The sequence below is a fragment of the Dendrobates tinctorius genome, unplaced genomic scaffold (assembly GCF_039654945.1).
Source record: "Dendrobates tinctorius isolate UK_male_01 unplaced genomic scaffold, ASM3965494v1 ptg000042l, whole genome shotgun sequence".
In the NCBI taxonomy this organism is placed as follows: Eukaryota; Metazoa; Chordata; class Amphibia; order Anura; family Dendrobatidae; genus Dendrobates; species Dendrobates tinctorius.
The window spans coordinates 6,621,728-6,765,906 of NW_027361710.1; the positions used below are offsets into that span (position 1 = coordinate 6,621,728).

At 44.8% G+C, this 144,179-nt stretch overlaps 3 protein-coding genes across 4 annotated transcripts in view; 2 read left to right on the plus strand and 1 right to left on the minus strand.

Moving 5' to 3' along the window:
- Nucleotides 1-23,751: 23,751 nt before the first annotated feature.
- LOC141088895 (rho-related GTP-binding protein RhoC) lies at nucleotides 23,752-95,415 on the plus strand. 2 transcript variants are annotated; one of them, XM_073575119.1, is made up of 5 exons: nucleotides 23,752-23,909; nucleotides 76,897-77,054; nucleotides 80,167-80,287; nucleotides 86,469-86,599; nucleotides 93,233-95,415. In XM_073575119.1, exons 2-5 carry the CDS (start codon nucleotides 76,899-76,901, stop codon nucleotides 93,404-93,406), a joined length of 582 nt encoding a protein of 193 aa, XP_073431220.1. In that variant the 5' UTR covers nucleotides 23,752-23,909; nucleotides 76,897-76,898; the 3' UTR covers nucleotides 93,407-95,415. The 2 variants fall into 2 exon arrangements, with proteins under 2 accessions (XP_073431220.1, XP_073431221.1); XM_073575120.1 differs by lacking the exon at nucleotides 23,752-23,909 and adding an exon at nucleotides 23,945-23,967.
- On the plus strand, nucleotides 81,386-86,424 carry LOC141088894 (uncharacterized). Its single transcript, XM_073575118.1, has 2 exons — nucleotides 81,386-83,386; nucleotides 83,834-86,424. Exons 1-2 carry the CDS (start codon nucleotides 82,382-82,384, stop codon nucleotides 85,328-85,330), a joined length of 2,502 nt encoding a protein of 833 aa, XP_073431219.1. The 5' UTR covers nucleotides 81,386-82,381; the 3' UTR covers nucleotides 85,331-86,424.
- A 26,515-nt stretch (nucleotides 95,416-121,930) lies between the features above and the next one.
- LOC141088896 (putative helicase mov-10-B.1) overlaps nucleotides 121,931-144,179 on the minus strand; it is an 80,058-nt gene continuing 57,809 nt past the window's right edge. Inside the window, exons 11-17 of the mRNA XM_073575121.1 lie at nucleotides 142,682-142,799; nucleotides 141,718-141,909; nucleotides 139,540-139,605; nucleotides 130,538-130,663; nucleotides 126,661-126,749; nucleotides 125,623-125,747; nucleotides 121,931-123,984 (exon numbers count right to left, since the gene is read on the minus strand). Of these exons, the coding sequence (XP_073431222.1) occupies nucleotides 123,920-123,984; nucleotides 125,623-125,747; nucleotides 126,661-126,749; nucleotides 130,538-130,663; nucleotides 139,540-139,605; nucleotides 141,718-141,909; nucleotides 142,682-142,799 (781 nt within the window). The 3' untranslated portion in view covers nucleotides 121,931-123,919. The remainder of the gene's footprint in view (nucleotides 123,985-125,622; nucleotides 125,748-126,660; nucleotides 126,750-130,537; nucleotides 130,664-139,539; nucleotides 139,606-141,717; nucleotides 141,910-142,681; nucleotides 142,800-144,179) is intronic.

Below are 144,179 nucleotides of genomic sequence, written 5' to 3' on the forward strand. Positions count from 1 at the left end.
ACCATCCCCCTCTTCCTCCTGCTCCAGCTCTGCATTCAGCACAGGCATCTCCTCATCGTCTTCCTCCTCATCTCTGTGCTTCTCACTCCCTCCATTTCCTTCTTCATCTGTCTCTATGCCCCTCACATACCTGTTCAGCCGGGCTGAGACTTCCAGCCTCTGTGCAAAGGCTGTGTTTCTTCTTCCCGCCTCCTCCTCTCTCTCAGCACCATCTTGGACTGAGGCACTGCTGCAGGCTCCGACATCTTTCTGCCTTTTGCGGCCCATGTCTGTCTCTCTGAGTCTGGCAGAAGCTCACCCTTGACTCCTGGGACATTCAGACATCTGATCCTGGTAAAGGAATTAGCTGGTTCGGGCTCTGTGCAGGATAATTGAGGCTAATGGTGGCAGAGAAGCACAGCCACCCGACTTCTCACATGAAGAGCTAGGCCCCGCCCCCAATGGTGGTTTTCAACATGCCTAATTCCAACAGTAGATAAGCAACTGCCATATGAGTCTAGAAAAAACTTATTCTCCTCCACCTATTGAAAAAACGTTCATGTTTGGAACAATTAAATAAACCCATTTCCATAGAAGAAATCAATAATATCATTCACAAACTTAAATCGTTGAAGTCTCCTGGTCCCGACGGGTTTGCTAACGAATACTATCAAATATTTTCTAAAACTCTCTCTCCTCAGTTAAAAATTTTATTCGATCACGTAGCGACTCTAGGTTCATTTCCGGCAGACATGTTGGAGGCTACTATAATACTAATCCCTAAAGAGAAGGGAGAATCAGAGTGTGTAAAGGATTATAGGCCTATTTCTCTGATCAATGGAGACTGTGGTGTAGTTACCACTATGTCAGCTAGGGGGCGCTGCGTGGGTGTCCCAGGACGGGTGTACAGGCACATTCAGTGTGGTAACAGGAGCAGGGTCCTAAATGACCATTATGGGTCTCAAGGTGGGTGGCCTTGGGATGCAGGCTCCAGGGTGTATTGATCAGCAGAGGTACTGCTGATCTTTCTGTTACACTGGGTCAGGGAAGCCTGTGTGTGTCTATACAACCTTTAGTGATGTCATAGTCATGTGATCACCTGTGGGTGTGGTTACAGGGCTATGTAATTGAGGTGTTTGGCACATGTGAGAGTGAGAGTGAGTCTGTCTGAGTGTGGACAGACTTCCATGTGTCCTGGTGGGACACTACAGAGGTTTTATATGGGGAGGACTACAGCTCCCAGCATGTGCTGAGACTCTCAGTCCAAGTCTGAAGCCACGGACATTTCTGTTCCTTTGCCTGAAGTGAAGGTTACATTTCAGTGTTATGCTGCCTTGTGGGTTTATGAAGTTAATAAACCCCATGAACTTTGGGAAAACCTGTCTCATGATTGTCTCCCGCTGCACCTGAGCGAGTCACATCCCTACAATTGGTGACAGACTGCGGGCAGCGACTCCCAGAAGCACGTGTGGCAGCGCTGGCGATTCTGAGCCAGGAGAGCAGACAGTCTGACAACAGTGAGTAATACTGACCGAGGTCAGAGAAAGTGACTGTGTTAATATTTGTGGGATACCTCTGAGGAGAAGAGGCGTCCAGGAACCTGTGTGGCCGACACAGGTAACAGACAGGAGTCTGTGTTGCACTGACCAGGGTCAGTGAGAGACTGTGTTCCTGGAGGGGTCAGTGAGCAAGGTCCTGGAGGGTCAGTGTTGGGAGGAGCCCTGAAGCACGTGCTATGACCTTGGACCTGGTGAGGCGTGTGTTGGGCAGTCCCAGGTGGAGACGGATGTCCTGAAGAGCACTCGCTGAGCCCCTGGACCTGGTGAGACCAGTGTGTTGGGAAACCCTGGGAGGAGGGCTGCTCCCTGAATAGCACCCGGTGTGCGCCTGTGTGTTGGACGGTCTCAGGCGGAGACGGTACGTCCTGAACAGCACACGGACAGGACATGAGAGACTGTGCATGTGTTTTTGTTTTTTTTTTCTTTTCCTCTGCAAAACCTGACGGTGCTTGCTGTGGCTCAGTGGGGTCACGAAGGTCTCGCAGCACAAGGACCTGGTGTTTTCTTTTTGGGATCTGCCCTGGGAGCATTGGTAGCAGACGCTGTCTGTCTACACCATCCTGCTGCAGCTTTATTGCATGTGACTAAGCGGATACAGTAGTTGTGGCTTTACACAACTATTAAGGGTGAGTACCCTGTATTATGTCATTATACCATTATACCTGCACTGGTAAGGCCCTATGGGTGCGCTTTTGTGGTTTCTTTTATCTTCGAGGGTGACAAGCGGCTTCCGGTAACCCGGCGGGGTTACGAAGGTGACAAGCGGCTTCCGGTGGATCGGCGGGTCCACGAAGATGGCGCAGCAGGAGCTGCAGTGACACCAGCCGCTGTGTGTGTGTGAACAGCAGCCGGAGGTGCCGGTGATCAGTGACAGCAGGAGCTGTGGTGGTGCCAACAAAGACTTGTGTGGTATCGTTAAAAGACAAACTGTACTGTGTGAACTGTGGCATAAGAAGTTCTGCAGAACGGACATGGGGAAATCCCAAAAGGGGGCGGTGACCCAAAAGGGAGTGGTAACCAAAAAAGGGGTGGAGTCCCAAAAGGGGGCGGTGACACAAATTGGAGTGGTAACCCAAAAAGGGGTGGAGTCACAAAAGGGGGCGGTGACCCAAATTGGAGTGGTAACCCAAAAAGGGGTGGGGTCCCAAAAGGGGGCGGTGACCCAAATTGGAGTGGCAACCCAAAGTGGGGTGGTGGTCCAGAAAGTGGCCAAGTGTGAAGAAGTGACAGCACTGGGTGTCTCAGTAGGTATGTCTGGAGTACCGCAGTGTATGTGCAGGTCTTTTTCAGAATGTGGAATATCCTTTCCAGGTAGTAATGATGGGCCACAGATGTGTACAGTGATGCTGCACCGGGAAGGAGCCTTTGGTCGGCTGGACTCAGAGAGTCAGGTGACTCTGACAGGAACGCCTCTCGTTTTCTCTCTGACCGAGAAAAACGTCAGGGTTCGCTGTAAACACGGGGTCACGGTGAACTACGCAGTAGACACAGTAGTGTTTGAGGGGACCAAAGGTGGTGAGTGCCAAGGTAGAGGGATACCACAGGACTTAGTCTATGCCTGGGAGAGGGGCCGGGACTTTCTTTTGTTTGATGACGTTTGGTCGGACGGTGGAGATGCTTCGACTGTGGGGCAAGCAGACACTGAAACAGTGACGGCTCCTGACATGGACAGGTCAGAGGTAGAACTGACCAGAGGAAGAAGTACATCTGCCCAACTGACGGACCTGACGTCTCGTGATAAGACAGATGGTGGGCTGGGAGATGAGACGACTGGACTAGACACATTGGTGCTGGACGGTAACTGGAGGGTTCACTCGACTGGGGTGACTGACCCAGTGGTACCCTTTAACGATATAATTAAAGAGGTAGTGGTGAGACACGTGCTGGCCAAAAAAAGAACAAGATCATGAGATACAGCTGATAAAGGAGACTGTAACAGAACATGTCGAACGGGAAAGAGTCCTAAGGCAAGCAGCTGAGCACAGAGTGGATGAGCTGGAGAAGGAAGTCTCTGAGCTCAGAGGTCACCTGTCAGCATGTAAAACCATGAACAAGACCCTGTTGGAAGATATGGAGGTGCTCAGAGAGGCCCAAGAGAAGCATCAACAGGAGATTCTCAGGAGAGAGGATCAGCGTCGCTACCTGGCAGAGGAGCGAGATAAAGTTCTGCAAGAACTCAGTGGAGTAGTAAAAGGTCTTCTGCAGGAGAAGTGGATGGGCGAAGACGTACAGCGGCCTTGCCCGACTGATAGCAAGGCAGAACTGCCAAAGCCCATCTTGGAAAAGGGTCCTGAAGACTGTAAATCTCAGGAAGATGGTGAGCCAAGAGCTGCACAAGACAGTCACCCGGTCTTGGCAGATACCTTGAGGGAAGTGTCCGTGGGGAACCCAGAGCCATCTGTCCAGGATGAGAGCAAGTCCATGACCTTCAAGTGCGTGATGGAGGTACCCGAAGACGTGCGAGAAGCGTGTGCCAGCGAAGGTGTGCATGAGACCTTTAAAAAGGCAGTAAAGGCCTATAGTGTGAGCTGGGCACCAGAAACAGACCAGTTGGTGATACTGGCAGAAACGGAAGACACAGAGAGAAGGGTGGCTGTCCTGAAGGAGATGCACCTACAATGTCTCCGCACGAAACAGATGCTCGTGGAGCGTAATAGGAAAGCCGCTCGACGTCTGGAGCTTGCAAGGGGAGAGCAAAGTCGGCTGGGCTTTGTGGAAGACATAATTCCGGTACCCAAAAATCTGGTGGGGAAAGTTGTTGGCAGACTTGGAAAGGTAATGCAGGAGATGGTGAATCGATCCAGTGTGAAGAGAGTGAGGATCCCACCTGCTGCTGAAATCCAAGTCGCTGTTGAAGATGACATGGTTCCTGTCATTGTGGTTGGTTCGGTGGAAAGCATTGGGAAGCTTCGCATGCTCCTGGAATATCGGGTAGCGTACCTGAAGGAGATTGAGCAGCTAAGACAGGATCGACTGCAGGTGAATAAGCAGATACAGAATGTCAGGTGGCGTCCCCCTCCAACCCAAGGTGTAAGGACCCGAAGGGATCCTCCAAGGAATGAAAGGACAGGTAGTCGAAGGCAAGAACGTCGAGAGTCCGCAAGTGGCCGGTCTAATCTTAGTAACATAGGCACGAGACTTGGTGGTGGACATAGCGACAGAGGGTCAGACTCAGACCAGCCAGTTGGCCCAGCTGGACGTGGGACTCATGACCGTGCGAACTGGGAGAGCCAGTCAGTGAGAGAAAGGTCGCGTGATGGAGCACACTGCAGACAGGCGGAGACTAAAGAGTGTCTGGTCACACTGACGGACGTTGACGGGAAGGCCCAAGGCCGAGATACTGACCGCTGGGGGCAGGGGAGGCCTAACGTAAATATGCAGTATGACTACCGAAACAGACGGAGATGGTCCTCCCGACTGGTAGGGCAAGGTGACATGGGTGCCAGGTCTCAAGATCCCTGGGTGATGTCATGTGTTCAACCCCACAAGTTTGAACAGAGGGGAGAGGTATGTGGTGTAGTTACCACTATGTCAGCTAGGGGGCGCTGCGTGGGTGTCCCAGGACGGGTGTACAGGCACATTCAGTGTGGTAACAGGAGCAGGGTCCTAAATGACCATTATGGGTCTCAAGGTGGGTGGCCTTGGGATGCAGGCTCCAGGGTGTATTGATCAGCAGAGGTACTGCTGATCTTTCTGTTACACTGGGTCAGGGAAGCCTGTGTGTGTCTATACAACCTTTAGTGATGTCATAGTCATGTGATCACCTGTGGGTGTGGTTACAAGGCTATGTAATTGAGGTGTTTGGCACATGTGAGAGTGAGAGTGAGTCTGTCTGAGTGTGTCCATGTGGGACACTACAGAGGTTGTATATGGGGAGGACTACAGCTCCCAGCATGTGCTGAGACTCTCAGTCCGAGTCTGAAGCCACGGACATTTCTGTTCCTTTGCCTGAAGTGAAGGTTACATTTCAGTGTTATGCTGCCTTGTGGGTTTATGAAGTTAATAAACCCCATGAACTTTGGGAAAACCTGTCTCATGATTGTCTCCCGCTGCACCTGAGCAAGTCACATCCCTACAAGACATAAAAATATACTCAAAGATCTTAGCGGAAAGACTTAAGCATATTTTGCCTCGCCTGATCAGAGAGGATCAGGTGGGTTTTATTACTGGGAGGCAGGCGTGTGACGGTACCAGACTCATTCTTAATCTACTTCATTTGGCCCAATCCACTAATGTTCCCTCTCTCTTTTTAACATTAGATGCGGAGAAAGCATTCGATAGAATCAATTGGTTGTATCTCAAGAATGTCCTGTTTAAATTTGGCTTTGACGACAAATTTGTCTCTTCCACCCTTTCATTATATTCTAATCCCAATGCCAAAATTTATATAAACAATCATTTATTCAAATGTCCCCTGTCTCCCCTTCTTTTTGCATTGGCTATAGAGCCATTAGCCGAAAAAATAAGAACAAATCCTTCAATTTCAGGTTTCCATACTAAAAATCGTTCACACAAATTGAGCCTTTTCGCTGATGATTTATTTGTTTCAGTAACTAATCCTGTCAATTCTGTGGTAAATTTAATGGAAGATTTGGGGCATTTCTCAAATATTTCCTTTTTCAAGATAAATACGCAAAAATCTAAAGTTTTCCCTTTCAATTTATCAAAAAGTGATATCAAGCTGATTTTAGATCAGACTAAGTTCCAATTAGAAACAAAAAGTTTAACATATCTTAGTATTGAAATCACCAAAACTTTGAGCCACATTGTCCCTGCTAACTTTGAAAATCTTATAAATACCTTATCTAGGGATTTTCTTCATTTTGATCTCATAGATCTTACACTTATGGGCAGAGTTCTAGTTGTAAAATCGATTATATTGCCCCAAATTCTCTATATATTCAGGTCTATTCCTTTGAAATATAATGCGAAGCTCTTGCTTAAAATACAGACTTTGGTGAAATTGTTTGTTTGGAAAAACAAGAAACCTAGGGTTTCTCATAACATATTGTATAGGGGTAAGAAGCATGGAGGTCTGGCGTTGCCAAACTTTGAGGCTTACTATCAGGCGACTCTTGTTAAAAATAGTGTGCATTGGTTCACGAAAGGGGTTTCTCCTATGTGGTTAGATCTGGAGCTTGCAGGTAATAATTATAAGCCAGGATACTTTCTTTAGTTTCCTTTTAGAGACTAAGAACAGAAATCATACGCACCCGATTCCGGATGCTATCTTAGGAATATGGTTGAAATTCTCTAAATTAAAAAGAAAAGAAGATAGAACTTCCTCTTTCAAAAATTTTCCTTTTAAATTGCTAGCTGATATATGCCAATTCTCTCTGCCCAGTGTCTGGTCTGATCGGAAAGTAACAAAAATGGGGGATATATGGGATGGTTCTCAGGTCATTTCATTTTCCGAGATAAAGGTAAAGTTTCATATACCCTCTGACGAGTTTATGTCTTATCAGATTTTAAAAGATATTCTCCATAAATTATTACGCAAAAAGTCTTTGAATCTAGATGTCGTAGTCTCTTTGCTTGGTAACATTAACTCTAGGACTAAATGGTCTCTTAGAAATATTTACTCTCGACTCAATGGAGACATTACTTTCTCCAAACATACCTATATGGAACGGTGGGAGGCGGACTTAAGAATGACTTTTAGTCTAGAGCAATGGGAATATGCTATAGATCACTCATATAGATCTACTGCATCCATGGCCTTGATGGAAAATTATTACAAGGTATTAGATGGTACTATACCCCAGCGAGATTAGCCCATATAAGTCAGGATGCTTCTTCTTTATGTTGGAGGGATTGCCATTTACCAGGGGACCTTTATCATATTTTTTGGACTTGTCCTAAGCTAAAATTGTTATGGTTAGAGGTTAAAGCTCATGTGGCAAAGCTATCACCAGTTAACATTAATGTTATGCCCCAGATGGTACTGTTATCAATGGACATGGAACAGGTGGATGCTTCAATAAAATATGTGTTGTTACACTTGTTTATTACGGTTAAAAACATAATAGCTCTTTGGTGGAGGAAACCTGATGCACCACCTTTTTCCACCGTTGCTGACAATTTACGATTGCATAGCCAGATGGAGGAAAGAATTGATCTCAATAACAATGGCTTGTCTAAATACCATCTCAAATGGGCTGTCTGGAATTCTATCTTTATGTAAACTTGTTCTCACTTTGGAAACAGTATTATTTTATGCATTAAGTCTGGACTGTATATTGTATCTATTTCTGTATCAATGTGGAGTTCTCTATTTTTTATTTCATTTGCTTTCCCTTACCCCTTGTTACCCCTTCTTTCCCTTATGAATTAAAAATTAATAAAATATTATTTGAAAAGAAAAAACATTAACGTGCTTAATCATGAGGGAGATAGAAGACTCTCTTTAAAGCAGAGGCGTATCTGGGGGCGCAGCCGCAGTCGGCAGTGGGGCGCAGTCGGGCTGGCTAATGCGGCGGTCAGCAGTGTCTCCCCCAATGGCTGCATTCTGCCACCCCGAACTGGGAGTTGGCTGCTCTCTGTGCCGCTTGTCAAGCTGACAGCCGGCACAGAGAAACTGCAGTGCGCTGGCTCCCAGTGATCAATTGTACTCACATCTTACAGGCACGAGTACACTTGAAGCTCTGACCGCCGGGTCAGAGTGACGTCAGCAGCATGATCAGGTCATGTGATCACACTGCTGATGTCAGTCGCCCGTGCTGCAGAGGGGCACATCGGTGGTAAGTGCTCCAGTGGAGCTGAAGACACAGAAGATTAAGTGAACGATGGGGCTGTTAGATTTAATGTGTTTGAGGAGATTTGGAGTGGGGATGGGGGATTAAATGTGGATGGGGAGATGGGTGCAGGTGCGGAAAGGGGCCAGGAGTGTAGTCATGGCCGAGGACACCCTTGGCTTGGTGTCCTGGCCTTTTCCCACAGAAATGTACTCTGCATCTGTCTGCATACCTTGTGCTTCAACTAGGATGGCATCAGGGATACCACAGTGGTTCCAGGAGCTCGGTTTTACATACAGTCGCTGAGTAATGGAGGTAGAAACGGTGGTCATAGCTCCCAACCATCCCGGATTTGGCGGGACAGTCCCGTTTTTGATTGCCTGTCCCGCTGACTGGGGCAGGAGCTTATTTTTCCTGCATTTCACTGAGCGGCCATGCCCCCCCATGCACAGACCCCATCCTCACCCTCCCAGACAGACACACCGGCCACCGCAGCCCCTCACTGATGAATCCCAGCAATGACATCGCTGGGCTGTTCTGTGCGCACAGGACCTGTGATGAGGTCACAGGAGAAGAGGAGTCATGAGGTCACATGATTAGAGGCCTCTGTCCGAGACCCCTGATCATGTGAGCCCTGACTCCTCCCCTCCTGTGACCTCATCACAGGTCCTGTGCGCACAGCCCTCGGTGTATGTAGGACTCTGCTGTGCTGGTTGTCATGTTGCTGGATGAAGGGAAGTTTATGTATGGGATCAGGAGGGGTTTATAGTGTGGATGTAGCAGAGCCGCGTGTATACAAGGTGGACGGAGCAGAGCCACGCGTGTACGAGGTGTACGGAGCAGAGCCATGCGTGTACGAGGTGTACGGAGCAGAGCTGCAAGTGTACAAGGTGTATAGAGCAGAGCCGTGCGTGTACACGGTGTACAGAGCGGAGCTGCGCGTGTACGAGGTGTACGGAGCAGAGCCACGCGTGTACGAGGTGTACGGAGCGAAGCTGCAAGTGTACGAAGTGTACGGAGCAGAGCCGCACATGTACGAAGCAGAGCCGTGCGTGTACGAGGTGTACGGAGCGGAGCCACGCGTGTACGAGGTGTACGGAGCAGAGCCGCACATGTACGAGGTGTACGGAGCAGAGCCGCGCATGTACGAGTTGTACGGAGCAGAGCCGCGCATGTACGGAGCAGAGCCGCACATGTACGAGGTGTACGGAGCAGAGCCACGCATGTACGAGGTGTATGGAGCAGAGCCGTGCGTGTACGAGGTGTACGGAGCAGAGCCACGCGTGTACGAGGTGTACGGAGCGGAGCCGCGCGTGTACGAGAAGTACGGAGCAAAGCCGCGCATGTACGAGGTGTACGGAGCAGAGCCGTCCGTGTACGAGGTGTACGGAGCAGAGCCGCGCGTGTACGAGGTGTACGGAGCAGAGCCGCGCGTGTACGAGGTGTACGGAGCGGAGCCGCGCGTGTACGAGGTGTACGGAGCGGAGCCGAGCGTGTACGAGGTGTGCGGAGCGGAGCCGAGCGTGTACGAGGTGTGCGGAGCGGAGCCGAGCGTGTACGAGGTGTGCGGAGCGGAGCCGAGCGTGTACGAGGTGTGCGGAGCGGAGCTGAGCGTGTACGAGGTGTGCGGAGCGGAGCCGAGCGTGTACGAGGTGTGCGGAGCGGAGCCAAGCGTGTACGAGGTGTGCGGAGCGGAGCCGAGCGTGTACGAGGTGTGCGGAGCGGAGCCGAGCGTGTACGAGGTGTGCGGAGCGGAGCGGAGCCGAGCGTGTACGAGGTGTGCGGAGCAGAGCCGCGCGTGTACGAGGTGTACGGAGCAGAGCCGCGCGTGTACGAGGTGTACAGAGCGAAGCTGCGCGTGTACGAGGTGTGCGGAGCGAAGCCGCGCGTGTACGAGGTGTGCGGAGCCGCGCGTGTACGAGGTGTGCGGAGCCGCGTGTGTATGAGGTGTGCGGAGCCGAGCGTGTACGAGGTGTGCGGAGCGGAGCCGCGCGTGTTAGAGGTGTACAGAGTGGAGCCACGTGTGTATGAGGTGAGCGGAGCCGTGTGTATGAGGTGTATGGAGCAGTGTTTTTTCGGAGTGTTCTTTCTCTCTCTGTTCTTTCTTTCCCCTTTCTTTTTTTCTATCTCTCTCTGTTCTTTTTTCTGTCCCTTTTTCTTTCTCTCTTTCTTTCTCTCTGTTCTCTCTTTCTTTCCCCTCTTTCTTTCTGTTTTCTTTTTTCTCTCTCTCTCTGTTCTTTCTTTCCTTTCCTCAGTACCAGTCAGTGTGCCCACATTACCAGCCACTGTGCCCTCAGTAGCAGTCAGTGTGATCAGCAGTGCTAAATGGGTGTGGTTGGGGCATGGACATGGGTATGACTAGTTGTGAAATGGGTGTGGTTGGGGGCGTGGCCTAAAATTTGCCAACTTTGTCCCTCTTTCCCTTCTTCAAAAGTTGGGAGGTATGACAGTGGTGAATGCAGAACTTTAAACTTCACTGTTTCCTTCAGTCAAGTCAGGCTCTTTACAAGACATGCAACATTCTTCCTTACTTTCCCTAATTCTTCTTCCTGCCCGACCTCACGTACATTCTGGGGTAGTAGCACCTTAGGCGGTACCGCAGTGCCACGTTTGTACATTCTCACCATGTAGGGTAGACGGCTTGTCTGTTTCGCCCAAGGGCTTAAAGCCCTTGTGGACACTTCAGGCGTGCTCGCCCTTCTGCCCCACTTCCTACACTTATCACTATCTTATTCCACAGCAGCTCCTCCTATGTAATTAACCCTAAGCTAACTCTATCCACTAACTGTAACTTGTGTGTGCTAGGATGCCCCCCATCTAGTGGTCATCCTAAACACTGCACTCTCCCTATCTAACACAGAAATATATATATATACATCACACTTTAAATATTGGTAATACACTCTCTTGTGTAGCAGTACCAAGGTGTTAAAGCGGTAGTACACATATACGTATAGCAATATCAACAGTCGCATAAGCAATTTACAATACAGGAGAAACACAAAAGAATATGTACAATGCGGGAGGTATCGGAACGACGGGCAAACACAACACAGCCCATCCCCCTACAGAGACACAGTATGGTGAGTGGGGGGATGGGTGCTGACAGTATGGGGAGCAAAGGAGGGAATGTATGCGGACACAGCATGAGTAGCGATGGAAAAAATTTATGTGGACACAGTATGGGGAGTGAAGGTAATGGGATGTATGCAGACACAGTATATGGAGTCGGGGTTATGTGTGAGCAGGCAGCATATTGAGGGGGTAAATATTGGAGGGGAATAGTGTAAGGAGACAGTATGGGGGGAGAAAAGTGAGTGGGCACAGAATAGAGACTGAGTAATGAGGGCATAGCATGGGGGGACAGTGTAAGGGTACAGCCAGGAGGGGACAGTATACCAAGGAGGGGGAGTGTGATGAGAGGGTACAGTATAGAGACTGGGCCCTTTAGGGAGGACACAGTGTGACAGGACAGTGTGAACAGGGGTTACAGTATCGAAAGGAGAGGTCAGTGAGAAGAGCATGTACCATAAGAAGGACAGTGTAGGTGTCATATTTTGTGCAGACAATACAGTATAGTGAGAGTCAATTATTTATTCAGGGGCTCATCATAGGGCAGATGTTTTTTTTCAGTAGCATTATAATGACACTGCTATCTTTAAGGGCATCGTGTGGAGATTTGCTGCAGAAGACTGGAGAAGATGGAAGCCTGCAGAGACGGGCTGTGGATGAGAAAACTCATCATGGGGTCTAGACAAGATGAAGAAAAGAAGGCGAACGACTCCAGAGACGACGTCATCTATAAGGTACCTGGATGTAAATGTTATTTGCGGTACTAACAAATTCTCATGTTTTTATTTATCTTAGGAGCATTAAAGGGGTTGTCCAGGTTTGTGTTGAGTCTGCAGACATTCTACGTGACTACAGACTTCTGAATTCTCACAGTGCTCACTGCACGGTGTCAGGATTCTCTTGTGCGGGTGATTTACATACATGCGGTCACATGCTGATTAGACATGTGTGGCCTAACTTATTGAAAATGAACTGAGCGAGGCCAGACACGTGTAGTCGGAATGCGGCCAGAAGTATACAAATAGCATGCTTGTATTGACATGTCCGTCCACTCTTGCCACCGGCAAGGGAGAATCCTAGGGCTGTGTTCACACACAGCGTTTTTTTTTTTGTATTTTTATCGTGGATTTACAAAAAAATCCACTCAAAAAACGCTTAAAAGAAGCTTCCCGTTCATTTTAATGCATTTTGCACTTTTTGTGCATATTGATGCGTTTTTGTTTTTCCGTGAAAAAACGCGGCAAAAAACGCACGTTTTCTGGGAAGGAGTCTGGTTTTTATGCAGAAATTTTCTGCATACATGTGCACATAGCCTAAAAGTGTACATAGAGTGTATTCATTGTGAGAATTTAGAAGTTAGCAATGTCAGGATTCAGCTCACTGTCAGGATTCAGCTCTGCAGGTTCCAGTAGTCATCACTTATGTCCTGTGACAACGAGCTTCTCCTCCTGTTTCTCTCAGTTTTTCATTGATCATTGAATTAGGGCGAGCAGCTCGTCGGTACATGACCTAAGTGTGCAAATCGCATATGTGCTTGAGTGGGGGGAGCGACAAACTGAATTCTTGCCCCGGGTGCCAGTAAATCTAGATACTCCTCTGCTTTAAAGGGATTGTCTACTACTTAAATGCTGTACGCCTCCATGTAAAATCCCAAAATATTATACTCATCTCCCGCACCATCCCTGTTCAAGCGAAGTTGGCAACAGGGTACATTGTTATGCCACATTACAGCTGCAGCCAATCAAGGGCCACTGATAAGCTGCAACACTCACACTTCTGTTGGATAAAACTTGTACAGCCATGGGAATCTCGCACGCTGTAAACCATCAATGGCCACGGAGAGGCTGCAATTCACATGTGACATAACAATGTCATGCAATGCCTGAGAGACCAGGCCTTGACATCATTGGAACAGTGCAAGTGTGAAAGGTTAGTGTAAGGGACTACAGCATCTAAGAATCAGTTGTCCAAGTAGTGAATAGCTCCTATAACAATTCCGCCACCTTTAGATAATGGAAATCTGGTCTTGGTCACAAGATGATCACATTGCTTGTTACAAATAATAGAGCTGATGACTACTCTGCAGTACCTGCGTGAGTCCATCACCCATAGATTGCTCATTGATTTGCAGATTCCTATAAGAGTAGTCATTTTTTACTTGTGGATTTACACAAATAGCTTTTGATGCATTTTTATTTTCAAGCAAAGAAATCGATACAAAGAGTGGAGATGTATAAAACATTGCATGCCGGATTCCAGCTTCTGCAAGCATTAAAATATCCTAGCTCTATGGTGTTGTTTAGGATAAGAACAAAAAAATTCAGAAGCAGTACAACTCTGATCCATAAGCTCACTCCATTCACAGAAATGACAAAGCTCGGAAATGACAGACACAGCCAATGGGCCTGACATATTTTCTTAGCTTATACCATCTTAATAAGGGTTATATACAAGGGATAGTGGGTACAAAGTCTTAGGCTAAGTGCACACGTAGCAGAAAATTTCTGCTGAAAAACCTGACTCCCTTCCCAGAAACCGCGAGTTTTTTTCTGCGTGGTTTTCGCGAAAAAAATGCGCAGTTTTTATGCGTTTTTTTTCCGCGCGTTTTCAAGACGCATAGAAATAGCCAGAAACGCGGAAAAATCCTCAAGATTATGAGCATGCTGCGTTTTTTACTGCGAAGTGGTTTTTTCATGGCATCCGTATACACAAAAAGTGCAAAATGCATAGAAATGAATGGGAAGCTTATTTTTAGCGGTTTTATTGGAAAATCCGCTAAAAAACGCTGCGTGTGAACACAGCCTTATGGACGTTTCCTTTTCAGTGCAAAGCATTTTAATACACATGGTTTCCTTCCATTGTAGTCTACTCCACGGCTGGTGAAGCAGACTCTTTTGCCCTACTTAGTCACAGCCTAGCTTGTCATCATAGTCCTGATCAGCAAGACTCTCTACCTGCCCAGCAGTTCTTCATCGTATTTCTTCCACTACTGGCACCCTGGATCTACTGCTTGGGACCCACACTAGACCCATGACCTAAGTTCTGTTACCTTCGGCGTTCTCCAAGCTCAGGGCTTCTCATGACAATCATCCTATCTAAAGACCTCTTTTCCTTGGAAGGCCACTCTGACCCATTCAGACACTACAAGATCACACTACTCCCTTGTCCCTTTGTCTCCTTTGTTGTAGCTCACCCAAATGACAGCACTGCTGACAGATACGTACTACTGTAACTTGAAACTGTCCCCATCTGCCTAACTACAGGAAGTGGTCTCTTTCTCTATCAGTAAGCCATTCCCACTATGGGCTAGTCCCAAACATTAACACAATCTTATCCTAATGTCATTATCTAACTACAGTCAACTATCTACACTACCTATCATATGTACTATGCCCTAATCTGTCTTATCCTATGCTTACCCTACACTGTACACTACTACATTACTTACAGTGGGTACGGAAAGTATTCAGACCCCTTTCAATTTTTCACTCTTTGTTTTATTGCAGCCCTTTGGAACTTTTTTGAATTTTTTTACTCAATAATGTACACTCTGCACTCCATCTTGACTGAAAAAAAGAAACGTAGACATTTTTGCAAATTTAATAAAAAAGAAAATCTGAAATATCACATGGTCATAAGTATTCAGATCCTTTGCTCACACACTCATATTAAAGTCACATGCTGTCCATTTCCTTGTGATCCTCCTTGGGATGGTTCTACTCCTTCATAGTAGTCCAGCTGTGCTTACTTAAACTGATATGACTTGTTTTGTTAAGGCACACACCTGTCTATATAAGACCTCACAGTTCACAGTGCATGTCAGACCAAATGAGAATCATGAAGCCAAAAGGAACTGGCCAAGGAGCTCAGACAGAATTGTGGCAAGGTACAGATCTGGCCAAGGTTACTAAAGAACTTCTGCAGTACTCAAGGTTCCTAAGAGCACAGTGGCCTCCATAATCCTTAAATGTGGCTGAGCTCCACAGATGCAGTAGGGAGATGGGAGAAAGTTCCACAAAGTCAACTGCACCCCTCCACCAGTCGGGCCTTTATGGCAGAGTGGCCCAATTGGAAGCCTCTTCTCAGTGCAAGACATATGAAAGCTCACACAGAGTTTGCTAAAAAAAAAAACACATGAAGGACTCCCAGACTATGAGAAATAAGATTCTCTGGTCTGATAAGACGAAGATAGAATGTTTTGGTGATAAATCTAAGCGGTATGTGTGGAGAAAACCAGACACTGCTCATCACCTGCCCAATACAATCCCAACAGTGAAACATGGTGGTGGCAGCATCATGCTATTGGGATGTTTTCAGCTGCAGGGACAGGACGAATGGTTGCAATTGAGGGAAACATGAATGCGGCCAAGTACAGAGATATCCTGTATGAAAACCTCTTCCAGAGAGCTCTTCTGGACCTCAGACTTGGCCGAAGGTTCACCTTTCAACAAGACAATGACTCTAAGCACACAACTAAAATAACAAAGGAGTGGCTTCAGAACAACTCTGACCATTGTTGACTGGCCCAGCCAGAGCCCTGACCTAAACCCAATTGAGCATCTCTGGAAAGACCTGAAAATGACTGTCCACCAATGTTCACCATCCAACCTGACGGAACTGGGAGGATCTGCAAGGAAGAATGGCAGAGGATCCCCAAATCCAGGTGTGAAAAACTTGTATCATTCCCAAGAAGACTCATGGCTGTACTAGCTCAAAAGGGTGCTTCTACTCAATACTGAGCAAAGGGTCTGAATACTTATGACCATGTGATATTTCAGTTTTTTATTTTTTAATAAATTTGCAAAAATTTCTACATTTCTGGGTTTTTTTCAGTCAGGATGGGGTGCAGAGTAGAGTGCACACTAATGAGAAAAAATGGACTTTTTTGAATTTACCAAATGGCTGCAATGAAGCAAAGAGTGAAAAATTTAAAGGGGTCTGAATACTTTCCGTACCCACTGTATACACTAAACAGGCAAACATATTACACTTCACATGACACAATATATGCAAAGATGGAAGACATTATGATTGGTGTCTTAAGTTGTCGGAAAGCAATAACCATTGTCCTCACCCCTTACATATATACTGTACATAAAGAACTTGTATAATCATTTCTAAAGCCGCCCACTCACTGTAACTATCTAACAAGGACGTTTCCTAGCTTCTGCATAAAAATGTATGCTTGCATTAGCTGAGCATGCAAATTTTTTTCGATGGGTAATGTGGAATAAGCCTCTAGCCAACACATCTAGTTCTGCTTATTTTCAACAGAGAACTAAGAATAGGACAAGTTAAAATGTCACCCGTCCAGTGTTATTGGCCCAATTGGACTGTATCCACACAATGTAATCAGAGATTAAAGGAGATCTGTCAGCAGGACCTCACCCCCAAACGATTTATATGAGCATGTAGTTCATTGAAAGACAAGTCCAGCAATAATTTTACATGGCCAGTCCGTTCCTCTGTTACTGATAAATTAGAGTTTGAATTGATATGCAAATTAGGCTGTAGATCTGAACCGCTGTCTCTCCAGCTCTTTTTCCCAACCAGCGCCTCCTCCTAACTGACTGACAGCCTCTCAGCTGTGTGAATTCAGGCAAAGGAGATGTCAGTATATCAGGAGGAGGTGGTGCTGGGAGCGGAATAGAGCTGGAGTGACAGAGGCTTCCAATCTACTGTTTCATTTGCATATTAATTCAAACACTGGTTTCTCACTAATGGAGGTACAGACTGGTCATGTAAATATATTGTTGGATTTGTCTTTGAAAGAGCAACACTCACACATTCACATATAAATAGTTTGGGGGTGAAATCTTGCTGACAAGGTTCTTTTTAACAGTATGTTACAAACATCCTATGAATGATCTAGAAGTTCACCTGGTGTCATGACTTTCCCTGGCATTTTGCACTTCTCTTTCTTCATATGTTCAATACTTTTTCCCTTTGTAATTTCTCATTATTACACATAAGTTAATCTATGACCATCCATGGTTTGATTCCGTAGCCTGTGGGGATTGGATGGATTGTTACCGACATCTGGTGAGAATTTCAAGTCAATAGCACCTTTAGGCCATGTGCACACATTGAGTATTTGTTGAGTTTTTTACCCCAGTATTTGTAAGCCAAAACCAGGAGTGGAACGGTCAGAGGAAAAGCATAAGGCTATGTGCACACGCTGCGGATTGGTCTGTGGATTTTTTATCTGCGGAACCGCAGGTAAAATGGCAAATTATAACAAATTATAATTATCCTCCATCCCATAGTCTCGTGCCCATATACCCATCATACATATCCACGATCCCATAGGCCCATGCCCATATACCCATCATACATATCCTCCATCCCATAGTCGAGTGCCCATATACCCATCACACATCCTTCATCTCATAGTCCCATACCCATATACCCATTATACATATTCTCCATCCCATAGTCCCATGCCCATATACCCATCATACATATTCGCCATCCCATAGTCGAGTGCACATATACCCATCACACATCCTTCATCTCATAGTCCCATGCCGATATACCCATCATGCATATCCTCCATCCCATAGTCCCATGCCCATATACCCATCATACATATCCGCCATCCCTTAGTCCCATGCCCATACACCCGTCATACATATCCTCCATCCCATAGTCCAGTGCCCATATACCCATCACACATCCTCCATCCCATAGTCAACCATTATGACATCATAATGAGGGGCGGGGCTTGATACACACACACTTTTTCCCCCATTATGTAGATAGGGGCAAAATTGTTTGGTGAATTGGAACACGCGGGTTAAAATTTCGCCTCACAGCATAGCCTAGGACGCTCTCGGGGTCCTGACGTGTGACTGTGCCAAATTTTGTGGCTGTAGTTGCGACGGTGCGGATGTCAATCCCGGACATACATACACACACACATACATACATACATACACACTTATATACGTACATACACACCCACATTGAGCTTTATATATTAGATTAGACACTAAGCTTTTCTAACCCATCTTGGGTCCAGCTACAACTCTTCGCGATGCTTTGGTCTGCAGTGGTGGTGTCACATCAGTGACGTTGCAGCTCGTCAGCTCATGCCAATGGACCCAGGAGTGGGAGTTGGTAAGTAAAGCTTCATATTGTTTACATCACTGAGCCTCTGGTGTAAAAGTAATTGAAAGGGGACAACTCCTAAAATGATTGCCGGTGATGAATATACAGTGCCATAATTAGAGATGGGAGGATGGATTTGCAGAACTTCAGTCCATCAGCCAGGTCAGTCTGTGACCACTGGACTGAAGGAGGCCTGCAAATTTCCTACCTCTCGCCTCTTTTGATTAGCCGGGCTGTCATGATGTCATGTGTGCGTCACACTTATGCAGTCCTCAAATGTCAGGAAGTAAGGAGAGTCTCACTTTTCCAGTGGTCACAGATTACTGACCTGGTAGATGGACCAGAGTTCTGTGAAACGATTCTCCCATCTCCAGTCATAAAGGTATAGGTTTCATTTATACTTTTACTGGCCTTTGCTGTTTACTACCCAGACGAAGGCCAATCGGCACTATTTGCACTATTTTGTTCTCTGCCGGTGTCACGCTGCAGCAGGGCCGGCCCGAGAGATTACGGCGCCCTAGGCGAAACTATTTTGTTGCGCCCCTACTATTCTTGACAGTAGATGAAAACTTGGGATATAAATTTAGGAGCAAAATAAACCACAACAACAATGATTAATTAACTCTCTCCTAACTCTTTAATCTTCTGAGAAGTTGTATAGGACAAATATATGCAAAGTAATCAATAACACAAAACAAAAACGACTATAGGTAATTAAAATTTTTGTTTCCTTGCCTTTTTTTTTTAAAAGGATGACACTAAGTCACCGAGATTAATTTGTTTAGCAACTTCAGATTCTATCGAAATTGTTGCCAACCCAACCAACCTCTCTTGCGTCATATTTGCCCTTAAATATGTACACTTTTCTTTCCATCCCTAAAACTTTTTGCCTTTTGAAAAGATTTTTATTATAATTTTTTATATTTTTTCTCTGGCGCCCCCTTTGGTTCGGGGGCCTAGGCGGCCGCCTAGTTCGCCTATACGTTAGGGCCGGCCCTGCGCTGCAGGTATGCAGGTAGATGCAAGCTGCACTAGATGGCAATTGAGTGGAAGGAGGACTGCACACAGTAAGAGCAGACCTGCAGTGCAGCAGCGAGGCTGCCACCAGGTGGCAGCAGAATAGTCAAACAAGCCTAGTCGATATTAGTCTGTAGCGCAGTACCAAAGGAATAAACAAACACAGAGTCAGAAGAAAGCCAAATTGGTTAGGACCGGTAAGGAGCAGACATGGCAAAGACAAGAGACAAACAGCAGGTCAGGGTCCAAGCCGAGTCAGATACAAGGGAGTCCTAAACATGAAAGGGAAACACTGAGTCGGGACAGGGAGTGAGAGACAAACAGACACGGCAAAGTCAGCAACAGCAGGAGGACAAATCAGGGAACTACCAGAGTCAGATACTCACACCGTAGGCAGAAAATATAACTGACATGGCCTGCAAGACGCAGCAGGAATAGCAAACCTGAATCAAAAATTAGGCCAGGCAAAGTTAACCCTTGACATGATCGGAAACGGGCAGACAGGACTCAAAACCCGGACTGGATCATGAGAGCTGGGCAATGTATGAGCGCTTTGAGATCTGTTTATATAATAATAGTGCTAGATGAACAGGGCATTATTGTGTTATCATGCTTTCTTTCAGCCATTCACAACTTTCAGAAGGTCACACAAAAGTAGGGGACAGTTGGAAGAAAGTATGACTGCAAGTTTAGACTGTACAGGGTTTGTTTGTTATCTGTTACCATGGAGACACAAAACTTTGCATAGTAGCTGTATAAAAAAATAGGATTTTATTTTTTATTCTAGGATTATTCCCAGCTTTTAACATGTTGGACAGATTATTGCTTGTAGATCATTGCATTCCAAGAAGAAGGCTCTGCAATGCCTTGTTGGATGAGTTGCAAACTGTCCAGAAATTCATAAAAAGAAATTTGATGTGTCCGTATTATGACTGCAATATTGATCATTGTACAGTGTAAAGTACATGCTGCTAAGGTGTTCATATTAGGATTAGGCTGTAGATATCACTTAAAATCTTAATAATTTATTATTGTTTTCCAATGTGTCCATAAAAAATATTGGCTGTATGTGATTTTTGGACAAGTTGGTCAAAAAAAAAAATCAGATTGGTAACATGGGGGATAAAGTGGTGGTCACTCATGCTGTCTACTGCTTTATTCTTTTTTTTTTTTCTAACATAAACTTTATTGGTTCTAGAGTAAGAAGATACATAAACAACAGCCATTCAAATAATTGCAATCATTAACCAATAGTACAAGATTTGGTCAATATTCCAAATTACTTCCTTACAAGGAGCCAGAGAATTTTTAACAATTACCCAATTGTAACATTTGGGTTATGTGCAAGTACACAAATAACCCAAATAATTGCTCTTCTTGGTAATGTCAGTTATGAAGTGCTCATCTTGACAATTGTAATGTTACATAACAAATATCAGGCATTCCGTGCTAATTGTAAACAAAGGAATATAATGGATATGCATTGTTAGGAATTCTAATTTATATCAATCACAAGAGTACTTCGAATAAATAAACCATTTTTCCCAGATAACTTTAAATCGTTTCACCCTGCCCAGGCGACTGGCTGTCATGTGTTCCATGATACAATTATAATGAATTTTTCATATTGTCTCCTGCAGTGAAGGAATTGTATCACTTTTCCAATTCTTTGCTATATTGACTCTTGTAGATGTAAGGATGCAGCTTGTAAATACTGCGTCCTCGTACTGGAGTCGCTCCAGTTTCAGAGATAAGAAAGCTGTTGCAGGATCCCGCCCTATGTCATGTCCCAGTAGCCCTGAAATCTGTAACCAGTAAATGCGGATTAGGGGACAGACCCCCAAATATGCAACAAATCCCCCACTTCTGAATGACACCTCCAGCATAAAGCTAATGTTTGTGGTGATATCTTATTGAGACGATACGGGGTGAAATACCACCTGTACTAGATCTTCCTAGATGTTTCCAAAGCTCTATTCATTTTTTATGGGATTTCCAGATAAAGCCACACAATGTACTTGGCAGTGTCCGGTGAAGAAATAATAGAAGCCCGGCCGTGCATATACGGTATCTATCCCGATGGGGCATTTCAGAGCCTAGCTCTTGTGGGGGCCCTAGTGTTTGGTCCCTACCGATTTGAAAGCTATCACTTAAAGGGATTGTGGAACTTTCATCCTCGTTACAAAATGGAGCGACAGGTCGGACACTTGATGCAGCTCCAATCATTCCCTAGGGGGCTGCCGGAAAAAGCCGGGGATAAAAATGCTCCGATTTCCTGCCGTGTGATAGCTTGATGATTGGGGGCTTAACATGTCACTCCATTCTAAAGGCGAGGTCAGACAGCTGTATAACACGGACGAAGATTGCATCGCAGTGCACAGACTGGCTGGCGGCTCTCCTGACTCTAGCATGCATTGGGATCGATCGGCGTCCGTGTTATATGGCCATCTGACTGCGCCCTAAGGGGGCTAAAAGTTTCCGAACAACTGTTTTAGGCTCTGGATAGCTGATAACGTTAAATGTTGGGAATAACTCTTTTAAGAAAAATGTGTCTATTAACTCCTGAATCCCCTTGTCACCAGTTTTATATCCCTAAACAAATGCCACACCCATTTTCTGCTCGTGGCTGCGCTGCATTCCACAAATGTGCCTATTAGCTCCTGACTTTCTCTGTATAACCCACAAAATACCATACTAATTGCACCCTGGCTGTATTGAAATGAAGATGTTCAGATCCGATGGGCGTCCTTCCTGTGGAGTCTGTGCCTGCTCTCTCTGTTCCTAATCACTGTCCTTCGGCTTTGATCGACATAGATGACGGGTCCTGCATCATCCACATAGCGAAACGAGATCTTGCACCATTGCAGTAGCCTCACAGGCCCAAGTAGGCATTTTGCTCTGCTGTACTGTGGGCAGACCGTCATTCCGGTCATTTCTAGTGGCAGCGTACATTGGAGCTGGAATGACATCTTTTGGCACTTGTGCAGTGATGTTTTGCCCTGCCCACGGTAGGGCACAGAAAAGTGCACCTGCGCAAGACTGTGAATCTACTGCGCAAGCGTGGAATCTCTTTTCGTTACGTGGATACTGTACGCTGTGTCATCCATGTCAATCAAAGCCGGAGGACGGCAACTAGGGCAAGAAGGAGGCACAGAGTAGGAGCAATTAAAATGGCATTTTTGGGGGTATATAGAAGGAGGTGATAGACACGTTTGTGGAATGCAGCGCAGGACTAGATAAAGGTGGTGGCATTTGTTCAGAGACTCAAAAACTGGTGAGTGGTTCCCTTTAAAGTCTACATTCCCGTGAGGTTTTGGTCAGTTTTTTAAGTTGCAAACTTTCTACACCATTTCTGCACTACTGATTTTCGGCTTTGCCCGCAGTTGGGCAAAGCATACTGCACAAGCGCTGAGATACCATTTCAACGCGCACGCGCGAAATCTGAACTCAATCTCCGATATATTCACGGCAAAGAATGTGTACAGCAAGCCGAGGAGGGGTGGAGTGAGGTATCAGAGGCAACGCCCGTCGGACCAGACTGAACAGATTACCATACACTGAGGGACAAATAAAAAAGGTTTTTATGGGTGATAAATGGGGAGTCAGGGGGTTTCAGAAGTAGTTGTGGAATGCATATGTGACACCGAATTAACTGATGTTTTTAGCTGGTAGGCAAAAAAAGTGGTGACAGGTTCCCTTTAAGTAAAATAGGTTATTTGCATTTTTTTGAAACTACGCAGCGTAAAAAAAACTCATTGTGGGAACGTAGCCTAGGCTTTACTCACACATTAGTATTTTTTATTAGTATTTGTATACCAAAACCAGGAGTGTCTACAAAGCATAGAACAGGTGTCAATCTCTCACAGTATTGCTCTGTTTTTGGCATACAAACACTGATGCAAAATACTGACGTGTGAATGAGCCTTGAGGCCTATTGTAAAGTTACTTCATTTTTTATTTTAGATGGATTGGCAATTTGGCACAAAAAATAATTGTAGTGAAGGTGCACACAGTCACTACATAGGACACAGTATGTTCTAGTGAAAGCCAACTGGCCAGAGTATCTGTGCTTGTAGTGAGGTCAGGAATTGGGAGAGTCCCTGAGGTAGGAGCCCTGCAGCCATACAAAGCACAGGTGACTAGGAATCCTACATGTGAAGTGCTCTGGTTCCTGGGCACCATGTGCAGCACTGACATGGAACACTTCCAGCGCCACACAGGTTAATTAGCTGCCTTCTTTTCCTTTCAACCTCCTCTCCCACAATCCTTTGACAATGATGTCATAGTGAACCCTGAGGGGGTGGAGGATTTAATTCTTCCTCTAGCAGCACAGAGCTGCCCCTCCTTCCTTCAGTGCAGCCTAGAGAGTGGGAGCTGCTGTCACCTCCAGGCTCAGACAGTCCGCACACTGCAGAGCAGAGGAGCTGCTGGACCCGAGGTGAGGAGCCCCTGCCATCCCGGATCAGGAGACCACGGCTGCTGCTTCTCCCTCTATTGTAAAGTTTATTCTGCCTTTTCTAAGTTTGGCAGCCCTATGTAAATATCTCCTTGTGACTATCAGCAGATTGGAAGCTTGTGGCTTTATTGCTCAGTAGCCACAGGTTCTTGTGGGTGTAGACCCTGTGCTGCTCGGTGACACACTTGTTTCTTGTTTATGGCTCCATATTTGTAAATATTGAATTATTGATGGTTCCTGAGGAATGTATCATAGGCGTTAATGGGGAATGATCTCTAGTCTGATCCTGGGATCTATGGAAACCTGAACTTGTGGCTGCACAGGTCTGTGTGCTGTTAGGAGCAGCTCCTGCTATGGGGACTGTGAGTGACACACACCCAGGAGACTGGTGTTTAGCTGAAACCAGTTTGCCTTGTGGTGGAGAGAGGGCCAGGAGTGTCCTGCATGGAGGTGGCAGAGGGAGGAATGAGGGTGTGGGCTGCTCTCTACACTCTCAGCTTGGGAAGCTCTCTTTCAGTTTCCATGGAAACCAGTTTAAATAAGTTTTGCTACTTCTGTTCTCATTATTGTCTGCACCCTGAATGGTTAATGATGCAAACATGATGAATTGTACTTCTCCATATTTTTTTTTTTTTTTTTTTTTTTATGTATGCACCATTACATTTTTATATTCTTATATTACTGTTGGGAAAAAAAAAAGTTTTTCCTTATGCTGTCTTACAAATTTTTTTTTTAACTTAATACCATCTGGAAAACCCACTCTAATCTAAGATTTAGGTAAGAATTTTTTTTGCTGTTACCGGCTGCTGCAGCATTAATGGCAGAGCTGTGCAATGACATTTTCATAGTGTTTTTGACACTATATATTTTTTTTTGTGTGTGTGTGTGACCCTCTACAATGTTTCTAGTCCAGCATGAAGTGCCCGCCAGATTGTGGGCTCGTCCAGTATATATATCAGAATACATACCGGTCAGCTCTCTTCACATGTCCGTTTTGTATTGTATTTACTGTAAAATAACAATTCTGCATTCTTTTTTACAACCCTGTATTGTGGTGTTACTTGTAGTTCCGCTTTTTTTTTTTTTTTTTTTCTGCAGCAAAGCCTGATCTTTTGGCAGAAAAGAAGCTTTAGGAAAAAAAGCATGTTTCCTTAGTTTTTCTTGCATTTTTTTTTTTTTTTGCTGCGGTTTTTGTATATGTGCTTTACATGTGAAAAAGGGCACACAAAGACAAGTACAATAAACATGAGCAATACAAGGCACACACATGTACAAAAGGGCGAGGACCCTGCCCGGGAGGGCTCAGGGTGTGTGCACGCGTTGTGGATTCTACTGCGGATCCGCAGCAGTTTCTGCTGCGTTGTACAGTACCATCTAAGTCTATACAAAATGAAAAACGCAGTGCACACGGTGCGGATTTGCTGCGGTTTTAAATCTGCAGCATGTCACTTCTTTGTGCAGATTCCGCAGCGGTTTGGCACCTGCTCCATGACAGGTGTCAAACCACAGGGGAAAACCGCAGGCTAATCCACACTAAATCCGCAGATAAACCGCAGGACATTTGATCTGCGGATTTAGCAAAATCTGCGCGGAAAAATCCGCAGCAGAATCCGCAACGTGTGCACACTGCCTTACAGTCTACAGCGGATGGGTAAGGAAGACAGACTAGGAGAGGGTAGAGTTGGTCGTGCGGCCGGTTCAGTAGAATGAGGATCACTTCAGACTGTAGGCTTTTCAGAAGCCCACAACCTTTTCGGATTTTTGCATTCTAAATTTGGCTCTTGTGCGTGCTGATTAAGCTTAGTGTTGGGGGGGGGGAAGTCCTATTCTAAAGAATCAGGTTTTGACGCAGAAAAAAAGTGATACCTGTGTTTTTGGTGTATGGTGTGGTGTTTTTTTTTTTTTTTTTTTTTTTTTTATTTCCCCCCCACCCCTTCGTTTCAGTGGGGGAAAAAACACTGACAAAACGCTGAAAGAGACATGGCTGCATTGTGCTTAAAAAAAAAAAGCTCAAAATCCTGAAGACAAAAAACAAGCTGTGCGCATGAGATTTCTGAAATCTCATAAACTTTGCTGGTACTTTAAAACGCAGCTGAAAATTTTCATAGAAAAAAAGCTGCAAAGCCGTCTAGTGTAAAATTAGCCTTAAAATGCACCAAGTGTATTGTAGTTCTTATGGAAGGTAAATTTGGTGTATCTTCAGATGTCTAACTTTCCACCATTTATTTGCCAACTTACTGTGTCCTCTCTTTACTGCTACCTTTTTGGTGCAATTAGTTCATGTTGCACTTTAAGCCATGCCTATTTTCTTCAAAGACAAGCTTATTTTTCTCTTGTCACACCACGGTCCTTAATTGGTCTAAAATGGGATGCAAAAATACAACAAATTTTAGACACTTTTTTTCGCCATGTTCTTGGCTCAAACACATTAGTTAATATCCTCCATTGTGTTTTGTTCCTTCTCTGTATTTGATTACAGAATTGCTGCTTCTAGGATTTTATTTATATATATATTAATGAAAACTTCTCTTCACTCTAAGGTTTTATAGCAGGGATGCACAACATTTGTGGTTTAAGAGCCACATTTCCATACTCAACTAATCCCAAAGGCCAAATTTTTTTTTAAAGGTGTAACTACGTGAATACATCACCAGAACCACGGTTAGTACACTAATACATCACTAGAACAAGTTTTGAGTGTTTGAGAGGAATTTGGAGAGTTTATAATCAGTGTGAACATACGCTTACCTTAAACTTCAGTTTTGGAGCAGAACCTCACCAAATCCTTCTCAGATCTCTAAGTTTTGGGGGGTTTTAAATTTTCACATGGCCATGAAGCATGTTATGGATTGCTACATGTGTACAAGATCAGAACCACCATCAGTATACGAGTGAGGCGCCAAAATCGGTCAGTACAGGAATACGACACCAGAACCACCATCAGTGCAACTGTACAGTACCAAGCTTAATTGCAATGTCCTATTTTGTCCAGACTCTATGATGAGGTTTCATGCCCAAAGCTTCTCTTTTCAGACGTTTCTCTTCTATTTTCTGCAGCACTTCCTGACACTGTTGCCTTAAAAATAAAAGTATCATTATACTGTACCATAAATATAAATATCTCCTGTGCTGTGCCTGTGAATAATTACCCCCTCATTGTTCTTCCTGCACAAAATATCTGGGTCGCCCCTCACACCCAGGGCAGCGGGGTACTCTGTATCGGGCCGGTGTCAGGGGGATGTGTCACAGCAGCGGCGACCGGTCCGTGGCCCTGGGCGCCCAATATCAATGGCGGTGATGTCAATAGTGTTATAGCTTAGTTGAATAGTTCGTGACGCCACCTGTGGTGTTTGGCAAGTAAGATGCTGAGCCAACGCTGCATGCAGATCCACTGGGACTGATGGTGTGGTGCAGCAAAGATGGTGTAGCTCCCCACAGGTGGAGCTGTAGTCCCAGGGCAGTGTGGGTGCAATGGATGAGGAGAGGCGCAGAATGGTATAGATGCTGGTACCCAGATGTAGCGGTGCTGAAGGTGTTAGCAATGAATGGAGGACACCAGGGCTTGTAGTCTCAAAGCTTTACTCACAGTTCGTGGTACCCACTGGTGCCCGCCTCCGTGCCGTGTCCTCCGGGGTAGAGACTCAATCAACCTCCCGGGCAAGTCAGGGTTCTCCTCTCCAACACTCCGCCAACATGTGCCTTTCCTGAACGACTCCTCTATTGCGCCTTTTAATGTGAGGAGCTCCAGTACCGTAGTTCTCTGGAATTCCTCCTGTCAGTTGTTCCTAGAACCTTACTTGTATGAGAGACAGCTGTAGCCTCTATCGGGGACTCCTCTCAGAGTCCTGGCTCGCAAATCGGTTGCTGTTGTGTCCCAAGTCTTGGATGGGAGTAGTGCATTTACAGCCAACTACTCCACCGGTGTCTGCTGCAGAACCATAAGTGTCCATACAACCTCGGGGACCGGGCCCCGACCTTGCGCTGAGAACCTATAGGCAGGGTGCTCTCTCAACCCACAACGCCTCTCTGTTCTCTGACTCCTTCGTTCCGCGCTGTTCCTTCTCTCTTATGGAAGCTGAGGTTGCAGGTCAACGTCCTTCTCTTTCCTGTGCCAGCTGGCTCAGATCACTGAGGCAGCTGCAGCACTCTTTCTAAACTGAACTCAAAATTGAACTTCAGAACTGAACTTCTCTGGGACTCACCCCAGACCGACCTTCTGTCAGACTGACCTATTCTCTACTTTTCCCTTCTTTTATACTAACTTCACCCACCTCCCAGCACATCTCGTGTTACGAAGCAGGGTTCCACGAAGGGTGCTCTGCTACCCCCAGCCTGAAGCTGCTAGGTGGACCTACTGAACTATCCTGTGTGTGGGATGCAGGTGTTGGTGTGTGGAAAGGAGTTCCCAACTTACCTAGTTGGTGGGGCACTACACCTTAGGAGAAGGTGCAGTACCTCTCTAGCGACTGAGCCTCAGGGGCGCCACATATCCCGCCTGCACCGCCCCCTTTCACAATCTGACAATTACCCCGTAATGTACTCCATTGTCTCATAAAGTGCCCCATAATAATCTCCATTGCCCCTTTGTGCCATCGCTGTAAACTCATCCCTTCCCTCCTCCAGCCCCCTCATCCAAAATGAAAACACACTTTAGCTCCTCTGTGGAGTGCTTGCCAGTAATGGACGTCTCCTCTGCCTTTGTGGCTGTAGAGTGATGTCGTCAGCAGCATGCTGACCGCCTCACGTTGCTGCACGTCGGGGCAGGGGCTGACGAGAGTTGTTTGTCCCAGTCCAGGTGCCGCAGTCTTCAAATTTATTTGCATCTGAAAGATGCAAATACATTTGATTTAAAGTAGGGAGTAACGTCTACTGATTGTGCATTGTGCAAGCCTGGGTTAATGTGAACATTAATGTCCTTTCCAGTCACTTCATATCGATGACCGACACTTGGCATTGTCACGGATCAGCTGTTATTTGCTCCAGCGCCCGCCAGATGGAAACACTTTGAAAGCAAAGTGCACTGCAGATCAGTTCCCAGTCAAAAGAACAGGAGCTGTTCTGCAGTACCCAGCAGTGACTACTACTCATTGAACAGAGCTGGAAAGTACAACCCTAAAGTGCCCACCTCCGAAAATTACAACTGAGCAATGAAGGTGCTGAGTAGAAGACCCCCATCAAGCCATTATGGATGATCAATGGGCCGTAAATTGGCTAGGACTGCAAACCTTTTTAAATGTAGAAGTTTGTCATTGTATACTATTTCAGTCTTTTCCTGAGAAACCAGCAAGACCTAGACTTGTCCCATGTGTCAAGTCTCCTGTCATGCCTGAAATGTTGAATGTGAGGTTTATGACAACCTAGATGACCTGCCGGAGCATATGATTTATAATCGTGCTGAAGACATTGTTTTGTTCCTACATATGTTAACCGGTTCTGCATTGATTGTGGCCACAGTTATTACTATTGCTCATATTGATGACTACCATCTTGGTCATTAGTGTACATGAGCTGGCATGATTTTCATAGTTAATCCTTCCTTGTGCAACGCTTACAGATTGTAAATCCATCTTGAAAGTGATTTATCCTGTTTAGCTACATGATTGTCTAACATGCAAGAAACATGTCTACAAACTGACGCACCGTGAGAGATGTTACCATTGTAAAATGTGACGTAAGGATGGCCTAGTGCCAACACAAACCTGCCCAGCAGACGTCAAATGGGCAAACTTGTTACTTTTTGGAAAACGTTTCTTATGCCTCTTGAATCTGTGCGGGGCGCTCTTTCCTTATGATATGGAATTACAGAGCGTACATTAAGAATTGATGCTGTTGCCTTTAAAGAGGTTGTGCAGTAACGGACCACTGCTTATTACTGAGCGGGCGTGCGGCCCATACGAGCTCCTGCTGGTGAACCTTCTCGGGTAATGAGACCTGAGTATACCATTTTGAGTTTCAGCATTAGTTTATTTTTATATAGCGTTGTATTAGTCTACCTGTTGGTATCTCACCCCCAACGCCATATTGCAGGGTACCATTCACATAACCTGTATACAGGGTTTTACCTGCAATTGGTATGGATGTTATGTGGTTTATTAACCCTAAGGATACCATCTCATACGGTCCCATGCGCCCTCTGCGTTCATAGTTGTATGTTCGTCTTTTAATCCACACTTATTCATGGCTGTTAATGTGATTTTTTTTTTTTAATGAAGTTATTTTGTATTCACAACATTATGGACCACATGATTGTCTTTTTGGTTATCCCCCGCCCCTTTGCATATTATGATGGACAATCAGTCCTTATTTAGTCCGGCTTAGGTGATAGGTGGTAGATCCTGTATATTTAAAATATATGTGCACCCCTTCTGTGTTATTTACACTATATTCATGGTATGTTTCTCCCCTACCATATCAATGCCTGTCATCAACTTCTTATGTTATCACCAGTTTGGAAGGTATTAATTGTGTTTTTAATCTCCATGGGCCCATTAATAGTGCATTAACTAGTGACTAGGGTTATACTTGTAGAATAGGAAATTCGGCATGTCGGTCCCAATGCAACGTGATTCAGTCGAGTCCTACACTAAGGCCACGTGCACCCACTGAGTATTTGAGTTTTTTTAACCCAGTATTTGTAAGCCAAAAGCAGGAGTGGAACGGTCGGAGGAAAAGCATAATAGAAACATTTGCATCACTTCTGCATTTATCACCCACTCCTGGTTTTGGCTTACAAATACTGGGATAAAAAACTCCCCAAATACTGAATGTGGGCATGTGACCTTACCCCTGATACCATAGTGTGTGTTAACAAAAAAACCCCAAAAAAACCCTGCACTCATTATTAAACTGTAAGACAATCCCAAACCATAAGTGCAGTGGAGGTATGACTGCTATGGTGAGAGGCGCTGTCGCGTCATATTTTTGGATTGCGTAACGAAAAGCTGAAACTATAACTTGCAATTTGAGATAAAGGGCCTATTAAGTTATTTATCTTTCTACTTGCGTCAGAAGTCTGCATTTAGGAGGCTGTGGTAATTTCCATCACTTTTTTTTTTTTTTTTTTTTTTTTTTCTTTTTTTTCCTGAAGAAAGTCAAGCGTTATGCACTTTTTTTTTTTTTTTCCCGTTAGAGGTGGCCTCCAAACCGAAATCAAATGGACCCTACTATTGCGCATACGGTCTCTTACACGGTTGGTGTCCATCCTAGGATGGATGCATATTTATTTGTTTTACAAGAGTTCAGCTTTTCTCCTCCTGTAATGGACCAGCAAGGCTGACCACTGGTGTGCTCCTGACCCCAAGGTGCTTTTGCACCCACCGACTTGTCATTTATCTGCCAGCTTAGACCGGCCGACCAAAATTCTGTGCGCAGAACGATCGTTAATGGAATCATTCTGTGCAGCTAGAACATCGTTGTTCAGCATCACCTGCCTGGATTAGGCTACTTTCACACATCAGGTTTTCGGCGTCAGGCGCGATCCGGCGTCGTGCCGGAACGCCGGATCCGGCAAATGTTTCGTAAAACCGGATGTGACGGATCCGGTTTTCTGGCGGATCCGTCTTTTTCTGGACAGACAAAACCGGATCCGTCTCATCCGGTTCATCCGTTTTTCGAAGGATTACACCGGATCCGGTTTTTAAAATTGACCCTTGTGGCCTTCCGAACGGGATTGGCTACTGGAAAACCATATATAGCATGTTCCTACAGCCCTTCTTTGACAGGTTGTAGAGGAGAAAGTGCAGGTTGGAGAGAAGAGCAAGTTACTGGCGAAGATGGATGTTGTCATTGGAAATATTTTGAAGAATTTGGCGGATTTTACAGCGGAGGCAAATCGTTTGAGGGTGATTGTTCTGGAGAAGGAGAGAGCGAGACAGCAGCGCATCAGGCATCGTAGACGACGTTTGTGGATCCACCCCATCACAGCCAAGAGAATGACGCGTGGGGTCTATTCTACACTATGCATGGACCTTCGACGAAACCCGGATAAATTTTTTGGATATGTTAGGATGAAAATGGAGAATTTTGATTACTTGGTGGAGCGCATTGCACACCCCATAAGAAAAGCAGACACCTATTGCCGCTTCTCTGTTTCACCCGCAGAGCGTCTGATGGTGACTTTAAGGTAAGCCACATTTATTGGATATGATCGCATCAGAGCACACTTTCACTGCAATCTTGTTGGTGGTAGTTTGTATCTCCAAGTGTTATAGGTCAGTTTTGGTATGTAATGCTGTGATTTAAAACTAATTTATTGTTTTTTAATTCCCCACAGATTTCTTGCAACTGGAGAATCCCTTTCGTCACTGCATTTCCAGTACAGACTCGGGATTTCCACCATATCTGGAATTATGAAGTACACATGCCGTGCACTGTGGGACTCATTAGCTGAAGAGTTTTTACCAGAGCCCACAACAGAGAGGTGGATTGAAATTGCTGACAAGTTTCAACAGATATGTCAGTTTCCCAACTGCTTGGGCGCTGTGGACGGGAAACATATCCGCATTGTAAAGCCAGCTGGATCGGAATATTTCAGTTACAAGAAACATTTTTCAATTGTCCTCATGGCCATCGCTGACGCGGAATACAAATTTATTGCGGTTGATATTGGGGCCTATGGCCGCTCCAATGACTCTCAAGTTTTCAAACTGTCTGCCATGGGGCGTAAACTGTATGGAAACACCTTCCAGTTCCCACCACCTAGACCGCTGCCGCAAACATCTGGTCCACCTATGCCATTTGTCTGTGTAGGGGATGAAGCCTTCCAGCTGTCAGAACACCTTTTGAAACCGTACTCTAGCAGAGGATTGACAAGACCAAAACGCATTTTTAATTACCGCCTCACAAGAGCAAGAAGAATGGTTGAATGTACCTTTGGTATTCTGACAGCCAAATGGCGGGTCCTATTGACTGCGATCAACCTCAAGACAGAAACTGTGGACGAGGTGATCAAAGCGTGCGTGGTACTCCACAATTTTGTTATCTGCAAGGAACCCATTTCCATTGAGGACACCTCTGAAGAAACCACCTTGCAAGATTACCATGACATTACCACTAGAAGTTCTGTGACGGTTTCAGTAATGAGGGACAATTTTGCACTATACTTTGTCACCTCAAGGCAGAGTACACTGGCAGGATGACAGAGTGTGAAAGATTTGTGCCCAACCAAACTTGTGTACCTTCTGTACCAACAGTATATACCTTTGCCAACCAAAGTTGGCTATCTTGTCATGGTCTCTATTTTTAGCTTTAGGCCACAGGTGTGTACCTGGTTGTGTTTTATGAAAAGTATTTCACCTTTTAACAAAAGTTGTGTACATTGTTAGGAAATCACCAACAATAAACACAACTTTTTAGGTGAAATACTTTGCTTCAAACACAACCAGGAACACAACTGTGGCAAAAAGCTAAAATTTACCCACAGTTATATACCTAGTTTTGAATACCATTTCACCTTTTAAATACCCTGTATTTAACCTTTTTCGCCGCAGAAAGAAATGACAGACAACCAGTGTAAAATAATTTAACTTTTATTGAAAAATGTTTTTTAGTAAACTTTTTTGAAATTTTAATAAACTTGTTTAATAAAACTTTGAAACTATAAAACTGAAACCATAAAACTGGTCATTTTTATTTAAATACACACATTATAATTCGGTGTAGTGTGTGGTGGAAATACTGCTGTAGGGGCTGCGGGACACTTCGACACTGGGAGTGTGGAGAGAGGACTGGGATCGTGGTGGGGAAGGAACAGTTAGGCTGTGTGCACACGCTGCGGATTCCGCTGCGTTTCCGCAGCGGTTTTGGCCGCTGCGGACACGCAGCAGTTTTAGCTGCGGTGTACAGTACCATTCATTTGAATGGCAAAAAAAAACGCTGTGCCGACGCTGCGGAAAAAACCGCGCGGATTTGCTGCGGTTTTGAATCCGCAGAAAGAATTGCATGTCAATTTTTTCTGCGGAAACCGCTGCGGGTTCCTATCTCCACCATTGTGGAGATAGTGAATCCGCAGGACAAAACTGCAGATAATCCGCAGGTCTTTTGACCTGCGGTTTATCTGCGGTTTTTGCAAAATCCGTGCGGATTAATCCGCAGCGGAATCCGCAGCGTGTGCACACAGCCTAAGAGGTGAAGGTGTGGAAAAAAACTACAGAATGGGTGGACATGTGGGAAGCAGAAGAGGTGGTGGGTGGTGGAGTGGAGGGTTGGGCAGGGACTGTAGGAGCAGATGATGTTGATGGCAAGTTGTATGGGGAAGGAGTTTGGTACGGGGCAGGTTGCTGGAAGTGGGGAGATGTCTGGTACGGGGCAGGTTGCTGGAAGTGGGGAGATGTCTGGTACGGGGCAGGTTGCTGGAAGTGGGGAGATGTCTGGTACGGGGCAGGTTGCTGGAAGTGGGGAGATGTCTGGTACGGGGCAGGTTGCTGGAAGTGGGGAGATGTCTGGTACGGGGCAGGTTGCTGGAAGTGGGGAGATGTCTGGTGCTGGGCAGGTTGCTGGTGCTGGGCAGGTTGCTGGTGCGTAATAGGAGGGGGAGGATGGAAAGTGGCTGGAGGTGGATGGTATGTAATAGGAGGGGAAGGATGGAAAGTGGCTGGAGGGGGTGCAGGTGGAGGAACTACTGTGGTGGGAGGAGGAGGAGGTTGGGAGGTAACTTGCTGGAGAGCAGCGTGGCATGAATGCATTACATGCATCTGCTGGGCAGGAGAGAGCGTTTCCATGCGCTCCACAACAGACCTGAAAAAGGTGTGGTTTGGCAAAGTTCTTGCTTCTGAATGCATGGTTTGCAGAAGTGTCTTCACCTCCAGAATGCTGGAGTTGATCTGCTGATAGCCTGCGGAGATTTGCTCTGACAAGACTTTTAGACAGTTCTGGAAAGATGCATTCAGATGCAAGAACTCTGGCGCATAAGTCTTTTCCTGACCCCTCTGCCGCTGCCGCCCAGTACCCGCAGGTGTACTAGAGGTGGCAGGGGCAGAAGGGTGGGGTAAAGGGAAAGCGATCTCCTCACCAGCAGCTTCATGTAATGTAGGCGGCCATGATGCTCCTGTGCTGGTGGATGGGACAGATGGGTCAAATGTGTGGGAAGGCTGGGAAGGTGCAGATGTACCGGGGCGGTCGAAGTGTCCCTCGGTGCCGGTCTCCTCAGGGATCGCCTCAGAAGGGTCCAATCGTGCCGGCTCCCGAGTGCTGCTCACCGTGCTGTGGAATAAAGAGGAAAAAAAAACAATTAAAATACTGACATGGTATGGCCCTGGCTGATAAAAAAAATTTACATCTAACATTTTTTTTCACATGTGGTGTGTAATATTTACCTTCTGGTGACCATTGTTTCCCGGAGGAACGACAGGGCTTCTGCGTACTTGTACTTGCTCCTGCGTCCTCCAGATCCACTCGGGGCCCGCATCTCTTTATTGAACTCCTTCTTGAAACGATCTCTCACAGACCGCCACCGATTCACAATTCTGTTCCCTGAAAGGAGTGGTTAGTATACAACATCAGTGTTTCCCAAACTCCAGTCCTCATGGTCCCCAGGGGTCATGTTTTCAGGATTTCCATAGTAAATAGAAATCCTGAACACATGATCCGTGGGGACCACGAGGACTGGAGTTCGGGAAACACTGGTTTACATCAAGCAACCGGTACTGTATATACTTACGCTCTTTAATCTGGGCCCGAGCTTCGAGGTCCTCCCAGCGGCCCACAAGGAGCGAACAGATTTCCTCCCAGAGTCGTCGGGTAACGATCAGGTCAGCGTGGCGGCGGTCAGCCATATTCCAGAGCGGCTCCCTTTCTCTGACGAGATCGATGAGGCGGTCCACATCAATCCCTCCATCCTCACCGTCAGTCGGGAGCACGCTGTGAAGGCTGTTAAAGAAAAAGACAAAAATAACATAATTAGCCTCCACAAAAGAAATGAAATAAAAAGTGCAAAAAAACAAAGCAAAAATATTTATACTTACACGCTGGTGACCGCCGCGTTGCTGTCGCCGACGACCCTGGGAGGCACTGCGAGGACCTCTTGGCCAAGCACCAGATTGGGAAGACTAGAAAAGAAAACAAAAAATGTTATGTCTTTGGATGTAGGCATTTGTTTGCTGTGTGTGGTCTGCAGAACATTGTTTTCTATGTGTTGTGTGTAGTGTGATGTTGTGTTTCTGCGTTTGATGCAAAAAACTTACCAATTGTGAGCCCACTCCAAGTGTCTGTCCACCCCTTCCTTCTTCTTCTGGGAGCTCCTCTTCATCTTGTGATTCCTGTTTTGAAATAAAAGGCAATGAATAGACATATATTACAGAGAAGATGGATTTTGGAAATAAAAACTTACCGTCAAACGCTGACGATGCGAGGGAGGGCTCCCAGAAGATGATGTGCTGTCTTCCTGGTGGCCACACTCCATGCCTGTGGGTGGTGTTCCAGCTGCTGCCATTGCTGCTGCTGCATCTATTGGGCAGCTGTTGAATAAAGAGAAACAAAGGGCCAATGAATATCTTGATATTCAATAGCCCTAGTTTGGAGGAATGGGTGATTTGATAATTACCGTCTCTCATCTGCTGCTGGCCTCCCCTCCTCAGCATGTTCTATTTGCTGCTCCATTTGGGGTGGTGGTGGTGCGGATGGTGCTGCAGTGGTCTCCTGCTTCGCTTGGTTGCTTTCTTGGGTGGCATGTTGGGTGTGGCTGTGGGTCCCACTGTCTTGCTTTTATATATGTCTTGTGGGCAGAGCTACTGAGCATGCTCAGACCAAAAAAACGGATCCGGCCGCCGGATCCAGCTTTCGCCGGATCCGGCGCATTGCGGCTCTCATAGGCTTTCATTGTGTGAAAAAGCCGGACGCGCCGGATCCGGCGTGTCCGGCTTTTTCGCCGGAGACAAAAAAACGTTAGTCACTGTTTTTTCCAGATGCCGGATCGCGACACATTGCCGGATCCGGCGAAAACCGGATGAAACGCATGGCCATCCGGCGCAAATGCAAGTCAATGGGGGGGGAAACCGGATCCGGCATTGCATTTCGTCGGATCCGGTTTCTGTCAAAAGCGCCGGATCGCGCCTGACGGCGAAAACCTGATGTGTGAAAAAGGCCTTACACTGCCCGATGTGCTGCCATTGGTGATTGTTGCTTGTCGGTGATTGCTGGCACACGCCGATCGTTTGTGAATGACCCGTTCTAATGAGCGCACTATTGTCTGGTATTGACAGTAAAGATGATGTGTAAACCTGTCGAACTTTTGCGCTCTGCTGCATGCGTGATCTGAGTGTCAGTGCTCTGATCGTCTCCATGAGAGAATTGCAGCACAGATGTGTAGGAAACGGAGAAAGCAATTTCTCAATCTCCTCCATTGCCTGTCTCTGCGTATGTCAGACTGCGCTGGGATGACATCAGAGTGCAGTCCGATGTTTCACACGCACCCATAGGCTTGTAATTGTGTGAGTGAGCCGAGTCTCGCTGTCAATCACAGCATGCTGCGACTGTTCTCTCATGCTGAATCGCTGATCTGATAAGATTGGGCTGAGTGCTATCTGATAAAACATTTAGATAGCATTTGGCCGTGTTATATGCTCGTGTGAGAGACCGAACAAGAAAAATGTTCCATCGTTTCCTAAGGCTTGTGTGATGTTATGCCACTGAGCTCTGTAGCCAGTCAGTGACCACTAATGGGCTGCTGTTCTCGCGCTTCCCTCACCCCACGGACTTCATCCAAGGTAAGAGAGAGTAGTGCAGCGCTCTAGCGGTCACGTATAGTCTCATCACTCTTGTGGCCTAACAATGTCACACAAGCTTTGGGAGGCCTGATGCCACCATTTCTGGTGGGTACTATAAGCTTTTTTTAACTTTCTGGTTATTGATTATGCTTATACCGCCATCATACAAAGCAACACTTTACCTACATCGTCATCGCTGTCCTCAATGGGGCTCACAATCTACAGTAGGTCTTTCAAGTGTGCGAGAAATATGGAGAACCCAGGGAAAAACCACGCAAACACTGGGAGAACATCCAAACTCCATGCAGATGTTGTCCTTGGTGGGATTTAAGCTCAGGCCTCCAGCTGTGAGGCACTACTGCATGTAAGAAGGGGTTGTCCTGATGGTGAGGCTTTACTTGGATTCATTATTACTGCGGGTATACAATGTGGGAGAGAGCCTGTGACCATTTATGGGTTTCCAGAAGAATATGAACTATCCGTCCCCGATGGGTTATCATTGGAATCTTGTATTGTACCTTGAAGTTTCCGTTTCTCAAGGGCAGTCTGTGGGAGATGAAAGGATAAGATATGAGTAGATGTTGAGCGTTTTTAATAGGTTGTGAAGGGGTGGGTAGTCCTATATGATTATCCACATTGCTGCCTTAGACGTATCATTTACCCTAGGATTAAACTTGCTTGGATGCGTTTGTCAGAAATTGCACCAGTTATAATGTGCCTCACTAACTGCGGCCGGCTGTAGCTCTGAAACAAAAGCCTTAAATAATTGGGTCTCTATGGAGCAGCCGTGTTTGATTGTCCATTAACATTTTTCTGCAGCTTTCAGGACTTTTTACTTTCCTATGCTTGGAGATGTCTCCCGATTTTCAGTGCAAGCCTTGATGTCTCTGCAGGTACCAGTGGCTTTCACCGAATTTACAAGAAGTCCAAAATAAACGTCTGTTCACTTCTGTACACAGCTTTACACCCCAAATACTAATGCGTGACTTATTTTTGTACCAGTCTGACCTCCTAGTTCCGTGAATGCCGCACAAGGGCGTTTTATTCCCTTTTAATATTGTTTGTTGATTTGGATTGAGAAAAACACGAATTTTTGTTTTGCTCTCCGGTTTGTGGTTTTATTTTTACTTGACTGTAAAGCTTTCAATCTACACACTCCCCCGGTAGATGAGATTTATATTATAAAGGAAGTCATGCGGGTTCATAGTTTTACTACTCCCAGATAAGGCGTACGAGCGGTTTCTCCGGCTCCTTCAGACGATTACAGCAGAGCTGTCCGGGTTGACTATACGTCCCAAAGTGTATGAAAATGTGAGCATGTCTCACGAAAGGACAAAAACTGCAAGGAGGTCCAGTCTCGGTCTGTTATGTATAGAATTGTCAGTAACTGGTTCTTTTTCATTATTTAGATGCCACAAGCATCTTTTGTATAAGAATAAAGTTTGAACTGGTATGTATGATATGCAGAATGTAGGCTGTAAAGCCAACCTTACTGCCACCCCCTCTCCACCACCAAAGAACATGGTTTCTCTGGACAACCTGGTCACACACAGATTGGCCCATGACCTTTGTGCTTGGCAAGTAAGGCGTATAGCAAGTATAATGTCTGTGTTCCACCCATAGAATTTATAACAGATCAGCCGATGATGAGTAAAACGTTCGTTCATCAGGTGAAATGATCTTTTGTGCAACATAAAATATCACTTTCAGCAGTCAACAGGACTCGCACTGCCAATAACACTGAGTGATGTAGCCTAGATCGTTCCAGCATCATTTTTGGGAGTGTACGCCTACTGGAGATGGACGCCCAGACACTGTCTAATACGTTTGCGTCCGCCTCCAGTAGGTGTACACGCCAGAAAATATGCTCTGCTCAGCACCATTATAGTCTGTCCCCGTCGGCACATCTGGTTTTGCGGATGGGGCAGAGGGGTGTTTCGGACTTCATCCCCGACTGGATCAACAAACGGTTGCTTGAGTGTAATGTGGAAGCACCCTTATTCCCACAATGGCAAGATTGTGGCGTTTTTTAATAGAACGTACAGTAATTGCACGACTATTATGTTCTTTTACTGTCTATAAACGTTTCTTTTATACCTGTTTGTCAGTGCATCCAGCTTCATGGAGAAGAATTATTGGTCCTATTTGCAAAACAATATTTTCCAGCAGCACCCTGCATCTCCTCAGTGCTGCAGAGCTTAACATGGACAGTTTTTATTTCTATGAATGAAATGGCCATTGATACTTTGAGTGTTGTTTATGACCCACCATTTGACCAATATTCATTACTGTTTGGAAGCTCCACATTACATTGGTGTTTCATCCTGATCTCCAGAGCATGGTTGTGTTCTTCCCTCCTGCATTAGCTGAGCTACAGCAATTGGGGCAATGAGGATTTCTGGGTGATGCTTTATTAGCAAGTAACATGGATGCATCTGTTTTTCATGAATTGGATGTGGGTTCATGAGGTACAAATGTTCCTGGCATCAGATGGTTTTTCGGCATACAATAGCGGAGCTGTACCATCTCCCAGATGCCTGATGTTTTAATACAGTTTCATCAGGTGATCTAAACATGCTTCACCGACCACATAAGAACTAGTGAAATGGTGAAAGACGGATCTAGTGGAAATGGAGGGGAGTGAGAATTAGGCCCTGTGCACACGGTGCAGATTCTGTGCAGTTCTGTAGCAGGTTTGGCCCTGCAGAACTGCACGTGATGTACAGTACCATTAAGGCTCTGTGCACGCAGTGCAGTTTCTACTGCGGATCTGCGGCAGAACTGCACGTGATGTACAGTACCATTAAGGCTCTGTGCACACGGTGCAGTTTCTACTGCGGATCTGCGGCAGAACTGCACGTGATGTACAGTACCATTAAGGCTCTGTGCACGCGGTGCAGTTTCTACTGCGGATCTGCGGCAGAACTGCACGTGATGTACAGTACCATTAAGGCTCTGTGCACGCGGTGCAGTTTCTACTGCGGATCTGCGGCAGAACTGCACGTGATGTACAGTACCATTTTACCCTATGGAAAAAAAAAACGCTGTGCACATGCTGCAGATTTTTCCGCGCGGTTCTTGCGCGAATAAAAAAAGCAGCATGTGACTTCTCTTGTGCGGTTTTGCTGCAGTTTTCCACCTGCTCCATTCTACAAATCTGCAGGTGGAAAACCGCACAAAAACGGCAGTAAAACCGCAAAAAAATGAAGAAATCCGCAGGAAAAATGCAGGTCCTTTTGACCTGCGGATTTTGTAAAACCCGCGGGAGGTTCCGCACCGTGTGCACATAGCCTTAAGGCTATGTAAAACAAACGCTTTGACACCTGCAGATTCCTATAATGGAGCATGTGTCAAAACGCTGCGGATCTGCACAAAGAATTGACAAGCTGTGGAAATGAACCTGCAGCGTTTATACTGCGGATTTTTCTGCAGCATGTGTACAGCATTTTTCATTTTAGCTTCACTTTAATGGCGCGGATCCGCAGGGCAGATTCTGCTGCGGATCCGCAGGGCAGATTCTGCTGCGGATCCGCAGGGCAGATTCTGCAACATGTGCACATATATACCTTAACTTTGGGGAAAAAACATGATGGTCCTATGAGCTTTTCTGCCACCTGAGCGATAAGCTATTTCAGAATTGAACATTACAAAGCACTTTTTTTCTGGTAGCACAAAAACTTTCTACAACCTTTATTTAAACCCTGTGGAATGGTTATCAAAGGAAGAAAATGCCCAAAGTTTTTTAAATCCTTTTTTTCAGGGGTCGGGAAAGGTTCAACTTCTCCCTTTGCTATGGGGCTTAGGTTGAATGTGATTTATGAATCTTGTAAAAATTAAGCAAGAAAATAGAAGCATCAAAAGAATATTTGGTTGATGTGCCTCAAAACTACTGGAACAACACGTCCAACTTGAACTGTATTCCCACCTCTCTCCTTGCTCCCTCCTTGACTGATTACAATCTGGCTTCCGGCCACACCACTCCACTGAAACTGCCCTAAGGTGACCAATGACCTACTAGCCGCCAAGGCCAAGCGACACTACTCTGTCCTCCTCCTCCTGGACCTGTCCTCTGCCTTTGACACAGTGGACCATTCCCTTTTACTACAGACCCTCTCATCTCTTGGTATCACAGACTTGGCCCTATCTTGGTTTGCTTCATACCTAACAGACCAGACATTCAGCGTCTCCCACTCGCACAACACCTCCTCACCGTGCCCCCTATCCGTCGGAGTCCTGCAAGGTTCAGTTCTAGGGCCCTGCTCTTCTCCATTTACACCTTCGGCCTCGGACAGCTCATAGAATCTCATGGCTTTCAGTATCACCTTTATGCTGGTGACACACAGATCTACATCTCTGGACCAGATATCACCTCACTACTAAACAGAATCCCTCAGTGTCTGTCTGCTATTTCATCCTTCTTCTCTGCTAGATTTCTAAAGCTTAATATGGACAAAACAGAAGTAATCATCTTTCCCCATCTCGCGTGACCCCCCCCCAGACCTATCCATTAAAGTAAACGGCTGCCCACGCTCTCCAGTCTCACAAGCTCGCTTCCTCAGGGTTATCCTTGACACTGATCTCTTTCAAACCACATATCCAAGCCCTTTCCACTTTCTGCCGACTTCGACTCAAAAATATTTCATGGATCCGTACATTCCTCAACCAAGAATCTGCAAAAACCCTAGTCCATGCCCTCATCGTCTCCTGCCTTGACTACTGCAAACTCCTGCTCTGTGGCCTCCCCTCTAACACTCTAGCACCCCTGCAATCTATTCTAAACTCTGCTGCCCGACTAATCCACCTGTCCCCCCCGCTATTCCCCAGCCTCTCCCATCTGTCAATCCCTGCACTGGCTCCCCATTACCCAAAGACTCCAGTTCAAAACCCTAACCATGACATACAAAGCTATCCATAACCTGAGTCCTCCATACATCTGTGACCTCGTCTTCGGTACTTACCAGCACGAAACCTCCGATCCTCACAAGATCTCCTCCTGTACTCCCCTCTTATCTCCTATTGCCACAATCGCATACAAGATTTCTCCCGCACATCCACCCCTACTCTGGAACTCTCTACCACAAGATATCAGACTCTCGCCTACCATGGAAACCTTCAAAAAGAACCTGAAGACGTACCTCTTCCAACAAGCCTACAACCTGCAGTAACCACCGATCCACCAAACCGCTGCACGACCAGCTCTACCCTCGCCTACTGTATTCTCGCCCATCCCTTGTAGATTGAGCCCTCGCGAGCAGGGTCCTCTCTCATCCTGTACCAGTCGTGACTTGTATTGTTTAAGATTTCTGTACTTGTATGTATTATGTATACCCCTCACATGTAAAGCTCCATGGAATAAATGGCGCTATAATAATGTGTGACAGTGCCTCACTTCACTGATGGTTATTCTCATGTGCTTGGTCCTTCCCCACAGCTCCGTTTATGAACGTGTTGTGTTTTTATGTTTTGTCTCACTATAGCATTTAGCATGCTGCTGCTATGGCAGGTGGTGACCACATTTTTCAGAACTGTTTAATTAAATCCATGAATACAATAAAGATATAAAATATTTTGACAGAAACATGCATTGATTACATTCCTAAACTACAAGCGAGCAGTCTGTTACTCTAACAACTCCGCTGTGCGATGCGCTAGAATGGTCCTAACGAATTACTGGGACCAAAAGTTTTCAGAGAAGTTAAAGAAGTTGTCCACTACTTAGACAGCGTCTTGTCATACCCCTTGCTTGGCTGCCATAAAATAATAGCTGCTTCTCTCCCCACGGTGTCGACATTTGCTCTCCCCAGCAGTGGCCTTGTATGGTGTTGACGATGGCGCCCAATCAGCGCTGGTGTAACTGTCCCGCCTTCAGACAAATTGAACATTAAGAGGAAGTCTGAGATCAGCTGCAACACCTGTAGTTTCCCTACAGTGCTTGTGTGTGTGCAACACTATGTTGCCAGGTCCCCTGTCCTAATCCATTCGTTATCCTGATTCTGTTCTCGTATTCCTTTTAGTTTGTACGTTGCCTTGAGGTCAATCCAGCGGTACCTGATCTTTAAGCTGCATCTGAAGGAACAGGTTCTGAATCCAGCCTTGTCTGTGACTCCAAGTCCAGTTGTGTCAGCGATCCCGACCCTTGGAGTCGGCAGCTGTGGTATCTGGTACTGCCTACGAGTTGTACCTGGCGGCTACCTTTTGAAGCTCAAGCTTGACGCAATCATCAGGAGCTCCAGTGAAAACCAGGTAGCTGCGGCCATCTCAGGCAAGCCCGGCCCTATGGCACAGGGAGCGTGACAGTTTATAACTTTCATATACTTCTATGGGGCTTTCTTGTACTTCCATATGTTTCCAATCTCACACAGCATGCAACAGAATAAAACAATTGTGCCATGCTCCCTTGGTTTTTTGAAGGGATGTTTTTCTTAGCTAAGACTTATTGTTGGTGGTACAGTATGTTCTTAATGGCAATTACTTGTTGACTATACTTGGTGGCTGGAGTACATTCCAGATCTTGCCCAACTGAACTTCCTGTGTTGTATGGTGTTTCTCCTATTGAAGATATTGGTCAGAACTGTGAGTTGTCATCACTGTTGGCACGGTGCAGTACTCAGCCAGACTTGCGGTGGATCCTGCGTCTGGAGGAACGTTTGCCCCTGCTTCACACCATACTAAGCTTACCAGCCCAGTCTGAGGACAGTGTGTCCCTATACTGAGCACACGGAGCTACTTTATAGGTTCACATCCTGTTGCAAGAAATATATTATAAACGCGTAACTGAAGAAGGTCTTTAATTTACCGAAACGTTTTACCTTCATACTACAATAAATCTCCTTTGATTACACTTAAGTTAAGTGCTAAGTTTATACCTATTGTCAAAAGGCTGTGAGTGACAGATTTCACACCTTAAGCAGGCGGCTAAGCTCAGGACAAATGGCTTGCTTGCAGAGTGGATACCATGTAGTCTAAAGGCCCCATCACACGCTAGCTGATTTTGACGCATCAGTGATATCTCCAGCAAGATCACTGTGTGATGGGGATCAGCCCCTCCTGCCGGTTATCGCTGATCGTGCTCGATCGGCCTGGGCCATTTTTCAATCGCTGCTCTCCCACTGGCCAGCACGCATCGCTGTGTGTGGAAGCGAGAGACCAGCGATCAGACGCTGGTTTCTAATGTAAACATCGGGTATCCAGGAGTCGCGCGGCTCTTAGATACCCGATGTTTACCTTGGAAACCAGCGTCGCTGGACCTGATCGCTGGAGGGGCTGTCTTGTGACAGCTCACCAGCGATCAGCCTATCGATGTCCCAGTGATCCCATCATGTCGGATTGTTGGTGGGATCGCTGGGACATCGTTATGTTTAACGGGGCCTTAACTGCTTTGAGTCAGCTATGATATCTTAAGGAGAACATGGACTCCTCGTGTGTCCTGGCCACACACGATACATTGTTGAGATCTCTGGAACAGGCCAGCTGCCTTCCAGGTTCTGTTCTAGCACGACAGGGTCGGGTGATGCATAGAATGGCTCGGAGGGGCCAGGTAGCAAAGCTGTGTTCTGTCTCAACACGTAGCAGCGGCCCGGCCGGATTTGATGGCACCAAAACCGCCTCCCTAGGACAGTTCATTAAGGAGTTATAACTAGTTGATGAGCGAACGTGCTCCGATAGTCTTATTCGAGCGTGCTTGGGTGTTATCTGAGCATCTGGGCATGCTCATATGTTAGTCCCTGTGGCTGCATCGTTTGCTGCAAGGATTTGAACATAATATACGAGCTCTTCCAGATGTTTAGATTATACGTTATCCGAGCACATTCGCTCCTTGCTCGTTATGACCCATCTTAGGTTTTGAAGTTTTTAGCTGCTAGATTTGGGTTCAGCCCTGAGGGGAGTGATCCAAAGGGGCTAAAGGCTAGTGTAAGGCTTATGTGGCCTCTGCTATGCTTGCGATTCACTTCGAAAGTGGGGGGAGGGGGGGGGGCACGTCAAGAAACATTGTTATGAAGGAACTAGGAACCAGCTAGCAGCCAATGTCCCATGTGACCCAGCACACGCTGTCGAATATCAAACCGGTAACATAATCCATCTGCTTACAACTAGCGGTAGTGCAAAAGATATATTTGCATACCTGACCATTATATACAGTATGTATGACCATTATGAATATATTGTATTGTCTAGTATGCCCTTAAGGAGATTAAATATATAATTTAACCTTGTGCTGCTCTTTTATCTCGATCCTCAAATCCACATGTCCGTGTTATGTTCAACTTTCCATCATACCGGTTCTGGTTTCTCGCCCGATATAATCCGGTCCGTCAATGGGATTATATCTAACAAGGAACTAGTGGCAGTCCTGCAGACTGGCAGCGCTCTTTCACTGGCACTAGTGAAAGGGGCCTCTGTGTTGTGAGCGAGTGTGGTGCCACATCCTCCTCTCTGGTCCCAGGTAGACAAGAGGTGTCTGTGTAAAACTGTACAAAGCTGACCTTGCATGTCCCCAGGGGATGCAGAGTGTCTTGTTGGTGCAAGTGGAGAGACCGTTTTACGTGATCTTTCTGAATTAATAGTGACTTCAGGAAGGGTGGTGAGATTGCAGGTTCATCAATCAGAAAGTAGTGAACAATCGCTTTAACTCTTTACACTCCTCACTCGAATGGCTTATTTGACCATTAAAGAATTAATGATTCAGTTTCAGAAACAGTCATATTGGGGAACTATAACTGCCTTTTCTCACGAGTCATATGGAACGTGGCATGTTCCATCACATTCTTCATTTACAGTACTACTGTATTTACCCTAGAAGCAGTGCCAGATGAAGCTGCCGTAGAGTTCTGTTCTGCGATCTGATAAGCAGCACCAAGAAGGAAAAGTTTTGTCATTCTGAAAACTGCATTGACTTGCGATTTGACTTCCGGCTAGGTTCAGATTTGCGAATGACAGAGCTGCAGACTTCCTCCGTGAAGTTCCGCCCACTTCTGCACCTCCTCCGGCCAGCTCTGCTACGTCTGCATGCGGCCTGCGTACCTATCTTTAGCATTGGGTATGCAGGCCGTGCGGATGTATGCGGATGCGTCCGCATGCGTCATTTTGAAGATGTGGCGACTGCAACACGTTGCGTTCGATGCAGGTCGCCGCATCGTCAAAATGATGCATGCGGACGCATCCGCATACATCCGCACGACATGCGTACCCAGTGTTAAAGATGGGTTCTCAGGCCGCATGCGGAGCTGACCGGAGGAAGTGCGGCAGTGGGCGGAGCTTCACGGAGGTACTACGCAGCCCTCCGCAGCTCTGCCAAACGCAAATGTGAAGCCGACCTAAGACACTTTCGGTCACTCTGAATGTCCTTGGGCATGCAAACCATCAAGATCTGCCACAGGGGAAGTGGAGTCCAGAGACGCTGCAGGACATGGTAGCCACGCAGGCTGCTCACAGTAGCATATGCAACATGTGACTGGGTGGTGTCAAAGAATAAAATCTCCTTGGACACTGGAGAATTTGACCAATTGGATTACACTGTACCAAATCCATGTATGTGGAATGAAGACCAGAAACATCTGGCTACTGTACATTGTGCCAGCTCAAACCATAAACACAGGAGTATGAATGGTGTGATTTTTGCTTCATGAAGGCTTATTATTTTTTTATTTTTTTTATTTGTGCATTTGTTTGCTTTAGTCAGATCCTAAAGGTGACTCACAAATTTAAGATTTAGCTGGTTTCCATAACAACCAACAAGTACACTTGAGACCATTCAATACAGTTTTCTATCAAAATGCAGTTCTACTATTACATGGTATCATAATCTCTCCTATATTTAGCTTCATATTTTGTCTATCTTGGAAACTATAACACATTTGGTAAGAAACATGGCAATTATAGAAGCTTAATTTTTCTTTCTGACACATTGAACCATTAGATATTTGTTTCATGAGGCGCTATGGACTTTCTGGTGACCCAACTACTCTGGGAACAAGCCGCACTGTAGACTAGGGAGACGGGCTGGTCCCTGGTGGCGTCGCCTCGCCCGCTGCCCTGAATTGACAGGCCTCTTCGAACATGGGCAAAGACCTTTTTAAGGCAACGTGCAGAGAGAATCCACTAGGGACCCACCAATCCGACTAGTCTATATTGCGGTCTAGGTCCCCAACTGCTATTAAAGTATATCTTTCTTTAAAACATTGCCGCGTTTCAGAGTCAAACGTACTTGGCTGATTTTATATAGTCATTGTAATGACTTGATTCTGCAGGCAGACCTTGGCCAACACCGTACTTTGAATTATCTGTAACAGATCGCTCAGCGTGCATAGGCTGCCATTGCTCTTGTCAGTGCTGTTTACACAGGACGAAGTTCTGCCGAGAACCTTCTGACCTGCATTCTCTTGCACTCCACGTGTTTTCTTAATTCCTGATGCAAGCTGGTGCAAGTAAACTTTTGTTTTCGTTGTGTTTGCAGCATCCCATAACCCTCCAGTCAGGATACATTCAAGAGCACAAAAGCTAAGCGTAACGATTACCAGTTTTCCTACCTGTACCGGCATGCTCTAAATGTTGCCCTTTGTCCTTTTTTTTCGCTCTACAATTTCCATGTATATGTTGCAATTGATACATTGACCCTTCTTCCTTGTATAGCGTACATTCTGCTTGATGTATGGTTGCTTGCTACATGGTAATGAATGACTAATGATCTGACTTATTATAGGATGTTTTCATTTTGCTGTTTTTCCTCCCATCACCTCACCCTCTGTAGGCTTGTAAGTCATGGAGCATTGTATTTAGTATAAGGCCGGATGAGCGGGACGTGAGGGTGGAATTCCCCTGTATTCAACCTACATTCAGGAAGCGCACACTAGGAGTAGATATTCCGGTTGCACCTCCGTTAAACAATTTGGACAATTATTTTGCTGGAAATGATTTATTTTTCACTGTGTACAAAACAGAACATTCTTCTGAATGGAGGGGAAAAGTAAAACACTATGTATAAATCTAGCACATGCTGACAGTAAAGCTTTGTGGTCATCAACCATGTACTGAGGTTTTCTTGAACTACTGTACTTCTAGCATTTGTCTAAAGCAGGGGACCCCAACCTGTGGTTCGGGTGCCAATGTGGCTCTTAGGCCTGTGATGTGTGGCTCATGGCTGCCTGCCCGCTTGGAGCTTTATCGCCAAGTAATGGATATGGCTGTGAAGAACAGGTATCCAGATGACTTTCGTGAGTGGCCCACGACAGGAGAGCAGTGCTGGATGCACACATACGGACCTTGGTTTTGGAGAGATATATTAAGTATGGTAAGCTGGAGGTGCTCAAACCTGGATTTGATAGTCTGATTAGGAGTGCTTGTTGGATGTAAGTATACAGCCCAACTGTGATTTCTATAATAAAGCTTTGACTATTATAACTGAAACTAGATGGAGGCCCAATGCTATCGCATCGGGAGGGCACAGTGCTATGCACGCGGGATTTCCATTGCAGAGAGATATACTCCCCTTCCGACAGCCCCTGATCTCCTCTCCACGCTCCCGGCATCTTCCGGTCCCAGTAACGCTTAGCACAAAGGACCGGAGATGACTTCACTGTAGCGAGAGCGCGATGTCATCAGTGGTCTTTCGCGCAAAGCATTACTGGGACCGAAAGATGCCAGGCGCGTGGTGAGAGGAGGGAAAGAGTCCGGGGGCCGTTGGAAGGTGAGTATATCACTATTTTTTATTTTAATTCTATTTTTTACAAGTTTATGGTACCCAGGGCCTGGAGGAGAGTCTCTTCTCCTCCGGACCCTGGGTACCATCCACACATTGAGCGCTGCATCGGTCATCTCCCGGCTGCGGCGCCGCTGACCTCCGTGCGGCAGGAGATGACCCACGGCAACCGTCGGGCCGCGACCAATCAGCGACGCGGGATTTCCGTGACAGACAGAATTAGACGATTATATAGTAGATGGGGGTCCTGGATGCCACTACTATTGGGGGGGGGAAGCTGGATGTCATTACACAGGGGGGACTCTGGATGTGCTTGCATCCCTCCTTCAGAGCAGAATGTGGCTCTCGCCCTAAGAGATTGGGGCTCACTGGTCTAAGCAATATGGGGGTGATTCATTAAGACTAGTTTGGTATATTTTAGTCTTAATGAAGCACTTCCTGGAGAACACTGATACCCAGCGTGTGCTATTGTCAGAAATGTACACTAGCCAGACCAAGTCCCATTCCGCCCGTGCTGTTCCCATGTTGGCGTAGCTAACCCAGACTGGCTTGTAAAGGCCAAAACTTGCTATATCTTTGTGCTAGTTCAATGAAGCAAGTTGGCCTGCGCTGCAATCCCACATGCCGCCTGAGGTGTGTCCCCATTCTCAAAATCCACACCTCAAAAATGTTGAGGTTGGCAAAACCATGCCCAAGATAGAATACCATATAACTTCCTGTGCTGAATATTCTAGATTTCCTGTGATGCCCATGACTCTGAAATGTCTGTACATGCTGATACTTTACTGACCTGAGATATCTTTATTGAATTAGGTGTGAATTTCTCAAACCTGTGAACTCTGGTTACTGTAAAGATAAAATGGGAATGGAAACTGCCAAAGTGCAATCGAAAGTCGGACTTGTGGCCAGTAAAGCGGCTTTACCCTCGGTGGTGTAACGGGGTGTTGCAGTGAACGATGACTCTAACGTAACAGTCATGCAGATGGTAGACTTGGGCCTTGTATGCTCCATTGGAGCCTGTCAGAGGGTTGCTATAGAAACCTGGCAGTGTTTGGCCTGATGGTATCCCTGATAGAGATTAGACAGAGCATTGTGTATCCCACTCAGTGTTGGGCACATTCTTGTTCCTTGTCTGGCAACTGTATTTTTTTCATCTTCCTTTTTGGCACAGCTTTTGGCTACTTAAATCCCGTTTAGTGTGTGTGTGTGTTTACGGGTTTATAGTTTATATTGTTTTTCTGAAGGTCTTAGTGACTGTGGAAGACTTTTTGAGTGTAGCTTTACTTACAATGACCCCATTGAAAATAAAAACTGCTTATACTCTCTTCCCTCACCGGCACTGCATCTGCCGGCTTTCACGGGATAATTTTATATCACCTGACCTCTGCGGTCACTAATTGGCTGCTTTGATAACACTTGGATGAAACTGGTATCCAATGAAGGTGTGAGCCCAATAGTGGCCACTCAAGAGAAGAGTAAATCCTGGCACTCACATGTGAGTGCCGGGATTTCCTCTTTTCTTGGATGAATCCTTCCTTCCACCTGCACCATGGTAGCGACTGGAGTGCTGACTACTTTTCATTATCATACCGTAGTGGCCACTGACTGTCTTCAGCATGCCCATGGCATTACAATGTCACAAGTGCCAGCAGACAGAGCACCAGTGAGGGAAGTGAGTATAAGCTGTTTTTATTCAATGGGATCCTACTTTAATTAAAAAAAAAACAAAAAAAAAAAAAAAACAGACTGCAGCCAACCAAATGGGTTGTCCACTACTTGGAAACCCCCTTTTTAATTGGTTTGAAATTGGATATTTTCCCCTCATGCTCTTCTATCCAAAGTATAGGGTCATTTTTCCCTACACCCCAGTACTCGGGGTGACAGTGCACGCATAAGTGCTGTTTAGTGTTCTTCCTTTCTTGTATTTGAATGGAGTGAAAAATCACAGTAATTATTGGCGTCGTTTATGGTATTGATTAGAATTCTTTTTCTGACTTCAATTGAAGGGCTTCAGATAATCTTGCACTTGCTCGAAGGCTTATAGTAAATTTTCTGCTGAAAACAATAACTTGGACCTGTTTGTCCGGAACGTTAGATATTTCTAAATGAGACACAGGCTAGATTGTTTTGTATGCACTTGTGACTGATGCTTGATTCACCTAGGATACATGTTTGTGCCATCGGCAGCACCCTCGTTTAGTAAGGAGCCACTGCAGTCAGCTAAGATCAGTGGGTCTGGCACCCCTGGCAAGTTGCTTATTTTTAGCTGCGACCAGCAAGATTTTTCAACCAGGCATGGAGATGGTTTGTATGAATAGATGTCCATGTAATATAGATTTCTACGTAGAGCAGGGTTTTGTTGTGGTCTATTGAAGATGGTTTTAATGTGTGTGTGGAGCCTTGATGAGACAATCCCTTGGATGTCTCATTTGTTATGATTTAGAGGTAAACTCTCATATCAGTTTTCAGCATTCCACAGCTTTTCTCTGGCAAGTTTTGGTAAATTCTTAGAACCCTGCTGATTTCCTTTCACCAGAATGTAACGTTTTATTTTAGAATTGATTGTGGTAGAAAAGAGGAGACTTAGAAATGAGTGGCCATCATGTAATGCTTCACTTTACAACATAAAGTTAGGTTACCCAAACTGAACGTGTCAGGATTCTGAGTTTATAATATTGATGACCTATACGGTTACCTATGATATGTTATCAATATCGGCTAAATTGGGGTCTGAAACCTGGTACCTTCGCGGGTTAGCTATGAGCTGCTCTGATGGCAGCTGCATGTAAGCAATGAATGACACTGGACTGCACAGCACTGATCGATGTGGATCTTCTATTCAAAAGGATCCACCCCACCCTCCCGGAGTACCCCTTTAATAGAAGTTGTACAGTTGGCTCTTCTCTTTACAAATGAGAAACAAATTCAATATTTTTATTATAACCAAGAGCTAAGCTGTTTTGAAATAGAGCGGTGCACCGGTGTGGCTACACTCCACACATGACCTAGAATATTCATGGTGCGGTCAGGGTTGGCCCTGTTGCTTTGGTCAAATAGCTAATCTAATCCTGGAATTTAATCTTTAATCTTCATACAGTTTGTGTTCCCAATGCATATGATTTTTTTTTAATATCTTTTATGGTTTTATTCCACTTGCGCCCTTTGTGTTGGTACTTGACAAAAGCGACTGAGTAGTCAGGAAACGATCTGAATGGTTACTATGTATGTGCAGCATTTCTAGTTCATGCTAAAAATAAAAAATCTGTAATATTCTAATTGCCTTTATGTATTCACTTTTTTTTATGCAGTGGACATAAAAATAAACTAGCTCAGAAAATACTTGTTTTCCCTTTAAAATGTTTATATTTAAGCTAAAATTCTGCGCTAAAACCACATATGCCTGTATCTTTTTTTTTTTTTTTTTTTTTTTTTTTTTCCCCCCCCATACTGTATTAGGAACACTATTGTGCTGTCACTAGACAAAGAACAGTTTTTCTCTCCCCCCCCCCCCCCCCCCCCAAAAAAAAAACAGATCTAGATAAACAGTTGATGTAATGAGAATGTCATGTTCACATCAAACTTTTTACTTGTTCTCCGTACACAAACCTTGCTGATCTATAATGGGCATTTTTTGTTTGTTTCACTGACCCAGAAAAAATCTAATATCAAATGTGTACGGGTTCTATTTTTTTCAACTTAATGCAGAGGTGCACAAATACGCAATGTGGCTAATATACTAACATATACATACACGATGCGTCAGCACACTGCGACTAATGAATACATAAACTTGAATATTGCTGCAAATGTTAAAAACTTAAAGGTACTGGGTTAGCATTTTTTTGATCAAAAAGTGCAAATCCACCCAACCATGTCAAGGTGACCTTTTCATATGGATGGTGTTTAACCACTGAATGTTTTGCCTCCATGTGCCAAAACACTCATGTGAATAAGGAGTGAAAAGGAAATCATGCATAGCTCTCAACTAAAACATATGTGGGAAAGATGGAGAGATAAGGTGCTGAGCCCTGGAGGGGGCCACACCCACCAATATGTATTATAAAAAAAAAAAAAGGTCCCGCACCTTAACTATTCACTAAAGTAGTAATAAACCTTGTGGATTGAGGCATACTTTTCAGTAATGTCCAATTCATTTAGCTATATACAAAATAGAATCAGCCACACTAAGAATGAAGATGATGGTGCAAATATCACTTACCAGGCGGACAAGACACGCTTCAAAACACACAAGTTTACCTGGTAATTACCCTCCCACGAACACTGCTTCTATTTTTCTCTCCAAAAGTGAGGTTTTGAAAAAGACCAATCCTGGTCGAAACGTTAACTCTTCGTCCGCAAGCTCTGTCACTTATCTCATGCACCTGGTGAGGCTTGTACAAAGTAATAAAGAAATTCTTATTTTTGCACCATCATCTACATTCTGAGTGCGGCTGATTCTATTTTGTATATTGGACTTTTCGTTCAGCCAGCACCACTCTTCATTGTAGACAGAGTGCACATCATTCTCTTGATATTTCAATTCTTTTAGCTATGCAGATTAGTAAGCCTTAAAATGCACTAGATTTTTTTTATAGTTTATCATGCTGTTTGATAAATCTGGTGCATCTTTTAGACTGTTTAGAAGGCCCCGTCTCGCATAACGAGATCGTTAGCGAGATCTCTGAAACGTCACAGGTTTTGTGACGCAACAGTGACCTCGTCAGCGATCTTATGACATGGTGGCAACCGGCCCCCTCGCTGGATATCGCTGATCGCGCTCGAATGTCCTAGGCCATTTTTTTTTTTTATCGTTGGCGTCCCACTGCCCAGCATGCATCGCTGTGTTTGACGCCGATGAGCAACCCCGTTGGCGATGCAGAACTCAGGGACGCGGGTGTGAGTCGTCAGAATAGCTGCTGTGTGACAAGGTCCCGTATCATTGCTGCATCGTTGAATAGATCTCCCTGTTTGACAGCTTGCTAACGACCATCTAGCGACGTACCAGCGATCCTTACCAGGTCGTATTGTTGTCGGGATCGCTGGAGCGTCGCTAGGTGTAACGGAACCCTTACTATCAGTTTACATGGACCAATCGGCACCACTAAATGATCACCAGCTTGTAAAACTAATGATAGGCTGTTTAATAAACTCAGACTGTGGTAAATGATGCGCACTGAACGATCTGTAGTAGATCGTTCCTTACACAGGCTGCCATCATTATTGGCGGTCTGAGTACTGTTTTCACAGGATGATTCACTGCTGAGAACAATGATCTTTTGAGCATTTTGCTCATTCATCATATGAAACACTACCATGAACAAGCTTTTCAAGAACTCTCATTAAAGATAAATCTGTGTAAATGCAGCTTAACTTTACACCAGTTACTAGTTGGCTTGATTTTTTTTTTTTTTTTTGCTGGAAATTTGCACTAATTTTGAAATGGGACCATTTTTAGATAGACTATGCTGACTTGTCGGGCACGCCAAAGAGCATCTAAAATGCCTAATAAACATGGTGCAAGTCATGAAAAACAGTGAGGGCAATTCGTTACAGTTCTTACTCTAGAAATCTGGCGTGAATCCTTTTAGTCGCAATAGCTTTTCGCAACTCGGCAGTTGCTCAAAAATATTGCGACTCTTGGCGATTACACTCCAGGTCCTCCCAGCTATGCCAATATGGGTGTGAAGAGGGCCCATCAAATCAGAAGGTATGCCACTAATATGGCGTAACTTGAAGGGAATCTGTCACCACATTTTGGGCTTATCAGCTAAAAATTATTATTGGATTGTCAGCCATGCATTTCCCAACTACTTTTGAACCCCCCCCCCCCCCCCCCCGACTCCATGTATCGCCCACAAAGCCTTTTTTTTATTTCACCCGCCCTGTAAGTTAATGAGTTGGGTACAGTCCGTTGGGTGTTGTCTTTGGTCCTTCACTCCACCCTTCCTTGGCTGATGTACGCAATATTTCTCGTAAACTTCGTAGTTCGCGGTCATATTTCACGCATGCACATTGCAATGTTCTTTCGCGAATGCGCAGTATGCTTTGCTCAACTGCGGGCATAGCCAGAAATAAGTAGAGCGCAGCCAGTTGTGTAAAGCCCCCGTCACACACAGCGATCTCGCTAGCGAGATCGCTGTGTGTGACACCAGCGACCGGCCACCCTGCCGGTTATCGCTGATCGTCCTGGAATGGCCAGGACATTTTTTTTTTGATCGCTGGTCTCCTGCTGGCCAGCACGCATCGCTGCGTGTGGGAGATCAGCGAGCTGGTGCTGGTAACTAAGGTACACATCAGGTTTCTAAGCGCACAGCGCTTAGAAACCCGATGTGTACCTTAGTTACCAGCGCACTGGTAACCAAGGTACACATCGGGTTTCTAAGTGCCGCGCACCGCTTAGAAACCCGATGTGTACCTTGGTTACCAACTCCCTGCACCAGCGCGCTGGTAACTATGGTGCACAGTGGGTAACTAAGCGACGTGTGTCGCTTGTTACCCGCGTGTCGCTGGTGCTGATCGCTGGTGAAGCTGCGATCATGTAGCGACACACCAGCGATCCTGACAAGGTCATATCGTTGTAGGGATCGCTGGTGCGTCGCTGTGTGTGGCGGGGCCCTTACAAAGGAGGAATTGCTGATCTCCTGCATCCAGTATGTGTTAAACTTGTTCATGAACATGGTTTCTTGGTGTAGTTTCAGAAGGGGAACGTGTGTGTGTGTATAAACGGAAAAAAAAAAAACCATACATGTGGCCCGCCCATGGACATTACACATCTGGAAATGGGGGCCCATTCTACTCTGCAGTGACATTCTGTCAAACATGTCTGAGCTAGCTGTATGGAAGGCAGGGACAGTGAGTCTCTGCTTTTCCAAATGCTGTATACACGGCACTTCCTACATACTGTATACACGGTGCTAACAGTGCTTTCTTCTCCTAACCCAGTGATCATGTGTTGGATGGGTCACAGGAGGGAACAGGAGCTGCTGAATCCTAGGATACCCTGTTATGCAACCAAGAATTTGTTTTTCCCTAATATACCAGCCCCAGTTACAGGGGAAATGGGGAGAGGGGGGGGACTTTATTGTGGAATGGCTCAAAGGCCTTTTACCTTTTTTATGGAGGCACAATATTTGAGAAATAAATAAAAAGCAGGTAGAAAATTTAATTTTAAATTTTAAGAAGTAAAAAAGCTGCTGCTAATCCTAATCCATGTTAATAAACATAAAGAGAATGTCATCAGAAAATGACTTGCTGTTTTTAAGGATTATGAAAAGAGGAAAACATCAAACTAAGGATATTGAGATTTAATGTTTAAATGCACATGTAGCTCTTTCAAAGACAAGTCAAGGCCATTACATAACCATCCCCGATCTCAGTTACTGAGAAATTGGTGTTTGAATTTATATGCAAATGAGGATGAAGATCTCAATCCTGTCATGCTGCTCAATTCCCCAGCTGTTGCTGCCTACTCCTCCTGTTTAACTGACTGCTTCTGTGCCTGAAGTCACACCGCATAGAGGCAGATAGACAGGAGGAGACAGTGCTGGGCAGGGAATAGAGCTGAAGAGAGGCTTCAGATCTATTGTAGCTGTAGTGACCCAGTCCAGACTGGGTATGTCCCTTTAAGTAACCTTGGACTGTGATTCGCTTTTGTACACCTCAACTCACCCCTAAGTTATGCTTTTAATGTTAGTTTTTTTTTTTTTTTTTTTTAACCCTGGATCCCTGCTGTCCGGTTTAAGGTGTGTTTCTCCAGCATTAGGTCGCACTAAATGTGTACAGAAGAACCTATTGCTCCGCTTGAGGAAATCGAGTGTCCCCCGCCTCTCCTCAAATTATCCGTTATTTACTTCAAGTATATTTCTGCACGTATCGTGACAACCTGAGAAAATAAATACGGGATATCAGGTCTGTAAATATTGCCATATATTCCCTCTGCTGCCTTTATGCCACCAAGAGACTTTGAACTCTCTTATAAATGGGTTGCCCTCCCAGGGCTGTGGGGTACTCTGTACCGGGCCCCGATGAGCTTCAATAGGAGATGTCACGTCAGCTGTGACCTGGCCTGTGGCCCTGGGTGCCCATTGTAAAAGGGGGTTGTTTCAGTGTGCTTGTGGTGATTAAAGTTTATAAGTGATTCGTGACGCCACCTGTGGTGTTCGGCAATGAAGATGTAAGCCGACGCTGCAGACAGATCCTCTGGGACAGATGGTGTGGTGCAGCAGTGATGGTATAGCCCTCCACAGGCAGGGCTGTAGTCCCAGGGCAGAGTAGGTGAGGTGACGCATAGATGGTATAGTGTCAGGTACAAGGGATGTAGTAGTGCTGGGCAGGTTGGCGCAGGAATAAGTGGAGGACACCAGGGCATGTAGTTCCAAAGCTTTACTCAGTCTGTGCCATGTCTGTTATGATTGAGTCACCGTAGGAGGAAAAAACAGAAATGCTAGCTAAGTCCAGAAAACCAGAGAAGTTGGCAGCTATCGGATTGCAGACCCCTGAACCTATCAACACAACTAGCAGTAGCCGTGGGGGGTTCCTACGATGCCCTAGACCCCTCGATCACAGCCAGAGAAATAGCTAGGCCTAAAGAAAGAAAGGGGAAAACTAAACTGCCCCAGTGCAGACCCCAAAGCAATAGGCAGCCCCCAACATATAATGACGGTGAAGCAAGATGAAAACACTAACACGGGCAGAAAGATAGACTGAGCAAAGACGGGGCCCAATCTAGCTAGATAGAAAAGGACAGGAAGGCTGCTGTCTGCAATCCGTGAAAAACCCTATGAAAATAAGAGCCAACAGACTGACAGTGAAAAAGGCCCTGAAGACGCTAGGCTTCAAAAAAGCTATGTCAGTACTCAGGAATATTCTGAAGACAGAGCTACAGGCAAAAGGAGATTCAGCTCACCCCAGCAGGGAATGGCAGAATCCAGAAAAGCAAGGAAAACAAAACACTAATGCAAACAGGCAAAGCAGAAAAACTTAGCTTAGAGGAACAGGAATCAGACTGGTGTCCTAGAAGTCCACAGAGAAATCACCCGCAGGGCAGAAGGGCGTTGGCAGCCTTATATCCAGTCCGTGACTCTACTCAGCCAGTCATCCTCATCAGGTTCAGGTGCCTGATAATCAGGCTCATTACCTTCCTTCACCAGAATAGGGAGTTCACCAGACCTCAGTGACGAAGGGGAAAATGAACTCACAAAACATGTCCTCCGGATCAGGGACTCGGTCAACCTCCAGGCCAGATGGAATACTCCTTTCCAACACTCCGCCAACATGTACCTTTCTGAACGTCTCCTCTTATAGCGCCTTTAGGTGAAGTACTCCTAGTACGGAGTTACACTGGAGTTCCTCCTGCCCGATGTTCCTGTGAACTCTACTTGTACGGCAGACAGCTGTAGCCTGCTTCGGGGACTCCTTGCTAATAAGTCCCGGCTCACTATTATGTTGCTGTTGTGCCCCCAAGTCTTGTGTGGGAATAAAGTGGTCACTACTTCTATTCCTCCGGTGTCTGCTGCAGGACCATTAGTATCCGTACAATTTCGGGGACCGGGCCCCGGCCTTGCGCTTAGAACTTCTAGGAAGGGTTCTCTTCTAACCCACGTCCTCTGTTCTCTTTTACTCCTCACGCTCCGCACTGATCTTCCTCTCTATGGAGAGTCAGGCTTCCAGTCTACGTTGCTCGCTCGTGCTCTCTCTCTTCCTTTCCCGTGCCAGCAGACCTGGGTCACTGGGATCTGCTGCAGCACCTCCATCCATCCCTCTCTCTCTCTAGGGATCATCTTCTCTCCAACTCTCTAACCAACTGCTGACTACACTCAACTCTTCCCGCTCTTTTTAATATAATCTAACTCCACCCACCTCCCAGCACGTTTCGTGTTCCAAGCAGGGAGCCACCAAATGGGTGCTTTGCTATACTCCAAGCAGGGAGCCGCCGAAGGTGCTTTGCTACACTACTGTCACGTCGCCGTCAGACTCGGGGCCCGCTGTTCCGCCCTCAGCCACTAGGAGGCGACGGACTGTCACGCCGCCCTCGGGCTCGGGGCCTGCTGTCCAGGCCTCGGCCACCAGGAGACGCCGGACTGACATGTCGTCGTCGATCTCGGGGCCTGCTGTTCCGCCCTCAACCACTAGGAGGCGCCGTGGCTCGCGCCCGAGTGAGGGCGGCAACAATGAAAGGGCTTCTGCGCAGGCGTCTACTGGACGCAGACTCCGCTCCTCTGTCAGTCATGAAGGGGCTGGTGCATCATCATCAGGTCTGGTCCTGGGGGCGGTCCTGATGACATCACCAGCCCGGGAGCCTGTGAGGGACGACCTGATCCCTCAAATACCTTGGGACTGGGCTTGCAAGCCGCCGGATATATTCTTGGTTCCCCTACGTGTTACTTGTGATTGCCTATCGTTAACTCCGACCTCAGCCTGAACTTCTGACTACTCTGTTGCCTGCCGTTTTTGTACCTTGCATTTCTCCTGATTAATGACGCTGACCTCGGCCTGGATTCCTGACCCCCTCTACTGCCTGACGATTTTGTACCTCCGCTACTCTCCCGGTTTTTGACCTCTGCCTGGACTCTCGACGCTGCCTCTGCCTGCCGTTTCTGTACCTCCACTGCTCGCCTGGTTTCCGACCCCATTTTTGGCTCCCTTCCTGCTGTTCTATTGCGACCGTTCTGCTCTGGCACTCTGCTCCTGTTCAGACAGCGCTTCCTGGGCTCTGCAGTAAATCCAGATCCCTGTATAGGGGTTAAGGGTGTCGGTGCTACTCGGGGCGCTGTCTGTCTGCAGCCCAGACCCGCAGACGGACGCGACAACTACTTTGTGGTGTGGGGTGCAGGTGTTGCAGGTGTTACCTGGATGGTGGGGTACCACACCTCAGGAGGAGGTGCAGTACCTCTGTGGCGACTGAGCCTCAGGTGCGCCACATAACTACCTACAAGCACTGCTCCTAACTAAGGCTATGTGCCCACATTAGCGTTTAAAACCTGACACAAAACCCGACTCCTTCCCAGAAACCACGTGTTTTTGATGCGTTTTTTTTCTGCGCGTCTTCTGGACTCGTAGGAAATGGCTAAAAACGTGGACTTGTGCGGAAAATAATGAACAGGCTGCGTTTTTAGCCGCTAAGCGTTTCCTATTTTGAAAAAAAAACGCATCAATTGGCACAAAAAGGCCAAAATGCATTAAAATAAATGGGATGCTTATTTTAAGCGTTTGTGAAGCGTCTGATCTGGCATAAACGCTTCAAAAATGCTTTAAAAAATGCAACTTGGGCACACAGCCTAATACAGGTTCTTAAAGCTCCTAGAACTTCAATTCTGTGTCAGAATCCAATCCTGAACTGTATAGGTCGTGGATTCCCCCCTTGAGCTGTTACCATAACTGTTTCTCCCCGTTCTGAAGTAAGGCAGCTGTTATCCCCGAGACCTGTTGTCTGTGGTTATTCAATCGGCTGTGGATAGCGATGAACGGAATGGCCCCATACCAGGGCTGTTGCATAGCCATTTTGCATATCAATTTCAATGCTGAAAATCTCAATAACCAAGGAATGGACTGACCAACTAAAGGTATTGCTGGACAAGGAGTCTGTATGTTCTCCCCATGTTTGCGTGGGTTTCCTCCCACATTCCAAAGACCTACTGATGGGGAATTTAGATTGTGAGCCCCATCGAGTACAGTGGTAATGTGTGTAAAGCACTGTGGAATTGCGCTATATAAATGAGTAAAATGCATAAATAAATAACCTTAAGCATATATAGATTTAGGGGTGAACTTTTGCTGACACATTCCCTTTTTAAAATAAAAGTTCACATTCCCATATATTGCCGAGGCCAGAGATTGGGCAAGTCAACTGGGTGTAAATATTGGTGTGCTAATCTATATGGTCTCTGAAATAGTATTGCTTTCATGAATGAGGCGCTGAAGGTCAAGTAAGCAAAGCAGATTTAACAAATTACCAGGTCAAGCCCAGAAAAACGACTTTTCAAAGAGCCAGATATTTAATCATTCTCTGATTAGAACTGATACGATGTTAATCAACACTGGCAAACAATCCAGTCTCATGATAACTGCAATCTGCTAGGAGAACCATTGTTTAGCGGATTATATTAATTGCATCCCATATGGATATCCAAACCGCACAGCTGTTACTGGAACTCTATCAATCTGTCCTGTGTATATACAGTATGTAATTTATAATCCTAGCCAACTAAATACTCCCATTATATCATTGTCACAGGAAATGTTGCACATTTGTACCAAATTCAATTTACATGTTAAAATACTCCTTGCATGAAGTCATTAAAATGTTCTAGGATCAGGCATGTTGGTTTTCCAATGGATGATCTATTTGTTGTCTTGCGAGATGAGCTACCACCAGAAGAGTCTGGTAGTGACTCTCCCACTGGGAACACAGAATTGGTTGGCTGAGCTAAGCACTCCTGTGTATGTAGGAGTCAAAATGGCTATTGTGTACAAGGCACTGATAGATTATGGTCTTAGAGCTGAGGCAACCCTCCAACTCAAGAATGAGGATGTAATTTCTCATACAAAGTAGGTAGATGTTCCTTGTGCTTCCAGCTGTTGGCCCTTCACAAATTTAAAGTGTTGCTCCACTACTCATATTGATGACCTATCCCTGTCACAGGTCATCAATATAAGATAGGTGGTGAACCGGCACCCTCGCCGATCAGCTGTTCTCAGTGCCAGTTGGCAGCTGTGGAACTGAACATTATAGATCGTCAACTACAGTATGTAGCAGTTGTTGCAGAGTACTGATGGTTCACCTCTATTCAAACATCAGTGGAACTGTTGACCAAGCTGTGCTGTTGAGCTTTGTAACTGCTAACACCATTCTGGCACTGAGAACAGCTGATCGGTGGGGGCGGCATGTGTTAAATTCCCACCAATCTTATATTGATGACCCATTTTTAGAATTGGTCATTAATATAAAAGTAGTGGCGCAGCGCTACTAACTTTTTGCCACTGCAGCATAACCGCTGTGTGTGAAACAGAATGTTAATGTCAGAGCTGTCATTTGCCTTGTGCTTTTAACACTTATTACTGATCAGCAAAAATGGATGAGAATAGGAAGAGCTTCACTTCTGCAGATATTATTCTATTTATATTTTGTCTTGTGCTATATTAGTTTTCACATGAAGTATGTGACTGCGCTCCTTCCCAGATCTACCCTCTAAATAAATACCGTTACATGTGCTGGGTGCACGTGAGCAATGCCAGTGTCTGTGTAATTGGGACCAAGCTCAGGATGAATTTGATGGAGCTTGATGGCAGTACGTGGAATGATTACAAATGCATTTTTCAGAAGAACCTTTCTGAAGGGCTGTAAATGTCAAACTGCTTATCATTCAGTCATTTGTATAGGACATGGACAGGAACACTTTGTTTCCTCCATGTGGCATTAATTTCCTTTTCCTCTGATCACCAATGAGCTGCTGGGTATTTTTTGTGAGTAATGCCTGTCCGGAAGACTTGATACAGATGGATCCTAGTTGGCCCTGTTTGGGGGTAGACCACCCCGCATCCTGGACCTCCGCTGACCTATATGCATTGAACATGACACATACGACTGAAGGGTTTTCACCCGAAGTTGTAAAGGAATACTGTATTTACTGCGGCGTAACCAATGGATATGAAATACTAACAATGCGTCCGATTTGAAGCATTTCCAGGTGCCTTTAGGTGCGCTGCTCCTTCACTCTATTGATCTACAGGAGTTTGGTGGCTTCCTCCAGAGGAACTGGCACCATTCTCAAGCTATTGCTAACTGGGTGAGCCACCTACCTATTTGATTTTTGTCATAATTCCTGATTCTTTATCAAATCGCCTGACGGGTATTGTATGGCAAGGGTGAGCAATTAACTTTCCCAGAGGGCCGCATCAATATGTTGACATTAATTCTGCCCAATATTAATACTAACCTACAATATTGATATCAATTATCACTTAAAATTCCCTATATACCGTATGAACCCACCAACAGCCATTCTGTATACAGCATGAGCCTCCCTAAATTCAGTATGAGCCCCCCTAAATTCAGTATGAGCCCCCATGTAGCCTCCCTATATTCAATATGAGACCCCACATAGCCTCACACAGTGATCGCTGTGTGTGACTGGGATCTGTCACAGAGGTACTGCACCTTCTCCTAAGGTGTAGTGCCCCACCATCCAGGTAGGGTGGGAAATCCTTTCCACACTCCAACATTCGCACCCCACACAACAGGGTAGTTCTGCACAACCACATTGCGGCTCAGTGCTTAGAGAGTAGCAGAGCACCTTTGGTGGTTCCCTGTTTGGAACACTGGATGTGCTGGAAGGTGGGTGGCGTTAAGGCCTGTTTCACATTTGCGCTTTATAGCGCAGTGTCGGCCTGCGCACGGCCGCCGCTAAGCCCTCCCCCCTGCCGGCTCCCTGCCCGCCCCATCCGGTCATCGCCGACTACTAGCGCACATGGGCGCTTGCAATCTGCACACCCTGTCTTTAGCATAGGGTGCGCAGATCGTGCGCTGGCCGTGCGCTAGCAGGATTTTGTCGTGCGCGCCGAAATGCAACATGCTGCGTTCGGCGCACATGGGCGCACCTTCAAAAGTGCGCAGCGCACAGCAAAATCCTGCTAGCGCTATCTGCGCACCCTATGCTAAAGAAAGGGTGCGCAGATCGCAAGCGCCCATATGCGCTAGTAGGCGGCGAGGACCGGATGGAGGGGGCGGGGCTTAGCGGCGGCCGTGCGCAGGCCGTCGCTGCGCTATAAAGCGCAAATGTGAAACCGGCCTTGGATACATAAGAGTGGGAAAGTGTAGGATGACAGGTCAGTCTGACAGAAGGTCAGTCAGGTAGGAAGTCACTCAGACAGGAGTGAGGATCCCTGGAAGAAGGGATGGAGGAAAAAGTGCTGCAGCTGCCTCAGTGATCTGAGCCAGCTGGCATGGGAAAGGAGAAGGACGTAGAACTGAAACCTAAGCTTCCATAAGAGAGAGAAAGACCAGTACGGAACGAAGGAGTAGAGAGGACGTGGGTTAGAAGAGGAACCCTGCCTATAGGTTCTCAGCGCAGGGCCGGGGCCTGGTCCCCGAGGTTGTATGGACACTTATGGTTCTGCAGCAGACACCGGTGGAGTAGTTGGCTGTAAATGCACTACTCCCATCTAAGGCTGGTTTCACATTAGCGCTTTTTAAGCGCACGCACGGCCGGGGGTAGCTCCGCCCCCGAGCCGGCTCTCTGCCCGGCGTGCCCGCCCCTTGCTTGTAGCGCCGCCTCCTAGCGGACAGCGGCGCCTGCGATCGGCGCACCCTATCTTTAGCATAGGGTGCGCAGATCGTGCGCAGGCCGTGCGCTAGTTGCGCTTTGACCTGCGCTGCGCACTTTTGACGGTGCGCCGTGCGCGCCAAAATCCGAAAAGTTTGATTTTGGCGCGCACGGCACACCGTCAAAAGTGCGCAGCGCAGATCAAAGCGCAACTAGCGCACGGCCTGCGCACGATCTGCGCACCCTATGCTAAAGATAGGGTGCGCCGATCGCAGGCGCCGCTGTCCGCTAGGAGGCGGCGCTACAAGCAAGGGGCGGGCACGCCGGGCAGAGAGCCGGCTCGGGGGCGGAGCTACCCCCGGCCGTGCGTGCGCTTAAAAAGCGCTAATGTGAAACCAGCCTAAGACTTGGGGCACAACAGCAACTGGATAGAGAGCTGGGACTCAGGAGAAGGGAGTCCCCGAAGTAGGCTACAGCTGTCTGCCGTACAAGTAGAGTTCCAGGGAACATCAGTAAGGAGGAACTCCAGTGTAACTCAGTACTGGGAGATCTTCACACTTTAAGACGCTATAGTGGAGTCGTTCAGGAAAGGCACAAAAGTTGGCGGAGTGTGGAGGGGAGCTTTCCTTCTTGCCTGGAGGTTGGCTGAGTCCCTGGCCCGGAGGACACGGTACAGAAGCGGGCACTACTGTGAGTAAAGCTTTGGAACTGCATGCCCTGGTGTCCTCCATTCCTTCCTGCGTCCGTCTGCCTGGCACTGCAACATCCCCTGCGCCGGACACTACACCACCTAAGTGTCCCCACATCTACACTGCCCTGGGACATCAGCCCTGCCTGTGGAGGGCTATACCATCACTGCTGCACCACACCATCTGTCCCAGAGGATCTGTCTGCAGCGTTGGCTTAACACCTCCCTTGCCGAACACCACAGGTGGCGTCACGAACTATTCCAGTTAAACTACATTACAAACTTCCATTGATATTTGGGCGCCCAGGGCCACGGACTTGGTCAACGCTGCTGTGACACATCCCCCCCCCCCCCCCCGGCACCAGCCTGGTACAGAGTACCCCACGGCCCTGGGAGGGCGACCCACATCCATGATCACATACAGTTTCTTAGATTTCTATTATGTACAATATAAAATTGTGGTACCGTGTTAGCCAGAAAAATAGATGTAAATACTTATGTCCCCCCCCCCCCAAAAAAAAAATTTGAGAAAAGTATTCAAGGTGTGATACCTTTATTGGCTAACCAGAGAAATTATCACACCTTGAATACTTTTCTCAATTTTTTGGGGGGACATAAGTATTTACATTTAGATTTCTATTATAAACCTATCTGTAAAAATTGGATGCCACTTGGATATTCCGTGTGAGATCAGATATTTTTATTTCTCGCACCCATAGACTTGAATGTGAGTCTCATCCGAGATTCGGTAGAAAAGGGTTCATGCTGCTTTTTTTTTTTTTTTTGTCTCATGGACAGTTGAACCGAGAAATTATTCTGTGTGCACAGCCCTATTGAATAACCTTGATCAGTGCCCTGTCTGTGTACTATCTGACCGAAAATCAGACAGCAAACTGACGATTTAAATGCTCGTCTGCATGAGCCCTGAGGCTAAGTTCACACATCTGTGGGAGTGTTAAAATCCAAGAGAAGTAGCCCAATTTTTCCTCAGGTGTCAACCTAGTTGTACCGAATTGCTTTTGTGTGTTGAAGTGTCCTTGCTTCCAAGCCATTAAAAAATGGTAATTCGACCTACTGGTAATTGTGTTTTTCAAGTACCACACCGGATGGATGCAACGGAATTTATTAAACATTCTTTATACAAACGTTACTTCACATAAGTACAGAATTTTCTCAAGGGGAGGGAACTAATCGTGCTGTGAAGATGGTTTAATGGAAACACAATTACCAGTAGGTCTAATTACAGTTTCCGAGTCATCCTTCCTGACAGCACTATGGTGGATACCAAAGTATGGCATTAGGGTGGGACCACTGCTTGAAGAACCTTCCTGCCCAAAGGCAAGGCCCTACAGATCTGATGAACTGAAGCTCCCCCTCTTTCTGACTATGAAGTGGATACTGCTCTGGTTGAATGGGCCCTTAATGTTTTGAGGGGCAGGCGTCCTTTCTGCTTCATAAGCCAGCCCAATTGTGGATCTAATCCATATCGCTATCATGAATTTTGCCTCCTTCCCCTTAATTCCTCGTATTCGACAACAAGTTTAGATCCTGTCTGCAGTCCCTGGTAGCCTCTAGGTCAGGGGTGGGGAATGTCCGGCCTGCAGGCCGTATATGGCCCTCGCTATCATCTGGTGCGGCCCCTAGCCACTTTGCCTGTATTTGGCCATGGGGCCTTTAATTCAAATAGCGGCACTGCACACAGCCGCTATGTGGCTCGGCGCCGCCCCATCGCTCATTCAACCTATCGGCATCATAGACGTCAATACAGTTCAAAGCAGTGATGGAGGAGAGAACATCAGACACTCCCTATCCCATCACTCCTCCTCCTCTTGTAACTCAGCAGGCAAGCAATGACATCACTTCCTTGTTTGCCACGCTGTACCATCAGTGGAGTCGCTGAGACCGTAGCAGAGCCTGGAGCAGTGCGCAGAACAAGGAGGAAGGATTAGTAGTGTGGGGGGGGGGGCTGCACTATTCTGTGTATTGGGGAGCTGCACTATACTGTCTGTGTGTGGAGGGGGGGAGCTGAACTATGCTGTCTGTGTGTGGAGGAGGGGAGCTGCAAGTTATTTAAATGTTTGATTATAGTTGGCTAATGTGTAAGTTATTCATTTTTATATGACCCCCGAACACCAATATAAAATTCCAAATGGCCCTTGGCAGAAAAAAGGTTCCCCACCCCTGCTCTAGGTAACTGAGAACCATCTGTCTTGCGTCTAAAGGCCCTGTTACACACAACTATGTCCCAGAGATCCCACCAATGATCCAACATGATGGGATCGCTGGGACATCGTTAGGCTGATCACTGGTGAGCTGTCACATAGACAACCCCTCCAGCAATCAGGATCAGTGAGCAAGCTGGCATCCAACGTAAACAGCAGGTTTCTAAGAGCCGCGCGTCTCTTAGAAACCCGATGTTTACCTTGGAAACCAGCGTGCAGCGTCGCTGGCTCCTGCTGCCCCACGCAGCGATGCGTGCTGGCCAGCGGGAGACCAGCGATGAAAAAACTGCCCAGGACGATCCAGCACGATCAGGGGGGCTGGTCGCTGCTGGAGAGATCACTGATGTGTCACAAAATCGGCGATATCGCTGTGTAACAGGGCTTTAAGAGGTGGAAAGTCTATTCCTTAGGATTCCTAAGGTGCTGGCAGAAGGAAGAATAACCTCCTGATTTATATTTAGGACAGATATAACTTTGGGGAGGAAGGCCGGGCCTCAAAACTATTTGATCCTCGAATATCTGAAGATAAGGGTCCCTTATAGATGAGGCTTGTAACTCTCCTACCCTCTTGGCTGATGTAATGGCCACCAGAACGGCAGTTTTAAATGAGAGCCTACAAAACTCTGCATTATTCATCGGCTCATGCGTGTGCCTACATGGTGCATTGAGCACCAGGTTGAAATCCCAGGATGGGACCAATCTCCTTACCAAGGGCTTCAGTCTCTGTACGGCTCTGGAAAACCTCGCTAACCAAGAGTGGGCCACAAGGGGAGAATCAAACAAAACGCTTAATGCTGAAATATGGATTCTCAGGGTACTTCTATAACCAGCCCCCTACTTATGTGCCCCAGGCCATAAGCTACAGTCTGTTTTGGCTGTATCCTCCATGCTCGGGCATACAGTAGGGCAGCCATACCGACATTCTGGTAGTGCATTTTATACAATAGCCTACTGATGAGGTGCCCCTGGGTTCCTGCTTCTTCTGCATTCCACCTTGGAACGCACGCTGACTGCGACTCGAAAGTGCTCTGCCCGGCTGCACTGATGACATCACCGGAAGTGCGCCTGCAGGCATGTTCAGCGTGCCGGAGGCAGACGCCAGAGCTGAGAGTCTCCCTGCGGGAGGAAGTGGTTTTCAGCCCAGGAGCAGCGCTCACCAGGTAGACTGAGGGACCCCCCCCCCCCTTCGGAGGGAGTCTGCCACAGACTGTTTTACAGTGGGAAGGGAGAGGCTGGGCCACCCAATCCACGCTGGATCTGCCAGGTACATCCAGGAGGGATACGCTGGAGCTTTACTCTTGTTATTCCTATCCTCCATGTGACTGGAAAAAACAGGGGTGAAGAGGGGAGGGTTCTTTTAGCCTCTCGTTGTTTCCTGTCCCATCAAGGATAAGAAGGACTACCTCCATAGTGCTGTCAGGAGGGATGACCTGGAAAAACACCTTTTTGGAAGATCACTTTTTTTACTCAGGTTTATCACTAAGCTACAAATCCGTGATGCAAATGTGAAGTCTCCGAACTGCAGCTGTGTCTCACGGATCCCCATAGACTTGAAAGGCTGAGTCTGATCTGCACATAGGATCCATATACAGTAGGATCAGATTGATACCTGTGCTGAGTCATGGGGATCTCGCTATCCGATCCATGGTTTTAACAATGTGTGACTAAATCTATTCTACTCTGTGGGACAAAGTACTGCTTGAAGGGGGGGGGGGGGGGTATGTACAGCAGTGAATTGGCCTAAGGGCACAGTCAGGCGGCCGTATAAGGGTATGTTTCCACATAGCGCATTTCTTGCGCTTTGGACGGAGTGGATACCCTGGTCCGACCAAAGCCCCACCCCCTTCTGTACATACGGTGATTCCGGATGTGCTCATTGAACAAATCCGGAATCGCCGCATCGTATACATAGAGCAAGCTGTTTACCTTGCTGAGACTGAGTGTCTCCGCAAGGTAAACAGACATGTTGTGGTGTAAAAAGACGCGCCGCGTGTCTGGAAATGCAGGGCTGCCCGATGCTTGTTCGCGCGCATGGGGAGACGGGATTTCATAAAATCAGCTCCACTATGCTGTAACATCTGGATGCTGCGGATTAATGCAGTGTTCAACCTGCAGCTAATCCGGATGTAATCCCGCAAGTGGAAACATACCCTAACATGGACGAAGATCATATCGCAATGCTCGGACTGGCCTACGGCTCTCCTGACCTGAGTGACAGATGTACAGAAATACGCAAAATGCTCAAGTCAGGCAAGACACCAACCAATCCGAGCATTGCGATGTGATTGTCAGTGTTATACGGTCGCCTGACTGCTCCCTTAGGCCTCTTTCACACTTCCGTTTTTTTTACAATCAGTCACAATCCGCCAGGTTTTGAAAAAAAAACGGATCCTCAAATTTTTTTTGAGGATCCGTTTTTTCCCATTGACTTGCATTAATGGCGGATTGTGACGGATTGCTGGCCGTTGCATCCGTTTTCTGTGAGGATCCGCCAAAAGTTGCTGTCCGTCACCATCCTCAAAAATTTCAAAACGGAGCTTGTAACGTTTTTTTCTCTGGCGGATCCTGCAAACACTGATTTAACACGAATTTCTTTCTGGGTGCCGGACAAAACAAAAAATCTCTTTCTCTCTTTCTTTCTCTCTTTCTCTCTTTCTCTCTTTCTCTCTTTCTCTCTTTCTCTCTTTCTTTCTCTCTTTCTCTCTTTCTCTCTTTCTCTCTCTCCCCGGCGATTCCTTTAAATTTCTTCATTTTCAGGATCCGTCTGAAAACGGATCCTGTGCCATCCGTTCACATCAGTTGAGAACGGATCCGCTTGTCCGCCTTTTTGGCGGATTATAACTGATGCAAAAAACTGAAGTGTGAAAGAGGCCTAAAGCTAAGTTCCTGCAATGAGGTGCAGAAAATCTGCAGCATCAAAAACTCACCAAATAGCATAACTTGCATTTTTTTGCAGCTGCATTTTTGTCATATTTTAATTAAAACTATTTTATTTTGGAAATGTCCTGTTACTTAGCTTTGCTAAGATTTTATTGAGTCATGTGTAGGTTTATTTCTTTTACTCATTTATGTAGCGTCATTAATTCCACAGCACTTTACAGACATTATAGGCACTGTCCCCGATGGGGCTCCAAATCTAAATTCCTTATCAGTATGTCTTTGGAATGTGGGAGGAAACCGGAGAATATACAAACTTCTTGTAGATGTTGTTCTTGGTGGGATTTGAACTCAGGACCCCAGCACTGCAGTGCTAAACACTGAGCCGTTAAATGCGCTTTTATTGCATTTTTGCTGTGGAAAAACGCAAAAGCAATTTTCACCTGTGGATTTTCCTCCTTATATTCAAGTCTGTGGCTAAAATTTGCAAATAATAGATGTAAATTTCTCTTTAGGCAAATGTGTTGCAGATTTCAAAATTTCACCACAATTCAGTTTCAGCAAAGTAAAAAAAAAAAATAAAGCACAGAAATATCATGCCCACTATCGGTGATAAGCGAATGTGCTCGGATATTGTGTTATCCGAACATGCTCGGGCGTGATCGAGTAATATGCTGCCCGGAAGACAACGCTGTCTCCGCACTTCATCTCCATATATCTCACCTCCCATCAACATCTATGTTCCTGTGACATCAGCCGATCTAGAGGAAATCTCACGTGTGCGTGTGGCGCCCCTGAGGCTGTCGCCACAGAGGTACTGCACCTTCTCCTAAGGTGTAGTGCCCCACCAACTAGGTAAGTTGGGAACTCCATTCCACACTCCAACACCTGCACCCCACACACGATAGTTCGGCAGGACCACATTGCGGCTCCATGCTTAGAGGGTTGCAGAGCACCTTTCGTGGGTCCTTGCTTCGTAACACGAGATGTGCTTGGAGGTGGGTGGAGTTAGGATATATAAAAGGTTGGGAAGGTTTAGAATTACAGATCAGTCTTGAAGGTCAGTCTGACAGAGGGTCAGAGAGGAAGGAAGCTACTCGGGAGGAGTGGGGATCCCTGGAAGGATTGCTGCAGCTGCCTCAGTGATCTGAGCCAGCTGGCACGGGAAAGGAACAGAAGGAGAAAGACGTAGAACTGCAACCAAGCTTCCATAAGAGAGAGAGGAACAGTGTGGAACGAAGGAGTAGGAGAACAGAGGAGTTGTGGGATGGAAGAGGAACCCTGCCTATAGGTTCTCAGCGCAAGGCTGGGGCCCGGTCCCCGAGGTTGTATGGACACTTATGGTTCTGCAGCAGACACCAGTGGAGTAGTTGGCTGTAAATGCATTACTCCCATCCAAGACTCGGGGCACAACAGCAACTGAATAGAGAGCCAGGATTCCGGAGAGGGGAGTCCCCGAAAGAGGCTACAGCTGTCTGCCATACGAGTAGAGTTGTTAGGAACATCTTACAGGAGGAACTTCAGAGTACCACGGTACTGTAGCTCTTCACACCTTAAGGCGCAATAGAGGAGTCGTTCAGGAAAGGTAAATGTTGGCGGAGTGTTGGCGAGGAGAATCCTGACTTGCCCGGGAGGTTGAGTCTCTGCCCCGGAAGACACGGCACGGAGGCAGGCACCAGTGTGTACCACGGACTGTGAGTAAAGCTTTGGAACTACAAGCCCTGGTGTCTTCCATTCACTTGTGCGCTAACACCGTCAGCACCGCTACATCTGGGTACCAACATTCCTCACACCACCTGCGCATATACACTGCCCTGGGGTTACAGCTTCACCTGTGGGGAGCTACACCATCTATGCTGTAACACACCATCAGCCCCAGAGGATCTGCACGCAGCATTGGCTTAACATCTTGCTTGCCAAACACCACAGGTGGCATCACGAACTATCACATAAACTATATCATAAAACACCATTGATTTGGGCACCCAGGGCCATGGACCGGGTCACCGCCGCTGTGACACCACATCCCCCTGACACCGGCCCGGTACAGAGTACCCCACAGCCCTGGGAGGGCGACCCATGCGCATTATTCTCTTCTTTCCTCTGCAGTTTTCTGCCTTTCTTTTGGCGCAGGCACAAAGTGTCTTCTGTGCAGGTACCTTTCTACTGGCCCTGAGGAGCAAAGTGACTGCAGGGAATTAGATTAGTGGTATTACTGTAAACTGGATGCTGGAACTGGTGAAAACTGATCAGATCACGATTAGTCAGGTTTGTGAACGGGGTCTGATGGTGACTGTGGCAAAATTGACCTTCTTTCCCTTGGCACTTTTATATGAAACCTGCAGCATCTGGGCATGTTTCAATCAGTTTCCGTGTTCCAGTAGACATGGCGCCTCTTGTGGTAAATCTGATAGAGGGATCAGTAAAGTGTTAGGGTCCCGTTACATTTAGCGATGCACCAGCGATCCCGACAACGATACGACCCGGGCAGGATCGCTGGTGCATCGCTAAATGGTCGCTAGTGAGCTGCCAAACAGGCAGATCAGCGATGCAGCAGCGGTCGTTACTTACCTGTCAGACGGCAGCTCTGGTGACTACTTCCTCCTGCGTCCATGGAGTCGCTCATCGGTGCCAGTAGGAAGCCAACGACGTGAAATGGCCCAGGACGATCCTGCGCGATCAGGGATATCCAGCCGGGAGCCGGGTCGGAGAGAAGTGTCACATGTAGCGAGATCGCTAGCAATTATCGCTGTTGCGGCACAAAATCGGTGATGCTTTAGCGATATCGCTAACTATCTCGCTATGTGTGAAGGGGGCTTTAGAAGTAGAAGTTAATCGGCTTTTAAAAGGAATGTGATTGGAATTCTATGAATTCTCCTCTCAATGGAGGCCTGTGCACACTTCTTCTCCATGGCTGAATGAGCAGAATAGTCTAAAGAAATCCAACCAGTCAGAGGTTGGATAAGATTTCAGTGTTTTTTGTTTTTTTTTCTATTTTTTTTTTTTTATAAAAAAAAAAAAAAAAAATTGTAGCATATTCAACACAGAGATGGAATCGCACCACTTAGTTTGGATTAGTGTGTGTTTTTTTGTTTTTTGTTTTTTTTTTTTACGTTTCCAGAACCTCATTGACCCTTGTCACATGACGGTGATGCTATGATATACCTTGGCCATTTTAAGTGCATCGTTATTCACCTTTTTTCCGAGGCCGCACCCTTTGACTCTCGGATAAATCCCCTGAAAATGACCGTAGTTATGAGCCATGCATGAGGTGTCGCCATGTCACAGGGTTAGGAAAGTGAGTCAACAGGTGACTCAAAGTTTCAGGTAATACAAGACTCCTTTGATGTATACTTCACAATTATTTGTGTTGTGTGTTATTTAGTTTTTGAAGGAAATTAACCACTTTTTTCCTTGTACACCCATGTGACTTTGTTCTGTCTGTACAGCCGTCTTTCCTGTCATGGCTCCAATTGCTTTGTTACAGGTTGTGAAATTCAGCCAAGGTTATGTAACGTTGGCTAAAGTCCACACCTGTGTCTGATAACATTACAGGTGACTTTCTGTCCCCCGTTGTGGGGTGGATCTGCATTCCAGGTTGAAGTGCCTTATGTGGTTGAACATATAGAAGAAGCATTTTACCCACAACGCCCTGCTCTATTCCTGTCCTTCCTCCCTACGGCTATGTTACTATGTGGTTTAACTGGATGGTGCACTTGGTTTTTAGACTTCAGCCGCACTGAGCGCAAAACTGTAGAGACGGCCAAGTGGAGATACTGCAGGAAAGGATGGAGTCAATGCTGAAAGTGGAGCCAAACTTAATCTGCATGGAGAGGAAAGTGTCATCAGGAGTTTACCTTCAGCTGGTCACAATCCTGAAATGATCATCCGCTATCCTGCCCAGCTCCTCAAGGATAGGACCGTGTCTTGTGCGGCACGACATGACGATTGCAATGTCTCAGTGACATCTGTTCACGTCTAATGGTTGTCACTGGGGTCAGCAAGACCTGTCGTAGACACAATGCAAGAACCCAGCCCTCTTGTCAGATGAAAGTTGCATGCACCCTGTCTTCTCTAAAATAATCATGCGACAGCAATTTGCATAAATATTTTGTTGCCTGACAAGTCTGAAAATTGCAGTCATGTGACTTAGAATGTGTCACCAGATCAAAAGTGGCCAGTTTTTGCTCTTGTTTTATTCCTGCTGCTCTCCCAAGTAGTCGTGTGTGTGTTTTTTGTTTTTTTTGTTGTTTAAATCTGCCATTTATACCAGAGGTACGGGCCTTCTTTTATTTGATCATTTTTATGGACTTCCAAGGGGGCGTGGCTTGCTTTTCTAATTAAAATGGCCCAGATCTCTGGAACCGTATGGTGGATTTTAACATAAAACCCAATACTCAGGAGAGCAGCGGGAATACGAGAGCAGAAATGGCCCAATTTTGATCTGGAAACAAATATTCTTTAAGATCCCATGTTGTCCTGACCTAAAGCTGCGTGATCAGATAGTGTATATGGTTCTAATTTGGATAGGGTGAGAAGTATCCGGGGTGCTGGTGCAGCAGCGAGCCTAAAGTCTTGGCACTGAGAGCACAGATTTGATGCAAAATTCACAAACGGATCACAGCGGGAAATACAGGCAATGAACAGCTACGAGTTATAGCCTTTAGTTTCCACAATCGGGAATTGCTGCGGGTTTGTTTCTGCTTATTTATGCAGCATCAAACCCCCAGTGGACAGATTTTACAGCATAGTGGATGTGATTTCTAGAAATCCCATGTCCACTATGCGTCTGTGTACTTGCGGATCACACTCGGAGGTTGATTTGTGGCACGTCGTTCATATCTGCAGCATGTCAATTTCGCCAATATAAATGTATTGAATGCAGTAAATCACGGTTCAGTGTACACATATGTGGATACAAGCACACAACATAATGTAATTTCTTGAAGGAAGTCATACGACTTTAGAAAACCCCAGGGTTTAGGTTTCCTGAATAGTTATACCTGACCTTGACTTCTATAATGAATAGCCACACTTACATAATATTAGACACATGATATGGTGCTCAGGAAGTGGGCTGATTGAAGAAGAAAAAGGTTCAATACTTTGTGAACTCTGGTTTTTGCAGAGAAAGATGAAAACCCCCCATTACTTTGTATAGAGTTTTAGTATGCTATAAAAATGTGTAAATGGCTCCTTAGTGACTACAAGAAGTGAGTTTAATCTACCGTATGTATATTCAGAGAATTGGGATTCTGAAAAACACTGATAACAGTATTTTTTTTTTTTTTTTAGATTGTATAACCCCGCCCACACCACTGATTGGCTGCTTTATGCACACTATACTCCTAAAGTTGCCAATCAGTGGTGGGGGAGTGGCTGGACTATATGGCAGCATCTGCACTAGTCCTCTACTGATAATCTCCTACTGATTTCTATCAAAACTACACCAAGCAGACCAGTAAGTGACACATGTCTGGTATCAGGGTCTCTGTCCCTAAATTATGCCGTTCTCAGGCTAGTTTCACACTAGCGTTTATACGGCGCCACTAAGCCCCGCCCCCTGCCGGCTCCCTGCCCGCCCCATCCGGTCATCGCCGCCTACTATCGCACATGGACGCTTGCGATCTGCGCACCCTATCTTTAGCATAGGGTGCGCAGATCGTGCGCTAGTAGGATTTTGGCGTGCACTGCCCGGATGGGGCGGGCAGGGGGCGGGGCTTAGCGGCGCCGTGCGCTGCGTCAAATAAACGCTAGTGTGAAACTAGCCTTAGCTTAAATAATGAGAGCCTGGTAACAGGTTTTCATTAAAGTTGAAAGAAGGCTGTTAATCTAGTTAAACCTAGAACATAACATTGATCTAGAGGAAGACTAAAGCCCCATTATTAGGGGGAAGACTCTCTCTGGACTCCACGTATGGCAATCTGCTTAGTACCCTTAATTGAGTAGCATTTCTGGTGTACAAAGCACCAGCATTTTATACTAATCCTAAATGTGGGCATAGTCGCGCTCCTATACTACCCCAGCTCCACCGATTTACGCCGAAAAGCTGCGTCAAACTGATGAAAACCAACCAAAAGTGGCAAATTTTTTGCGCAACTCCCGCCTTTTTTCAGTTAAAGTTATCACTGGCCATGATATCTATAGAGGTGGAAAATTAACACAGCGACTGACCGTGCATATATGGTATTTGGTCCATACGTTTTTATGGATGTTCTGGAAATCTATAAGCACAAGATGTGGGTGAGGAACACCACTTCTGAGGGTAGGTGCGGGTCCTGCATCTGTCAGACATATTATGGCATGTCATATGAATAACCTTTTAAAAGTGTGAATTACATGGTAGTCACTTTTATTTTTCAGGGCTTCACGTAACGCATAGTCCTCACTCTACTCTGTCTCACGGTTTTTAAAAATGAGTGGATTGAGACAACTCTACAATTTTTCTGTTAAAATAAGATTTACATGAGATTTTCCCGTAATGGATGTAAACTATGAATAATTGAAATCCCTTATTCTCTCTGCAGCAATGGCAGCGATCCGGAAAAAGCTAGTAATTGTTGGAGATGGTGCATGCGGGAAAACCTGTCTGTTAATTGTGTTCAGCAAGGATCAGTTTCCTGAGGTGTATGTGCCGACAGTCTTTGAGAACTACATTGCTGATATTGAAGTGGATGGAAAACAGGTGAGAAGCGAGAAATTCTAATAATAAAACTGCCCAGTTAGGCGTGTGCGCCTCCTTATACAGTCATGGCCGTAAGTGTTGGCGCCCTTGAAATTGTTCCAGAAAATGAAGTATTTCTCCCAGAACATTACTGAAATTACACACTTTGTTATACACGTTTATTTCCTTTGTGTGTAATGGAACAACATACAAAGGAAATAAACATGTATAACAAAGTGTGTAATTTCAGTAATGTTCTGGGAGAAATACTTAATTTTCTGGAACAATTTCAAGGGAGCCAACACTTTCGACCATAACTGTATGTACGTTAGCGCTTTTGTGAATATTTGTGTTTTTTTTATTTCTCTAGGACTTGTTATATATATTTTGTGGGTTGAAATGATTTTATTCTGATTTGGTCAGTCATTGTAATAATATAGTCTTTGAACCCCTGCCTTCTACCAATGGAAATATTAAAATCTATATTTCTGAACACTAAGTAAATCATCTTGCAGAATTTACTAAAACATTTTACGTTTTCATTTGTGTCAAACTCCCCAAGTGTCTTTAGATTTCTCCGTCTCCTGTACGTTCTATATAAGCTTTGAAACAATATCAGCAAAACAGAATTCATTGTCTAAGAGTTGGTGGTTTTTAGGGCTAATGCTGGTTATAAAGGCCTAGACAAACTTCTGCACTACAATTAATTTGCTTAGAAAAAAACAGGAGTAACTAGTCCATCCAAAAGTAATTTTTATTAATAAAAAATTATATATCGTATAAGCCGAGACTACTAATTTTGCCACGAAAAACTGGGTAAACTTATTGGCTTGAGTATCTGTCCTTGTATGCATGGCTCCCCCATCGCTGTCCTTGTATGCATGGCTCCCCAATCGCTGTCCTTGTATGCATGTTTCCTATATAAAAAAAAAAAAAAAAATATATATATATATATATATATATATATATATATATATATATATATATATATATATATATATATATATCTATCTATCTCTCCTACACTCCTTCCTGCCAGCCCTCGATGCATCTCGTGCCAGTAGCTCTTCCTTCAGAGCGAACATGTGGCCCTGCTCATTTAGGTAACGAATATTCACTCCACGCCTATGGGAGTGGTGAGGCGTGCATATTCATTACCTTAATGAGCAGGGCCACATGATCGCTCGGCAGGAAAGCTGCTGGCACTGGAACCAATGAGATGCAGCGAGGGTGTGCAGGAAGGTGAGTAGAATGTCTTCTGGAAGCCGGTGGCTGCGGGTGTCTCTGTGTGTGCTAGAAGAGAAAGTAATAGAAATGAATATTCATTTCTGTTTAGCAGTGGGCTCAGTTACAGCCACAGCAGCCGGTTGATGCCTCCTGTGACCCGCTGCGCTGCCGCTCGCCCTCCCACGCTGACCCTATGGGACAATGACTTGTGTATAGGCCAAGGGGGGTCGTTTTTCAGCACAAAAAAATCTGCTGAAAAACCCGGCTTGTTACACGAGTATATAAAGTATATTTATCTATTTCTCTCATGCCACATAAGTATTTTGGTAGGGAACAGATAAATAATATAATAAAATTAAATACAAAAAAAAAGTTACCAGTATAGAATAGAACAGGAGTTTGTATATTGTATATAATAATAATCTTTATTTTTATGAACATATTCCGCAGCGCTTTACAGTTTGCTCACATTATCATCACTGTCCCCGATGGGGCTCACAATCTAAATTCCCTATGTCTTTTGGAATGTGGGAGGAAACCGGAGTACCCAGAGGAAACCCACGCAAACACTGTGAGAACATACAAACTCCTTGCAGATTTTGTCCTTGGTGGGTTTCGAACCCAGGACCCCAGCGCTGCAAGGCGGCAGTGCTATCTGAGCCACCGTGCTGCCCCATGTATCACTAATACTGTATATAGGGGGGGGGAGGTCAATCGTGTTTAGATCATCAGTATCGCATAACATGTATACCAGTATAAAAATGCACCATATGTCACCTTACGGACCCCCAAGGAAGCCCACGCAAAACGTGCTTTGGGTCTGCTTACTTATTTGGTCCACATGGGTGACATATGGGTAAGAGATTTTAGGAATCAATATTTGAAGTTTGGGTTCAAGAGATCCTTTATGGCTATGGTTTTTCAGTGCAGTTATAATGAATTATATTACAGTATGTTGTCCATATGGTGCATTTTTGCACCACTACTTCATGCTGCCCTCAGATTACATAGCAAAAATCTGCTGACAGATTTCCCTTTTAAATGCCTGATACTTTTGGTCCCCTTGGAGATTGTGTGCCACCAGATGTTTGGTAGCATGTAACACGTCTCTCCCTACTGACAAGCATAGGGTTCATGTGTATCGTGGAGTCGGGATACATAGCTCCTGACGGTCAGATGAATGAGCACAGCTATCAAAGTGTATGGGGAGCTTTGGTATCATGCATCAAAAAAATTGATTAACCCTTGATTTACATGGAAACATCACTTTGTCTTCTGGGTGTTTTTGAAGTATAAGGGTATGTGCACACGCTGCGGATCCGCTGCAGATTGGCCTCTGCGGATCCGCAGCAGTTCCGCAGACATTGTACAGTACAATGTTAGTCAATGGTATTTCAAATCCATAGTGCACATGCTACGGATTTTTCCGTGCGGATTCCGCTGCGGTTTTGACACCTGTTCCATTATCCAGGTGTCAAACCGCAGGTCACTTTACCTGCCGTTTTACCTGCGGATCCGCACGGAAAAATCCGCAGGTGAATCCGCAGCGTGTGCACGCAGCCTTATAGTAATATTGCCCTTTTGACTCTTTTAAATAAAAAAAAAAAAACCACTATGGTCCAACAGGAATTGGCAAATGTGTAATGTTGCCAGAGTTGGTTTTAGTTCAGTCTTGGTATATGATTCTACTGTGCACAAATAAATCTTGGTGAAAGTTTACCTTTTAATTGCATGGCTCTTGGCCGGCTTGTCGAAATCTTCTTGGTATTTGTGCCGGTTATACAATCTGAATGCGCTAAATGCTGAGCACCTCCAAGTTCCACTTTTCTCTTTCTGTCCTGCTCGCGCCTAATCCTATAATCCTTCCTCTCCTTCTGTGCGGACTAATTAGGTTATTTCAATGTAGGTGGAACTGGCTCTGTGGGACACAGCGGGACAGGAGGATTACGACAGACTGCGCCCACTCTCATACCCTGATACCGATGTCATTCTGATGTGTTTCTCCATTGACAGCCCAGACAGTTTAGGTAAGAAAATCCCTATATCAATGTAACGACAGAGAAGAGATGATCTGAGGGGAATGCAGGGCCATTTAGAACATTGCATGCTAACTATTTGGTGCAGTGTCCTTCTTTTTTTCTGCCTTTTCCATTGTCCTTTTTGCTTACTGTTCCCAAAAAATGCAAATTAAACTATTGTCTATTGTGACTGTGTTAAAGGCATGCTATGGACAAAACTGATACTGTTATGCTTATCAGATGCCTTAAAGGGATTAATGCCATCGGCTTGCTGTAGTTTAAAAATGGTAAAATCGATATTTTTACTCTTCGCCACGACAGCACCCACTGGAGGTATCGGATCCGCCCATTTGGAACAGGAAACCCTACAGGAAAGATAAAAGGGGCGGTCCGCCTTTCCTCCTCAGTTTTGGTTTCCTGTTCCAAATGGAGCAGGATCCTGCAGGATCTTACCCGGGCCATGCATCCGCCTGTGCGGTCTCCTCGGGAACGGCAGGGGCTGCGGTCCGGAAGCAGCATCGGGGGAGATTCCGTTTGACGGCTCCCCCCTCGTCTGGTGGCATAGTGGTAATGACCGGGTCCGGGGAGGGCCGCCCGGTCTTACCAGGGAGCGGGCTGGTCCGGCATCCGGGGGATCCCCCCCAATCGGTGGGGATATAACGTGGAGGTGAGGCCATGAGCGCGCGAGCCGCGCGTGTGAGTAGCGGTGGCGCGGGAGCCGGCCGGCACCCGACGCTCCTATACCCCGGAAGTAATGGTTGAACTTCCGGGGTAGGATGGCGGTGACAGGGCGACTTCCGGGGGCACGACAAGAATAAAGATAAAACAGCGCTGCATCGTTGGAACCATGTCGTCCCCCGCAGAGTCGCAAACCCCAGCAGGGGATTCAGCTGGGGGCAACTCCACCAGGGATCGCAGCGCCGGGACGGAGACTGCCCGCAGGAGCGAGGCAGCAGAAACCCGATCCAGACCGTCTCAGCCATCCGACCCGGTATTAAGCTTCACTGGGTGAGTGTGCAAAGTATATACTCTACCTATTAAGCTAACCTCCTCCCTCCCCCCCCCCCCTCTCTTTACCTTTGACCTCTCACTTCAGTCAAAGAAAAAACTAAACATAAAGAATGCGCATTATGTTCAGATCCTCTCCCTGACTCCTACCCCAAAAAACTCTGCAAACAATGCATGAAAGAGACCAGACAGGGGTCGACGATATCTTCCAAAGATATCCGAGCCATAATTAGGGAGGAAATACAAGCCATCAACCGTGCCAGCACTCCCGCAGAGTCCAGTCATAAGAAACAGGTCATTGTTAGTTCAGAGTCAGAGGAAGAACAGGAGTTAAACTCAGGCTCCGCATCCACGTCCTCATAGTCATCCTCGGAGATGGAAGGACGCGCATGTTTTCCACTGGACAGCGTAGATAACCTTGTAAAAGCGGTTAGAAATACTATGGGATGTGAAGAGGAAAGGGGAGCCCAAACCGCGCAGGACATTATGTTTGCGGGATTGGCAGAGAAAAAGAGGAGATCATTTCCGGTGATACCGGCAATTAAGGACCTCATCAAAAGAGTGGGAGAAACACGACCAGAGGGGTTTTCTCCCATCAGCTTCAAAACGGAAATACCCGTTCACTGATGAAGACCTATTAAAATGGACTAAAGTACCAAAGGTGGATGCCGTCATATCCTCCACTTCCAAACAGACCTCGATCCCGGTCGAGGACGCAGGATTGTTAGCAGACCCATTAGGCTGAATCTTCGCTCAAAAGGTCCTGGGAATCCACCACCGGGGTATTCAAACCCGCAATAGCCAGCACATGTACTGCTAGATCAATGCTGGTATGGGTAGATCAATTAGACCAGCAGATTGAGCAAAGAGTGTCAAGGGAGAAACTGCGTGCAGCCATCCCGTTGATAAGAGGTGCAGCTGCCTTTATGGCAGACGCTTCAGCGGACACCCTAAGACTGGCAGCGAGGTCGGCAGCCCTGGTGAATAACGCCAGACGCGCGCTGTGGATAAAGAGCTGGAAAGGGGATGCACAATCAAAATCCAAAATTAGTGCAACCCCATGCGAGGGTGAGTTCCTCATTGGAAAAGCCTTAGATGAAATTCTCGCCAAGGCAAAAGAAAGGAAAAAGGCCTTCAGTGATTCTCCAATTCCGTTTTATAGGAAAACCTTTAAGAGACGGCCATTCGGGAGAAGAAGACAATCGGACAGAACGAATAGATGGGCCACGAAAGACGAAAAGCAGAAGGGTACCATCTTCAGAGGGCCAACATATAGGAGAGATAAAAATTAAGAGTTTAGACCCACCAGTTGGGGGTAGATTAAAATTTTTTTTTACCAAGTGGGAACAAATTACGTTAAACCCATGGATTATCAACATAATCAAGGAAGGAATAAAGATTGAATTCCTTCGGATCCCCTATGAGTTCTTTGTTATAACTCGCCTTAATTCCTCACTTCAGCAAAAGGCTCTCGAAGACGAGATTCGAGTCCTACTAGCTAAAAAAGTTTTAGTTGACGTCCCTGAGGAACAACAGGGTAGAGGCTTTTACTCTCCCCTGTTTTTGGTGTCTAAACCAGACGGTACGTTTAGAACCATTATTAATTTAAAGAAGCTAAATTCATTTATAAAAAATAATTTCAAAATGGAATCAATTAGATCCACTATAAAGCTTCTTTTCCCAAATTGCGTAATGGCAGGGATTGATTTAAAAGATGCTTATTATCATCTCCCTATACACAACAGATTCCAGAAATACCTAAGAGTCGCAGTGGAAGTCGAGGGAAGGATTCGTCATTTCCAATACGCGGCAATGCCCTTCGGGCTTTCCACGGCACCAAGAATATTTACCAAGATGATGGCAGAAGTGATGGCCTACCTTCGCCAAAAGGACACACTAATTGTGCCATATCTAGACGACTTCCTAATAATTGGGAATTCAGTCAAACAATGTACTGAACGCGTAACTGACGCAATCTCCTCTTTTCAGAGCCTTGGCTGGATCATCAATATCCAAAAGTCCAGACTCGATCCGCAATCTCTCCAGACATTTCTAGGATTTCAACTAGATTCCTTGACCCAGAGATGTCTACTACCTCAGGTAAAAATCACCCTCACAAAACAAAAAATACAAGCAGCTATAGATAAACCACGTGTATCCTTGAGAGGAGCAATGTCACTATTAGGATCACTAAATTCTTGCACCCCGGCAGTCCGGTGGGCCCAGTACTATGTCCGTACGCTACAACACCAGATCCTCCAAGAGGATAAGCGACATAGTGGTCATTTGCAGAGCAAAATAACCCTGTCACAAGAAGTCTTGACTTCCCTAGAGTGGTGGTTAGACGATGACCATTTATGTTCAGGAGTTCCATGGGTTATAGTTCCATCCTGTATCGTAACCACCGATGCCAGTCCCCAGGGCTGGGGAGCCCACATGGAGAATGGGTTTCGTCAGGGAAGGTGGAGTAAAGAGGAATGCGATTACTCATCTAATTTAAAAGAACTGACTGCAGTGTTCTATGCTCTATACAACTTTCTTCCGCAGCTCCAACAGAAGCATGTAAGGATCCTATCGGACAACACCACCACAGTGGCATATATAAACAGACAAGGAGGAACTCGATCAGAGACTCTGATGTCTTCAGCGGCAAGAATTTTAAACTTGGCAGAAAACTATTTTTTGTCCCTCTCGGCCCTTCATATCAGAGGCGAGAGCAATCAAAAGGCAGACTTCCTAAGCCGACACTCTACGACAAGGAGAGTGGTGCCTCAATCGGAAGGTCTTCAGGGACATAGTAGCCTCATGGGGACAACCCGAGGTGGACCTTTTCGCCACAAAGGAGAACAGGCAGATAAAAACATTTGCCTCCCTATCTCCGTCAGATCACCCAGACATACTGGACGCCTTTCTAGCTCCATGGAATTTCAACCTGGCGTATGCGTTCCCTCCATTGATCCACCTACCTCAAGTAATTCGGAAGATCAGAGACGACAAAGCAAGAATAATCTTAATAGCACCGTTCTGGCCAAAAAGACCGTGGTTTTCGTGGCTGCAGATTATGTCAATAACAGATCCTTGGATCCTTCCGACTGCCAATCTACTCTCCCAAGGCCCCTTTTTCCACCCTCAAGTGCTCAGCTTGCACTTGACGGCGTGGAATTTGAGAGGCAGTTATTGAGGACAAGAGGATTCTCGGAGTCCTTAATTACTACACTACTACAAAGTAGAAAACAGTCCACAACCCAAATTTACACTAGAATATGGAAAAAATTTCTTCAATTCCATACAGTACCTCATACAGCAGAAGTTCCGATAATACCAATCTTGGAATTTCTGCAGAAGGGGAAAGACTTAGGCTTAGCAGTAAATACACTGAAAGTACAAATATCGGCATTAGGAGCACTATATGGCCATAATATAGCAGGCAACAAGTGGATAACTCGTTTCATTACAGCATGTGAACGAATAGCTCCAATCCACATACCCTCCGTCCCTACATGGGATCTAAATCTGGTCTTAGACGCCCTAACGGTAGACCCCTTTGAGCCGATCGACACAATATCCTTCAAATACTTAGCACTTAAAATGGCCCTCTTAGTATCACTGACCTCAGCTAGAAGAGTGGGTGATATTCAGGCCTTGTCAATAGATCCACCTTTTTTCCAAGAATACCAAGACAGATTGGTATTAAAACCAGACCCTGCCTACCTGCCAAAAGTGGCAACAAAATACCATAGATCTCAGGAGATACTCCTCCCAACCTTCTATAAAAATCCCTCTACTCCGGAAGAGCAGAAGTTCCATACTCTGGACATCAAAAGAACTGTCCTAAAATGTATTGAGAGGTCCAACAGTTGGAGGCAGAGTAGGGCCCTATTTGTTTCATTTCAGGGCTGTAAGAAGGGGTATGGAGTCACGAAGAGCACCATTTCCCGGTGGATCAGAGAGGCCATACGTTTAGCCTACTCCGCAAAAAACGAAGATCCTCCAGGGAACATCAGGGCGCATTCCACCAGGGCAATGGCAACCTCTTGGGCGTAAAAGGGAGATGTTCCGATTGAAACTATATGTAAGGCGGCAGTTTGGTCATCCCCTTCTACCTTCTATAACCACTACAGACTTGATCTTTCATCAACCTCTGACTTAAGCTTTGGCAGGACTATCCTTGGCACGGTGGTCCCACCCAGGTGATGGTCTCTGGAATCTCTCCAGTGGGTGCTGTCGTGGCGAAGAGTAAAAAGCCGGATTACTTACCGGTAATGCTCTTTTAATGAGTCCACGACAGCACCCGCTCACTTCCCCCCCTAAGGATATCAATAGTTAAAGTATATTAACCAAATAATGGATAAGAAAGATGTTAAAATAAGAGAACATTGCCTAATCCTTGGCGGTCCTTCTGGTACTCTGAAACGTAAAACTGAGGAGGAAAGGCGGACCGCCCCTTTTATCTTTCCTGTAGGGTTTCCTGTTCCAAATGGGCGGATCCGATACCTCCAGTGGGTGCTGTCGTGGACTCATTAAAAGAGCATTACCGGTAAGTAATCCGGCTTTTCTCTCCACTGCACCAGCTCTCAGCTGCTGTTCCCAGTGACTGTTTACAGGCTGCAAGTGTGATGTCACGACTATAGTGCATGTGACTGAAGTGACCAGTCGCTGGGCTTGTGTCGTGTACATCGGCATTCCCGCTGAGACTGTAGAGAAGCACTAACCAGCGCTGTAGTGTGGATATCTCCCCCTGTACACAATCACAGGGTGAGTTGGCGCTAGAGCCGGGGAGGGCGAGTTACACAGATTTTATTAACTACACCAAGCCAATTGGTTTAATAGCGTAGCATGAAACGTGGATTCTCATGGTCTTAGAATCCATGTCATGCATTACCACTTGAGGCTCTGCGCTAAGCATACCAGTGTACTAGTGTGGCTCGGTCTAAAATTGTTCCTTTTACTTTTTTTTTTTTTTTTTTTTTTTTTTTTTTCGGATTTTGGCTCTGTGACATTTCATAGTCCGTATACATTTGGGCATTTGTAATTCTTTGATATGACACACAGACTGAAAACAAGTCATGGGCCAATGTGGTTGGATCGTAATATATTATGATGCCCATTTTATGACATGACTTCAGTTTTACATAAATGGTTAAAAATGTTTTTTTTTTTTTTTTTTTCTTTCGTTAAACAGAGAACATTCCAGAGAAGTGGACTCCTGAAGTGAAACATTTCTGCCCTAATGTTCCCATCATTCTAGTTGGAAACAAAAAAGATCTTAGAAACGATGAGCACACCCGGAGGGAGCTGGCAAAGATGAAGCAAGTAAGTATGAAACAAAAAAATCAATCTGGTTGTTTTAGACATTTTTTATTACCGTAATTAGATTATCTGTTGCCGGATGAAGCAGTCGGTCTAGTGTTCTTCTTGGGAACTCTTTGCAATGACAGCTAGGTAGTAATCTATGGACTCAGCCCTACCCTTACCGATGGAGCACATCAGAGAAACATTTGACGCAAGACAAATTTTAACAAACAATATCAGTGCATCTTCATCTGAATGATTCCATAGACCCAAGGAAAAGTAAGTTTCCTCCACACAGGGTACATTTACCATAATGGGCAAATGTTCAGTGTCATACATGACTTTCCTTTCATTGTATACTCAAACATTTTTTCCACTTCTTCTTTTTTTTTTTTTTTTTACGCTGGACGTTTTAGAAGGAAGCAAAGAAAATTTGAAATAAATTAGGTCATCAATTTGCATGCAGTTGTAGGGGGAGTTAGAAAGTGAAGGAAATAGGATTTTTGCAGGTTAAAGATTGCTGGTTAAATATTGGTGTATTAGAAAGAACCTGCTTCAGTTTGAAGAATGAAGATGTCGGTTAGGTTTGCGGCAGAAGGATGCCGTGGTATGCATAATAGCCGTCATCGTAAAGACTGTAAGATTAATAATGGGTGGTCAGTGGAAGACATTAGACTTATTATTAAGAGTTTTTAAGTCTTTCAAGGTTTTATAAACCATTGATGCATAGTTACCAAAATTTTCCAGTAATCTTTAAATTATGTCAATCTCAAGGGCAATGATGGTAAACTTGGATAGCTTGTAATTGAAGGTAAACTTCTGTCCTTTTGTCAATGTTTGGGGAAATGGTGGCGATAATACTCTATGTGCAGCTCCGCAAGTGATCACATCCAGTCGCCACTGTCATTTGGAACAGCTGATCAGTGGGTGTGCTGGGTGTTGTGTACGTCGTGTACCGGGGTGTGTTCTTCAGGATACAGAGAAGTCACGGGTGAGAAAACAAACCCCCACACCAGTTCATTCACCGTAAATATTTTACTTGGTTATGTGACTCAACCAGAAAGTTGAAAACATTATACAGACCTTCAATCGGGAAGCTGAGACTCTTGTGCTGTACAGCTTGGCATCCAAACAATTTGTACCTACTATAATTTCTATAAATCTACCTACTGGCATGCTGGTCTAAATTGGCTGTCTGTTACCTGTTAACCACCTTGTAACTGGAACCATTATGAATGTAAAGGTAAGCGCACATCTGCATATAAAAAGTAACTGACTCTCGGCCAGAAAAGTTGGAGTGTCATGTGGTTTTTTTTTTTTTTTTTTTTTTTTCCTCACTTAGCATCCGTATGACATGCGTATGCAATGCGTTTTACCATTAGCTTTTACATTCAGTAATTCTGTCATTTCAAGCTAATAAAACAATCTTACAAACAGGAATATGTCAGTGAGGATGTATAATTACTGCAGTGTGTGTAGTTTACTGTACATTTATTTAGGTATTAGAGAATTAAAAGGAAAAAAATGATTTGGGTCCCCCTAATTTTTAATCGGCTCAGGGAAAGCCGACAGCTGGTTGCTAATGTTTATAGCTTGGGAAGTTGACAGGGTTCATCAGCTATGAACTCCGGTGATCTTTCTCATGTCAGCGCTAAACAGTGCAGGAGCGTAATTGCGCTCCTGTCTCAATGTGTTCTGGTTGGCTTGTTTAGAGGTTGCATCATCCCATCGCTCAACAAACCAACCGGATTAAGTAGAGCTGGTGTTCTTTGTGGGACAAATGGATTATTGAAGGACAGGTGATGAATATGCTGGTTTATAATATTTTAATTTTCACTAATAATGGGTAAAAGAGGGTGGGAACTGGTCTTTAATTGAAAGAATGACAGATTCCTTTATTTTAAATGGACTTTATTCTAGCTGTGTATTTTTTTTACAATATGACTATGGGGTTAGTAATGGAGGCATCTTAGATGCCTTACCATTAGTAACCCCTGGGCTGGATTCTCAGCTGACATCAACCCCAACCCAATTGCCCCACTTGCCACCTCACCAGGCCAAGTGGGAAGAGCAAGGCTAAGCGCCAGATTTGGTGCATAATATGGATGTGCCATTTCTGGGGTGGCTGAGTTCTTAGTCTGGGAAGGGGCCAATATACTTGGCCCATTCCTAGCATATAATATCGCTATAGAATTAATATCACCCTACAGCTTTCAGCCTAGCTTTACTGGTTTTTTATTTATAGGGGGACCCCATGTCTTTATTTTTGGGGTTCCCCCATTTTAATCAGTTAAGGCTAAGTAGACCGCTGTGAGCTGATATTTAATATCCTGGGAAGCTCAATGTTCACAGCTTTGGAAGGGGGTTATAAACATCAGCTCATAGCCGCCAGCTTACCCTCGGCTGATTGATAAAAATGAGTGGGACCCCACACCACTTTTTATTATATTGTATTCTGACAGTTCATTCTGTAAATTGTATCAGCTGAGTACAGTCAATGTCGGGTTTCCAATGAGATGGGTGCGTAAAAATCGCATGGCACACCGACCGTGATTTTTTTTTTTTTTTTTTTTCACACACCAATTGACTAGTTGGTGAGTCTTGGTCGTTTCACGTGGCCATATGCAGCATGCTGAAAATTTTTCCTTCCCCTAACTTACAGGTGAGGAAAAACTTGATGACCACTGCCTCATTGACTAACATTGTATCAAGTGCAATGCAAGGTTTTTTCACATTGTACTCAGTTTAAACAGTTTGCATCTACAGACAGATTTGAGTAAATTGGAGAATTGGGCTGAAAAATGGCAAATGAGGTTTAACACAGATAAGTGTAAGGTTATGCACATGGGAAGGAGAAACAGATGCTACAATTACTTACTAAATGGGAAACTGCTGGGGAAATCGGACATGGAAAAAGACTTGGGCATCTTAGTCAATAAGAAGCTAAATTGGAGTGCCCAATGTCAGGCAGCTGCCACCAAAGCAAATAGGGTCATGGGATGCATTAGAAGAGGTCTGGGGACACGAGATGAAAACCTAATTCTCCCTCTGTACAAATCACTTGTCAGACCACACTTGGAGTATTGTGTGCAATTTTGGAAGCCAGTGCTCAAGAAAGACATTACTGAACTTGAAAGGGTTCAAAGGCGGGCTACTAAAATGATAAATGGAGTTGGTTCACTACAATACCCAGAAAGGTTATCAAAATTAGGTCTATTTACTCTAGAAAAGAGAAGACTTAGGGGAGATCTAATATATATGTACAAGTATATCAGAGGGCGATACAGAGATCTCTCCAATGAACTGTTTGTACCAAGAACTGTGACAAGAACAAGGGGGCATTCTCTTCGTTTGGAGGAAAGACAATTTCTGCACCAGCATAGAAGAGGGTTCTTCACGGTAAGAGAAGTGAGGCTCTGGAATTCTCTTCCTGAGGAAGTGGTGATGGCCAACTCACTGAATGAATTTAAGAAAGGAATGGATGCTTTTCTTGTGAGTAACAGTATAGAAGGTTACAAATAATAGAATATTATAGGTAGATGGTTGACCCAGCTTAGGGAAAGGAATTTTTTTCCCTATGGAGAAAATTGGCTTCTACTCTGTGGGATTTTTACCTTCCCCAGGATCAACAATGCAGAACAGCTGCACTAAAAATAGGCTGAACTAGATGGACATAAGGTCTTCCTTCAGCCTTCAAAACTATGTTACTATGTAAACCCTGATGTGGGCGTGTAGGGATCGGTGGGCCGAGCTGGGGGGTGGTCCCTTGATATACCACGCAGTGACGTACAGACACAAGATGAGGCACGTTTCGGGTACAACAGGTCCAAGTTTATTCTCTTGCCGTCCGCCTGATGGCCCCTAAAGTACACCGCACTTCAGTTCACTTTACTTCACTTCACTTATTGGCCCTCCGTTTCCAGAGCCGCTTCCCGCACACCGTACTTTACACCGGGGACGTACATTTACGCACCGTCCCCTCTTCACTCTTCGACGCTCCTGTCAGATCCGTCACTGTGGCCGCCTTAGGCCCGTAAACCAAAAGCACTCTTACTGATCAGTCGTCTCTCTCTCAATACGGTATGCTTTACCTCAGTGCATAGTCTATACTGCGGTTCTCTGGTGTCAGGACCACCCTCCTGACTTTCTCTCTCCTCAGTCCCCCTGGTTTGGTTTTCCTCACAGTGCTCCTGTCACTGGAGCTCCCCCTGGGGACTGGAACTTTCTGGAACCCTCCTGTCAAATTTATATCATTCCTGGTTCCCTGTAACTCTGCCCCCCATGACCAACGGTTTCCTAAGCCCTAAGCTGATGTCAAGTCCTTTGCTCACTCCTCCCTGCCCTCTAATGGTCAACCCAAGGTACTGCACGTCCACTACACTTTCTCAGCTGTTTCCCCACTGTAGTAACTGACACCTGTCTAAACTGTGCAAACCTTCTTTTCTCTGTTCTGACACGTCTGTCCGTCCGTCAGGTCACCTTCCCTACAGTGCACCCTAAAGTATGCTTGCCTGCAGTACAGCACAACAGTTTGCAATCTTACAATCCATTACCTTTAGGCTGTGTGCCCACGTTGCGTGTTAAGCGTTTTTGAAGCGTTTGTGCCGGATCAGACGCTTCAGAAACGCTTAAAATAAGCATCCCATTAAATTTAATGCATTTTTGGCTTTTTGTGCCAATGCATGCATTTTTTTTCCGCTCAGAAAGCTTAGTGGCTAAAAACGCAGGATGCTCATTATTTTCCGCATAGGTCCGCATCTTTAGATGTTTCCAAGCTTTCCAGAAACCACGCGGAAAAAAATGCATCAAACGCGTGGTTTTGTGCAAAAATCTCGTGGAAATTGTGCGGTTTCTGGGAAGGAGTCTGGTTTTCTAAGCGTTTAAAAACGCTAACGTGAGCACATAGCCTTACTCCCCAACTAAATATCCCTTTCCCGTCCCGATGAGACTCCAGTGAACTCACAGGAATAGTCCGTCCTCAACTACACAGAGAATAGCATATCAATTAACCAACTATTCCGGCTGTTTAGCCGGAAGCGAAGTCTAACAAAGTTGAGCAATTATCACTTGGATGTTGGGTTCCTCCAGCAGATGAACAGTACTGCTGAAAACTGTGACTTGACTCCTTAGCGACGTCCAACACCTCTCACACTAGGTCCCAGCCTTTTCTGTCTGCAGCATTTCAGGCAGGAATTTTCTCCCATCTAGACAGAATCTGGTCACAGACACTATCCGCTCCACTCTCTGGTCCTAGTGGGATTCTTTCACGAGCGGATGTTGCTGGATTCCTCACCGGCATGTCCTCCCTTTGTCCTTAACTGTCGACTGTATCCAAGATGGCAGCACTTCCTCTGATCCGAGCAGGGCATTGACACATCAGAACATCAGTCTATTGTCATCACTGGGAATCACTATATGGGACTGATCAGTGCATATCAAAATTGATTTATTTTCTAAACTCTAGGGTGTTTTACACAGAATACATATCAGTTGTAATCTTTCAGTTGTACTTGGCAAACAGCCCCTGGTGGCTGAATAACTACATTACTTCAGATGATTACTTATTTACAACTGGCATAGTATGATACTGATACGGAAACCGGTATTCATATTTATCGCACTGGTGAGCCAACACACATCTCGCAGTTGCACCCCCACCGACCTAAGATTATGGACTTCTCCTTAGGATTGTTCATCAATATAAAAGTAATGGACATCTCCTTTTAACGAAGATCATGTATGTTGGACTTCCAAATGCTTGATCTTCTCCATGGCGGTCTCTGGGGGGTAAGATGGTAAGTGTCAGGCCAAAGTAAGGAGACTTAAAGGTCATGCAATGGTCCTCTGGGAAAATATGCAGATTTTCTTTAGAGAAGAGGATTTGAACTCTAGTGACACCTATTGGGGGTAGCAATCCTAAAATTGGATATTAACCCTTTAACAAACCTTGCCACTTGTCTGCATTGATTTGTACCAAGCCATGTTTCTTTGCACTGAGGAAGGGCAAACAGGATAAAAGCTAAAACACACTCATTTCAGGCTTGGGGTATGTTTCCACGGTCAGTATTGGCAGCGCTTTGGACACAACTCCGTCCAAAGCTCTGCCGGCTTTTGTACGAGCGGTGATACCGCATGCGTACATTTAACCATGCGGAATCACCGCGTTCTATACATAGGACTGTGATGCTGCAACATCTGGACGCTGCGTCCAATCCGCAATGTTTACGGACTGTGGAAACCTACCCTCAGTCATGTGCCAAGGCTCGTTAATGGATCAATACTGATGTCCAAGTGCTACGTCAGTAGGTGGCGCTAGTGTTCAAGTCATCTTCCTCTCTAGAAAGGCTGTTTTAAGTTCCCACGGGGAAAGATTTACAAGCAAAGGTTTTTAGTAGCTTATCGTCCTCTTAATTATAAATGCCATAATTGTGTTGTGTATGAGCAGCTTAGGTTTTTTGGTTTTTGTGTTTTTGTTTTTTTTGTTCTCTCACTACGGAATGGTGACATTTATATCCGGATGTTTGCTTGGGCACTGCTTAAGATAAATGTAGATGCTCAAAAGCTTGATAAGAGATGCGTACATTACATATAAGATATGAGAGATATATATTTATATGCACACAATAAATTCATAAATTTGTTTGTGTTCTACAGGAGCCTGTCAAACCAGAAGACGGAAGAGAAATGGCCAATAGAATTAACGCCTTTGGTTATCTGGAATGTTCTGCTAAGACCAAGGATGGAGTCCGGGAAGTGTTTGAGATGGCAACGCGGGCAGCCCTGCAGGTCCGAAAACACAGGAAGAAGCAGCGTTGCTCCATCCTATAAGTAAAGTCTTAGAACCTTTTTGGAAAGAAGATTAGAAGAACAAAGTGAGTAGCTTCTTTTGCTGCTGCACCACCTGCTATTCAATACCAGAGACTTCAGTAGCAAAGAGCTATATGCACCATTTGTACTGTACATGTATGTATCCTTGGTTTTGTTTCATTTTTTTCTCCACATAAACGTCTATCTAGAGTTAGGCACGAGTGAAATTGTGGAAAAAATCTGCAGGAAGCCTCGAATGTATATGCAGTGCCTCCTTCTCTACCCATATAATCTATACACCTAAACAATCCTGTTTTGTAAGAAAAAAGCACATGTGGGATTCTGGGAGTTAGTAGTTTTTGTGCCATATTGTGTTTTTGAAATCTTTTCTTGACTTCTTCTACTTTCTGGATTTCCCCTTCCAAAATGGCTTATCAGACGTAACCGCAAGGAATCAACACTGGAAAAGAGTGTTCGAGCTTGACGGGGTTAGCTGTACTTGCATAGCACAATACGATCAGTAGCAAGTTGCACTATCCCATTACCCAAGTCATGGTTTACACGATTTTATTTTCATGTCCTACCAGCTGAGAGTCATGTAGTTGTCACCCAATTATCCCCGAATTATTTCTTCCCTACTTTTATCCTTACTCTTTGCTGTTCCCCAGCCTTTAGCTCTAATGTGCCCATTTCTTTTCCTGACCCACATAATGGCCTTACAAAGCCTACAGACAATGTTAGTTTTGTATATCGATAGTAATCCTCTTGTGCTAATAGTCCAGACTTTAACAAGAAGCGATTGTTACGTTCTAACATGCCCACATAGCAATCTTGTGACATGTGCAAGTGGTCCAAGATAAACTGGGGCCTCCCAGAAAAGAAGCGGGACCCGAAATTGAATGTGGACATGAAGCTTGTTCATCTTTCCCATTTTTTTCATTTCTGTAACAACAATCATGCAGGTCTGTTCTTATCCTTTATGCTTATACCCGTGCTCCAATCTTCTACTCATTCTAATTTATTTAATGTGTGCCAAGGTCGCACAGCCTCTGTGGACCCTCCTGTCATGTAGTAGCATATACTCTGTGTGTTCAGTAAACCAGTTAGGCTGGGGACATGGCCTTTTTGGGGGTGACAAGTTTGCTATATTTGGCTTCTACATCGCAGCACAATACAAGTGAATGGGATCTCAGTGCAACCCTGAGGGTACCACGAAAAGCAAGTCTCAAGGTTGCATGAGACATTTTGTGACTTGTCATGGTTGCAGTACCCTTTGGGATCGAGACCATTTATTTGTATTGTGCTGTGATGGAGCAGCAATGGCTAGTAAACTTTGGCCGTTTAACGTGTCTTGGATAAAGTCACCATATAGTCCTAGTCCATCAACTGCTTTTTGTGTTACTGGGAACTTGGCACAATATCACTGCACAAGGGTATTTTATATGTATTTAAAAAAAAATGAGTATGTGAATAATGGGGATTTGTGGGGTCAAAGGGACAAGCCCCATAGTCCTTGTAATAAGGCACAATTGGAACCATGTACTTCGTGATTAGTCTACCAGCAGATAATTTTCCATATAATTGGAGGGGATTTTTTCTTTCTTTGAAGTGTATTCTGTTCAACTGTTTACTCCCCGTACTCAAATCCTCCCCCTACACTATTGCTAAATAATGCACACCTTATACACCAGCATTTTTGATAAATGTTATTACCAATTTGCAGAACCCACCGGTCTACTGTGCATTGTCTACTGAATTGACTTTTTTTTTTTTTGTATATGCTTTGTAAAGCAAAAATCAAATCAGCTTATCTTCTCTCGTGACCTTCAGCTTGTTCAACATTTTTGCCTTTTAAAATTCCTTTATAAAATTAAAAAGTTAATGTACAATTATGTGTGTTTTTTTTTTTTTTTTGTCCGTCTGTTTTTGTATTCTGTTCTCTGCCTGACTGCCTGTAAACGTTGGAATTTGACACACGTGACTTTTCGAATGTAAAAAAGAATAATAAACACATTTACAATGAGAAAATACATGTAAACTGGTATTTTGATTTTGAATATTTGCTCTTGGATGGGAGGGAAGAAAGTGTCTGGTTTTTTTTTTTTGTTTTGTTTTTTAGTTAGGCAACAATTATCTAAACTTGTTTTACTATCTACATGAAGAACATTGCCCACCAATTGTGTGTTTATCAGCCAAGTGTCTTTTAAACACCATGTCACATAAATGAAGTTGAATGTGTAATTTGATCATTATAACTTTGCACTGATCAAGAAGGGGGCTCAATTCTGGATGTGCTCTCCCAATCCTCAAGCATTTGTATGCAGTTAGACTTGGGCACTTTACCTGAACTCTTAGTTGTCTCGGACAGTAAAGTGGTTAACTTAAGTTATTAAATTTAATCTATGGACCTCTATGGTTTGGTTTCTTTGTCTGCGTGACTTGGCTGGGTTGTTGCTGACATTTGGTGAGAAAGTCCTTTATTTCACACACTGTATTTATAAAAAAAACTCAAAAAAACTAATCTTGCAATTTTTCACTCTGTCCCCTAGGCACAATGCTTAACTCACACTTCCAGTCACAATAGGTGGTCAGTTTACCTCCTTCCCCTCTTCCGTCACATTTTCAGCCACTTAGAACTTTCCATTGGAGCGCTTGCTAACATTCTGACTCGGGAGTTTGGGGGTCCGATCATATACATGGGCCTCAGCCAAACTCAATCTGGCGGGAACATTGGAGCTTGAATGAACATCTTTTTAGGTAGATACATATGTCTTAATACTGGAACATGGCAACCCTTATTGTAGGTTTTGAAGTGAATTTGTCATTGCATAACAAGTGTGCAAACAAAGCACAGCACATTTTAGAGGACATTGCTCCAAGAAAAAATGTATTTTTACTATGAAGATCCATTAGCTTGTTCTCAAGACTTCATTTGTTTTCTTTGAATATTCTAACAGGGTAACTCGTGCACCCATGATATGACTGGTTCTGTGCACCTTCCTATCTGCATCTCTTCTAGTGAGCTCTCAATTAGTTGACTACACTGGCTTTATAGGAGCTAGCTTTGTCTTCATGCCTCATACATGTGCTAAATGGAGAACTAGTGAATCCAGTTGGATGAAACACATAAGGTGGGCTGCCTTGCTGGAGGAAATCAATTCTTATACATTAATAGTTTTTTTTACTCAGTGTTTGAACACTGTAATGGTGTCTTTATCAATTGAAAAAAAAACACTAATTCTGCATTTGTCAGTCAACCATCTCTGGTGGCTTTCGTTTGTCATTTCAGCTTCAGAATCATTCAACACTCAAAACGAGCAAGAATATTCTACATCTTCATAACTGCAGAAGAAATTGATGCTGTACAAACTAAACTGTGAGGTCATACCATATAGTCTTGAGCCGAGGTCTCAAACAAGCGGTTCATAGGCTGCATATGAACCCTAAAACAAATTTTTGCAACCTGGGCCAAGTGACCTGAGGTGCAATGATTAGTTGGGGCACCATTGTCATTTAAATGTGCCAGGTATTGTTCCTGACACTCTGCAAAATAGCAGACACTAGCATGCAGTGCTTGGCCATAAGTAATGATGTCACACAGCGAGTCTCACGCCTCTTGTACCCACAGGAAAGGATCTGTAAGCAACATGGCTGGTTAGAAAATGGGGGCATTACATTGTCCGTGGGTTCTTTCTAATAAATGACTATGCTAGACTTCATGTGGCTGAAGTGTGCAAGCAGTTCCTGCATGAATAAGGCATTGATGCTATGGACTAGCCCATTCCCCAGACCTGAATCCAATTGATAATATATGGGACATCATGTCTCGTTCCATCCACCAACACCACATTCACCACAGACTGTCAAGGAGTTGACTGATGCTTTAATCCAGGTCTGGGAGGAGATCCCACAGGAGAATATACAGTCTCATCAGGAGCATGCCCAGGTATTGTAGGGAGGTCATACAGACACGTGGAGGCCACACATACTACTGAGCATCATTTCCTTACCTTGAGGCATTTCCATTGAAGATGGATTAGCCTGTTATTTGGTTTTCCACTGTTATTTTGAGTATCACTCAAAATCCAGACCTCCATGGGATATTAAGTTTGATTTACATTGATCATAAAAAAACCCTTGTTAACGATATTAAGTCATAGTAGAAATGATAGAGAGAAGCAGAGTTTAGTAACCACTCATTGGCCTGTTTGCCTGTCGGTCGCAGACAGGGCCTTCGGCGATGAGCCTGTTGGGAGACGTAAGTGCCGTTCTCTACTTACGAATTTATTAAACTGTGACCGACCTGTTCAACCCATCTAGGTCTATCTGTGTATTTCATTATGGGACTGGTGGGAGGGGGGAAGGCACTATTTGAGACATGCGGGTCTCCACAATCTATTAACTTTGATTTTACTTTGGTCATTTTTATGCTGTGTTCTCAACGCATTCCATTAGGTAATAAAGATTTGCAACTGTAATATTTCAGTCAGTGATATGTAGGATACCTAAATTTAATGCGGCCCACACCCTACTGGTAATTTTCTAAGTGGCCCCTGGAATCAATTTTAGGTTGAGACCCTTTTGGCAAGAGAAGCTGCACTCGTTAACCCATTCCCGACTGGACAATTTCCTGGTTTTTTTTTTTTTTATCTTCCTTTCTACCAGATGGTCAAACTTTTTATTTTTCCAGCCACGTAGCCATATGTGGGCATCTTTTTGTAGATCAAGATGTAGTTTTGAATGATGACGCGCCCCGGGGGCCGTGGGGTACTCTCAGCCGGGCCCGTCGACTTCAATGGGGGACAGTGTCACGGCGGCTGGGACCCGGTCCGTGGCCCCAGGCGGTCAATGGCAATTGTTGCTTGTGTGGTATTTAAGGAGATGGGAATAAAGTTTATGGTTGGTTAAAAATGTGGTGCCACCTGTGGTATTCTGGTCAGAGGTGACCAGCCCTGCAGTGTTGCTTCTCTGGGATGGATGTTGGGCGCAGCTATGATGTTGTAGCCCTCCACAGGTAGGGCTGTAGTCCCAGGGCAGAAAAGATGAAGTTGTTGGTAGGGTTGTGGTATGGAGTGGAGGAGTGGCGCAGGAATAAAATGGAGGACACAATCGCATGTAGTTCAATGGGCTTTACTCAGTCTGTCTGCAGTACAGATGCCCGCTACAGTGCTGAGTCCTCCAGGTCATGGGTCCCGTAAACTTCCAGGTAGATGAGTACACCCCTCCAACTCTCCCTTTTCAGTATGTTCCTTCCTAGGCAGTCTCACTGTACTGGTTCCCTCTCCTTTCTCCCTTTCCAGCACCTTCACAGTCAGTGTCCCAGGCTAGCTGCCGCAGATCCTGTCAGAATTTGTCTCAGGCGGTTCCTTGATTCTATGTGGCTGCCTTTCTGGGAAGATAACTGAGATTCGCTGTGGCCCATACAGCAACCACAACTGTCAGCTTGCTAGTTAAGCTTGTTGTTTACTTGGCTAGGGGCTGAGACCCTTCTGTGACCTAATTTCTTCTCCCACCTGATGGCAATCAGCGTGGGACTCTAGAAATTCCACTCTTTCCTCCCGGGAGCTTTTCCTCCCAGCCAATCTATCCGGCAGCTCCTCCTGACAGGAGCTGCTCCAAGCGCATCCTTACACCTGCTCTTCCCTTGAGGGAACTCTCTTCAACTCACTTCAAATCTCCCACTCTTTCTCTAAGCTCCGCCCACTCGCTGTTCCCATTGGCTGCTCTACATCACTCCACTGTCTAAGCTCCTCCCCATTACTTACCTTCCCCACTAGCTCCCAACACCCTTTCCTAGCCAGTCTGGGATGAGGCCCTACTCTCGTAGGGTACGCCCAGGTGCCCTGACTAGCTAGTGTGTGTTGAATGCAGTGTTAAGAGTGTGGTGAGGTGCCCCATTTTACCTGGTCGTGAGATACCACACCTCTGGATGAGTTGCAGTACCTCTGTGGCGACTGGACCCGCAGGGGTGCCACAATGACACCTTGCAATACTTTTTCCGTGTGTCGCTTTTAATTATTACCTATAATTTATGGACAGCTATGATTTGATTTCTTTGCCTGTGTGAATTGGATGGTTATCAACATCTGGTGAGAATTTTATGTCCATAGCCCCTTTTAGAAATATATTTACTTAGAAAATTCTTTTTATTGATGCCATTTTAGGGTAGATATGATGTATCGATTCACTCCTCTTCTGTTTTTGCAGTGTTACGGTGTCTGGAATGCAACAATTCTGGCATTACAATTTTTTTTTTTTTAATTTACACTATTTAACAATGGGTTTAAGTCATTTTGAATCTTGATAGATTGAACTTTTATGCATGCATCAATGTTTGATTTATTTATTGGGGTAAAGGAGTGATTCTAACTTTTTTTTTTATATATAATTTTTTAAATATTTCTTTTTACGGTATTTTGTAGCAGTCCCTTTAGGTTGAGGCGCAGATTCAGGTTCCCTATCACTTGTACTTTATACAGCAATATTACAGTATTGCTGCACAGTTGCATGTAAAAGTTTGTTCCCACCTGGTCAAAATTGTGAGAGTTGAACAAGTTGAAGTTGAAATGATCTCTAAAAGGCCTAAGGTTAAGGATGACACATTTATTTTGCCTTTTAGGAAAACAAAATATAAATTTTATATATTTTAATATTACACTTTAAAAATTGCAAAAAGGAAAGTGGGTCAATGCAAAAACTTTGGCACCCTATATGGTTAGTAACTTTTTGTAGCCAACAAAGTCTAAATTCTTGTTTTGAGGGATTTTCATCCTTTCTTCCTTTTCAAGTCTTCCAGTTCTGTAAGATTCCTGCCATGTGCTATTATTTTGAGGTTTAGCCACAGACTTTTAATTATGTTCAGATCAGAGCACTGTGAGGGCCATTGTAAGGCTGGTTTCACAATAGCGTAACGGGGCTCTGTGGAGGGCTGTGTACTTCCTCCCTGAAGCTCCGCCAACTTCCGCACTTCCGTTTAGTTCCGCCTACTCCTGCATGCGTCCTACGTACCCATCTTTAACATTGGGTATGCAGGACATGTGGATGTATGCCGATTCGTTATTTTGACGCGCCTGCCGTCTGCACAAAACACAACTTGTTGCGTTCCCATGCGGTTGGCGGGCGAGTCAAAACCATGCATCCGCATGTCCAGCATACCCAATGTTAAAGATGGGTATGCAGGATGCATGCAGAAGTAGGCGGAACTAAACGGAGGAAGTGCACGGAGCTTCAGGGAGGAAGTACGCAGCCCTCCGCAGAGCCCCGATACGCTAATGTGAACCTAGCCTAACCTTCAGCTTGCGCCTTTTGAGGTAGTCTACCGTGGATTTTAACATGGGTGTGTGTGGGTAGAAGCCATCCTCTTTTCAACTTCAACATTTTTTACAGATGGTGTTATGGTTGCATCAAGAGTTTTGTTGACATTTTATTTAATGCATTCTTCCCTTCTTTACCAGTGAAATGTTCCCCGTGTCATTGGCTGCATTACAACCCCAAAGCTTGACTGATTCACCCTCATGCTTAATGGTTGACTAGATGTTCTTTTCCTGAAATTCTTTGCCCTTTTTTCTCCACATATAACTTTCGATCATTGTGGCCAAAGAGTTCTATTTGAACCTCATTGGTCCACAGGACCATGTTCTTTTGCATACTTCTGATGCTAAATTTTAGTGAGGACTCAGGAGATTTTTTTTTTTCTTCTGGTGACTCTTCCATGTAGGGCATTTTGTGCAAGTGTCTCTGAACAGTAGAACAATGTCCAACAGCTCCAGAGTCTGCTAAATTTTTCTGAAGGTCTTTTGCAGTCAAGTGGGGCTTAGGATTTCTGGACAGGCAAGTCATAGCAGCTCTCACTGAAATTTTAGCTTGGTTTTCCAGACCTTATCTTGACCACCACTGTTCCAGTTAACTGCCATTTCTTAAAGTTTTTTCAAGTTACCTTTCTGCAGTTAGAAATATAATCTTCCTATAGGCTTCTACTGCTTTGTGGGCCTCCACCATTTTCATTTTAAGAGTCCTAGGCAGCTGCTTAGAATAAAACAAGAACCATCTTGGAGAGTGCCCAAATCTTTGCACTGGCCCATGTTGCTTTTTGTAATTTTTTTAAAAATGTTAAGTCCTTTTTTTTTTTTTTTTTTTTTTTTTTTTTTTTTTTTTTGCCTAAAAATACCAAGGAAATGTCATTTTCTAAAAAAAAAATTGAAAAGATTCAGTCAGAACTAGAATACAACACGACTTAAGAGTAATCAAGTGTACAAATCCAACAATAATATCAACAGTACAGTTGAGCTGCGCCTGTATGAATAACAATCAAATAACAGAAAATGGACACCTTATGCTCTGAACCCCTCCAAAATTTGTGAAGTATAACAAGGATGATAGAAAGGAGGAAGAGAAAAAGGAAGGGAAGCAGTAGTTGGTATTTGGCTAAAAAGTGGAAAGGAGAGGACAAGTAACCCACCTATAAAACATTGGTATATGAGCTGAAAATTTTGACCTTACAAGTTTGACGCCAGATATACATGGAATATACAATCTTATTACAACAAATCACAATAGAACTAGGTATTCAGTTTGTTGAAATTCCAACCATTGAAACCAGGTATTACGAACTTTGTCCTGGATGGATGGAGGAAGTCAAGTCCTCCGTACACAAGTGCTTCTCACTAAAGTAGAATATCATCAATAAGTTTTTAATTTCTTTCTGTTCAATATAAAAAAGGAAACTCATAATGGTCATTACAAACAGTGATCTATTTCTAGTGTTTATTTCTGTTAATGTTGATGATTATGGCTTACAGCCAATGAAAACTGAAAAGTCATTATCTCAGTAAATTAAAATACTTTATAACACCAACTTGAAAAATGATTTTAAAATCTGAAATGTTGGCCTACTGAAATGTATGTTCAGTAAATGCACTCAATACTTGGTCGGGGCTTCTTTTGCATCAATCACTGCATCAATGCGGTGTGTTATGGAGACGATCAGCCTGTGGCACTGCTGAGGTGTTATGGAAACCCTGGTTGCCTTGATGGCAGCCTTCAGCTCTTCTACATTGATGGTTCTGGTGTCTCTCATCTTCCCTTTGAAAATATCCCACAGATTCTCTGTGGGGTTAAGATCAGGTGAGATTGCTGGCCAATTTAGCACAGTGATGCTGTTTTTAAAATAGGTTTTGTTACTTTTGTCAGCGTGGACAGGTGTCAAGTCTTGTTGGAAAATGAAATTTCCGTCTCCAAAAAGCTTGCCGGCAGAGGGAAGCATGAAGTGCTCAAAAATTTCCTGGTAGACGGCTGTGCTGACTTTGGTCATGATATAACACAGTGAACCTACACCAGCAGATGACATGGCTCCCCAAACCATCACTGATTTTGGAAACTTCACACTAGACCTCAAGCAGCTTGGATTGTGTGCCTCTCCACGCTTCCTCCAGACTTTGACCTTCATTTCCAAATGAAATACAAAATTTAATTTCATCTGAAAGTACCTTGGACCACTGCGCAATGGCCCAGGTAAGACGCTTCTGGCGTTGTCTATTGATCGTGAATGGCTTGACACAAGGAATGCGATACTTGTAGCCCATGTCCTAAATTCGTCTGTTTATGGTGGCTCTTGAAGCAATGACTCCAACAACAGTCAACTACTTGTGACTCTTCCCCAAATTTTTGGCCTATTCTTAACAATAATTTCAAGGCTGCGGTTATCCCAGCTGCTTGTGCACCTTTTTCTACCGCACTTTTTCCTTCCACTCGATTTTCCATTAATATGCTTGGATGCAGCACTCTGTGAACATCCAGCTTCATAGTAATGACCGTTTGTGGGTTACCCTCCTTGTGGAGTGTGTCATTGACTGACTTTGGATATCTGTCAATTCAGCAGTCTTCCCCATGATTGTAGAGCCTACTGAAAGACTAAATGGCCCGTCACACACAGCGAGATCGCTGATTTTGTGACGCCACAGCGATATCGCTGTGTGTGACACACATCAGCGTTTGGGCCCCCTGCCGGGTATCTCTGATCGTGCAGGATCATCCTGGGACATTTTTTGATCGTTGCTCTCCCGCTGGCAAGCGCACATCGTTGCGTGTGGCAGCGGGAGCCAATGATCAGCGAGGCTCCCAGCGCTCTAAGCAGGCGCTGGGAGCTGGCATCTAAGGTAAATATCGGGTTACTAAGCGTCACGCGTCACTTAGTTACCCGTTGTATACCTTAGAAACCTGCGTGCTCGCAGCTCCCGGCGTGAGCATGCAGGTTTCTACGGTACACATCGGGTAACTAAGTGATGCGCGCCGCTTAGTAACCCGATATTTACCTTAGATACCAGCGTCCTCGCTGGTGCTGATCGCTGGTAAAGCTGCCTATTTGGCAGCTCACCAGCGATCATGTAGCGATGCACCAGAGATCCTGACAAGGTCGTATCGTTGTCGGGGAACGCTGGTGCATCTTTAAGTGTAACGGTACCTTAAAGGACCTTTTTAAATGCTTAGGAAGCCTTTGCAAGTGTTTTTTCGTTAATTTTAATTTACTGGGATAATGACTTTTGGGTTTTAATTGGCTGTAAACCATAATCCACATTAACATAAATAAACACTTGAAATAGATCACTCTCTTGGTGATGACTCTATATAATGAGTTTCAGTTTTTGTATTGAAGAACTGATATAAATTTTTTATATTCCAACTAGCTGAAGAGCCGGCATTGCCTGGGCACAGTAACCAACTGTGGTTAGTTATAACAAATTATTATTATATTGCACATAAAAACCGTGCATCTAATTATCCTGTGTGATACTGACTGCTGACCCGTGTATCTAATGCTTTTCTGTGTGATACTGTGTGCTGAGCTGCGTATCTAATCCTATCCTGTGTGATACTGTCTGCTGAGCCGTGTATCTATTCCTATCCTGTGTGATACTGACTGCTGAGCTGTGTATCTAATCCTGTCCTGTGTGATACCGGGCTCCCCCTGCAGTCTGTGTCAGAGGGTGGTCTGTGTTGGCATGGTAATTGTTATTTCCAGCTTTACAGAAGGATGATAACACCATAGAAATGATAAGAATAATAGGCCTCAGTTACCACAACTGTCTACAAAGAAAACTGTTGCTGATAGCAACCAATCACAGCTCATTTTTCATCTTTTAAACAACTCTGGGACAGCGTGGCGAGTTTTGAGTGGCGACTTTTGTGTTTCGACTTTTATGTGGCGAGGTTGGTGTATGTGTGGTGAAATGTGTGCTGAGGGTGGTATATGTGTTGAAGCACATGGTAGTGTGTGGTCCATTTTGTGTGTTCATATCCCCGTGTGTGGTGAGTATCCCATGTCAGGGCCCCACCTTAGCAACTGTACGGTATATACTCTTTGGCGCCATCGCTCTCATTCTTTCAGTCCCCCTTGTTCACATCTGCCAGCTGTCAATTTGCCTCCAACACTTTTCCTTTCACTTTTTCCCCATTATGTAGATAGGGGCAAAATTGTTTGGTGAATTGGAACGCGTAGGGTTAAAATCTCGCCTCACAACATAGCCTATGATGCTCTCGGGGTCCAGACGTGTGACTGTGCCAAATTTTGTGGCTGTAGCTGCGACGGTGCGGATGCCAATCCCGGACACACACACACACACACACTGAGCTTTATATATTAGATATACTGAGAAGCTCTTGTTCATAATCTCATTACCTTATGCCAACCATAGGGAGATGGGATGGCTCAGTATTGTGAATAATGCACTGGTGAATAGCAATATTACCACCCAAACATCACTGCAAAAATTTAGAGTGGGACCTATTGTCGGATGTGATTTCAAATAGTTGGGAACAGAAGTGGCAGTTCACAGAAGGGCACACAGTGGAAAAGGGGCAAAAACTTTGCTCCATCTGAACTCAAGCCTTATTTAGACCATTTCTGCACCAATCAACTATTCACATTAAGTGTCCAGCCCAAATAGTATAGCTTAATATCAGGAAGACCTATACCACCTGTATACTTAGGTCTGAAAAGGATTGAGCGTTTAAGTCTGGGAGTTGTCTTCGCCCAGATAAGTGTTCTGTATCGAAGAAATGGTTTTTAAAAAATTCATCCTATAATGGGAAGGGCTTACATGAGGTATAAAATTCTCGGTAGAGTATTCATCCTTAAAAAATCTAGCATCTGCCTAACCATGCAAAGGTTAGATTTTGACCAACTTTCATAGTCTCCTCTTATAGCGTTAATCAAATCTGGGAAGTTACATTGATATAGTGATTGAGGTTTTAGCAGAAAGAAGAATACCAAATGACTGAAATGTCATTGGGTCCATCTAAAACTAAAGGAGTTTTTAAAGTTTTGCACGGGAGTATCACGAAAGGTTGATAGTCAAAGCTTCTGCTTTTGAAAAGTTATTCTTAAAGATAGATAATTGCGAGTATATTGGAAATTTGTGCAATAGGTTAGGCAGGGAGATTCTAGGATTGGTTATGAAAAAGAGAAGGTCATCTGCATAAGCTATGATTTTGTGTGTTTTGGTTGAATTTTGATACCCTCATTATCTGTGTTTGCTCTTACATGTCTAAGGAAAGGTTAAATCTTTAAAATGAATATTAGCGAGGATAAAGGGCAGCCCAAGCATATACCGTTGTAAATCTTAAGTCTGAAAGAATTCTGTTCAACCGAACTCTTGCTAAGTAGGGTAAACTAGCATAAAGACCAGATCTATTGAAGCATCCTACGTCCAATGCCCAAATGTTTTAATGTCTCCTCGAGAAATACCCAATTAACCCTATCGAAGGCTTTCTCAGCATCCATGGATAGGAGCATTAAGGACGTATAAGATGATTTAGCTCTATTTATAAGGTTGATAATACCACTAAATCTATGTCATGCTTCATGACCCATCATAAAACCTGCTTGGTCCAGGTGAACTAAACTAGCCTTGTGAAGGGTCTTTCCCAGGTGTATGAATTACCGAGATGTGAGGGTGTCTGAGAAGGGAGGAGAGATTTTGGACATGGAGTTAAATGAAGACATTAAGTAGATAGTTAAATGCTCCCTGAGCTTTGTATAGTAAATTAAGGGAAAACAATCTGGAACTGGTGCTTTACCAGTTTTGGAAGTAGAAATTGCACGAGTGATCTCCTGTGCCAAAACCAGTTCAAGTGTACTAATATCGTCAGGTTTCAGTTTGGAGAGTCTAGCAGTCTTGATGTAATTCTTAATTCAGGCATGAAAGAGAGTGGGTGTGTTTTACTGTTGATATTGTAAAGAGAAGCATAATATTTCTGAAATGCTGAAGAAATTTCTGTTGATAACCATAAGTGGGAGGTTTGGTGGGAAGTAACGGTCTGTGCTACATATGTTGTCTCTTTGATGTCGTAAGGCCCTCGCTAACTATTTGCTGCATTTGTTGCCCAACTCATAAAAATGTCGCCTACATCTGGCAAGAAAACCTTTCGCTATCTCCATCTCTCCCTCTTCAACTTAGCCCCATGCCTTATGAAAACACTCCTAATCACACATTTGTGAGCCTCCCAAATAGTATTCAGAGAGGAGTCAACGATGGTGTTTAAAGCAAAGTATTCAGACAAAGTTTGTATAATCACCTGAGATACCATTGGGTCATCTAATAGAGATGTGTTTAGTTTCCATTGCCATTGATGAGGGATTGAACAATGGAGAGAGATGGATGTCTTGATTAAAGCATGATTAGAAAAAGTTATGGAATCAATATTTACATATTGTAACCATGCGAGATCCTGATGCTTTAAGAAAAAACTATCCAGCCTAGAACAGAAAATGATGAACCGAGGAATGAAAAGAGAAATTCCTATCACCTGGGAGTAGTAGTCGCTAAGAGTCTGATGATCATGTGACAGTCGTCTGAATTTGCGCAAGGCAACAGAGGAAAGCGCGGATACACCAGAAGATGTATCAAGAACTGAATCCACCATGTGTCATGTTTAACTTTAGGCTTTTTAGAGATGATTTAATCTTCAACTTGCTTAACTGTTCTCAAAAAAAGGAATTTTGACCAGGGTTGTTAAAACTTTTACATCCCACTGTATATAGTAAAAATCAATATCTTATGATGACCAGCTACAGGCTGGTCTTTGTAGAAGAACCATGATAAGAGACACAGGGGTCTTCAGCAGACCCTGGCTGTCATGGCAACTCATGGGCTCTCCGCTTACAATGGAGTGCCCTTAGGATCACTTTGCTGTAAGTGCCACAGTCAGAGATTGACAGCGGCATTGAACAGGTTAATAGCTGCTGGCTAACCTCAGCTCCACCTGCTGCTGTTTGAGGTGGATGAGGGCTACATAACAGCAATCGTTGGCAGGCAAGAAAGAGGGCTCTGTTCCTGAGCTGACTTCAAAGAAGGGTTCCTAAGATATGACAAATGTACGCCATATATCTGGAAGGTGTTAAGTGTTATACCCTTCCAGAAAAATTTTGGCTGGCTGCTCAGTTCACTGTAAAAAAAAAAAGAATGCACTTTTCCTTCCAACTCTACTGGAGAGATTATGTATAGGCTGCAGTAGTGGCCTTGTCTACATACTGCAGCCAATCAATGAACTCGGTGGCTTTTTCAATGAAGATGTCACAAACCGCTCAGATTCAAGATTAGCAGTACGCTGTCGATGTCATGTTACCGCTGCAATCAAAAAACAAGGGAGGCTAAATAAAGAGTGGTGGCAGAAGTGGTTGATAAATGAAGAAGTGGGGACGTGTTTCTATTATACTTTTCCTCCAATTGCTCCACTCCCGGTTTTGGCTTACAAATACTGATGGGAAATGCTGACCAAATACTGGACGTGAGAAAGTAGCCTAATACTAATGGTGCAGGGATTTTTTGCGTGCTTGATACTGGCCATTGTTAACGCCTTCACGACATGCTGAGCCCGCATCTTACCCCACACATGACGGCTGATTTATTCAGGGTATCCAGCAGTATGTATACATGCATATATACCCAGCTATACGAGCAGATAGGAGACAGAGATGGGTCTGCAGGGAGAGCAGGCAGCATTCTCCGATACGAAATCAGCGCTGCTGAATTCAGCTCCGCCCACCCGCACCGCAAACCACGCTATTAGAGCCCATAAGTGAGGGGGAATCTGACGTGACATCACAGGAAACCAGGAGGTCTCAGCAAAAGATCATGTAACCAAAGGAGCAGCATGACCCCTGGGACCCCTACCGTGCCACTCACTTGAGGTAATATATTAAGAATTACTGGGCATTCTGTTGCGATATATAATAGATGATAGGTATTGGTTACTGATGAATCGCTCGCAAGTGTGACCCGGGCCGGTTGAGTATGGCTTCTATAATTTACACAGGGCAGCAAATTTTCTTAACCCTTTGTGGTGGTATAGTAGTGTTGATCTTGCTGTGTTGGGACTCAATTATCTCTATGAGTCTACCCTGTCATTTTACCAATTAATATTTATTTGGGTCTTGGGGATCTTAGCGTTTTCTCCCATTATTGAAGCAGGTTTGTCCGTTTCATGCATTTTTCGGCACTGTTATTGTCTTTTCCTGCATAATTGTTAAATAAATATGTACAATTTTAATATTTGGATCTGTGGTCGTTCATTAGTGGTTTTTTCCACCACCCTTTGATTATTGCTCTATAGCGATTGATCTATATTTATTGTCATGCACAACTGTCGAGGCACCTAGGTATAGAGTACAATGCCAGGGTTATGCCTCTGAGCACTGGTTGTGTTCTTGAGTATTTTACATGACCCTACTGTACAACGCCTGGGCATGCTCCTGATGAGGCGGTGGATGGTCTCCTGAGGGATCTCCTACCAGACCTGGACTAAAGCATCCGCCAACTCCTGGACAGTCTGTGGTGCAACGTGACATTGGTGGATGGAGCGAGACATGATGTCCCAGATGTGCTCAATCGGATTCTGGTCTGGGGAACGGGCGGGCCAGTCCATAGCTCAGTACCTAATGGCAGTCAGGCTACCTCTGGCGAGCACACGGAGGGTGTGCGGCCCTCCAAAGAAATGCCATCCAACACCATTACTGACCCACTGCTAAACCAGTCATGCTGAAAAATGTTGCAGGCAGCAGATCGCTCTCCACGGCGTCTCCAGACTCTCTCGCATGTGCTCAGTGTGAACCTGCTTTCATCTGTGAAGAGTACAGGGCATCAGTGGCGAATTTGCCAATCCTGGTGTTCTGTGGCAAAGGCCAAGAGTCCTGCACAGTGTTGGGCTGTGAGCACAACCCCCATCTGTGAACGTCGGGCCCTCAGACCATCCTCATGGAGTCGGTTTCTAACCGTTTGTGCAGACACATGCACATTTGTGGCCTGCTGGAGGTCATTTTGCCGGGCTCTGGCAGTGCTCCTTCTGTTCCTCCTTGCGCAAAGGCGGAGGTAACGGTACTGCTGCTTGGTTGTTGCCCTCCTACAGCCCCCTCCATGTGTCCTGGTAGCGCCTCCAGCCTCTGGACACTACTCTGACAGACACAGCAAACCTTCTTGCCACAGCTTGCTTTGATGTGCCATCCTGGATGAGCTACACTATCTACAACTCACACAAGTGGCTCAGAGTCCGTCTCATGCTACCACGAGTGTGAAAGCACGACCAACATTCAAAAGTGACCAAAACATCAGCCAGAAAGCATTGGTACTGAGATGTGGTCTGTGGTCCCCACCTGCAGAACCACTCCTTTATTGAGGGTGTCTTGATAATTGCTAATAATTTCCATCTGTTGTCTATTCCATTTGCACAACAGCATGTGAAATTGATTGTCAATCAGTGTTGCTTCCTAAGTGGACAGTTTGATTTCACAGAAGTTTGATTTACTTGGAGTTATATTCTGTTGTTTAAGTGTTCCCTTTATTTTTTGAGCAGTGTATATATAGTATAATACAGTGTAATACTCGCCTCTCCTCCTGTCTCCCAAGCTGATTCTGGCTCTGCTCCGATATGAGCAGCTGTACTTCAGTCTGCCCGGCCCACAGCGGGTACGCGAATAAATGATCTCATCACACACCTGCTGTGTCAGAGGCAGAGGGGAATGATGGGAGAGGGAGTGTCATCTGATGCTCTGTCCTCCATTGTTGTCTTCAACTGTATCAGCATCTATGATGCTGATAGTTGAATGCGGCACGCACTGGGGAGCGGTGCTGGCACCGGGCCCCCCTGACTCACAGCCCCACAGTGGCCACGTGGGCTGGGGGAGCGGGGGCCCTGGTCTACCGGACCTGATAGACAGTGTTAGCCGCAATCTGTGGCTAAAACTGCCCGCTATTAGGCTGTGTGCCCACTATGCGATTTTTAAGCGTTTTTGCCGTGATTTTCGGCGCAAAAACATTTAAAAATCGTGTACAGAACGCACCCCATGCATTCCTATGGCATTCCGCACATGCTGTGCTAATGCTGCGCTTTTTTCCGTGGCAGAATCGCATCGCGGAAAAAATCGCAGCATGATTATTCTTTTGTGCGGAATCGCAAAGAATTGTCGCGATTCCGCACCCATAGGAATGCATGAGAATCACTTACTTCCCGCATGTGGCTATGCCCACCATGCAGGAAGTTAAGCGTCTCGTGCGGTTGGTACCCACGGTGTGGAGGAGAGGAGACTGTCCTCCAGGCCCTGGATACCAAACCCCTGTAAAAAAAAAAGAATAAAAAATCGGGGTATATTTACCTTCCGACGTCCCGAGCTGCATTCCCGGCCTCAGCGTTCCCAGTAATGCCTTGCGGCAAGGTCCTGTGATGACGTAGTCTCGTGAGATCGCTATAGTAACACGAGACCAACGTCATCACAGGTCTCGCAAGGCATCGCTGGGAACGCTGAGGCCCGGGATGGCAGCGCAGGACTTCGGAAGGTAAATATACCCCGATTTTTTTTATTTTTTTATCATTTTTAACATTTTATCTTTTACTATTGATGCCGCATAGGCTGGTCACACTTGTCAAACACTATGTTTGACGAGTGTGACCAACCTGTCAATCACTTTCCAAGCGATGCTTCAAATCGCTTGGAAAGTGCTTGAGAAAATCGCGAACAGAATCGCGGTAAAATCACGCAGAAAAAAACGCGATTTCTGGGAAGGAGTCCGGTTTTCACTGTGCATTTTAAAACGCTACGTGGGCCCATAGCCTTAAAGTGAAATGAATATTCACCCCTCTCCACGCCCATGGGGGCAATAGGAAAGCTGAATATTAATTTCTCTTTAGCAGCGGGGACATGCTTTAGCCACAGCAGCCGGCTTCTGCCTCCTGTCACCCGCTGCTGCTCCGCTGGCATCGGGGGGCCCCATAGCAGCTGCGTGCTGTCCCGCTATTAGCAACATGCCACTGGCTGGGGGCTGCTGGAGCAGTGGGGGCCTAGTCAGCTGCTGGCCCTGTATGCCAGCTGGTGTCATTGCCTGGGCCCACCGGAGAATCCTCCGGTTCTCCAATCGGCCAGTCCGACCCTGGGCCTGCGTATGCTAATGTGATACATAATTCATTTCTCCTTACCTCAAGGAAACAGAAGATAACTGCAAACGGAAACATTTAGGTATTTATTTCTGCCGTTTTATTTTATAACTATTTTGCATATTTGTGTTTTGTTTTTATCTTGTCATATCTTTTTTGTAAGCACTGTATATGTTTATATGAAAGCTTAAAATCTTTAGGTTTGATCCATGTATGTTGTAAACAACCCATAGCCTTTGAGGAGAGTATGTGAACTTTTGCTTGTCAGACAGTAATATATTTTATGGACTCGCCATGGCAGCAGCAGCATTAAGAAATCAGAATGTGCAGACTGTCATGGTGTGATTTATGCTCACTTTGTAGCCTAGAACAGAGATTGAGTGTTGTATTGAGTGAGAGGAGATAAATTAACCCTTGCAAGTGAACCCCACATGACGTGCTGAGAAGTGTATGCGTGACCGTAAGTGTGACCAGTTGCACCCCCAAAGCAGGTGGAATTGTGCATTATGAAGAACTGTTGAACTGCAAAGACCCCCTTCTGATTCCGCCAGTGTGTGGTGCTCATACTTGATACTGAATAAATTGAGCTGTTTTCAAAATGTTTTTTTCATTTTTTTTCATCATTTGAGTATTATTCACCTATCTATCATTCCTGTGATTTCCACAATGTTCCTTTTTGGTGCTACAATTTTACAAATTTCCAGTGTTACAATTTTAATGTTGAAGAGTGTATCCATAGGAGCTGATCTGCGGTCCATAGCAGCAGCCAGCCACTTAACGACATAACAGAACTGTGGTGGTCTGCTCCATACACTGCTTACATTGGCTGCTGTCAGAGGTGATGACAACTGATTGTTGGGGATGACGGGATTAAAAACCCTTTTAAGTGCAATAAACTTCTATTTCCACTAGAGGGCAGAAGTATTTATAGATGTATTGTATCTAACATGTTCATAGTCACTGGTCTTACCTATTCTGTACTGATGAATATTATGTATTTCTATTGTCTATTCTGGTCTAAAGCTAAATATAAAATTCAGATTTTTTTTTTTGTTATGGTAGAACATTGCAATATATGAGCACGCGGCGCTTGGTTACCCGCTGTTAACCTTGGATACCACCTCCCAGCGCGAGCACGCTGGTATCCAGGGTACACAGGGGGTAACTAAGGGACACGTGCGCTTAGTTACCCGCTATTTACCTTGGATACCAGCTCCCAGAGTCTGCTTACAGTGCTGGGAACTCGCTGATCGTTGATCTCTCGCTGCCACACGCAGCGATGCATGCTGGCCAGCGGGAGACCAACGATCAAAAAATGGCCCAGGACATTCCTGCACGATCAGCGATACCCGGCAGGGGGGCCGGTCGCTGATGCGTGCCACACACAGCGAGATCGTTGGCACGTCACAAAATCGGTGATGCATCAGCGATCTCGTTAGCGATCTCGCTTAGTGTGAAGTACCCCTAACACCAGCAATGTGCAGCTACTAGATAGTTTATGTTCTTCAGTGGTGTACAGTTGGATGGGCCCTTGTGCAAAATTTTGTACCTGGGCCCCAACCTGCATGTTGGTCACATATATGGGCCCTTGTATCATTCAACATCCTTTAAAGACATAGGTGTTAGCCCAAATTTAAAAATGTCCCCTTGCTTGTAATAATGTCCATGATCCTGGCCCTTTTCTGTAATATTCCCCATCATGAGCTTCTTCCTGTAATAATGTCCTCCATCCTGGGCCCCATCCTACATTAATGTCCCCCTTCTTGTGTCCCTCCTTTATTATATCCTCCATCTTGTCACATTTATTTAATGCCCCCCCATCCTGGGCTTTTTCCTATAATATTGCCCTCCATCCTGGGCCCCTCCCTTTAATAATATCCTTCATCCTCACCCCTTGTAATAATGTCCCCTGATCTGCCGTTCTTTTCGAACACATTAAAAAATAAACAATTCTTCCTACCTTCCTCTGCTCCCATGGTGTGCAGCATCATCTACTACAGCACGAGGGGATGTGTAGATGATTGTAATAGAGGCAGTGGAATGTTGCACTGATCCCTTCACCACGCCAAGGGTGCACCAGGGACCCCTCATTTGCATAGATTTTTTAAAAAAATTTTATTTAAAAATAAAATAGTGAATTCTGTAATATAGGTATAATATTTATTCTGGCTAAGTCCACTATAAGAACATATGAGTGGTTTAATTTGAATTTTGGGGGTGACACACTCACTTTAACTCCTTCACGACATGCACTGTACAAGTATGGCACATGTTGGGTCTCCCTCTGATGTGGGCTCCGTCGCTGAGCCCACATCTTTTCTGGCACTTGTCCACCGATTTCATCAGTGGACTTGTGCCCCTAACAGCTGCGGGAGGAATCGCGATCCACACATGGCCATTAGCATGTTAAATGCCGATGTCAGCCTCTTAAATATGATTGCACAGAAAGCGTGTCACAAACCCTGCCGACTGGCTCCCATGTCACATGACTGCAGGTTGCCGATGGGAAGTAATGAAAAGGAAAAAAAAAGCCAGAATTACATGTTTTTGGTTGCCGCAACATTGCAATAACAGGCTATCAAAATGTCATATCAACACCAATTTTCATTTTTTTTTTTTTTTACAAACTTTGGATTTTTTTTTTACACCTCTTAAAGAAGGACCTATACATGTTTGGTATCTACAAACTTGAAATGACTTGGAAAATCATGATGGCAGGTCAGTTTTAGCATTTGGTGAACAATGTAAAATAAAAAGAAACAATTGTGGATTTGCACATTTTTTGCAATTTCACCGCACTTAGAATTTTTATCCCATTTTCCAGTGCATTATATGGTAAAATCAATTGTGTTGTTCAAAAGTACAACTCGTTCTGCAAAAAACAAGCCCTCACATGGCCATATTGATGGAAAAAGTTCTGGCTCTGGGAAGAAGGGAAGCAAAAAACTAAAACGGGCTGTGGCATGAAGGGGTTTAAATTTTAACTAGGTAGGGTTTCTTGAGAATTAGTTCAAAAACACCACCCTGGACAAGTGCAATTCTGACTGTCATAAAACTGTGAGTGTCTATCAGCCATATCCTCTTTCTCCTCTCGCTTCCTCAAACTCAATGTAGACAAATATGAACTCATCATCTTTCCTCCATCTCACAGATCTTCCTTACCCGACCTAGCTATAACAATTAATGACATCACACTTTCCCCAGTACCAGAAGTCCGCTGCCTCGGAGTAACCTTTGACTCTGCCCTGTCCTTCAGACCGCACATCCAAGCTCTTTCTACCTCCTGTCGCCTCCAGCTCAAAAATATTTCCAGAATCTGTCCTTTCCTCAACCCTCAACCCACTAAAATGCTTGTGTATGCCCTCATCTCCCGCCTCGACTACTGCAACATCCTTTTCTGTGGTCTCCCTGCTAACACCCTTACACCTCTCCAGTCCATCCTTAACGCTGCCGTCCGACTAATTCATCTCTCTCCTCGCTACTCCTCCGCTTCTCCCCTCTGCAAATCTCTTCACTGGCTCCCATTCCCTCAGCGTATCCAGTTCAAATTACTAATACTGACCTACAAGGCCATCTATAACCTGTCTCCCCCATATGTCTCTGAACTAATCTCCTGATACCTTCCCTCACGTAATCTCCGGTCCTCCCAAGAACTCCTCTCCTCCACACTTATTCGCTCCTCACCCCACCGCCTCCAAGACTTCTCCCAAATAGCTCCTATTCTCTGGAATTCTTTGCCCCAACAAGTCCGACTATCAACCACACTTGGATCCTTCAGACGGAACCTGAAAACCCACCTCTTCAAGAAAGCCTGCAATGACCCCGCTACCTCCTCACCACTACCAGAGATATCATCTCAACCAACACCGGAACTGCTGCAACCCACCAACCTACTGTCTCCTTCCCCACCATCCTGTAGCATGTAAGCCCGAAAGGGCAGGGTTCTCTCTCCCCTCTGTATCTGTCTGTCATTGTTAGTTTGTTTACTGTAAGTGATATCTGTAATTTGTATGTAACCCCTTCTCATGTACAGCACCATGGAATCAATGGTGCTATATAAATAAATAATAAAAAATGTCAGATGAGAGGACATTGATGTGGTAGTAGCTAATGTGTTCTAATGCAAATGGCTTTCTCCTCAGTGTGCTATGAAACAACTTGTCATCTTAGGAGGCAGCCTGTATACTCTGTTATGATGCCCAATATGTGCTAGTAGGTCCCCTGAAGAGTCAACAAGTGACGAAACGCATCGGGATGCACAGGGATGTTGTAGGGCCTTTATTGTGAGGGTCAGATGTGGACTGCCCTTGTCAGGGCAGGAGTCATGGGTGTTAGAATTGTTAGCTCCTTTAGGGCTTGAATAGGGTGAATGCCTTTTTTTTTTCCTGACCTGACATGACATGACTCTGATGGGACATCTGACCTTGGACATCCTCCATTTGCATGTGGTGAGACGTTTCCTTTTCACATAATGTTTATGGATTTGTTATTTTGATGTCTTCTCTATATGCATGAATAGGCATATTCCTTGATAACCTGTACAGGGTAGGGGTTTTTCTTATATATTCCCCTGATAAGGAAACTGTTCATTGTTTGTACCTGGTCTTTACTTGAATGGTTTAGACCAAGTATTCTTTAGCCCAATCTTTTCAAATTTTTGGACTTGGAATAGCCACATGTATATATTGGGGGGTGATCTGTGGCAGAGATTTATACAGACACTTTCCATTATGGTCTGTGGTATTTGATTCAGTGTGTTTTTATCTGCACTTTAATCTTTGGTAGCTTTTATTATATCCATTAAAGGTTATGTTTTATGATTTTTCTCTATTGCTGATTTGCTACTCTGTATCGTGAGAATTTGTGGGTATATAATCCACTTAGTGCTGTATCTCCACCATGGGAAAATCACATCATTCGGCAAAGTCAAAATCCATCAGATTCAGAGCTGCTCCTGAATCAACAAAAGCCTTAGCAGAAGATGTAGACAAGGAGCAGATCAAGGTAACCGCCAAAAGGAACTTAGGCTGTACACTGCCCACCGCAAATGAGTGAGCAAAACGTTTTTCTCGTTTAGGGCAGACAGAAATAGTATGAGAAGCATCCCCACAAAAGAAGCACAACTTATTACGCCTTCTAAACTCTTGACGTTGCGCCCTAGACAAAACCCTATCACATTGCATGGGTTCAGAAGTTTGTTCGAAAGGCAGCACCGCCTCGTGTAGTTTTACATTCACGTAAACGATCAATTTGAATGGCTAATGACAGTCATTAAGACCAGATGGGACAGGAAATCCCACCATAACATCTTTTACGGTTTCTGCCAGACATTTCTGAAAGAGAGGTTTCGGAATTTTTGACAATATAACTCTGCAGAATCTTGACCCTGGTTCAATGCCAATAAGGTTTTCTCAGCTTGATCAATAGCATTAGGTTCATCATACAACAACCCCAGGGCTTGAAATAACACATCCACATTAGCCAGAATAGGATCTCCACGTGTCAGAGAAAAAAGCCCAGTCCTGGGGATCGCCACGTAGCAGGGAGATGACAATTTTAACCTGCTGCACCGAGCTCCCCGATGAGTTTGGTTTCAAAGCGAAAAATAATTTACAATTATTCTTAAAATTCAAAAATTTAGACCGATCCCCAGAAAACACATCAGGAGTAGGGATCTTTGGTTCTACAGCAGATGATTGAGCGAGATAGGCAGATATTCCCCGCACTTCAGCAGCGAGCTGCTCAACACGATTGGACAATTGCTTAGTCTCAATTAGAGAAAAAAATCCTCCTACGGCCCAAGAGAAAAAAATTTTTTTTTTTTTTTTTTTAAACACAATTCTTTCCTTCTTTAGAGTACCCTAGAGTCTACAGTTTAAGCTGGTGATTCTGTTATGAATAGGTCACCGAGGAGGATGGCAGGAATAGGCTAGGCCACCAGGAAACCAGAAAGGTTGGTCACTTAGCAGATTGCAGACCCCTAATCCTAACACAGTAGCCGTGGAGCATACCTACGATGCCCTAGATGCCTCTGCACAGCCAGAGAACTAATTAAGCCTAAAGCAAGAAAGGTGAAATCTAAACTGCCATGGAGTAGAACCCTAAAGAAATAGATAGCCCCTAAGCATATATTGTCAGTGAGAGAAGATGAGGCATAAACACAGGCAGAAAATAGACAGCAAATGATGGGGTCCAAACTGTCTAGATAGGATAAGAAAGGAAAGACAGTCTGCAATCACGCAAAAACCCTAAAAAAATCCAACACATCTGGTGTACAAAAAACACTGAGGTCTCACGACCTATCCCCCACTATATCAGCATTCTGGTGTGAACTGGCAGCAAAGCAAAAGAGACTAATGTAACAGGGGACTGAACAAACTGACAAGCTGTAACATATGGAGCGGGGTCCAGCACAGCCCCAGCAGGGAGCACGCTGAACCCTCACAGCAAAGCAGAAAGAGGCAAAACCAGATCAGATGCAAAGGATTAGCAAATGAACAACTTAACTGAAAAATGCAGGATCAGGCAGGAGACAGCAGACCTCAAAATGAACAGGAAGAAACTAATCACCAGCAGCAACTGAGGGAAGCCTGCTCACTTATATCTTCCCAGTCAGTAACCTCTGATTTCCAATAATCGTCGTCAGGTGGAAGACTTCTGTCAACCCGACCAGCTCCACTACCCGCAGTAACCACCAGAGGGAGCCCCGACTCAGAAGTCAGATCCAGAGAATTCACAACAGTGAGCACTAGGTCTAGTATCTCTCTGGGGGCAATGTTGAACAATCTCTCTAAGTTCTTGGGGAGTAATACCATGTTATGGAGCTGGACTGAGCACATCAGGGGGATGATGAGGATGCACTCCATGACCCCTGCATTAAAAGCCGAGGTGGCGTGATGGCTCTAGCTGGAGAAGCAAGAAATTCAGTCACTTTACGACCCCCCAGGGAGCCAGACCCCTTTAACAAGGTGCTACAAATTTTGGAGGAGACCAATGGGGACCCCACGGATGTAGGGGAGTAAAGGATGCGTTTATTTAGCCGTATGCAAAGAGAGGAGGAGACAGTGACTCAGTACATGAACGCCCCTCAGGAGATCCATACTGCTATCATTACAAAAGACAGCATAGGCGTAGGATCTGCTGCCATATTGTTGCGAGATCAATTGGTGACAGGTTTGCGTGACGTGCTGACGAAACAGGCTTTGCAGGAGCACTTGCAGATAAATCCTCGCTTGACCTTTTCTGAGATAGGAAGAGACGCATGCACACAAATGCGAGCAAGAGCAAGGGGTGATAGTCTCAGTAGGGAAGGTCCGGAGCAGAGAGGTGTCTGTGAACATGATCACTAAACCACCATGAGTGGAGGAATTGTGGAAGGAAATCCAGGATATTCGAGGATAGTTGGCTAATGCAAAGAAGAAATCAGTAGGAAACTCTATTCTGCCAAAAGGACAGAGATGGCCCTGAACCCCACTGCGAAACAAGGTTGTTCCGTCGAGAGAGACCCCTCACCTGTTATAATTGTGGAGAAATTGGAAATTTTGGCTCGGGAGTGCCCATGACTGGGTAGGCCCCTTCAACGTCATCCATTAAACTAGAGGGCTCTGAGCCTGAGGGACGCCATCCGAAGCCTCAACAGTCACAAAGGAGTAACAGAAGTCCCACAATTCTAGTCTCTACGTGCCCTTGTCTGGGCCAAACTGGACAGTTGAGCAGTACGTCGTCTGGTGGATACTGGTTCGCAGGTGACTATGATGCCTGAAACTTACTTTCGGCGACAATTCCTGAAGCAATGCGACCTGAGTGGGGCCCAGTGATAAAGATGACAGCTGCCAATCACTTGCCTATTCCGGTTGCAGGGGTGGTCTGGATGCAAATAACCATCTGTGGCCAAGATCTTGGTCGGAAGGGAGTGGTGTTGACAATTGGAGAAGCAGGTAACTGACATGCCGTCACCCTGAGGATGAACGTGCGGAAGGAGTTTGGGAGTCTCCTCATGAATGAGCCCTCAGATGTAATCCTGAAGCAGTGGAACCCGCACACTCCCCACAGAAGAGCGTTCCAGCAGTTAATCTGCGTGGCACAAGCTCAGGAGTCCTCCAGTGATAGAAGAACGTTGGGAAAAGTGATTGTCCCAGCCTCTGCTAAACTCGTTTTGCCACCAGGACAGACTGTGCTTACCCTGTCTGTACGGGCTTGTACCCCCCTTGGAGTGGCTATCCAAATTGAACCAGCTACTACGGGACAACAACCCCCAGGAATCCTTGTGGCACGAACGCTAGCCATTGTACGCGACGGGACGGTCCCAGTACATTGTGTCAATTTAGGAGAAGGTAACATCATGCTATCTCTCAGAAGTGAAGTGGCTCGAGTTATGGGCATGCCAGAAGAAGTTATACCACCTCAGGCAGTGCAGTTGATGGTGAAGCAAGGAGACCCTTGGACCGTAGCTGTGGATACCTCAGACACCGGAACCTCAGTATGTCCAAGAAGGGAATCGTATATTGGAGCAGATGCGGGCTGAGCTGACAGACCTTACTCTGCTACAGATCCAGCAGGTGGAAGCTTTACTGGGGCAATATCAGGACGTGTTTGCACGCCCTGAGAATGATTTCGGCTGCACTACGGCAATCACACACGAGATACCGACTGGGAATGCCGCACCCATAACAGAGCAATATCGACAAATTCCGCCACAACTATATTGAGAGGTGAAAGGTATGCCAACTCAGATGTTGCAGAAAAGCATCATAAGGGAGAGTCAAAGTACGTGGGCCGCCAACATTGTGCTAGTGCGAAAGAAGGATGGCACACTGCATTTGTGTAGACTATTGTAAACTCAATGCCTGCATCGTGCACAGTGTTACCCAGGCTTGAAGAATCCTTGTCTGCACTAGGAAATGCCAAAAATTCTTATCGTTGGATCTAGCCAGCGGCTACTGGCAAGTACCGATGTCAGAGCAGGACCAGGCAAAGACAGCTTTTTTACAGGACTTCCTATGGGACTGTATGAATTCAACCGGATGCAGTTCGGTTTGGCCGACGCACCTGGAATGTTTCAATGGTTGATAGAGAGATGTTTAGGTGATTTAAACTTTGAAGCCACGCTCATCGATCTAGATGACATAGTTTATGCCGCTTCGTTTGAGGACCATCTACATACACAGGAACAGGTGTTGAGTTGCCTTCAAAGACACGGTTTAAAAGTTAAACCTCAGAAATGTCATCTGTTTCACACTCAAATCGAGTGCCACGTTGTTTCTGCTGAAGGGGTGAAACCATCCCGGGATAAAATTGCTGCAGTGCAGGATTGGCCTACCCCAACGACAGTGAAAGATGTCCGAGCATTCTTGGGACTGACCGGCTATTATCTGCATTTCGTGTAGAAGACTGTGAAAAATGAGTCTTCTACTAGGCATTGCTCCTACTAGCCAGTTTCCTACTCCACACTGATGAGGGGCAAATACCCCGAAACAGCTGTCTGTGGATGGATACCATGTTTTGGCATAGGTGGTTTCCTTCATTGGAGACTGCCCTTCCTGTGGTTGTTCCTTCCCGGTGAAAGACCTGGCTAGTCATTGCTTGCGTTGAGAAACATGTGATGGTGTCTCCGCGGCTTTTGTTTTGCATATTTCCCATAAGGGATGGGGGCAGTGCTCTAGAATCACTGCGTTGAGAAACACGTGATGGTGTCTCCGCAGTGTTGGATGTTGATCTCCATGAGGTCAATCATCCTCATTTTTCACGACTACAGTCCTGTCCCTCTCTTACAACTGTACTATAATTCAGTATATGATCTGTAGGACTGATATCTACAACCATATAGTAATAAATGTGCAAGAAATGTGTCTGGGCCCCTCTCCCTGCCTGGTACACTGCTTATGATAAGGGCAATCTGGCAATGGAGCCCCCTCCACCTCTGGGCATCGATGCAGTTGCACTGGCGGTATGTCAGACCCTGTGGTACTAATAGTCTTACTTTGTAGAGTTTTTTTTTTTTATGTAGTAACAATATTGTCATCCATTGATATGTATTCCTTAAACAGCCAGTAATATGGCTAGCAATCTTTTAGAATATTAGCAAGTTACATAAATTAACGCCACAAGTAATAACTTATCAAGTCATAGTTTAAAACATACCTTTATTATTACAATGTAAAAAAATAATCACATTTCAAAATTTGTATAAACAGGACACAAGGTACAATAGTGGGCTCACTCAGATGCCAGTTTTCCACGAACTTATATTGGATTTTTTTTGCCTATAGAACTCATACCTATTGTAGTGTATGGTGCGGTTTACATGTCCATGTATTTTTGCAGATCAACTGGTCCACACTAAAACAGTACCGTGCTTATTTTCATCCAAATTGCAGATCAAACTTCAAGCCAATCTATGGGTCCTTAGAAGGCATCAAAGTGCTGTCCATTTTTTGTGTGTATGGTCTGTTTTTCACCGATTGGTCCATCTGTTTTTATAGCGCATGAGGAAAAACTAATACACTGACTAAACTGATGAAAATTGTGCAGTTTTCTTTGCATATGAGAAAAATCACTTGTCTGAATGAGGCCTAATAATTAAGATTTTGTTTGTGTTTTATATACATCATGTATTAAAAAACAAAAAAATTACACCACGCATATATTTACACCCTTTATCCCTCCACCACATTACTAATCCGATAGTTATTTGTGATTGACAATTCTGGGATGTGTAATGGAATCAGAAAAAAAATCCCAACTTGATTTGCTCAGATTAGGATCTCTATATCAGGACAAAAGTGGTAAAAGCAAAGGATTTCAAGTCATTTGTGAAGAGGAAAAAACAAAAAGAAAACCTTAATAACTCCAGAAATTCCCCTGTATAAAAAAAATTATACAATTCAGTGATAATTTAACAATTTTAGTCTAATCAATGACTACTGAGAAACTGTAATAAAAATACCCAACGTGTGCCGAGTGTTACCAATAGTAAATGCAGTGAGAGTCAATTATTCTGGTACACACTCACAGTCAATACCTGGATTGGTCACCAAACCACAACATTTGTGCTGAGTTTGTCAGGATCAAGATTTGGTTTTGCAATAGTTAAATTTTAATTTAAAATTCATATAGAGATAATTTGACTTTAAACTGAAAACTATGAAGAGCAGGTGAAGAATCTATGAATAGATATGTTGTGTTCTCTCTTCTAAGGTGCATAGTAAGGTCAGGTTCACGTCGACTTTAATTTCACTTCATTGGCTCTGTTGGGGTCTACGTATGAATGGAAATGGGATTTAGACGTGGCTGACTCAAGTAGGTGGATACAGACAAAAATTACGTCCGACAGAGCACACAGTCACTCCGACTACATTATAGTCAATGGCCCAGTCAACACAAACGTCCAAATCACGTTTTCCAGGACTTCAGACATAAGCTCTGAAGGAACCAGACGTGAATGAAAATGGTCAACATAATTAGGTGATGCCAATATCGCATTCACTTCAGAATCATCCGTTAAAGATATTTTTACCATTCTGTTACTCAATTTGTTGGTCAAATAATTTTACTACATGCTTATATCATGACTTCCATTCACCAAACCCAGGAAAGGAATGATGATGTTTTCCTATGGTTACTGTCAGGTGTAGAGACCCCATTGGCCTTAATGAGGTTCATCAAAGTTCATGAATAGCACGGAAAACTACCGTAAATTGTTCTTGCAATCAAATTACTGAATGGCTGTTGCAAAGCCTGATGAAATCCCAAAAGGGGTAAACAGAACCTTTGTTATATATCTTACTCTGGGGGAAAAAGTGGTGTTGGTCAGTATGGCGCCAATTAGAACCCCATAGGTTGTAGTCTAAATTTCCTACCATAGAGAACAGCAAATCTACTGCTATATAGGGAAAGTAAGAAAATTATTTACATATCAGGACTCCTAAAAGCTGGCTGATATTAACTATGAGCATTAAAACATGGAGGACAAAGATATTACACAGCAACAGCAGAAAAGAATATTCAACAATCTGTTAAGAGGACATTTTACATGGAAATACATTTGAATGAGGGAAAAGCATATAGAAGTTAATGCAGAAGTATAAATCCAGTATCTTCATGGGCGACCACAAGTTAATGCTCATGTCTCCATGCTGGCTCCCCCTGCTGCTGCACTGCACTCTCACCACTCTGTTCACCTATGAAAAAACAGAACATATAATACTTAGTTATATCTATATCATGTTGTGCGGATTGCTAACAGGCTGAGGTTTATTAGAGCAGATCTTAAAATATATAAAGGGAAGGTGTTCTTTTAACCCAAAATATTTTATTACAGCTAGAGAAATGAAGCTTGAAGTCCATCACTATAGATAGTGACAGAGCTTTGGTTCATCGGTAGCCATTGTTCCCCTTACAGGAATATTGTACAGTACATCAGATGGCATCAGGAACAGTAAATATATGCTCTAGATCAGGGGTCCCCAACCGCCGGTCCGCGGCCCAGCACCGGGCCGCTGCAGTGCCCTTGCCGGTCCGCGGACACAAGGGGAGCCAGGGGCGGTCAGTGGCGTAGCGGGGGCTGGGGCGGCACGCAGCAGTTCTTAGCGGCGGCCAGGGAGCGATCCAAGCAGCTCCGCTGCCTGCAAGAGGGAATAGCAGGAGCGGAGCTGCAAGGACCCGTCCAGCTTCCTGCCCGCCGCCCGCGCTTCCTGTATCTGACTGACACAGAGAGGAGAGCGCGGCCGCTGTGTCAGAGCGAGGATGCGCGGGCGGCGGGCAGGTGAGAGGAGAGAGGTGGTGTCTGTGTGTGTATGTATAATGTGTGTGTGTATGTATGTCTGTGTGTGTTGTGTGCGTGTGTGCGCGTTGGTCTGTGTTTGTGTAGCCTGGCCCTGGAGGAGATGGGGACATGAGGAGAAGGCCATGAGGGGAGTGATGGAGAGACGGCAGTGATGGGGAGAGGGGAGTGATGGGGTGAAGGCAATGATGGGGAGACAGCAGTGATGGGGTGAAGGCAATGATGAAGAGATGGCAGTGATGGGGTGAAGGCAATGATGGGGAGAGGGGAGTGATGGGGTGAAGGCAATGATGGGGAGAGGGGAGTGATGGGGTGAAGGCAGTGATGGGGAGAGGGGAGTGATGGGGTGAAGGCAGTGATGGGGAGACGGCAGTGATGGGGAGACGGCAGTGATGGGGAGACGGCAGTGATGGGGAGACGGCAGTGATGGGGAGACGGCAGTGATGGGGAGACGGCAGTGATGGGGAGACGGCAGTGATGGGGAGACGGCAGTGATGGGGAGACGGCAGTGATGGGGAGACGGCAGTGATGGGGAGACGGCAGTGATGGGGAGACGGCAGTGATGGGGAGACGGCAGTGATGGGGAGAAGGCAGTGATGGGGAGAAGGCAGTGATGGGGAGAAGGCAGTGATGGGGAGAAGGCAGTGATGGGGAGAAGGCAGTGATGGGGAGAAGGCAGTGATGGGGAGAAGGCAGTGATGGGGAGAAGGCAATGATGGGGAGAAGGGAGTGATGGGGTGAAGGCAATGATGGGGAGAAGGGAGTGATGGGGTGAAGGCAATGATGGGGAGAAGGGGGTGATGGAGCACTTATTCAAAACCTATGGTGAGTTGAGTCACATTATAAATGTTATTTAATTATAAGTATGCACTGCTACACTACAACCGTGTCCATAGCCCCGCCCCCTTATGACCAAAGCCCCACCCCTGCCACACCTCCATCCCCGCCCTGCCGAGCCATGGAAGAATGGTCTTGCTTGAAACCGGTCCCTGGTGCAAAAAAGGTTGGGGACCACTGCTCTAGATTCTTTACTTACAAGCTGGTGGGTCATTAATACTCATGTCTCCAAAGAGTTCTGTCAGTTCAGCTTCATTCAAATCTTCGAGGTCATCTGCTTGGAAGTCACGAACACCACCGTTATCAGTGCAAAACTTTAGAAACCTGATTAAGATTAGAGAATGTGAACAAGGAGTTCATAAAAGTGGGTTCAGTCAGTGTTATCCACTAACAGATTTGTGCCTGTTCTTTCCAAGACATATTTTTAGGTTTAAGTCTGGGTCTACTTGGCAACTTTGGCTAAGACACACATTGTGCAACTTGGGTTGCACAATGCCACGCGTACACAATGACACAATGAAAGAATGTGGCCACGCTGCAACATGCAAGTCGCAAAAACCAAATCATTTGATTTTTTTGTGATTTGCACATCACAACATGACCACATTAGCTTCTACTATGTTGCTATTTAGTAGAATCTTTGGCCACAATAAATGTTGCGCTGCCAAAGTCGCTATGTAGCCCCAGCCAGCCTTCTGGCCTAACATTTCAACACAAGAGTGACATGGACAACATTATAGTGCTGGGCAGCACCACCTTTACTCTCAAAACAGCAAGGACTCAACCTTTTATACATAGAATGTTAGAATTGGAAGTTACCTCTAGGGTCATCATGTACAACCCCCTGCTCAATGAAGGATTCCCTAAACCATATCAGACAGATGTCTGTCCAGCCTCTATGTAGATATACTAGAAACGTTCTAAAGACCAGTTGCATGATGCCATTGTCAGTACGGTCCTTAAAACAGGACATTTAATAAGGCTAGCCCAGAAATGTGTGTATGTGTGTACACACACACACACACACATATATATACAGTACATAATATATGGGAAAAAGCAGCTAAAACAGTATGAATTTGATTTGCCTAATTAATACCAGAGTTTCCCTTAACATTGCTAAGGAATTCTCTCTCTACTGCATGGGCATTCACTAATCAGCTGGGACAAAGTCACTCTTTGAATTCTAAATGTAGACATGCTTGAAAAAAATGGTCTTTGCATGTTTGCTACTTACCGACACCAAATTGGATCCTTTTGCAGGATGATGGCATTACCAACCATGATCAAGAGGGCCTTTGCTCTTGTTATGGAGACATTAAATCTCTACACAGACAAAAACAACTTAGTTAGGAGTGTTCTGTCCCCGACATTTAATTCATAATCCCTCATTATCTGCTTGTTAATGTTTACAGTGTTTTCTGGCTCCATCTAGTGACCATAGCCATAACCGCAGTGTGATTGTGGGTTTTACTTTTACTTGTCATTTCCCTCCATTTGCAGTGCATTCTGTTAAGGTAGCAATGCACCCTGGTAGCCTTTTGCAAAGGATTATGGTTAGTTCAGCCCAATTTTCCCTCCAGTCCACCATTTTCCTTCTCCCTGCATTCAGGAAGCATCTCATTTCTCTTCTCCCCTTGTGACAGCATCGCTGCTATGTATTTATGTTTCCTGTATCCAATTCCTGCCTCATATTAGCCTGCTTAGTTAGCTTCACTGGTTAGCCATTAGTGCAGATGATGTATTATGTATATATGAATCCCTGATGAACCCAGTATTGATTGTCTGCATATATGTTTTTGTTTGTAGTTTCATCACGCCAATATACCATCACATTCAATAAAGCACAGATTGAACCTAGTCTCCTTTTTGGACCCCGTTATAGCGGTTTAGCTACGTGAAGTCTGCTTCATTTAGTGAGGACAGAACAAGGAGATTTAATAGGAGATCAATAAGGACATTTCCCTCATTTTCAATGAGGATGATGAGATTATGAAGGATGAATAATGATGGATGAATGATAATCAATGAATGATGATGATTATGAATGATGAATGAAGTATATGAACGATGAATGGATGATAGGGATAATTATTATTAATTGAGGCAGTTGCCATTTTATGCAATAAAATAATTTTCTAGGAAAGCAAAGGAAATTGCACACATTTGAATACATGTACTTTTTACTCCTGCATGATATTTACAAATCTTTAAGTAGGCAGCAACATGCAGGGGGGAGAAGAACATGCCCCAATAATCGTTTAGAACAGGTTTCTCAGAGTGAGACAGCTGTGCGTGATTATGTAGTGCCTAGTGTAGAGCAGACATAAGTGTGATTACTAACACTTCTCACACTAGCTGCTGTGATGAAAGCTGAAGAAGAGTGGTACAGCTGAGGTGACAGAGGCTTGCAATGAGAAAACTCAGCTCTGTTGTAGTGCTGATCCTCCTCACACTGACTGCTGTGATGAGGGCTAAAGTATCAGTCACAATCATCTATGCTCCAGACACTATCTACTCATACAGTTTTCAGGGAGATCAATGAGAGCAGGCTGTTACAAATCTTGCACTGAGAAATCTGCTCTAAGCTAATGTAGGTGTGTTTTGTTTTTTTTTGTTTTTTTTTTTTTACAAAAAACTGCACTTAGGGACAGAACTTTCCTTAAGACCGAAAACCTCTTGAATTTTCTTCATTACCCCAATTTGCTCCATTTATCTTTAACACCATGCTTCTCTGCCTAGTTGATACTGTCTTCGGTAGTGGATGTAAATTGCAGGTGTAGCAATGATTCGTACTCGAGGAGAGCTTCTGAGCTCCCCTTCCCGATGTTAGGACACAATTTCCTGTCCGAGTATGGGGGAGAGGAGCAGAAAGGCTCACTGGCTCATGAGACGATCATGGATACGGATCCTGCCATCATAACAAGCTCACTGATATAGTCACAGTAACTCATTCTGCAGACAACCATTTTACAGGGATACACAGAGGTTTTAAAAGACAAAAACAGTCAAACATTTTTAATCAAACCACACTACAAAAATTATTTTCAACCAGAAATACATGGAAAAATGATCCCAAAAAGTGGTTAATTTCATCTGGTATTAATGTAGTGAAACTTTTGATAAATAATGCAAGGGACAGACAATTGAGCAGACCCCCCATGTCAGAAGGTTCATGCAGATGAAGAAACATTAGTTACATGTTCAATTTTGGTCCATTTATACAAATCTTAGAAAATCAACCAAGAAGATGGGGTGGACACCTTCCTGTAATCTAGGGATGTCAAACTCAAAGACAGAGGGCCAAAATTAAAAGCTTGGACAGTGTCACAGGCCAACCTGATCTCTATTAAAAAAGGTCTACAATTGAGGTTGTTTCTCCTTATCAAATATAACCATTAACTTTTTCATATGAAACAAAGTGGTTGTCCCACAAACAAAGTAGATTTTAATTAATAAATCTTAGAATAAAATACTGGAATAATAATATGTAAGAGCAGTAAAAAGCATATGGCCCAATGTCCTAAATTAAATATGTAATAACAAAGGATAAAAAACCTTGAATAATACAGATTATAAAGTATTATGCAAACAAAAGTGCCCTCAAATACAGTGATACCCCCAGAGTGAATTCCTTCATAGTACCTTCCACACGCAAGGTATGATATTACTGTACCCCACCGCTCTAAATCCCCCCAACAAAGAATGGTTACCGCCATCACGGTATGATTCTCCAACTGTAATCCCTACACAGTCCTCCATACAGTATAATGGGCCCCATATAGTGCTCCATACAGTAAACTGTGCCCCATATTGTGCTCCATACAGTAAAATGGGCCCACATTGATGACTTGGGAATCCTAGTTAATGATAAACTTACCTGGAGCAGCCAGTGCCAGGCAAACAGGATCATGTGGTGTATTAAAAGAGGTCTGGATACACATGATGAGAGCATTATACTGCTCAGTACAAATCCCTGGTTAGACCCGCACATGGAGTACTGTATGGAGTTTTGGGCACTGATGTTCAGGAGGGATATAATGGAACTAGAGCGAGTACAAAGGAGGGCAACAAAATTAATAAAGGGGATGAGGGAACTACAATACCCAGAGAGATTAGCAAAATTAGGATTATTTAGTCTAGAAAAAAAAAAAAAAACGACTGAGGAGCGATCTAATAACCATGTATATAAGAGGACAATACAAATATCTCACCGAGGATCAGTTTATACTAAGGAAGGTGATGGTCACAAGGGGGCATTCTCTGCGTCTGGAGGAGAGAAGGTTTTTCCACCAACATAGAAGAGGATTCTTTACTGTTAGAGCAGTGAGAATCTGGAATTCCTTGCCTGAGGAGGTGTTGATAGCAAACTCTGTCGAGGAGTTAAAGAGAGGCCTGGATGTCTTCCTGGAGCATAGCAATATAGTATCGTACAGTTATTAGGTTCTTTAGAAGGATGTAGATCTGGGGAATTATACTGATGAAATATAGGCTGAACTGGATGGACAAGTGTCTTTTCGGCCTTGCTAACTATTAAAAAAAAAAAAAAAAAAAAAATACTCGCCTCTGCCCGTTCTCCTGCTCCTCTTGTCTCTTCAGATCCTCTGCGCAGCTTGGTACAGCGGGCGCATTGTAATAACGTCGTCGCGCCCACTGCGCTGAAACGTGTGTGTGTGTATATACACGCATATACATACATACACACACACACGTACGTACATACATACACACACAAACTATATATATATATATATATATATATATATATATATATATATATATATATATATATATATATATATATATATATAATGCGATTCCTCCTCCACCATTGCTTTCAACTGTATCGACATCTAGGAGGCAGATATAGTTGAAAGTGAGATGGCGGGTGGGGGGAATCGTAGGCCGAATATACTAGTGGGACCTGACTTGCATTGCGGGTCAGATTTGTCCCACAAGGCAGAGATTGACATGTGCTCTAATCCCCAAGCACGAGGAGGTACACAGGTTTCATGCAACAGCAGTCAGAGTCCAGTGATGAGTCCAGTTATTGACTGGACCAGAATATTTAGCTGTGCCATGCATAGTTATGCTTTACATTTCTTCCTACTTACCTTAGGATTTTTCAGAAATCCAAGACTAAATTTTTCATCAAAAATTACATAATCCATGCAACTCCGCACTGTAGATATAAGGATCACCTTCCGTTCCTGGCCCTGAAACTCTTCCACAGAGCCAATCTGTTAAAGGGACACAAAGTGTAAATGGTCAGCATTATATCAATTCTGCCATTTTTATTCATAACTAAAAAAGTATTTCCAGAATAGTGTAACAACCCCCCCCAAAAAACCGCACAATAAAATTATTAACTTGACCCCTTAGTAAAAGAGCCAATTTTGACTTTAATGTCCAAGCCTAATTATTCAAATCTGACATGCGTGTCACTTTGTGAGTGTGTGTAATAATCATTGGGGTATGTGGAAGCATTCTGGGTGAACAATTTTTCTTTATATAAGTAATTGGCAAACTTAGGCTAGTTTCACACTAGCGTATGGCAGAGCTGCGGAGGTATGCAGACTTCCTCCGTGAAGCTCCGCCCATGGTCGCACCTCCTCCGGGTCAGCTCTGCCTCCGTCAGCATGCGGCCTACGTACCCCATCTTTAGCATTAGGTACGCAGGTCGGGCCGATGTATGCGGATCACCTATAGGAGGGCTCCCACGATCAAAAATATATTAGCCCCCAGTCGTTTGAAGGAGAAGACCTCTAATCCTTTTTTGAATATTAAAAAAGCCAGCAATATTGGAGTATTTCGGTGTGGGAAATTGAACTGCTATTGTTGCAAAGGCATCACTCATAATGTGTCCACTTTCAGCTCTACCTCTACTAATGAATCCTTCCCATACGTGAGCGATTGTCCTGCGAGTCGGACTTTATTTGATACAGTGTAGCTGCAATAAGCAGTATATAGGGCGGACAACACAGACCTTAAGAAAGAGAATCAATGCACATCGCCATAATACTAAAAAAGGCTTTATGAAGCACGGCCTGTCCAGACACTGCGCTATTACACATGGACGGCATTTCTCGGGTTTGCGGTTTCTATCTATTGACCGGATTACTCCTAATACACCTAACAGATTGCAGGCTCTGTGTAGGAGAGAAATTTATTGGATTTATAGGATGAATACTATAAATCCGAATGGCCTCAATGAGGTGTGTGATATCTTCGAGTAAAACTTCCTCTCATATGTATTCATCCGGCATTTTTTTTTTTTCTCACCTGGGATCCACTGATAATTTTTAATGATCCCAATAGCTCAGACATCTGGTGTTGAAGGGTTCGGCTGACATCTCTCCGCTTCTTTGGAAAGGTCTCCCTGGCCTCTGACGTCAGTACTGACCGTGGGAACTGGAAAACCCTTTGGGTTACTCAGAGTCATGGTTTCTGGCGCTCCCCGTGTATAATGTTTACTTTCCATTTTAACATACGTCTCCTTTATCAGTCAAATACAGCAGAATGCATATAGCACTACTAGTTAAAGTGGATGATCTTGGTTCATATACATACACTCAGTCCCACAACCTTATTGGTTTGATCCTGGTGTGGGGAGTCTTTTATGTTTCATTTTTAAATACTTATTTTTTATTTCTTTTTTAATTAGTCCAACTTGTGATCTATGGGATGTAAGTTATTGTGTCTTAAAACTCCAGGTGGATTTACAGTTGTGGCCAAAAGTATTGACACCCCTGCAATTCTGCCAGATAATACTCAGTTTCTTCCTGAAAATGATTGCAAACACAAATTCTTTGGTATTATCTTCATTTAATTTGTCTTAAATGAAAAAACACAAAAAAAAGAATGAAGCAAAAAGCAAAACATTGATCATTTCACACAAAACTACAAAAATGGGCCAGACAAAAGTATTGGCACCCTCAGCCTAATACTTGGTTGCACAACCTTTAGCCAAAATAACTGCGACCAACCGCTTCCGGTAACCATCAATGAGTTTCTTACAATGCTCTGCTGGAATTTTAGACCATTCTTCTTTGGCAAACTGCTCCAGGTCCCTGATATTTGAAGGGTGCCTTCTCCAAACTGCCATTTTTAGATCTCTCCACAGGTGTTCAATGGGATTCAGGTCTGGACTCATTGCTGGCAACCTTAGAAGTCTCCAGTGCTTTCTCTCAAACCATTCCATTTTCTAGTGCTTTTTGAAGAGTGTTTTGGGTCATTGTCCTGCTGGAAGACCCATGACCTCTGAGGGAGACCCGGCTTTCTCACACTGGGCCCTACATTATGCTGCAAAATTTGTTGGTAGTCTTCTGACTTCATAATGCCATGCACACGGTCAAGCAGTCCAGTGCCAGAGGCAGCAAAGCAACCCCAAAACATCAGGGAACCTCCGCCATGTTTGACTGTAGGGACTGTTTTTTTTCTTTGAAAGCCTCTTTTTTTCTCCTGTAAACTCTATGTTGATGCCTTTTCCCAAAAAGCTCTACTTTTGTCTCATCTGACCAGAGAACATTCTTCCAAAACGTTTTAGGCTTTTTCAGGTAAGTTTTGGCAAACTACAGCCTGGCTTTTTTATGTCTCGGGGTAAGAAGTGGGGTCTTCCTGGGTCTCCTACCATACAGTCCCTTTTCATTCAGATGCCGACGGATAGTACGGGTTGACACTGTTGTACCCTTGGACTGCAGGGCAGCTTGAACTTGTTTGGATGTTAGTCGAGGTTCTTTATCCAACATCCGCACAATTTTGTGTTGAAATCTCTTGTCAATTTTTCTTTTCCATCCACATCTAGGGAGGTTAGCCACAGTGACATGGGCTTTAAACTTCTTGATAACACTGCGCACGGTAGACACAGGAACATTCAGGTCTTTGGAGATGGACTTGTAGCCTTGAGATTGCTCATGCTTCCTCACAATTTGGTTTCTCAATTCCTCAGACCGTTCTTTGGTCTTCTTTCTTTTCTCCATGCTCAATGTGGTACACACAAGGACACAGGACAGAGGTTGAGTCAACTTTAATCCATGTCAACTGGCTGCAAGTGTGATTTAGTTTTTGCCAACACCTGTTAGGTGCCACAGGTAAGTTACAGGAGCTGTTAATTACACAAATTAGAGAAGCATCACATGATTTTTCGAACCGTGCCAATACTTTTGTCCACTCTCTTTTTTATGTTTGGTGTGGAATTATATCCAATTTGGCTTTAGGACAATTCTTTTTGTGTTTTTTCATTTAAGACAAATTAAATGAAGATAATAATACCAAAGAATTTGTGTTTGCAATCATTTTCAGGAAGAAACTGAGTATTATCTGACAGAATTGCAGGGGTGTCAATACTTTTGGCCATGACTGTACCTACAATGACAGACACCATAGAAACTGAGGCAGGATGGTGTACAAAGTGACTTCATCTGTGTTATTACAGTGAATGATGCCATCTGAATCCTGTTTTTTAGGGGAAATTTAGATAGAAACCCTGAGGCAAGTGATCAGTGCAGAGCACAGATTAAATGCAAGCTGAGCCTTAAGCCCCTGTTACACATAGCGATATCGCTAACAATATCGCTGTAAAGTCACCGATTTTGTGATGCAGCAGCGATATTGCTAGCGATATCGCTACATGTGATACTTGCCTCCGACCGGCTCCCCCACTGATTATCACTGGTCGCGCGAGAAGGTCCTGGATCATTTCTTGTCGGGCGCTTCCTGCTGGGCTTCCTGTGGCGCCGACGAGCGACATGGGCGGGAGGACGTCAGGATCGCCACGTCTGACAGGTAAGTAGCGACCCCCGACCCCAGCGATGTCGCTGGTGAGATCTGCCTGTGTGGCAGCTCACTAGCGACCACTTAGCGATGCACCAGCAATCCAAATCGTTGTCGGGATCGCTGGTGCATCGCTAAGTGTAACGGTACCCTAAGGTTTCATTCAGGAGCCCATTTTTTTTTTCACGGTCGAAAAAAATGGTCCTAGTTTCATAAGCGTTTTTTGATCCAAGCATAATTAGATTTTCATCAGAGTTTTTGTTCTTTGGTTTGTTTTTTTGTTTTTGTTTTTAACTTTTGCACACAAGATGGTGATGCAAAAAAACCTTTTGTAAAATATCTAATGAGAAACGTACCTTAACTTTTTGTTTGCCAATAGAGCCAAACGTGGGCTTGTTTTTTTTGTGATAATAATAATAATAATAATAATAATAATAATAATAATAATAATAATAATAATAATAATAATAATAATAATAAATAATCTTTATATAGCGGCAACATATGCCGCAGCGCTTTACAGTTTAACAGTTCCAAACATAAGTCATAAGTAACAACGTTAACAATACAATAATTAAAGCAAAATAAGATGACCCTGCTCGTGAGAGCTTACAATCTACAATGAGGTGGGGGAGATACAAAGTACAGGTGTGTATTTACATTGATGTATTTACAGTGATGGTCCAGCCATCTTGAGGGAGTGAGGGATGGATGGAGATAGTGAATGGGCTACACAAGCACACTTACACATAGAATGACTGTGATTAGTGAACGTGATGGGCCGCTCTGAACAAGTGTGTTTTGAGGGAGCGCCTGAAACTATGCAAATTGTGGATAGTCCTAATTTCTTGGGGTAGAGCATTCCAGAGGATTGGCGCAGCGAGGGAGAAGACTTGGGAGTCGAGAGTGGGAGGTACAGATTAGTGCAGATGTTAGTCGAAAGTCGTTTGCAGAGCGCAGCGGTCGGTTAGGCCGATAGACAGAAATGAGGGAGGAGATGTAGGGGGGTGCTGCACTGTGGAGAGCTTTGTGGGTTAGAACAAGTACTTTGAATTGGATCCTATAATGAATGGGCAGCCAATGTAAGGACTGGCAAAGAGCGGACATGTCCGAGTACTGATTAGCCAGATAGATAACCCTGGCTGCTGCATTATGTATGGACTGGAGAGGGGATAGTCGAGTAACAGGGAGGCCAATTAATAGAGCGTTGCAGTTAGCCAGGCGGGAGTGGATCAATGCTACAGTGAGGGGTTTTGTTGTTTCCATGGTGAGAAAAGGGCGGATTCTAGAGATATTCTTTAGGTGTCAGTGGCAAGAGCGGGCAAGAGATTGTATATGGGATGTGAAGGAGAGATTCGGGTCAAACATAACACCCAGTCAGCGCTCCTGCTGCCGGGGTGTTATTATGGTGCCACCCACGTAGAGGGAAATGTCAGATTTAGGGAGGTTAGTAGACGGCGGGAGCAGAAGTAGTTCAGTTTTGGAGAGGTTGAGTTTCAGATAGAGAGCGGACATGATATTGGAGACTGGACAGACAGTCACTGGCGTTCTTTAGTACAGTGGGGGTAAGGTAGGGGAATGACGTATATAGTTGTGTCATCAGCATAAAGATGGTACTGAAAGCCAAATCTGCTGATGGTCTGTCCAATTGGGGTCGTGTAGAGAGAGAAGAGAAGGGGGCCCAAGGACTGAGCCCTGAGGTACCCCAAAAGTGAGAGGAAGCGGAGATGACGTGGAGCCAGAGAACAAAACACTGAAGGAGCGGTCAGAAAGATAGGAAGAGAACCAGGAGAGAGCAGTGTCCTTAATGCCTAGTGACTGGAGCCTAGAGAATAGAAGATGGTGGTCAACAGTGTCGAAAGCTGCAGATAGGTGAAGGTCAAGAAGAATGAGCAGAGAGTGGTCACCGTTACGTTTTGCTGTCAGAAGGTCATTGGTCACTTTGATGAGTGCAGTTTCAGTTGAATGTAGGGGGCGGAAGCCGGACTGTGTAGGATCTAGGAGGGAGTAAGTGGAGAGGTAACGGGTAAGGCGGGAGTAAACTAGGAGCTCCAAAAGTTTAGAGATGAAGGGGAGATTGGAGACTGGTCTGTAGTTTGTGCAGGATGGGTCGAGAGCAGGTTTCTTTAGTAATGGAGTAACAATGGCTTGTTTGAAGGAGGATGGGAAAATGCCCGAGGAGAGGGAGAAATTAAAGATTGTAGTAAGGCGAGTTGTGACGACTAAAGAGAGAGACTGGAGGAGAAGTGAGGGAATGGGGTCAGTAGTGCATGTGGTCGGACGAGAGGAAGAGAGGAGTCTGGAGACTTCGTCTTCTGTGATGGGATCAAATGTGGAAAGTGAGCCAGGGGAAATGCAGGAATGGATGGGAGTCACAGCACTTGGTGGTTGGGAGCCGATTTCCTTACAGATATTATCTATTTTTTCTGTAAAGTGGGAGGCCAGGTCATCAGCAAAATGTCTGTGATAGGGGCTTGTGCTTTTGGCCTGAGGAGGGAGTGAAAAGTGTCAAAAAGTTTCTTGGGGTTGTTGGCTAGTAAGGAGATCAGGGTGGTGAAGTAGGTCTGTTTGGCGAGGTGAAGGGCAGTGTTATATGTTCTTAACATAAATTTGAAGTGGATGAAGTCTTCTGGTGTGCGGGTTTTTCTCCATAGGCGTTCAGCACTCCTAGAGCATCGCTGGAGAAGTTGAGTTCGCGATGTGAGCCAGGGCTGTTTTACTCTGTGCTTGGAGGTTCTGAGGGTGAGTGGAGCTACTTGGTCAAGGGTGCTTCTAAGCGTGTCGTTGTAGTGATGAATGGCCAGATCAGGACAGGAAAAAGAGGAGATTGGGGACAGTGATGAGTGTAGGGAGTCTGAAAGTGTCTGATGGCTAATGGCTTGTAGATTTCTGCCTGTGTGGTAGCTAGGAGTGAGCTGGGGTGGGCGAGGATTTGTGAGCGAAGGAGAGAATGTTGTGGTCAGAGTGGAAGCGGTGAGTTATTTACGTGGGAGACTGAACAGAGCCGAAGACCAGATCAAGGGTGTTACCGTCCTTGTGTGTCTCAGAGGTTGAAAGCTGCGAGAGGCCTAGAGAGGTGGTTAGTGATAGAAGCTGGGATGCAGATGTGGAAGTAGGGCTGTTAATGGGGATTTTGAAGTCTCCCAGGATAAGAGTTGGTAGTTCTGAGGACATGAAGTGTGGCAGCCAGGCTGAAAAGTGGTCAAGGAAGTGGGTGGGTGAGCCTGGGGGCCGGTATATGACCGCTACTCTGAGGGAGAGGGGATGAAAGAGCCCAATGGTATGGACCTCAAAAGAAGGGAATGAGAGTGATGGAACTTGGGGGGGGGGGGGGGGGATGACCTGGAAAGTGCATTGTGGGAACAGGAGTATGCCGACTCCACCACCATGTCTGTTTGTGGGTCTCGGGAAGTGAGAGAATTGTAAGCCACCATATTAAATGGCAGCAGGAGAGACAGTGTCAGAATCCTGAATCCAGGTTTCAGTGAGGGCCAACAGATTAAGAGAGTTGTTCAGAAAGTAGTTGTGCAGGAAGGGAAGCTTGTTACATACAGACCGTGGATTCCAGAGGACACAATTAAAAGATGGAGATGAGGGAGTGCAAGTAATATTAATAAGATTATTAAGGTTTCGATATGAGGTAGGGTAGGGGTTGAGGTTGGGGGATGGTGGACCAGAGTTGGGGGAGATGTCCCCTGAAATCAGTAGGAGTAGGAAGATAAAGAGCAAATAGTTGTTGGAATTGTAAGTAGTTTTTTTCTGCGATGTGTTTGGGCAAGATGGGCTGAGGTTTCTCAGGAAGGTGAGGAGTGCATGGGAGCTGTACATGGGAGAGGGAAGTATAGAGGGGCTGATGTGTATGAGTCGTGATGGAGAAGGGATGGGGCGGTGAATGTGGATGGCAAGGGAGCACAGGAGGATGCAAATAAAGCACATGGCTAAAAGGGAATGCAAAGTGTGGGTTACCCGATTCCTGCCATGTATAACTGCCATGTATAACTGCCATGTATAACTGCCGTTTTCTTGATGCTTAGCTTCTGTGATGCTTTGCTTATGGGATCCTTGCGTGCTGCACACCACACTGCGTGCTTCCCCTTAGGAACTACTACGTATATAGGCCACACTACAGGGTCAGGAGAGAGGGATTGTGGGAGCTGGTTTGGGATAATTTGGCAGATAATTTGGCAGCTGGGGCCAGCACACCAGGGGGTAGTTAGATGATCAAAGGCAGGAGATGAGGCTGCATCTATTTGCTATAGCATCTTCCACCTGATAAGATCTAGAGAGGCCCCAGTCACGGATATAAATCAGTAAGTATTAAATACTGTACAGTGCAACCAATGAATTATACCAAAGCTTTAGCAGGCACATTAAAATATGTCACAAAAATGGTAAAGCAGCAAAAGACAGACAGCAAGCAGAAGTATGGACTTGTACCATTTGGATATATTGCAGCAGAAATGACAGCCAGCAGAGGTGGGGAGTTGAACCATTCAGGCTGCTTGCTATAACAGTCAATATACAATATGACGTTTTCAGCACTACAAATTTATTTAATTTTTTTTTTTTAAACATATGACTTTGTGATTACATTTTTTCCATCTGTTTTGCACATCAGTATGATGAAAAGCTACATTTTTGGTGCTTTTTTAGGATGATTAATGTAGAGGAGTAGTATTGTGACAGTCTGTAGTTCCGTATCAATTAAGCTTTTTTTTTTTTTTTTTTTTTTTACACTTTGTTCTACTAGTATTTTTCACTTTGATTGCTAATCTCATACACTGCAATACTTCTGTACTACAATGAATGAGACCTGACAGTTTTACACAGACATGCCCTGTTAGACACTGCTAATAGCAGGCCTAAGATGTCATTGTGCCCCATGCGTTGCAATGGCAACTATTGGGACTTGTAACTGCAACTGTGGTGTTCCGATAGGGACCCCGTTTTAAACCTGTTAACCATCTAGAAAAGTCCTCAACTGGGGTTAACACTGATCATGAGCAATGCATTTTCACCCAACTTACTTAATCCTCAGTGCCATAAAGAAAAAAAAAAAAAAAAAAAAAAAAGCAGCACTGAGAATTAAGGTCTATCGTTAAGGCATTTGTGCAAAGGAGGATATGATCTGCGACTTGACGCTTGCTTCCTATTAATTACTTGTATGTCCAAAGGCGGGGTCAGTGAAGCTGGTGCTGATTGGGTGTAGTTAAAGTTTCTATCAAATAATGGTCTACCAATGTAACGGGCCAAAAATCACATTTTACATTTATACCACATCAACATGTGTGGTCATATATTGCATTTGGTTTGTGTAAATATAGATGTGCATATACAATCCTACCTTAAGATCTTTAATACCGGTTACAGCTTGGAATTCTTTACTAACAGCTTTCCGAATTTTTTCTACCTGAAGAATAAGAATGACATAATTTACAAGGAATATGGATGAACTTCTTTTGGAAAAAAGGAACTGCACACCACATTGGGTATATGGAGATGCTCAATTAGAAATTATTCACAATAGAACCAGATTCATAGATTACACAGCAGTCAATATAGAAAATACAGAACTTTTTGGGTAAATATCCTTGAATAGCCATCTCTGCAGTGTGAAATTGTGACGCAGAGTCACTACTCACACATAAGCCATAAGACAGTAGTCAGGTCAGAGGTCAGATACCAGGAGGGTTTGTGGTACAGAGGGGCAAGACAAAGACATGGTCAGGCAGCAGTCCAGGGTCAAATGCTAGGAGGGCACGTTAAGACAAGGGAGTAATAAGATAAATGAATAGTCAGTGGCCATGTCTGGGGTCAGGTACCTGAAGTCAGAATGTCAGGAACAGAAGGGATAATCCACACAAATAGTCACGACAATTCCTAGGTCTGGCAACAAAATCAGAGAATAAGGCTGGAGTCACACTGCAGTCTTTTTCGTGCGATAATTGCATCGCACTGCACGGACTGGCCGGCGCCTCTCCTGACCTGAGCATGACAGCATAATGGATTACTATGCAGCTGTCAAGCTCAGGTCAGGAGAGGTGCCGGCCAGGGCAAGTTTTACGATGCAATTCTCACAGGAGAAATACGGCAGTGTGACTCCAGCCTAAGACTCAATCAGGCACAGAGCTAAATCACACTCCAGACTACAGTAAGTGAAGATACAGGTGACACTGGATTGCTCACAGCTAGCCAGCTAAACAGCTAGCGAAAACCAAGGATGGAAGGCACCTGCGGAAAACCTGCAAGCTAAGCCAGATTGACCCACAGGGCTGTCCATCAAAATGTTGACAGTCCAACACACGCCCAGCATCAGATTGGACGATTGGACTGTCACTCACAACTGACAGTCCAGCACACTCCAGATCCCATAGGGCAGCTGAGCCATCACTCACAGTATCCCTGGGGTGCAGTAAAGATGAAACCTTGACAGAAAATTAGAATGATTCAGGATTTGGGGTGGGCTTTCCCAGAGCAAAGAGGCAAATAAAGTATTGTGTAAAGTGAGTGGTGTGTCACAATACTTGGTCCTGGTTTGCCTCCTTGCTCTGGGAAAGCCCACCCCAAATCCTGAAACATTCTAAGGGCTCGCTCACAGTGGCGTATAATACAGAGGAGTGCAATGCGAGAAAATCTTGCATTGCACTCCTACCAGTGTTATTCAATGAGGCAGAACACATCTGCAATTCTTTTTCTCATGCCGATTCAGCACAGAAAATAAACAAACCATCACCTGTGATGCCATTCTCGCATGCGACTGGATCGGATCACAGTAGCATAACACTCGGCTCACACTCGTAGCAGAGTTTGAGCAAAGTGTCATTGGCATCTCGCATCGGATGCTATACACACCAATGTGACCTCAGCCTAATTTCAAGAGCATTTCCCACTGCGGACATGTCCGATGAAGGATATTTACCCGAAAAGCTACGTTTTCCTTCATACTGACTGCAGTGTAATCTATGGATATGAGCTATTCTGAATAAATCCTAGTTAAGCATCTCCACATACCTCATTGTGCGCAATTATTTTCTTACATTCACTACGAATCTGGAGTTCATTGGTTGGCTTCAAAAGTAATTTGCACGCTATCCAATTTCATATAGTCTATGAAGGGTATGCCACATACCCTATTTGAGAGGTGTGACTGCTCATGCCTGAAGACCGGGTAAGAGTCTCCTAAAAGGTTACACAGAATGTGCGGATACAGACGTTCCACCTGAATAGCCTCTGTACAGTCAAGTTCTGCAGCCGACCTGACTTGCTGGCACATATTCATCAAAATGTTGATGCCTGTATTTTTGCTATGTGATCTTCATATGTCAAATATATTCCACATTCTATAAATAAGTGTTTAGCACTTCTTTATTGGACGGTTATAATAGAGGTCTTTAGGACAGTTTCTAGCAATCTGAAGATACCAGCTTTAAATATAAAGAATAGGCGAGTAATGTCCTTAGTGAGAAAACGGAGATACTCTTCTAGAATATAATACGTACATTTAGAATTATGTAAATTGTACCTGCTTTCTGTAAGGAGTAATGATGCCAATTTCTGTGGGGGAGAGCTTGGCTACACCTTTTTTTCCTTGTGTCTCTAGTAAATCCTGGAGATAAGACATCAGCACCTGTATCTCAAATACATTGAAGAAAGACGGGCTGTTCCCTTCTCGTTCATCTTTTCCCATCACATGATGGAATATGATTGGAAAGTTCTGTAAAAATGAATATTGCACAAAACAATAAGCAATGTTGCTATATTATAACATTTTCTCTGATTTGACAAAGTAGACTATTGTAAACCCAACTTGCCCACTGTCCCAATCTCCTGGGTGACATTTGGAAAATAAAAAAGGAGACCTCGTGCAGGAACATGGTCTGATCATACTACAGCTCCTGGCCGGAGGGAAGTATACAGACATTTCTTTCTTTGAAGCATTGAAGTAAAACTGTTTAAAATCCGTCAGTGACATGTTTTACATCACAAAAATAAATCAATTGCGATCCCATGCTGTAATATCTGTATACTCTCTAACTTCTCCCCTGCACAGGAGCTGGGGTAGGATCAGACCATGTTCCTGCACAGACACAGCCATTACACAGTACACAACAGGGGCATATTTATAAGATTATCTCAGCGCAGGAACATTTTATTTAAAAACATCCAATTGTGGAAATAATTATTATTCCAAGATCTATTGATTAAAATTAACTTTTGTTTGTGGGAAAAAAAAAAACCCTTTAAGCAAGGCACTCCTCGGACCATGTTAAATGACCGCTTTAGGGATTCTCTTTCAGGAGGACAACATCAATATAAACCAGTATATGGCGCACAACTATCCATAATTAGCATAGATCAGATGGTGGGAAATGTGGATCTGATGCTTTGAGTTATTTCGTAGAATCTATCACAGTGTAAAAAATTTCTCTCTAGTAAAAGCTTCGAAAATCTTTTTTATTAAAAAGAAAAAAAAAAGTCAGGCTTACCTTTTTCGGTAGCTTCTCCCAGTGGCAGTATGCATGTGTGACCATTTCATCAGCCCTGACTTGCAGCTCATTATCATAGAAAAGTTCATTAGGGACAGAGAGAATGTCAGGATGAGACCTAGTTAAAATGGAATTTGTCATTACCAAGAAGATACATAGGCAAAAACTAAAAACATGAAAAAAGTAAATACTAACCACTTGTTGGCCTATATTTTTTTTTTTAATCAATTTACAAGAAAACAAAGTGAATCCAATTTTTTAGTTGAACCAGCTTGTCAGACATCTTCAAAACAACCACCACTAAGTCCCCAACCCGTGACGGACTTATGGCTGTATCCTCATCCTGCTGCACGCTACAGTCTTGATGTTAAGAGCGATGTTCCATTTTACAGACAAAGATGATCCACATATAAAAAGTAAGGTAAAATTCTTGTTTACGGTTAAAGAGGATTTCCTACAAACAAATACAGTTGTGGCCAAAAGTATTGACACCCCTGCAATTTTGTCAGATAATACGCAGTTTCTTCCTGAAAATGATTGCAAACACAAATTCTTTGGTATCATCTTCATTTAATTTGTCTTAAATGAAAAAACATGAGAATGAAGCAAAAAGCAAAACATTGATCATTTCACACAAAACTACAAAAATGGGCCAGACAAAAGTATTGGCACCCTCAGCCTAATACTTGGTTGCACAACCTTTAGCCAAAATAACTGCGACCAACCGCTTCCGGTAACCATCAATGAGTTTCTTACAATTCTCTGCTGGAATTTTAGACCATTCTTCTTTGGCAAACTGCTCCAGGTCCCTGATATTAGAAAGGTGCCTTTTCCAAACTGCCATTTTTACATCTCTCCACAGGTCAACTATGGGATTCAGGTCTGGACTCATTGCTGGCCACCTTAGAAGTCTCCAGTGCTTTCTCTCAAACCATTTTCTAGTGCTTTTTGAAGTGTTTTGGGTCATTTTCCTGCTGGAAGACCTATGACCTCTGAGGGTGACCCAGCTTTCTCACACTGGGCCCTACATTATGCTGCAAAATTTGTTAGTAGTCTTCAGACTTCATAATGCCATGCACACGGTCAAGCAGTCCAGTGCCAGAGGCAGCAAAGCAACCCCAAAACATCAGGGAACCTCCGCCATGTTTGACTGTAGGGACCGTGTTTTTTTCTCCTGTAAACTCTATGTTGATGCCTTTGCCCAAAAAGCTCTACTTTTGTCTCATCTGACCAGAGAACATTCTTCCAAATCGTTTTAGGCTTTTTCCAGGTAAGTTTTGGCAAACTCCAGCCTGGCTTTTTTAATGTCTCGGGGTAAGAAGTGGGGTCTTCCTGGGTCTCCTACCATACAGTCCCTTTTCATTGAGACGCCGACAGATAGTACGGGTTGACACTGTTGTACCCTCGGACTGCAGGGCAGCTTGAACTTGTTTGGATGTCAGTCAAGGTTCTTTATCCAACATCCGCACAATGTTGTGTTGAAATCTCTTGTCAATTT

Coding starts and splice junctions, on each gene's coding strand:
- LOC141088895 (XM_073575119.1), top strand. CDS start 76,899: ATGGCAGCGATCCGGAAAAAGCTAGTAATTGTTGGAGATGGTGCATGC. Junction 77,055..80,166: donor TTGAAGTGGATGGAAAACAG/GTGAGAAGCGAG, acceptor ATTTCAATGTAG/GTGGAACTGGCTCTGTGGGA. Junction 86,600..93,232: donor AGCTGGCAAAGATGAAGCAA/GTAAGTATGAAA, acceptor TGTGTTCTACAG/GAGCCTGTCAAACCAGAAGA.
- LOC141088894 (XM_073575118.1), top strand. CDS start 82,382: ATGAAATTCTCGCCAAGGCAAAAGAAAGGAAAAAGGCCTTCAGTGATT. Junction 83,387..83,833: donor AGAGATGTCTACTACCTCAG/GTAAAAATCACC, acceptor TTTCTTCCGCAG/CTCCAACAGAAGCATGTAAG.